This window comes from Urocitellus parryii, chromosome 2 (genome assembly GCF_045843805.1).
Source record: "Urocitellus parryii isolate mUroPar1 chromosome 2, mUroPar1.hap1, whole genome shotgun sequence".
Taxonomy (NCBI): domain Eukaryota; kingdom Metazoa; phylum Chordata; class Mammalia; order Rodentia; family Sciuridae; genus Urocitellus; species Urocitellus parryii.
Genome location: NC_135532.1, coordinates 127,295,722 through 127,439,900, shown reverse-complemented (window position 1 = coordinate 127,439,900; position 144,179 = coordinate 127,295,722). Strand labels below are relative to the sequence as shown.

Genomic DNA, 144,179 nt, shown 5'->3' with positions numbered 1-144,179 from the left:
TTGGGATAGCATTCTTGATATATTAACTGCTGTGTTTGAGTTCCCACTCTTAGTTTTCCTAATTGTTTCTTAACTCTCCATCAGTTGAATCAATTTCAGTCGCTTCATGGAGCAGGATCAAGTTGGATTTTCAAAGTCACGGGTAGTTAAATCAATTGTTCTTAAAGGCATTTGATGGAAAGAAAAATAATTGCTTATTTTATTTTGTTATTTTGAAGTTCAAAAGGCTCTTCTTAAACATTAAGAATCAGAGTCTTGCTAATTTAGACCACAAAAAGTTAGATAAACAGACACAAAGCCTAGTCAGAGTAGAGGGAAGATGGAAGAAAAAGACAAACTAGTATAGTTCCAGCAGACCAGAGAGCCCTGGACTCCCTGGGACAGACACAAAAGAATAGCAGTGTCTCTTGCTTTTGCACACATTCCTATACCTCTAGTAGTATTTCCCAGACCTCTTTCTTGAATGTGTGTAAAGGCCTGGAAAGTTTACCCTTATCCCCAACCTTGCTTGTGAACCCTAGAAAAAAGCTAAGAATTTTTGAGGGGCATCAAACAATGTGGTTTTGTGATGAAAATGATGGAATGGGATGGAGAGATGGCCACAAACACTGTGGATAAATCACCAAAGCCAGAGTCAGATTTTAAAAATACGGATTCAAATGATCTGGTGGGCAGATTCTGAATTCTCCTGAGTGGCCCCAGAGAACTGCTCACAAGTCACCCTGCCTGGTAAATTGCAGGAGCTGTATTGGAGATGAAGCCAATATTTCAGACTAGTCAGGAGAAACTATATTTACTTCAAGCCTAGAAATCACTCCCCTGACGACAATATGATTAATAGTTCCTGTCCCATCCCAACGCACACCTAGAGAAAGAAGGAAATGAGTGGTAAGGAAGAACCATGAATTTGTCTTCCCTTAAGTCTTCAATTGACTGAAAGGGACCTTCACTTACGAGGTTTGAGGTGATTGTTTTTTTTCCCTGCCTTCAATGTAAATGGGACATTGTGAATTACGTTGAATTATTTTATAGAAAAATAAAGCTGCAATGGCAATACCAAGTTCCACCTTGAAAGTCGAAGAACTTAAAAATTGTAAAATATCTCATCTCAAATCCTGAGAGTCAAATTTTACTCATTTGCCTTAATTTGAATATATTACCTCAATCACATATAACTGAACATTTAAAAATTTTTTAAAAACTCTCCTTTTCAAAATATTTCTGTTTCTACCAAAGATTTAGATATTGCTATTGAGTTGTAGTTATAGTTGATGATACTGTAAAAGAAAACCATGTAGTCACAGTGCCATGTAGAAAAATTATTAAACTGGAAATCAAAGTTCCAAGTCAAATACACATTTTTATATGGCTTCTTGGAACCATAATAGAAATGTGCAAATATAAAGATATAGGTAGTTAATAACTTGAAAAGATACCATCATTTATAAAGGAAAGTAACTTTTTTCTAGTATATAATACTAAAAATAAATTCACCTTAAATATGTATCTGTATATATCCAAATGCGTAGTATTAGTTTCTTACTGTTACTCTAATAAAGTTATCAAGAATTCTGCAGTATAAAATAATACAGATTAACCAGGCACAGTGGCACACACCTGTAATCCCAGCAGGTTGGGAGGCTGAGACAGGAGGATCCCAGGGCTGCTGGGGAAACTCCTGGAGGCTCTAGTGGAGAATCCGTTTCTTAGCCCTTTCTAGCTATTTTGCTAGTGGGGCCCCTGAATTCCCTAATCTATGGACCTTTCTCTACCTTGAATATCCTCGAGGCGACTGTAGGGCATCACTCTCACTTCTGTCTCTTTGTCACATCTCTTACTCTTACTTCTCCCTTCCCTGACTCTGGCTCTAATGGTAGAAAGATTCTTTTTGTTACAATGGGTCCCGTGGAATAAGGGATTATTCCAGATAACATCTCCATCTTAAAATTCTTAGCTTATCTCAATGAAGTTTGTTTTTTTTGCCACATAGAATAACATATTTAGTAGTGCCATAAATTAGGAAATTTCTGGAAATCAAAGTTCAACATGAACATACATTCATATGTGGCTTCCTGGATGCATTTTTATGTGGCTTTGGGATACATTATTCCATCTAGTGCAACCAAAATGATTGCACAGTACATGAAAACACTGTCAATTAAGTTACTCCTTATATTGGCACACTATTGTACTCATAGATCTGTGGGAAACATTTTTAGATGTACTTCTTAGCAGATATCTATCTATCTATATGTGTGTGTGTGTATTATATATATATGAATGACACAATAACATTTGTGTAAAGTATGATGTTTTTGTACCAAATTTTGGTGTTACACATAAGCTTAAAATTAAGCTTTATGAATAGGAAAATATATATAAAAATTGCCATATTATTATAAAAACAATGGAATCCTTCTTGCTAAGTGAGAAAAAGACAATATTGTGTTACAGGGAACGTTGTTTCTTCTCTCCCATTCATTTTTTTTTTTTAATTTCAACAGACATTCAAATGTAATCCATTTGCAACAAAATACATCCTTTAAAGTGAACAATTTAATGATTTTCAGGGTGTGAAAAGAGTTAAATAGCCAACACTATTAATATACTGTTTGAGCAGTTTTAGGCTTACAGAAAAATTTAGTATAAGTAAAAGGATTTCCCCTATATCCACAGCACCTACACTCATCCCAGTTTTCTTTGTTATTAACGTCTTGTTTATGTTTGCAGAAGTTACTTTTTTAGAGACATTCTTTACTGAATTGAAGAATTCCCCTATTTCTAGTTGGGTAAATGTTTTGTCATAAATAGGTGTGTTGTCTAATTTTTTTCTGCCTCTATATCCTCATATTTTTTTTTAATGTTGAACTAGTCTTGAAAACCTGGAGTAAAGCTTACTTGGTCATGTCATATAATTATTTTTATAAAGCATTGTACTTGATTTTGTAATATTTTTGTGGAGGAATTTTGCACTTGTGTTCATGACAGATATTGATCTATAGTTTCCTTTCTTGTACCTTCTCTATTTCGTTTTTGTTTAAGGGAATGCTGGGTTTCTAGGTCAAATTAGAATGTATTCCTACTGCTTTTATTTTCTCTAAGAATCTGCAGATTATTGGCATAATTTCTTCTTAAAATGTTTCCTAGAGCCAGAAACCCATTGGTACCTGTTTTAGAACTTTTTACATGTTAATTTAACTTCTTAATAGACATCTGTCTATTCAAGTAATCTTTTTGTTTGTGTGAGTTTTTCTAGCTTGTATCTTTTAAGGAATTGACATATTTCTTTAGGTTATCAGATTTGGGGAACAGTGTGATTTGTATTGATACTTTATTGAGATTTTTAGTATTTATAAGATTGGCAATAATAGTTCTTTTCACATTTCTGATATTAATAGCTTGCATTTAAAAAAATTTCAGCCTAACTAGAGTTTTATCAGTTTTATTAATTTTTCAAAAAAATACATTTTGTTTTTTTCATTATGTTTTAATGATTTCTCTTTTAATTTCATTGATTTTTGTTCCAACTTGTATTACTTTTTTCTTTTGATTTCTTTGAATTTAATTTGCTCTTTTTTTTTAGTTACCTAAAGTGGAATCTTAGATCGTAAATTTTAGATATATTTTCATTCTTGACAATATGCATTCAATGCTAAAAATTATCTGTATCCCACCAAATTTAATAAGCTGTACTTTTATAGTAATTTAATTGGTAATAATTATTGACAATAATTAAAATGTTTTGAGACTTCTTTGACACATTTGTTATTTAAACTTTTGTGGAACTGTGAGATTGAATGTCCAAGTATTTTAGGCTTATCTGGTTGTTTTCCTGTTTAATTCTTGTGCCATTTCATTCTTGTCAGAGAGCATACTTTTAAATATTTCTATATTTTAAATTTGATAAGGTGTATTGTGTTGCCCACAATACATCTTGGGTGAATTCTTTAGGAGAATCAAAGGATAATATGCATTCTATTGTTTGAGGACAAACATCCATAGATGACAATTAGATTCAGTTGATCAATGATGATGTTCTATTCAACTATGTCCTTACTGAATTTTTATACTCTACATCTGGCAATAACTGAGAGGAGATGTTGAAGTCCCCAGCATTAAGAACAGATTCATCTATTTCTCCTTGCTACTCAGTTTCTGCCTTGTATACTTGTTTGTTAGGTGCATGCAGAGTGAGGATTGTAGTCTTCTGGGGGGAATTTACCCATTTATCATTCTGTTTTGCTCATATTTATGCCTTATAACTTTCCTTGAAACTTTCCACTTTGTGTTAAATTAATATAGCTTTTCTTTCCTTCTTTTGAGTATTGATAGCTTGGTATTGCTTTTTCTATCTCTTTACATTCAATTTGTCAATATCTTTACATTTAAAGTGGGTTCCTTATAGACAATATATAGTTGTTCTTTTTAATTCATTCTGACAGTCTTTTATGTATTGATATTTAAAGGAATTATTAATATAGTTGTACTAATATATATCATATTTGTTCCTGTTTTCTATTTTTGTCCTTGTTCTTTATTTTTCATTTATTTTCCACTTTGTTTCTGCCTTCTGTGATGTTGAAGGATGTTATATAGTTCAAGTTTTCCCATTTCTTATCATGTTACTCATAATTGCTTTCATAAAAATAATTTCTTTTAGGGGTTACCACTGAGTGTTTAATATACAAAAGATCTAAGTACTATTTCAAATAGCACTATTCCACTTCACAGTAGTATATTATAACAGAATGTTCCCAATCCCTCTCTCCCATTTCTTATAATATTGCTGTCATTATTTTCCATATATATAAAGTAAAATCACCGAATAGATAGTTGCTTTATTATTTTGAACAAGTGCTTTTAGGTCAATTAAGATTAATAAAATATTTGATTTTAGCTTCAGTTAATTTTTCCTCTAATGCACTTCATGCAGCTCCAAGTCTGTGCCTATATTTTTCTTCTTTTTGAAGAATTTATTGTAATACTCTTCATAAGGCAAGTCTACTGGCAAAAATGTCTCAGTTTTTGTGTGCATGAGAAATTTTTTGTTTCTTTTTGACTTTTAAAGATTAATTTGCATATGAAATTCTATATTAGTGTTATTTTTCTTTCTTTCAATCTTTGTTTTCTCCATTCACTTCTTAATAGGCATGGTTTGTGAAGAAAAGTGCAATTCTTATGTTCATTCCTCTGTTGTTAAAGGTTTATTTTTACCTCCTCTGTCTTCTTTCAAATTTTCTTTGTCTTTGATTTTCACTAGTTTGTAGATGACATGTTTGAGTGTGGTTCTTTGGACATTTTGCCTGCATTTTTTTTCTTCTGCACTTTCTGGCTCTGCAGCTTGATGTCCACATTTATTTGTGGAATTATTAGTTACTACTGCTTGAAATATTACTGTATTCCCTTGCTTTTTTCTTCTCCTTTCAGTACTCCCATTGCACATATTTGTACCTTGTCTAATGATTTACAGGTCTTTAATGTTCTGCGCTTTTCTTCCTTTTTCCTGTTGGCATTAGTTTTGAAAGTTTCAGTTGCATTTATTCAAGTTCACTTATTCTTTGCTCAGGTGTTCCTGTAGTATAGTGCTAAGGAGTGAGAAGTGTCCAATCATCCTGAGGCTAGTTTTGTTTTGAGTTTCCCCCTCATATGTAGAAGGCCTAGAGGAAAATACAATGAGGCATTTCCCTCCCCCAGGTTGGTTAAGCTCTAGGAAGACTCCAGTTTGCTAGACTCTAGCAAAACATATTTTCATGAAGGCAGGTCTATTAAGAGGAACTTTGAGTGTATTTCAAAGTGGTATTTTTCCCCACCCTGACAGGAGAAAGAAAAATTTTTCCTTGATCTTCATTGTTAAAAAACAGGTATGGTTCCTATAGGTAAAATTCACAAATATGGGAATCCTCTTAAAACCGGATATCCCTAGAGTGTGTAACTCTTAAACTTGTCTACAAAGAGGCTCTGTCAATGTGTCAATCACAATAGTTTTCTTACTCTAGGACTGGTCCCTACAGGTTTGTGTACCTGAGCTTCTGCTCTGGGAATCTGTGATTCTTTGTATCTGTTCATGTGCCTCTCAAGTTTGCAGGGTACCAGTTTTCCTTTGACCTCACATTCTCTGATGAACCTAAGAGAGTTGCTGTTTTATTTTGTTTTTTTCCTTGTTGTGAGGATCTGAGTGATGACTTTCAAACTGCTTTTGCACTGGACCAGAAACGCAAGTGTCACTTCATTTGTTTTTATTGCTGAATAATAATTCCAGCAATCTGTTATTAGATTGTAGAAGATTTCTAAGTCTAAACAATTGACAATTTTAATTATATAACATCCTTAACTTGTTTTGGAAAAATATTTAAAACTAGCCATTATTATTTCTCACTTGACACATCAGTGTGAATTAGGGATAAGACATATTGACATTGTGAATTTTCCATTGTTCTCCTTTCCATATTATAAATTCTGAAATGATTAAACAATACTTCATCAAGAGAGTGTGAAAAAATCAATATCTTGTCTTAGAAGATTCTACATGAAAACAGATGCTGTATCCCACCAAAATTCACCTTGAAAGAAATTTCCCAAATATAATAAAAGGACTGATGACATTGAATTTAAAAAAAAAATTACAATTTAACTGGCCAATCATCTACATGATCTTCTCCCAACACTTTTCTTTCAGAAGTTTACATTTTTTCTTAAGGTAAAAAGATAATGTAATAAAACCTGAGACGTCAAAAGGCATTCACTCCTTTTCAAAGGAGATAACTCAAGGTTTAATGGATTATTGAAAATTTGAAGTGAATGATATCACTGACCGATGTCCATTCTGCCTACTGATCTGATTCAGTTCTATCTTTTTTGGTACTCAAAGGGAAAATCTATTGTAACTAATTATGATATATAATATAATGAAAGACAGTAGAGAGGAAAGACAAGTTATTTAAAATATATGTGTAGGTTATTCTGTATTTTGTAGCGAGTAGTATAAATTGTAACATGAACAATTCTATGCTTACCCACTTTTTTTTATATTTTTCTTCCTTTAAACACATAAAGATTTTTCTTCCACATGCTTCATTGTAATACTGTTTGGCTATTTGGGCCATATATTTATATTCTGGGTAATAGTCTAGAGTAAGAAAAAATATATATATATAATAATTCTAGACAAGCCCCTCAAATTTCCCACACAATGGGCTTATTCCCCAGCACCATATTTAGTAAAATCATGGCTCCCTCTTTCAGATTAGAGTAACACAAGAATGAAAGGGTGATGCATATCTGAGAGATTGTTTAGAGGACAATTATCAGAGACTCAAGAAATCTGAGTTGAACTATGACATAAGTGAAAATTAAATTCAATAAACTATGCCTAAAATAGATTTTAGTGCTTATTTTTAATAGACTACTCTGACTAATACCTATAGATAATGCACAAAGCAATCACTAAGTTAAAAGATAGTACAAAAAACAAAATATAGTAGATGAGGTAAGAAAAGTTAAAATCCCAAGTATTTGTGAAAGGAAATTTCACTCCTCCTTCCATAATGGAAATGATGTATTCCAATCATCTTGCTGCCCTGTTGGGTATAGTACCAAATATAGGCTATATGACTTGTCATCACTGATGGAACTGTGGGCACTCAGGAGAGGTAGTAGTGTTGTTGAGGGTTCCTTGATGCATAGCTGCCATCTTTCCTCCCTTAACCTTCTTGTTCATATGCCAATTAGCAAGAACTGTACTGTATGGGACAAAGGCTGATGGACTCCACAGAATAGGCTATCTTGTTGACATTATAAATTGTCTCCTCCCAGGAAGAGTTTTTAGAGATTATTCATTTATGTTGATCCCAGTCTCCTAATCCGAGTGTGTATATCTAGAGATGCACACATTTATTCCTAGATGAATCATACAAAATACAGAAGAGTATTGAGTTGTTCAATAACACTATTTCTCAGTGTCTAGCAGTCAGCACTTAGTCTCCACCAGGGCCCTGTAGCAATTCAGCAGCTATTTCTCACAAGGAGTGGACATGCTTGCTGAAGAGAGAATGGCCGTACTCCAAAACCACAGGTTCCTCTGTTGTGACTGTACTTTTCCTGTTGGGGTTTGCCACAGATCAATACAGCATCTCTATCATCCACAGGCACTCTTCAGATTTCCTGTTCACTTCCCTTCTTTCTCCCCTTTCTACCTCCTAAAACCTGTCCACTGTATTTTCTCTTATTCTCTGGTTCTCAATCAATGAAATTCTTTAGAGTAACAATTTATTTTCCAAATACTTCTTTTGCTTTCTCTTTCCAGTGAAAACTTGGATCTCTCTGAAGACATTGCTTAGTCTGTAGCACTCTAAAATGGTTTTCTCCCATGCACTTAAATATATATCTATAATTCTAAGGTGGAAACTGGGGAAGAGTAGAGAAAATAAACATTCTCTTTTCTAATTTTAAAGCTTTCTCCATCCTGCTCCTTAACAACTCTCAAAGTTGATTCTGGTAATATCACATTCCTGCTGTCCCTCAATGTTGCAGCTATTTCCCAATCTCCAGGCCCAGAATCTGAATTTTTATAATATTATGTTTCTGTCAGTCATTTTTGCCAAACTCATTCCCATCTTAATTCCCCATTCATTTCCTCCTCTATTCTACCTTAACACTAATTTTATCCCACATTTGGACTGGTATCCTTGATCTGCCTCAAATACCTCCTGTAATGCCCTAACTTTGATACTCTGGCCATACTAAGACATACAATCCATTAATCTTATACTGTTTTTCAAGTCTCTTAAATGTCTGATTTTCCCACTTTCCTCATTAACATGATACATTTTGTGAATGATATTTAATCATTCCTTTAACATGTCTTTGACCCTTGGACTTGTCTCTTCTTCTTCTTATTCTCAACAAAATCACAACTCTACAGAATCTACCTTGCCAATATTACAACTGAACAACCAAACCTGAAAAGTACCTAAACAAAATGAAGGAGTCTTACTATAAATTCTTGCTCATAACATAAACATCAAGTTGATCTTCAATACTAACAAACAAAAAATCATTACTCCTTGATTATTTTTCTTTTTGGGGGGTCGGTGGTGGGTGGGTAGGGTGTTGATATTTTGTCCAGACTTTGAACTCTTGGGCTAAATAATTCTCCTTCCTCAGTCTCCCAAGTAGTTGGAACTAGAGGCACATACCATGGCACCCCTGCTACATTTTTCTTAATATTAGTTAGTTAATCTTACTTTTCTTTCTCCCAGTCTTGCCCTCTGTAAGAAAATGGATTTACACTCCCATGTAAGACAACCACTACCTTTTAAAGTAAAATAGCAGACAAAAATATGTGGAAAAGATAATATTTTTCAAGACACTACATCAAATGACAAAATAAATAACATTTTTTTTTTTTTTTGTATCAGGGATTGAGCCCAGGAGTGCTTTACCACTGAGCCACATCTTCAGCCTCTCTCCTCTTTCCTTCCTTCCTTCCTTCCTTCCTTCCTTCCTTCCTTCCTTCCTTCCTTTCGTTCTTTCTCTGTCTCTTTGTTTTTCTTTCTTTCTTTCTCTCTTTATTTTTCTCTCTGTCTTTCTTTCTCTCTCTCTCTTTCTGTCTCGTTTTCTTTCTTTCAGCAAGATTTCAAAGCTTCTTTGAAATTGTGATCCCCCTGCCTCAGTCTCATAAGCTGCTGGGATTATATTGTGCACCATTGAGCTCAGCACAAACAGCAATCTTTGAGAGACAGGAAACAAATGTGTCATTTTGTTCATGTACTCAATTTACTGCCATCTGTAAGCTATGGCACAGGATTAGGGAACCTAGCTAGGTAGAGTCTAGCAGCTTCCTTGAATTAAGGAGATGAAGATGAGAGTCAGGAAACACCAGCATGACTAGAGATTGCAGGACAGAGTGTGGGAGAGAAGAGAGCTGCTCAGAGAAAGAACTCTAGCAGGGAGCTCACTTTGAGTTCTCACTAGAATACTGATTGAAGCTTCCATGTCAAGAAACTGGCCAGGACTGAAAAACAACATGCACAACTTCAAGGGAAACATTGCTCAATGCTTAAACAGGTTGGGAATAATGTGTTTCTCTTGACTAAATTAGGGGGGAAAAACACATAATGACATATGAAAAGGAGTGTTTGCTTCAGTAATGGAAATGAACTAGATCACCAGAGTCAGAGAAAGGATGTTGCAAAGAGAGGTACAAGGTGATGAAGAAACCCTGAGAGGTAGGAGAGGTGGGTGCAGTATCAGCAGTGTCTGGGGGGAGCTGCACATATGTGGGTCAAGGAAAGTCACTTTTCCTAGGAGCCCTGGAAGACAGGAGGCCCGCCGGGGGTCACTCTTGGGCTTCTTTGGCCTTGGAGTTTTTCTCCAGACCTGGGTTCAGCCCTGGCTTAGAGGAGCAATTTAGGAAGGATCACTGGAAGATTGTCTTGCCCAGCCCTGCTGGTTCTGAGATCCTCTTCATATCCCCATTTCCCTCCAGGCCAATTCCTTCAGGGGAACAACACCTTCCACAAGGTGGAACTGTGCCAGGAACTGTTATGTTACCCTCCGTGCACCCCTGGGACCCAAATGAGTTTGTAAACCAGAGGCTTAAGTGGTGGACCCAGAGGCTGATGGGTAGGGTAAAGCTGGATCTTCTTCCATGGCCCCTTACTCCAGCTCCTAGGCCCTGACATTCACTGTTCCTTTCCTGTGGGGTTTTCTCCAGGGCAATTTGAGAGCCTCTGGGAACTTCCCTCTTCTTGCCTTTCTATGTCCTTGCCCCAAGAAATGAGGCAGAGGGGAACTGCAGCCTGGATGAGGCTCCTGGCTGAGAACCTTGGGTTCTGTGCTTTCCAAGCTGAGGGGTGAGGGTGGTCAGGGAGACTAGGCCAAGGTGAGTATTGACCCCTTGTACTTGGCCTGTCACTCCCCAGGTACAGATTGGAAGTTGTGTGGCTCCAGGGAGAGGAAGGAACCAAGTGGGAACCCATGGAAGCACTGTGCTCACAAAAATACTCTTAAGCTCACTATCCCACAGACTTCTCTGGGCCCAACTCTCAAAAGATGGATTTTGACACATGTGGGCAGGGCCCCCCAGGGAGTGGTGAGGCTGAAGCTCCCTAGGAAGTGAGGATTAGGGGGTGTGCATTGGGAGAGGGATATCTATGGGTTGCACGTGTGTGGGGAAAGCTGAGGTGGGGCTGGCCCTGAAGCTGAAGCACTTAGAACTTAAGAAGCAGGATTATAGACATGGAGCCTGCAGGGCCCAGGTCACAGGGCTTCAGAGCACACCCAGGTGACCCTGGATAGACAGAAAAGACTGCACTTCTAATTAGCTGGTTGGCCTTGGGTCAGTCCTTTACCTGTCTGGATGCAGTTTTTACAGCTATTAATGAGGACTGAGACTAGTCCAGTAGTTTATAATGATTTAAAAGTTTATAATGATTTAAAATTTTTTTAATTGTGAAGTTTTACTTGAAGTTCCATGTGAAATATTTGAAGTGGAGCATTAGGAATGCAGTAGGGTGGGTGATGCCAAGCCCCCCCCAAGCTCCCGCCAAGTGCCAATTTAGTGACTTCTCCTTTGTCCTTCTTCTTTGTCTTGCCTCCAGGGGCCCAGGGACTTGACTGTGAGCTGTGGGATGGAGGTTAGGGAGAGCCCCATGTACTGACTCTATGTTTTTCAGCCCAGTGCTGCAGCAGGAGGCCCCAACCCACCCAGTGGTGCTAGGATATGGGCCCTACATGGAGGCCTCTGGGGCCTGAGCACTCATTCCCCTGTTGGAAGTGCCATGACCACCATGATAGTCATTCCTTATAAATATTTTTTACTGCTTTTTATGGCTTACCTGCCTGTCTGTTCTAGGTTCAGAGAAGCATTTTTCATGAGGGTGTAGGGGGGGGCTCTGAGGGGCTGGGATAGATGTCTCCTGGAAGGGAAGAGCATTGCTCTCTGGAGACCCAAGCTCAGGAACCAATATGCTCTGGCTCTTTGACCTTGGGCAAGACACTTAGCATTTATCTCATCCTTAAAACTGTGTCAACAACAATAATTAGAGCAACTGGCTTTTTGTCCAGGGCTGGATGTGAGAGTAGAAAAAACCCACCAGCCAGGATAATACCAAGTGACACCTTAAAATATTCCACAAAATAGAAATGGAACTTATTTATTATTAGTTCTAGTTGTGTGTGTGCACATGTGTGTATTCTTTATGATTGTGTGTGTGTGTGTGTGTGTATGTGAGTATGAGACAGGAGGAGGAGAGAAGTTGTGTGTGTGATACTGGGATTAAGTCAAACCTGGGGCATTATGGATGGTAGGCAAGCACACTACCACTGAGCTATATGCCCAGCCCAATTTTATTTTCAGACATGATTTTACTAGATTTATCAGGCTGGCTTGTAACTTATGGTCCTCCTGTCTCAGCCTCCCATATAGCCTACCAAGGTGTTACAGGAGTTCACTTGCGATAACTATCTTAGAGCTTTCTATATGCAAGATTTTGCCATCTGCTAACAGATAGTTTTTCTTCTTTTTTTATGAAGTGGATACTTGAAAAATATTTTTTTGCCAAATTGCTGTGGCTATAACTATTAATAAATATGATGTTAGATTTTTTATGCATACCTTTTATTGGGTTGAGAATTTTTCTTTTATCTTTGTGTGTGTGTGTATGTGTGTGTGCATGTTGTGTGTGTTTGTGTGTCTTTTTTAATTTTGGAAAGGTATTAGATTTTATCAAAAGCTTTTTCTGCATCAAATGATCATGTTGTTTTTTTTTTGCTTTAATATTAATGTGATGTACTACATAATTAAGGTTATTCCAAGATTTAATGTTTAATAATTAGTAGCATGAAGGGGGTATGGGGGCAGGAATGATGGTGGAATGTGATGGACATTATGACCCTAGGTTCTTGTATGATTGCACATATGGTATGCAGTACATTGTGTACAATCAGAGAAATAAAAATTTGTGCTGCAATTCAAAATGCATTCTGCTGTCATATATTCCTAACTAAAATAAATAAGATTTTTTAAGTTAAAAAAATAATTAGTAGCATGACTGACTAGGTCCAAGACCTGAAGATCCTGTGTGTGTGTGTGTGTCTGTGTGAGAGAGAGAGAGAGAGAGAGAGAGAGAGAGAGAGAGAGAGAGAGAGAGATGGTACTGGGGATACAACCAAGGGCTTTGTCTCCTGTGCTCGGCAAGCACTTTACCACTGACCTGCAATGCCAGTCCTTGTATAGTGTTTTGTTTACCACACGACATTGGAACTATATGGGTTCAGATGATAACCACTAAGAATACAAAAAGCTACTTGTATTTGAAAACTATAAAAATAAGTGGTGCTAAGCATTGGTAGATTAATGAAACAAAACCTCCACACACAGAATCAACACACAGGATGTTTAGTTGGAATGGTTTGTGAATATACACCTGTGGAAGGAAGGGAAAGAAAGGAGAAACTGCAAGACTGAGGAGAGAGGAGTCACCTGAGGTAGGAGCCCAACAAAAACTCAGCAAACCCAAAGGTCACGTGGCCCTTCAAAATTGTCCTGCTTTGAAGCAAAGTGCCTGGGCATTTATGCCCTGTAGTGACCACTCCTTGGATATGTCCCTGGAAGGAGAGGAGGCTGTCCCCAAATTTGGAGTCTCCCACCCACACTCCAGCAACTGAGCACATAAATTCTTCATTCCTGGAGGGAAGTCTGGGAGTCACCTCCCAGGGTCCACTCCACAGATTTGGCAGATAAGAACTCAGTGTCCATTGAAGTGTTGATCACAAATCAGGAAAATGAAATCTTACTTGATAAGTGATGCTGGAACCATTGATTATAACTATGGGAACACACATGGATTAGACTGTTACTCATCTTACCCAACATTAATTTCAGATAGATTAAAAAATTGAAAGAGAAAGGAAGCAATATACCTAATACTTATCAGCTCAAAGGAGAGGGAAATACAAGTAAACTTAGATGATGCTAATAAAATAAATAGTAAATTTGATTACATAAAACAAACAATTTACATTAAAAATTTCACACAAAATTAAAAGGCAAACAAAATTGAGAACATTTGCAATAAACACTTGAAATATTAATGTCTACTTATGTTTAATTGGTTCTTTATGTTATCCTATCCTTCCCTCCTCCTTTCCTTTATTTTACTGTAGCTTCTGCATTTGAGCGAAAACCTTTGAAATTTGAGTTTCTGAGCCTGGCTTTTTTCACTTAGCATGATATTCTTCTTTACTATCCATTTACTGGCAAATGCCATAGTTTCATTTTTTTTAAGTGACCTGCAATTAAAAAAAAGAAAAAGAAACCCAACCCATATCAGTATGATCTTTCACATAAAAAAAAAACTGTTCATAAGGAACTTCACTCCATTTACCCTCCCATTTACAGAAAAATTTTATTTGCTAAATATTACTGTAATTTAGGGTCCTCTCAGGCAGCAACTTTTCTCCATCTCTTAATGAGTACTGAAGCCATGCCTCAGTGAAAAAGAAGATCAAATATTTTCTCTTTAATTTGGGGTCCAAATTATCCCAGTTTTTGAGCAGACAAGGCAGATGTGAGTCTGGTAGGATCTTGGAAAAATTGGATCACATCTGGAAACAAAAGAAAGAAGATGTCATTATGAGGTTTGCACAATTCCCACCTTACTCTTACAAATCTTGGGGGGCAGTTCTGGCGTGTGAATCAGGTATACTGGCTTGGCCCAGAGTCTATCTAAGGGGGACTATTTCTAGGTAGGGACTAACCAAGCTCACCCATAGTGGTTCATATCCCTGATACTTCTTTTATAATCCGGATCTATTTGATGTTTTTATTCCCAGAAAGCATGTTTTCCCAATTTTCTCCTGAATTCTCAGGAGAACAAGAATCTGGAGGGGAGGCATCTGTCTGGAGTTTCAAGATGTGAATTTCCTGAACTGTAACATGATCTCTCAATCCACATTTATGGGTCTTTTTTTGGTGCAAGGAATTTCTCAGCAACTGCTATAAATCAATTCCAGGAGAAGTCCTGGGATGGTCACAATAATATCCCTTTTCTTTTCTTTGTCTTCCTTTTTTTTTTTTTTTTGGAGGGTCATTAAAATCATTAAAACCACAAGGGAGGGAGATGGGTGGTTTCTAAAATGTCTCAAAAAGGAATTTGTCTATTATAGAGCCCTTTGATCAGGGATATCTTGACAGGGACAAGGTCTGGGCATAAGATGAATTAGGAGTGATTTAGTCTTAACTGACAAACTGTGTTCCCATGAGTAGGAAAAGAAATATTATCATGGACTATGGAGCCTATTACTCCCATTGTTGCTGAGAGGAGAGAAAGAGAAAAAATAAAAATAAAAATCAGTCTGGGAATTTAGTCAGGCTAGTGTGACTGGGGGCTTCCCCAGCCTCAAAGAGCCACAGTCAATTTTCAGGTCTCACTGGCCCTTTAACATGACTGTTACTAACCTTTGAGTTGATAGTTTCTATTCTGGATGAGCCCCCAATTCTGTTACCATCAAGCAGTTCTGGGTTTATTGTCTTTATTCAGCAAAGAATTGAAGAATAGGAAAGAGAGATTGCAAGCAATAAGTAGATTTATTGCAAGAGAAAAGAGATGAACTTCTCTGAAAAAAAAAAAAAAAAAAAAGACCCCCAGAGCTGGAAATCTGGTGAGGGAGTTTTGGCCTATTCTTTCTGAGGTCCCTGGAATTTCCTCCTTTCCTTATCTCCTCTTCTGTCCATATGGTCCTCACTATTATTGATTGGTGTCCCCTCTGTTCACGTCTCTTTTTGTTTTTATATTGGATCCCCCACTTAGGAACATGAGCACAGAAGTGTCTCTCTGATTGGGTCCCCCACTGTGTCCAGAGTGCTTTCTTCAAGCAGGAAGTTGACATCATCAAAAGACTCTTTCCACGCTTTTTTGTTCATGCCTTTCCCCACACCTTCTCATTTGCCATCTTTCCCTAACTGCCTAAGCTCTTCGGTATCTCCCTTGCCCATCTCCCTCTCTTCTCATGTGGTAGGAAAGTTTTCTTGGGTTGAATGCTTTCAGGCGTGTATGCTTAGGAGGAAGTGAAGAAGTACAGATTTTAAAAAGATAGGCATCTATTTTTAAGAAAATGGCAGTCAGAAAGTCAGGGAGCTAGAATGGAGTTTCTCTTACTGAACAGAAAAGATTCATGGGCTTGTTACCCTCAGTGGCAGAAGGCACCACTTGAACAAAGAACTCAATGAAGTGAAGAGCAAGTCCTATGACTATTTGTGATGGGAAATTCAGAAAACAGAGAATAGTAAAGGGACCCAGGGCTGGAATATCCAGATGTACTTGAGGAGACTAATTACAGAGACACAGTGTCTGGCTGGTGTGGAGTGAGCCAGGGTTAGCATTTAAGGACATGAAGTCTGAAAGTTAGTGTGGCCAGGTCAAGTAGGCCTTGAAAGTCCTGGTGAGGACCTTGGACTTTACTCTGAGGGAGACAGGAAGCCCTTGGAGGGTTCTGAGCTGAAGTCCTGACCTGAGTTTTAAAAGAAGAATTGGCTAATATTTGGAGCAGAGTCTGCAAAGAGGAGTCAAGGACAGAAACAACACAGGTCAGTTACAAAGTTATTAAAATATCCAGGCAAGACAGGATGGTGTCTGGGCCTGGTAGATCGTATTTGAAGGTAGAGATGATGGATCAGATATGGGATGTCAAATAAAGACAGGAACCTGGTAACTGCAAGGGATTTTGTTTGTTTATGTTTTTGTTTTTTTACACAGGGTCTCACTATGTTTCCCAGGCAAACTATCCTCCTCTACTTCAGCCTGCATTATGCCTTAGATCCAGAATGTCCTTTGAAAAGTTCATGTTTGGGGAGCATAATCCCAAATGCAGTGAAGTTCAGAAGTGAGGTTTGGAGGCAATGATTAGGGCTGTGACCTCATAGGTGAATTAATCCATTTGGTGGATTCATTCATGAATATCTGAATGGACTACTAGGTGATAACTGTAAGCAGGTGGGAATGGCTAGAGGAGGAAGGTCACTGGGAGTATGGCCTTGGGAAGTAGGTTTGTCTCTGGCTTTCATCCTCTCCCCTCTCTCTCTCTCTCTCTCTCTCTCTCTCTCTCTCTCTTCCTCTCCTCTCTTTCCTGTCTGCCATGATTTGAGCAGCTTCCTTTGCCACATCCTTCCATCATAATATTCTGCCTCACCTTGGGCCCAGATAAGTAGAATCAGTGGGATTGGCTGACTGTTAACTGAACCTGTGAAACTGTGAGCCCCAAGTACACTTTTTCTCTAAGTTGTTCTTTTTAAGTATTTTGGTCACAGCCATGAGGATCTGAACAACAAAACCTGACTCTGGGGTTCTGATCTGAACAATAGAGTGCATTCTGGTCTTAATTACTGAGATGAAGAATACTGTTGGAGCAGTAGATTTGGGGAGCCAGGGACTGGCTCTGAAACAGGTTAAATGTGAGGTAGCTGTTGGGAACCAAGAGCAGATGCACTCTTAATTGTTGTAAGCTTGAGTCTGGAGTTCAGAGGAGATCAAGGTCACATACGTTAATCTGGAAGCTGAAAGCACATGGATAAGTAGTTAAGCTGTGGATGGAATGAGTGGAGTAAAATGGAGATGACCCCTGGTTACTCCAATATTTAGAGGTCAAGAAGAAGAGGGAGCATCAGAAAAGAGGACTGAGATGGAACATGAATGGAGGAGGACTAGAAGGTTTTGGAATTAATCCCCCCCGCCTCCCGCCCCGCACACCCTCCACACACACAACTTTCTGTACAAATTGATTACAAGCATGCCTCAACATTTTATATTGAACTTTCTTCAGTGAACTGGAGATGGAGCTCTGTGGTAGATCACGTGGTTACCATTTGTAAGGCCCCAATGAGATGTGGGAGCATCAGATGCAAGGATGATAGAAGCCCCCAACATCATAATATGGTCCTATTGAAAAACTGTCTGGAAAATATCTTGCAAATTATGGAGGCATTTTAAATGTTCACATTTATTGACCCAAAATTTCATCGTTGGGATACTATTCTAAGGTCACAATTGGAGTCACAGGTAAAAATAGATTCACAGTAATTCTTATTACAATATTGTAACATTGAAAAAGATGAATCAACCTAAATGCCTATTCATAGAGCTTGGATAAACAAGTATTTAATATTCATTCATTTTTCCGTTCAACAAATATTTGCTAAGTATGCCAGGTACTTGAGAAGGCTTTGTCATGGATAATGAGGGGAGAGAAGGAGACTTTGGTTCTACCTACCAGGCAAGAAGACAATAGATCACTTTTTTTATTCTAAATTTGGGGTCCAGGATCACAAAACAACAACATCAAAAAGTGTCATCAGAGAAGAGTTCAGGTGCCTAAGGATAAGTACTGCTCAGTGTCTACCTTGTGAGTAATCAGGCTGGCAGTCCTCTATGAGTCACAGACTGTGGCCACATAACTTTCAGCATCTTCAGTTTCTTTAGAAGGAGAAAATCTCCTGTTGTTCTGTCAATATGTTTATAATTGTCTATGATCATAAAATACTATAAAACATCAAAAAATCATAGGGCCCATTAAATAAGGTAGGTGAGATAATAACTGTACCATGAGGTAGAATTGGGAGAGAGAAAATATCACTTTTTTTGGGGGGGGGTTGTACAGGAGACTGAACCCAGTGGCACTTACAAGTGAGGTACATCTAATGCCCTTTTTAATTTTTATTGTGAGACACGTCTCACTCAGTTGCTGAGGCTGACTTTGAATTTGCCCTTTCATGCCTTAGCCTCCCAAGGCACTGGGATTACAGGTATGCTCTAGCAAGCCCACAAAATAATAACATTTTACTGCATCAAGTTGAAATCAAATTGTTATTCAATGATCATTTCCCTTCCAGATACTAATACTCTCCTCCCACTGTACACACACCTTTTAAAAATTAATTTTAACATAATTCAGTATGTATCTATTTTAACTGTGCATGAAGATATATTAAATTATGACAACTGAAAATATAAAAAAACTTTAAAATTAACATTGAAAACATAATCTTATCACCCTGGATGTGGTGACATAAAATGTAAGCCCAGTGACTGGGAGACTGAGGCAGGAGAATGGAAAGTTTGAGACAGCCTCAGTAACTGAGACCCTGTCTTAAAATAAAAAATAAAAAGCATTGAGGATGTAGTTCAGGCTACAGCATCTCTGGGTTGAATTTCCAGTATATATTTGTTGTTGTTGTTGTTATCAATCATCAATCACATTATAAGACATTACAAGTCTCACTAAAATGACTTTAATCTCTTGATTTGATAATCAGGAAGGAAGGATGTTCTCTTATTTATGGAGACAAGAGAATATAGTAATAATTGTGTGTTGACCAGGGAATTTTGGGGGGGTTTTTGAGACTGATTCTCCCTATGTTGTCTAGTTTGGCTCTGAAATCCTGGGTTCAAGTGATCTTCCTACTCGCTTCCTGAGAAACTAAAAATATAGGCACATACCTCTATGCTCAGATGACAAGAAATCTTTTACTTTTTTCATCTTCTTTTGTTTTTCCCCTGTACTGTTAAACCTGGGGTCTTGCACATGCTGGGGAGTACTCTGCCACTGAGTTATCTGAAATTGGTCTTGAAAACCAGAATCTGGCTCTGTTCTCGCAGTGTTGAAGATTAAACACCTAAGAAATAGCAAAGCAAGAGCAAAAACTTTTATTTGAAGGATAGAAGACAGAAAGCAAGTCTTCTGGAGATGAGGAGGTCCAGAATTGGGGCCTGAGGAGTAGGGCTGTCCTGCTGATTTTATAGATTTCAAGTTTTCTTTCTTCTTATACCCCCCTCCTCCCATCCTGCCTATGTAACCAAAAGGTGGGAAGGGAGCTGACAATGGGTTACCTATCCCTATTTTCCATATTTACCCAGAAAGAATGGAAGGGAACCACCTAGGGTGTACTCATTAAAAACTCCTTGCTGGGAGAGAGGTAAACTTGGTAAAAGTTTGGAAGAAGGGAAAGTTCTCTGGAGGTATTAGCATTTTTTTTTCCAATCAGCCTCCATCTTTCCAACACAATTATTTATTATTTCCACTGTCCTTTTGCTCAGGTCTCAATTTTCCCTCTGATTGAGAAAACCCTAAGTGCTCTAAGGGAAAATGGACAATGATAACTCTGGGTGTTTAGGGCTTAGAGAAGTTGACATTGGAAAACAGTTTGGGTTTCCCTTTTAGGAATATTTTGAGTAAGTTGTGAGGTCTGTGACAAAAATCTGGTTTGGAAAGAACAGATTGTAAAATTTTCCTGGGGGTGGATGCTTCTATGAGAGAAACAAAAATAAATATCTTATCATGAAACATGCCAATGAATAATATCATGATGATGATGACAGAAAATAGTAATTTTTCATGAGGAGATGTAAGAGCTAAGTTTTTCCCATGACAAGGCCAGTGAGGACATGGCCTCTATTTGGAAATGTAAATCTCTCTTGGGAAAGATAGAGATTATAACTATTTGAGGGTAGATCTCCACAGGTAGAAAGCAACACTACAGATGTTTATTAAAGCCTCTAATGCATTTAAAGTCTTAGAAATTAAAATAGATCTTATCAGACTTTTACATTATGACTTAAACACAGAGGCTTGTGCAGTGAGAAATGATAGGTTTAAAGTCTAACAGCAATGGTGGACACTGAGATGGCTACTTGTTCTAAATGGCTATCAGATTTACTCCCAAGATCACCATTTCTATGTCTTTATAAATGTTTTTGTGAAAAGGAGATTCTCCGATGTGTTTGAGATCTAACTCTTAACAATTTTCTATCTGAACAAAAACAGTGTATAAATACCTTTATAGTTAGATAAAATAAGACTGATTAGAAAATCATTTTAATTTAGGTGTGGAGGATCAAATGTGAATTCACCATAAAATGATGAGCTCAGAAAGATATAATTTTACAAAACAGGTATTTCAAAATAAATAACAGGGCCATAATTAGTAAATCAGCATGCAGAACAGCTTTATCAGATCAGAATATACTTTTTGGCTAGATTAGAGTCAGTTCAGTCATTGAGACAATGAGAGAGTCCTGAAATCCTTAGGTAAAAATTCTCTAGGTGCAGCAGACTGGTATATATGATATCACTCCTCACTGTTCTGTAATGTTTAGGGAGGAACTTGTTAAGAAAGCAGCATGGTAGATTGCAAAGAGTAGATAAGATAGCCAGCTATTTAGGTCCCACAAATAGCTTAGATTTAAAATTAAGACTTTTTTCCTTTTGGTCTCAAACTGTTTTAGGGAAGTCACCTCTATAAGACTTGTAAGTGTTGCAAGCTCTGTAGGCTCTGTAAACCTTGGAGAGATAGAGATCTGGCAGAAGCTAAGAAGTAAGGGAAGCTACCATTTTGATCAAAACCTCTTTCATAGGGCATTTTAACCTTTTTTTTTTTTTTTTAAATTTCCCTAGTTGGTAACCTGGCCAGGTTTGAATGCAGAAAAGTATTCTCAACTGTGATTAACTATTCTAATTTAAAGGAAGACATCTGTCAGCTAGTTGTGCTCTTAAAATTTCTACATGTTCCCTTTGTCCTTTTGATTTTTCATACTCTCATATGATACTCTCATACTCACATACTCTCATTTCATATACTCATAATTTCATATTATGCTCCTCAATTTGAAGTGGGAGGCAAGCCTGTAAGTACTCTGGTTGATATCTACACTAAAGAAATAAATAATTTGGTTTCCTGAACTATGATCAATGAGGGGTAGTTTTACTCTAATTATGTGGGACAGATATTTTAGTTTTTTCCTTGCCAGATGAGGGGAGTACAGAAGAAAATGTGTCTTGTGAGAGTCTAGAGAAGATAGTCTAATTTTAAATCTCGGGGAGATCTATCTTGAGAATTTTTCCCTGCTTAAGAGGCAGACAATATGGACAAAATTGTGGTAGAAGTATTTCTGAAGAAGGAGATATTGCTTGGCTCACACCCTGGAGGTTAATGAGTCACATCTTTCTTAAAGACCTTAGATCAGATTGAGATTCAAGATGTCTTCTCAGGAACCAAGACTTATTGGGTGAGGGTGGCTTCCACCATCAGAACAAGTCAAGTGGAAAAATAGACAGATATTGATACCCCTGAAGGCTGTTGAGGTCAGACTCAGGATGTGAGACCTTCATGCAGCACCAGAGTGGCCCCAGCCAGCTGCCCTTTGATGTCTCAAGCCTTCTTCTGTCCCACACAAAAATTTTCTCCCACATAAAAGAGACTGAAGTAAGTCAGGACTGACATCTCCACCACTTGTGTGAGGGGAGATGGACCTGCATTTCTCCTGCAGTGAGCAGGTAGTTTGCTAAGGAATGTGACATATCTTGTTCACAGAGGCCAGGCAGGGCTGCAGGTAAATTACTTCTTGGAAAATAAAACACATGAGGGTCGGCACAGGATGGAAGCTCCCACATTGAAGAATTTTCACTGGAGTGGCAATCGAGAACAAAGTGTCCTTTGATGTCTCCCATCACCAGACAGAGTTTCATCAGAGAATGAGAGAGAGAGTCCCCTTCTACAATCTCAGTGGTGAGGGAACCCCAGGGTCTGGATGAGCCAAAAGTGAGGGGGTCTCAGGCAGGGTGCCTCTGCAGGAGACCAGAAGGGATGTTACCTTTCTGAAAAATAAGGAGATTGATGTTGCATGCAGAAAGAAATGGTAAAAATGTTGCCTCTGATCTGGTCTAAGTTTGTAAGAGAAGGGAGGGATTGGAGAGGAGAAGATTAGAAGGATGATGACTCCAATTCAAATAAAGAACCTGATACAGGTCTGTGCTCTGTTCTCATAGCAGTGAGGTAGCAAAAGCTTAGCCCAAGAATGGGGTCAGTTTCAGGTCATATATCAGCCACTATTTTGCCAAAACGGTCTCAGAAAGTGTGAAGGGTCTCCTTCTATAAGGTGGAGGGGAGAGAGTGAGAGAGAGAGAGAGAGAGAGAGAGAGAGAGAGAGAGAGAGAGAGAGAGAGAGAGAGATTGAGAAAACAGTCAATCTGGGAATTCAGCTGTCTTAAACATATCTGGGTACATCCACAGGCTCAGAAAGCCATAAAAGTGCTGGTGATCAATACTCACTTTCAAGGTCTTATCAGCTATTTTTTTTTAGCAACTCTTACTAACCTTTGAGTGTATGGCAGAAAAAGAGAGAGAGAAATTGGAGGAAAATCTGAAAAAGCAGTAAAAACCCTCAAATTTTCATCTCAGGTTTTGGCACCAAATAAAAGAAAAATGAAAGAGAAAGAAAAAGAAGTGGAGACAGAGCTCAATGGATCATTGGTACTTTATTAAGCACTGGACAGGCACATTTTCAAGAGAAAAAAAATGGCAACTGGTTACAGTAGGGGTCTGAGTTTTATATGGTTCATTGGGACTGAATCATAGCAGAATGGGATGTCAGGGGAATGGTGGTAGAAATTGTGAAAGTCCAGAGACCATTGTTGGTGGGAAATGGTGAATGTCCAAGCCCATTGTTTCCTTCTTCCCTGGGGCTCATTGTCCTCCTTTTCTCCCTGTGGGTTGTTTTTTCATATCCTTCACTTTATTCAATACTGAACACTTAACTCCTCAATTAACCCAAGCATAGTTTTATATGCATGAAATCCAAACTGATATCAAATGAAGCTGTGATATATACTTCTAATGCTTATATCCCATAAAAAAGAGAAAAAATATATTATCCAGCTTCATTCATGTACCTGAAAATGCCATGATTTTATTCTCTTTTAATGCTGAATAATATTCCACTGTGTTTATATACCACATTTTCGTTATCCATTCATCTACTGAAGGTCATCTAGGTTGGTTCCACAGTTTAGCTTTTGTGAATTGTGCTGATATAAACATGAATGAAGCTGGAGAATATAATGTTAAGTGAAATTAGCCAGTCCCAAAAAAACCAAATGCCAAATAACTTCTCTGATTTAAGAATACTGATCCATAATATGTTGTGTGGGGTGGATGGGAGGATTAAAGGAACTCTAGATAGGCCAAAGGGGAAAAGGGGAGGGAGGAGATGGGAGGGTCATAGGGGTAGAAAAGATGGCATAATGTGATGGTCATCATTACCCTTAGTACATGTAAAAATACATGAAGGATGTGACTCTACTTTGCGTATTTGATTTCATATATATAAAAAAAGAGATGAAAAGTTGGACTCTATATGTGTAATATGAATTATAATGCATCCTATTGTCATATACAACAAATAAAAGTTTAAAAAACATAAAAATAAAAAGTAAAAAAAAGAAAAATATATTTCTTTGGTTCAATCATATCATCTGTTTTACATAATTCTCCTGTTTTAGTTGTCTTCATCCTACTGCACAATTTTATGTTGTCCTTACTCCTCTTCACCTGCCTTGATATTGATTTTTTCATTGTGTCCAGAAATGTGTGTATGTACACACACACACACACCACACACACACACACACATGTATATTTATCTGTTGGCATATGATAATGTAAATTCATTTAATCTTTAAAAGTTTGTTTCCCCATTTATTCCTGAGATTGATTTCTCCAAATAAGAATGATAGTGAACTAAGAAAATGTGGGTTTTTTCCTTTTCCCAGTTATCTTCTCAGAACAACCACATGTATGTTCAAAAGAAATAGAACAAAAATATGATTCTAACATGAATAAAATCTTGTAGCATAAGCAAGTTTCATGCATTTAATAAGATGGAGAGGCATGAAATTAGTAAACATGTGGACTTTGTAAAAGTCCCCAAGATATAAGGGAGAGTTACAATTGACAAGATGGCTGAATTGCATGCCCATTAATTCAAAAACCTGGCAAGGGGCAATGGGGGAGTAGAAAGGCAGACAGGCCTGAGTTTTGATGGATACTGAAGAGCTAAGCGAGATGAGAGAAGTAACACAGGGTATCCAAAGCTTGATGCAACTAAGGATGTTTATTATTGGCAAGCACAGCATTTTATAGTTTACAGTGGGTTCACAACTATGGAATGCAACCTTGAGGTTAGGGAAGCAAAATACCTAAACATCTTTTTTAAAACAATGTTACATTTATATTTTTTCCTTATTCTTTGTCCTAGATCTATACTAGGAGCTAAGCATAAAATAACAGGAACATTCCCCAAATAACTCCACCATTAGGGAAAAACATAAAGCAAGTCCACAGCCTCAAGAGGAACTTGTGGTTAGTCTGATCATGTCAATTGAGCATGTCCTGAGAATAGTCTGTTGTTCTTGCTTCCTCTGGCCTTCCAAGAACTCAGGAGATATTAACTCCTTAACATCTATAGCTCCACCACAGTCCTCGGGATCTCAGACAAATCCGTCAATAGAGAAAAAAATGAGACTAGGTGGTTCATTGAAACCCGATGGAGAGCTAGTTCAGCATGTTTATAAGTTTTAACATCAAAATTGTTCTTTGTGTGGAATTTTCTTTAAAGCAAGCAGGACCAAGTTTGAAGACTAGAGGCCCAATTATCAACTGCATTCATAATTCTTTACCCCTGGCAGCTGGTGTTCAAATTCTGGCTCAAGACTTAGTCCTGTGACAAGCACAGAATGTCCTTTGAACAGGGTGTCACCACAGCAACTGGACAGTCTCAACTGTGCCTCTGCACCAGGATTTCCTAGCACAGGCATGCTCCTGTCACTGGATAATCAAAGATCTTAATTCAAATCATCATTCTATACATCTCCCCCTTCTTTATTTTTAAGCACAAATATTGAGCAATTATTTGGAGTTGACAGATTTCTTCTCAGAAGATGTGGCATCCTATTGTTATAACATAAAAAAGTACCAATAGCAAACACATAATTCCCCAAATAAAATATTGTATGTTTTAACATATTTTAATGATTAAAACCATATAAAAAATTATTAAGTATTTGTTCAGCAAGCCATGCAGGATCCACAAGATCATTCCCGGTCTAGTGAATATTCTGGATATTATGATGTTACTCCATGAGGTCTAGACTGTCATAATTTCTCTGCTAAATGCCCATTAAATGATTTTTACCTTTCTACCGATTCCAATGAGAAGTGTTATATCTTGCTCCTGTAGCACAAACAAATTTGTAGACAGCATGGCAATAATACTACTGTCTGAACCATAGCTTCCAGGGCTTTTAATTTTTTTTGTATCTTGTCATCAATATTTACCTGATTCTGTAGGCCTTTGGAAGTATTTTGAGCCAGATCATTAAGAAAAGGAGCATTTTCAATTGTATTGGATAAGGCTATGGTGGATAACATGACAGAGACAAAAACAGATAGCAAAGTGACTACTCCAAATTCACTAAGACCAAGAACATGCCGGTGTCTATGGTGTCTATTTAGATTGATATGAACCAGTTGTAGAACTTGAAGTCCAGCATCAGAATATCAGGGATCTGAAATGTTAACTGGGCTTAAAACAAAGGAGGGTTGCAGTAACACAAACACTCCTTATCCTCTATTATTCCTGGTAATGCAGTTAGTCAGATTGCAACTTTGACAAGTTACATAATATTTTTCTCTGATGCTATTTAATTTTTTATTCCCAGAAATTAAAACTTAACAAGATTGTACACAGGCCTGCAGGACATAGCAGGTAGCCATTTTACAGCTCCTGTCCACAAGATCAGTTAGGAGCTGCCAGTATAATTGATGAAATCTAAATGCCACAGATTTTTTTTTGTATGCCACCACCTCTGAAGGTCAGAACATTAATATCACATCCTGTAGAAGTCATAAATTCCTAATGTGGGGGTCTCTTAATTCTTTGGGACCAATCCAGAATATGCTCACTATTGCCAGAGACAGGTTCCACTCATTCAGGAAAGGCATTCAATTCTATTGTAGCATGATTATGGCAATAAAATACTGGTGGATGCTCTGTGGGAAACACAGTTATGTCCTTGGGGAGTCTCATTTTTATAACTGATTGACATATAATTTCAAATCCCAAGGGCCAGTCACATTGGCTTCCCTTGCTCCTCCATATTCTGAGTTTTTTTTTTTTTTTTCCCCTGGGGTCACTTTTAAACAGCCAACATTTTCATTGTGGGACCAACATATAGGTAGACTCCCACTATATCCAGTATAATTAAAACCAATTGTAGAAACAGGGGCAATATGTTTATCTAAAAAATCTCCTTTTATGTGTATTAGTAAATAATGGAATAGATACTCCATTATTAACTCCACACAGCAGGGTGCACTAAAGGTGGATCTGGGAAATAAATCTGTCATCTGGGAAATAAATGAGCTGTGTGTGTGAGCTATGAGCATTTGAGCACATGAGGGGGCTGGACTGATGTTGCTGCTCTGACTGGACTGTATGACATATGTGTCCTTTTTGCTCGATCGGCCTTTGATCTCACACAGCATCTAAGATGGGTATAGCCTTCCAGGATGTCAGTCAATCTGCTGACTGCAAGACATCACCAAGCAACCTCCTGAAACCTAATTCTGTAACTTATTTGGGTTGAACTTTCTTGAACATCTTTCTCCTCAATAAACAGGGTAGCAGGCGTGCTTTCACTTTCTCTTTCCAATGGACTCTTAAGGTCAAGAGCTGTCCTTCTCTGATTCCTGCAAGCAAAAGGTGTTTCCGTGTGTTGCGTGCTTCTTTCACCATTTTCTCAGTTATTGATGTAGGTAGCTCTTGTAAACCCAGCTCAGGTCACCAACCCAGCTAGCTGGCGATATAAACACAGTAAGTTTCCCCAGGAACCCTATTTAACTGAAAACTTAATAAAACCAGCCTGGCCACAAACATGGTGACTGGAGATTAGTACCTTCCTGTTGTTTTGACCATCTCCTCAGCCTGATGGATCGGATTCTTCAGTTGTTTTAGCTGTGACTCAAGATCCTCTATGGTGATGATGAACAGCAAGCTTAGGTATCTAGAGAGAATGAGCTGCACCTTCTGGAAAGACACAACAAATACCCCACATTATCACCAAATCTTCTCTATTTCATTATCCTGTTTGTAAATTTCTCCACCAGACTAGGCCTGATGGGCCTACAACAGTGGGAGCCATTTGTCACTCAGCAGCAGTGCACCCCTCAGCGTCACAATTTTAAAAAATAAAAATAAAACAAAGAGTATGATTCAAACAATTGTGTGGGATTTCTCTCTCCCTCTTTTTGTTTTCATAATTGTAACTTAAGGGACAAGTGAGCCTATTCTATAATAGCCTGGCTTTGAGGATTATAAGAGACACATGTTCAGTGATCAATATGATATTGATCACAAAACTGTCAAAAAGAAAAACTGGCATAAGCTGGAACATTGTCAGTTTTAATTTGTAGAGGACAGCCCAGCACTGCAAAAGTAGTTCAACAGTAACAAATTACTTGATATGTATTTCTTACTTGGCCAGGAAAATTACCAAAAGTTACCCACCTAGCATGTGAGGGTTATCAGTCAAGAAAGGATCCCAATGAAAAAAGGTTCAGCTCCCACCAATTATATGACTCGAATTCTGCCTTTAATAATAAGTTGAGTAATAAAATTATGAACAGGGTAGTATAAGTACTTGAAGTCAGCCTTACATCTTGTTTGCCTTACAGGTGATGGTCTTATTATCTCAAATTAACTTAAGTTGTTCTATTAAAAGTTGTTCTTTTGTAAGGCATTAACAAATAACTGTTATAAAGTTTACAAAAAAAAATTAACAAAAATAAAACTATATTTAGTTTGTATTATAGCTATGAATCAAGAAATATAATTATTTGTACTCCCAAACATTTACTTAACTATATATTATATTTTTTGTTTAAGATCACAGTAATCTTTATAACAGAAATTTATCTTTTGAAATTAACTTCAAATCAACATGAGTGGTTACCCGGATATGGAATAAGGTGAGAGACAGAGACTTAATTCAGATGAGGTGGCCTCATAACAAATCCTTGGTAAGGTATTTATTTCTGAAACTGACCTTTACCTCTTCCTGAAATATTATTTTATAAAGTCTTCCTATATCATTTCCTGAGTGTATATGCATTGGTTAACATAATTTAACATTATATCTGAAACATAAAACAAAGAAGCTAAGAGAGCTTTTAACCCCTCCCCCCTTTTTTAGGAAGGTGGCAAAATATCTGCACATCCCATATTGTTAACCTTTAAAGACACCAGGCTGTCCTTATTGCCTTTCAAAAATGTATTTACATTTCCATTCTAGTGTAAAGAGTAACATGTAATTTTATAAATTATGACAGATTATTTTATCTAATTACAAAATATTAAATAACAAATAAATTTCCAACTAAATTTATTATTTTTATATAAGTCTGCACGAGATCATTGTTAAAGAAAACTTTAGTTTGGAGAATACCAGCTTGGTAAAATGCTTTCCTAAACCTTTTATTTTAAAGAGTTGTATATGAATACTTATAGAATGCAAAGAAGCCAGTAACAGCACCACAATCACACTGATGTTTTTATATTAACCAAGTTCATATTTTAAAGAAAAATTTAGACTCTGGAATATGGTATAATACTCTAAAATAAGAGTTGTTATTTAACCAAAGTTAGAAAAAAATAATTCCTTTAAGACTAATTTTCAAGTTTTTTTTTTTTAAAAGACATAAGAAATGATCTTGATACATAAGAGCAGATTAATGCTTTATGAAATCCTTATTACTTTAACACATAGAGAATTAAACATTTGTTCATATCATTACATTAATACTTGCCTTTGTGTCTGGGGGAAAGGGTCAGTTCCCCTCACCTCTCTAATCTCTTTTTGGGGAAGACTAATTAACCATGAGCCCCTAGCTTTTGAATTGTGAACAATACTAATATGGCATTATGGAAAAATGTGGATGTGTAACCGATGTGATTCTGCAACTTGTATTTGGGGTAAAAATGGGAGCTCATAACCCACTTGAATCAAATGTATGAAAGATGATATGTCATGAGTTATGTAATGTTTTGAACAACCAATAAAAAAAAGAAAGAAAAAAAAATTAAAAAAAAACATAAAACAAACAAACAAACAAACAACAACAACAACAAAAAAACAATAGTCCTAGGGGTCTGATCACTCCCTCCTGAAACTTAACAGATGTGTGTAAAAATTGCTGCTTCCTCTTGTCTGTTTCTATAAACATGCTCCATGCCTGAGACTCAGTACAAGGTCTTCAGCCTCACAGATTAGGAACTTTCTTTATAAAGAGGAAAAAGCCTGAAATAACTTTAACTGATTGCTCTACTTATATATAACCAATTTAGTTACACAAAAACTTTTTTAAAATTTACCCTCCATAAAGTTTTTGTAACTTAGACATTTTACAACTGTTTATTTTATCACATGAAATACTTCTTAATCTAGAGATATTTTCTTTTTATTTTTATATCTAGAGACTTCTTAACTCTTTTTAAATTCACATTTTGAAACAGTCCTTATGAAATTTCTGAATTTAGACAAATTACTCCATTTTAATAAGATGAAATAAATTTATGGTTTTTTTATATTTATTTTTGTAGTTTTCGGTGGACACAACATCTTTATTTATTTTTATTTTTTATTTTTATGTGGTGCTGAGGATTGAACCCAGTGCCCTGCGCATGTCAGGTGATCCTGTTACCGCTTGAGCCACATCCCCAGCACCTATATGTATGTTTTTTATAGTATTTTAATTGAAGCCCAACTGAAACTTCTTACATTCTTTGCATATAAGTCACAGCTGACAAATTTTAACTCTTAATAATCTCATTTTAGTGAAGACACATATACAAAGCAATCTCAAAACATTTTCATTTACCAATTTATGAAAACACATTTAATAAATATCAGATTAATAATAAATATCAGATTAATTTAATAGCTATCAGATTTACTCCTAACATTACCATGTCTATATCCTTTTAAGGATTTTGGAAAAGGAGATTTTTTTAAATGTATGATTAATAATAAATATCAGATTAATTTAAAAGCTATCAGATTTACTCCTAACATTACCATGTCTATATCCTTTTAAGGATTTAGTAAAAGGAGATTTTTTTTAATGCATTTGAGAGATAAACATTGAAAAACTTGGCCTCTGTATAAAGACAGAGTTTAAAAACCACTACAGTTAGATAAAATAAGACTTTTCAGAAATCTACATTAACTTAGGCATCAAATATGAACTTCCTATAAAGCCATGAGTTCAAAAATATAGAATTTTTAAAAAACAGGAGTTCTAGAAAACATTTCACAGCTGAAATACTTTAGTAAAAGAATATGTAGAACATTTTTATCAAATCAGAAGTTACATTAGCTTAGATTAAAGTCAATTCCAATGTTAAAAAATGTGGGGGCCTGTGAAGTCCTTTAGTGGAATGTGATAATCATTATTATCCAAAGTACATGTATGAAGACATGAATTGGTGTGAATATACTTTGTATACAACCAGAGATATGAAAAAATTGTACTTTATATGTGTAATGAAAATTGTAAAGCATTCTGCTGTCATATATAATTTAAAAAGTATAAAAAAAAAGATTTAAAAAATAAAAAGTGATTTTCATATAGAAAAAAAAAAGAGAAAGAAAAAGCTTGTCTATGTAGGATTTTTTACTCCTGGTGCTGTAGCATTAGTGATGAGCTTGCAAGGAAAGCAGGCTGGTTAGTGTGAAAGCAGATAAGTTAGCCAGCCAAGCCAGAAGTGGCTCAGATTTAAAAGTGACACTTTTTTTTTTGTCTTAACCAGTTCTCTGCAAGTCTTTCTTGTATTTAAAAGTGACACTTTTTTTCTTTTGTCTTAATTAGTTCTCTGCAAGTCTTTCTTGCAGACCTCTGTAATTTCCATTTTAAATGCAGGCCTAAGAGAGGAAAATATCTAGCAAAAACTAAGAAGTAAGAAAATCTGCTGTAACTTTTTTTTTTTTTTTGTAAAACTATCTTGTTAAAGTGTGTTTATGTTTTTTCTGAAAAGCGCTTTTTTTTCTTTCTTTCTTTTTTTTTTTTTTTTCTTGAGCCTTAAGCATTACTTTACAATGGATGCCTAATGCCCAAGTCTCTAAAAATATACTGCTCCCTCATTAGGGAACCCTTGGCAAATTTTAGTAATAAATTTTAAGAACTGTGGAAAATGTGTGCCTTCTTTGCTTTAAGCATAGACTTAAGCATAAGTATAGTGAAATAGAGATTTCTTTCTTTGGATCCTAGCTGTTCCATGTTTTACACCTAGCTATAAACTCACTTCTTACCTCTCTCTATCTCATGTGCCTCCCGAGGAGCCTCCCCTCATGGACCATTGAAGAAGAACCCTGTGTTCAGTACCTGTTTGGGCAACAACTGTGGTGACCTGCTCTGCAGTTAATGCACAAACTGGACAGGGTGATGGAGGATGGACAAAAGAAAAATAGACACAGAGAAAGAGAAAAACTGGGCCCTGGTGGTTCTTCATTCCTCTGAATAGGGATGAACAACCCAGAGCTAGCTCAGCACTTTCATTCTATAGGTTTTAATATCAAAAGTATTTTTTTGGGAGAAAGTTTCTTCAAAGCATACAGGATGAAGGATGAACTTCTGGGCAGCCCAATTATAATTGTCAAATTGTGCTCATAATTCTTTACCCCTGGCAGCTAGTGTCTGAACTCAGGTCAAGACTGATAGTTTGGTGGTATGAACAGAACCTCTTTTGAACAGGGCATCACCATAGCAACTGTGCAGTCTCAACTTGTGCCTTTGCACAAGGATTCCCTGATCAGGCACTCCTGTCACTGCACAGAGATTGTGATTCCAATCACTGCTCCTGGTAAATAGTGTATGTAAATATAACCATATGTTCTGTACTCCTTTTCAACAACTTTCTAGAGATATAATTAATATATTATGCAATTAACTCATTTAAAGCATGCAATTCAGTGGTTTTTATTGTATGAACAGGGTTATTCAAACACCATCATACTCTAATTTCAGAACATTTCTTTTCTAAATGAATATTTGTTACTCTCACTTGGGTGCATTGTCTTTTTTTTAATAACATAGTGCTTTGAAATCTATGTATAATATTTTATATATTAGGATTTTTTGTTATTGTTATTTGTGCCATAATGGCTTATCCAGTTTCATGGTGATAAATATTTTAGTTGTTCATAATTTTCTGCTACAATAAACTTTCAGGAACAAAGTTCCTAAAGATGGTGGTGTTTATTTTTTTGTTGTTCATGTGAAGATATGTTATTTCTCTTTCATGAATACCTAGTCAAGGAATTGCTGGGTTACAACAGAGGTATTTTTTATTTTATAAGTGGCAAACAAATTTCCAAAATGGGCTATTTTACCCTTTTGCTTACAGAGCCATTCCAGTAGGTGTACCTCTTTGCTAATACATGGTATTGCTGGACTTTTAAATTCTAGCTATTCCAGTGACTTAAAATGTATATGCGATTAAAAGTGCAATGAGATATCCCTGCACACTTATTAGAATAGCTGAAACCCAGAACACTCACAGCTGGTCAAGATGTAGAGTGTTCTCATTACTGTTGTGAAAGAAAAATGATAAGCCACTTTGCAAGACAGTTTGATGGTTTCAGAAGTAAATATACTCTTTTCTATGAATCAGTAATACCATGTTTAGTATTTATCAAAGGAGCTGAAAACTTATGTCCATACAAAAACTTGACAACATAAAGTTATAGCAACTTTATTCATAATTGCCAAAACTTAGGATCAACTGAGATATACTACAGTAGGTTAGTAGGTAAATAAATTACTATATACAGACAATGAATATATTCAATACTAAAAAGAAATAAGCCAACAAACTACAAAAAGATAAGATGGAACCTTAAATGCATGTCACTAAGTGAAAGAAGCAAATCTGAAAAGGTTACATACTGTATGGTTCCAACTCTGTGGAACTGTATGAAAAAGGCAAAACAGGGATGGCAGTAAACAGATCACAGTTGTTTGTAACTGGGGGATTTAAGGAAGTGAAGGATGAATAGACAGAGGGTAGATGATTTTCAGAGCTGTGAATTACAGTATAATATGCCATAATATGTCATTAGACATTTTATCTACATCCATAGAATGTACAATACCCAAAGTGAAACACAATGTAAAATACGAAGTTAGGGTGATAATGTTGTGTCAAGATTATTTCATCAATTTTAATAAATGTATCCTCCTGGCACAGGATGCTGGCAATGTGCATGCATGCATGGGTGCATGCAGATATAAAGGATATCTCTGTTATGGGCCAGGCTATATGGGCAATGACCAAACAGACTCCATTTTACCCTGAGACTCCATATTACATAAGAAATGCTTCTCCCATGGGAAAGTCCCGCCTCTGTACCCATAAGTAGTTATCAACATACTTGGCAACACAAAAGAGCAATTCTTATACCATGTATAATTGTTCTCTTTGGCTTCCATTTTTCTTGGGAAATGTACCTTGTCAGAGATTGATTGTCTAGATAGTAGTAACAATTCTCTAACTTGTACTGAACTAGGGTCATTTTGACCCACTTCCCTTCTACTTGCTTGCTGCTATGCCAACCCAGAAAGTCCCATGGGAAATACCAATCGATATATCCATTACTTTGTCTTGCTAACTGCCCAATTCAGCTTCTGTACCTGCTTACTTGGAGCAATGTCAACCCAGGTGTGGTTTTGCCTTTAAATAACCTAACATGCTCAGGCTCAGGGTATTCTTTGCACAGACAGTTACCAGTCCTGTGGGGAGCAGTGGCCAGCTAAATAAAGACTCTTCAATTTGGACAAAACTAGGACTTGGTGTGTTTTCTGAGCAACCTGCCCCACAACATCTCTGCATCTCTCAATTTTTTGTGTACCTAAAATTGCTCTATAAAATAAACTCCAAAAAATAAGAAACTTTGTTTTTAAAATTATGTGAGTAATGTGAGGAAGTGATTTGCAAAACACACTAGAGAAATATAATTCTGAAATTTTGACAAAAGTTAAAAGAAGAACTATTTGAAGAGCAGGAAAGCATTCAAGAGGAGTTAGAATCTTGGAAGTATTTAAAATTTGAAACAATACCAAAGGAAAGGAGAAGTATTATAGCTGTTGGCTGTTTTGTTGAGGACATACCCCCATAGTTAACACATGGCTACAGATTTGCATGTTCAGTGTGGTGACAACAGAGTTCAGGAATATCAAGATAGCTAAGTATTATGACAAGAAACCCGAGATATATGATTACCAAAAAAACCCCCAAACCCCCAAATTTATATATACACTACCTGCATTCACTACTAATCCCTAATATATGAATATTTTGGGAAGACCTCAGGAATTTCCTCCCCTCTAAAAAGTAAAAAGAAATCAGATAGTAATATACCCTTGAGAAACTCATTATATAAAGTATTAAAAATTTGCTTCTTGTTAATAGTATGTTTATGGATCTATGAGCAGTGTTGAAAGCAGAACACTGACGTATTATTGCTTCAATTTGTCAGAGGATAGAGAACACAGATGACAGTGAAACTGAAAATTTAGAGGTGAAATAGTAGAAGCAAGACAACAACAAAGAGAATGAGGCCAAAATTTTCATTATAAACCACGTTAAGAAAGTATCAGCAGCAGTCTGAAAGAACTGAGAAGTATTACATTCTAGGGGAAATAGGGCTTTCCCCTATTCTAACCTAGCCTATCTAATACAGTCAGTCATAGAATAAAAACAATGCATTTTGTAAGAATATAAGGTAACTTACAGTTAGGGAAATGTATTTTCTACAAGTTCAAGTTGTGAATCAAAAATTTCTGGACAAGGAAAGGAAAAGGAAAAAGTGACCCATACCGGAAGGTGGACAATAAACAACTCATAGTTGCTGTTAAGAATTTAGTTAAGATTTCAAATAGACTCATATAATATATTCAAATAATTAAAAGAAAATATATTAAAATAGTTAAGAAAATGTATTATCTTAATGAATAAACAGAGAATGAAAACGTAAAATCAATCAATCAATCAATCTCCATAGCTGAAAAGTATAGTAAGTGAAATGAATATTCACTTGATGGACACAAGAGTGAAGATGGCAAAACAAACAATCATTTTGATCACACATGAATTAACGTCTATTTCAAAGATGAAAAAACAATGATGATGAGGATGATGATGATGATGATAGTAATTATAATAGTAACCAGCTTGTTCTCAGAGATGTACTAAGTGATTTAACCTAGGCATAAATATACTCTAAAAAGAAGAGTGAGAAATGAATTGATAAAATTTTAAAGAAATAGTATCTATAATACTCATGAATATAAATAGAATTATTGAATTTAAGATCTACAAAACTAAACAAATCCCATGGTGTATGAATAATTAGAAGGAGACCCTCATTGTTATACAAAATACATGTATGAAGATGTGAGGAAAAAAAAAGTATAGCATTAACCTAGATTAGGTAAAGAGAAGTGATGGGAGGGGAGGGGAGAGGATGGGGGGATAGGAAAGATATTAGAATGAAATAGACATTATTATTACTGTGTATATATGTGACTGCATGATCAATGTGATTCTGCAACGTGTATACTCAGAAAAATGAGAAATTATATCCCAACTGATTTAAATGTATGATATGTTAAGGTCATTGTACTGTCATGTGTAACTAATTAAAACAAATTAAAAAAAAGAACACATGATTTACAAACTTCAGAGTCAAAATGTTCAAAATCAAAATAGAGCAGAACAAACTTGAAGGAAGACTGAAAAAAATTATTTGATTATATAATAATTGAACAATGTATGATTAAAAGCTAGTTTCTCACTAGAGACAATGAAGGTCACAAGACGTTTAAATTACATATGTGAAGGACTGAAATTTAAAAAAGAAAAAATTGTTTGGGGTCAAAAATTATAGGATTCATTTTTAGTTTCCTCAGTCCTACCCTTCACATGAAGTTATTTCACATACATACAAGTCTTTTAGTTAACAAATTCAAAACAAAAAAGATTCTCGATTATAGAAATAAAAAAATGAATATCTCACTATTTGAGAAACATAGGACATACTGTCCTTTATACTAGAAAAACATTTCTAAAAATGAAGAAGAGATATTCTTATTAATACTGGTCTCCCTTTAAAATCTGGTTACTCAAATACATCCTTTACTTTTTTGCCATTTTAGTATATTAACAATTTTGAAAGACCTGCTTTAAAAACAATTTGAGTTTGGTCAATATTTTCAAATATTACCTGCACAAATTGGACTGTGAGTACCATTTTCTGAATGAGGCTTTAATTATAATAGCAGTTAACAGATTGCAGTCTAGAAAGAACGGTTGGAACTAAATCTCTTTTCACATTTTTGTGCCCTAAAAACTAAAGTGTAGAATCTTTACTTCCATGAAAATAGCTTTATATTATTCAAAGAAAAGAAAATGATCTTCATGGATTATCTTTCTATTTAAATGTTACAGTATTATATAGTGAACTAAATAGCATTTTCACTTGACATGGCTGTAAGCATGAGCTGAAATAATCTAATATTACTCAAAAATTATTTTAATAAAACTTCCAGTGAAAATTTTTTTCTCCTTTAAAGCATCACTGTATATTTAATCTTTAAGTAGTGACAACTCAGAGGATTCCACACATCCTAAATCTGCCTCTTCATTTTTGTTATTGTTTTAGGGTGACAGCATTCTAAAGAATCAAATAAAAAACAATAGTTTTTGACAAAGATGTGAACTAATAGGATTTGAAAGTTTAAAGATTATTGAATGAATATAAAAGAGGGATTATCTAGCTTAGTATCACAAGATAAACCAGAAGATTGCTCTTTTATTTGATAAATTTATTCATACATAGTAATAATGTAACAAAGCAATTAGAAAAGTTGTACAGTTCAATGTGCTTTGAAATGATTAAACTATGTCAAAATTATTTACCCATAGGCAATGGGTATCATTCATGATTTATTGTCATGGTTTCTTAATTCCGAGACAAATGTTCTTTTTATTTATTGTAGTGAAGTATAAACTTGGAAAGCAAAGTTATAATTGTGTCAGTAGTCTTTGATAAATGTCATAGCATATGATAATCTTTTGAACAATTGAATCATATATCATAAACCAACAATTTGTTACATGTTTATATATGGGAAATGATGAATTTTTGAAACTTTTCAGTGAGCATTTATGTTCCTTATCTATTGATGAGAATTTAAGAGGGATCTTATGACTCATCTATGTTCACTCAGGTAGTAGCTTTATTTGCACCTCTATCTCAGTTTTGACGTCAAACGCTATCTCAGTTTTGTAAAATCAAGTCCACATTTTGTCAATGGTCAAGAGTAAAATTTAAGCTGCCATTCCCTCCTGCTGATTGACTTCTCACTGCCACTAGCTTCTTGTAAGCCTGTGAGGAGTAGGGGAAGCTGCCTGGTAGGCAGAGTTGGTGAGACTTCAATTTGGTCTGATTTTATTGGTGTTAGGCTTAATGGGCCTGGAGGTGGTGAAAATTCATGAGGTTTTAGACATGCTTATGAGATGACAACTACAAATTTTTAATTTTACCTCTTGTGAACAGGCGGTTTGCTTCCTGCTTTATCTGGCTGTTCTACTTTCCTCCTGGATTCCTGTTTGTACTGTTTCTACCACATATACACTTTTGCCATTTGCTAGTTACTTTCTTGGGTGGAAAATTTTTTGAGGACAATTTGAGGACAGTTTGAGGACAGTTTGAGGACACTTTGGTCTCATGGGAGTACTTCTGATTCAGAGAAAATTCATGAACAACTCTTGCTTGTTCTGATGATCATTGAAAGTATCCTCTACTTGTTATACAACTGTTTCTATTCTGCCACATTTGTAAGTTTGAGGAAATGTCACACAAGTTCCATTTGTCTTCCAATGCAGGGAGATGTCTGTTTTTCTAAGAGCCCACATAAAAAAGTCTTCTGAGGGAGGATTTAGACTTACCCCTCCTCTTACCCACTTGAGGATCTGTTAGGTGAAGAGGAGGATGAGAGCATTGCCTTCTTAGAGCCCTTCAACTCTCTTTAAAGAAATATTCACAGAATCCTTTTTCATTTTCCCCTCTACTCTGATTTATTTTTAAGCCTGTGATATGGCTGAGAAACTCCAGTGAGATGGAACTGATTTTGGAAATGTCCTTCATAAAATGTGACCTCACTAATAAGTATATGCAATAGTTTTTGTAAGGGAAGTTTTATTAAAACAGATACAGACAATATGAACTGTGTCTGTCTTTGCATTAAAAATAGCAGAGTTGCATAGATTTTACAGAGACCCATGAAGCCCACAAAACCTAATATATTTACCATCTGGCTTTTTATACAAAAAGTTTGAATAACCAAGTAATTCATCATTGAGCTGTACATTTTTATTTTATATACTTTTTTGTATGTATGTTGTATTTTACAATGTTAACAACATTTATGTAGATAATTAGATTCCATATTTAGCTCTGCCTCATATTTGGCAATAGACACTCAATGGGTAAAATAACAGTTACCTTCAAGAAAACAAACAACCTTTTTTTTTAATTAGATATATTGATTATATAGACAAAACACACCGGACTTGCCTCTAGAACTGATTTTATTTTCAAAATCGACATATGCAAGACAATGAATCACCCAACTTTCCCTCCAAATACTTTGATATTTCTTAAAGATGTTGTAAAGATTGCACAATGACACTCAAAGGCATTTGTGACAAGTACCTTAACAAATGTTGTCATGTCTCAAGTTGTCTTTAAAAGATTGCACCAAGGTATCTGTAAGCACAATAGACCTCAACAAATGAGCCATATTCAGCCATGCCTTGCTTTTACAATGATGTAAGAGAATACAAATTATCAGAGAGTGTAAGTTTCTTTCTTTGCATTTAGTAAATGCAAATAAAACAAAATTTACTTAGAATCTACCATGCCAAAGTTTTCATTTTCACCATTTTAATGTAAATATTTCTGAAATATTTTATACTTTCCCATGCCTTTTCTACAAAAAGTGGTAAAAACAATTTATTCTTCTTTTGATTACTCAGTATGATTTTGGAACCAAAATAAATACTAAAATATTGGTCTTCAAATGTATGTGGTAGCTGAGAAGCCTACATAAAGAAGTCTAACATATACCATGTATACAAAGAAAAATTGGAGAGATGGGGTGTGGCAAGTCCCATATATATAATCTCCCTGAGAGAATAAAGTACCACTAGATTCTGGAAGCATTGCTGGAAATCATTGTGGCACATAGTGACACTCACAAGAAGGCTGCTCTAGCCTCAAATATCCGAAATCACAATCTAATGTTGCTACAGTCTTTAAAATTTGAATATGTTTTAGTGACCTTCTCAGTGTCAGCAATCACTCTTGCCGCTGTCAGGGTCCTCCCTATCTCCTTCGACTTCTTCACCACCCCAACTCTAATATTTGTGGTTTCTCTAAATTGGGAAATCAGCCTCCCTAGGAGTCTGGGTAAATCCACATTAACAGGGATCAAGAGGCTTTTTCTTGAATAAGGGAAACAGGTTTTACATAATGAACCTTGACTGATCTATTTTCTAAAAATATTTATTTCTTCTAATTTGTTATACATGAGGCAGAATGCAATTCATTTCATATTACACATATATAGAACACAATTTTTCAAGTCACTGATTGTACACAAAGTATTTTCACATCATTTGTGTCTTCATACACGTACTTAAGGTAATGATGTCTAACTCATTCCATCATTACTCCTACCCACTTGCCCTCACCCTTCTCCTCCTTCCCCTTTGCCCTATCTAAAGTTCCTCCATTCATCCCATGGTCTTCCCCCCCTCCGTTGCCATTATAAATCAGCATCCTCATATCAAAGAAAACATTCAGCCTTTGATTTTTGAGGGATTGGCTTGCTTCACTTAACATTATATTTTTCAACTCTATCCATTTACCTGCAAATGCCATGGTTTTATTCTATTTTAATGCTGAGTAATGTTCCATTGTGTATATATACCAACATTTCCTATCCCTTCATCTACTGGAGATAAACTGGGTTTGTTCCACAATTTAGCTATTGTGCTTCTGTAAACATTGATATGGCTGTGTCCCTGTAGTATGCAGTTTGTAAGTCCTTTGAGTATAAACCCAGGAGTGGGATAGCAGGGTCAAATGGTAGTTCCACTCCAAGTTTTCCAAGGAATCTCCATATTGCTTTCCAGATTGGCTGCACCAATTTGCAGTCCCACAAACAATGTATAATTGTGTCTTTTTCCCCACATCCATGCCAATATTTATTGGTGTTTGTAGTTTTGATAGCTGCCATTCTGACTGGAGTGAGATGAAATCTTATAGTAGTTTTGATTTACATTTCTCTAATTGCTGGAGATGTTGAACATTTTTGTGAATGTTTGTTGATTGATTATATATCCTCCTCTGAGAAGTGTCTTTTCTGTTCCTTGGATCATTTATTTATTGGGTCATTGGTTTTTTCTTTTTTGGCGTTAAGGTTTTTGAGTGCTTTACATATACTAGAGATTAGTGTTCTATCTGATGTGCTTGTGGTAAAGATTTGCTCCCATTCTGTAGGCTCTCTGTTCACCTCACTGATTGTTTCTTTTGCTGAGAAGAAGTTTTTCAGTTTGAATCAATTCCACTTATTGATTCTTGGTTTAAATTCTTGTGCTATAGGAGTCTTATTAAGAAAGATGGGGCCTAATCTGTCATGATGGAAATTTGGGCCTACTTTTTCTTCCATTAGGCACAAGGTCTCTGGTTTAACTCCTAGGTCCTTGATCCACTTTGAGTTGAGTTTTGTGCATGATGAGAGATAGGGGTTTAATTTTATTTTGTTACATGTGGATTTCCAGTTTTGTTAAAGAGGTTATCTTTTCTCCAATATATGTTTTTGTCTAATATAAGATATTTATATCTTTGTCTAATATAAGATAACTGTAGTTATGTGGGTTACATTCTGTGTCCTCTATTCTGTACCATTGCTCTACAGTCTATTTTAGTGCCAATACCATGATATTTTTGTTACTATTGCTCTGTAGTATAGTTTAAGGTCTTTTATAGTAATGCACCAGCTTCACTCTTCTTGCTAAGGATTGCTTTGGCTATTCTGGATGTCTTGTTTTTCCAGATGAATTTCATGATTGCTTTTTCTATTTCTATAAAGAATGTTATTGGAATTTTGATTGGGATTTCATTGAATATGTATAGTGCTTTTGGTAGTATTGCCATTTTGACAATATTAATTCTGCCTATGTAAGACCAAGATCAAGTGGGGTTCATCCCAGGGATGCAAGGTTGGTTCAACATATGGAAAAAAAATAAATGTAATTCATCACATCAGTAGACTCAAAGATAAAATACATATGATCATCTCAATAGATGCTGAGAAGACATTTAATAAAATACAGAATCCCATCATGTTCAAAACCCTAGAAAGACTAGGGATAATAGGAACATACCTCAACATTGTAAGGGCTATCTATGCTAAGCCTCAGGCCAACATCATTCTAAATGGAGAAAAATTGAAAGCATCCCCTCTAAAAACTGGAACAAGACAGGGATGCCCTTTTTCATCACTTCTAATTCAACATAGTTCTTGAAACTCTAGCCAGAGCAATCAGACAGATGAAAGAAATTAAAGGGATACAGATAGGAAAAGAAGAACTCAGATTATCACTATTTGCGAACAATATGATTCTATATCTAGAAGACCCAAAACATTCCACCAGAAATCTCCTAGAACTAATAAATAAATTCAGCAAAATAGCTGGATATAAAATCAACACCCATAAATCAAAGGCATTTCTGTACATCACTGACAAATCCTCTGAAAGAGAAAGTAGGGAAACCACCCCATTTACAATAGCCTTAAAACAAAACAAAACAAAACAAAAACTTGTGAATACGTTTAACAAAAGAGGAGAAAGACCTCTGCATTGAAAACTACAACACTCTAAAGAGAGAAATTAAAGAAGACCTTAGAAGATGGAAAGTATATTCAATTTCATATCTATTTTAATTTACATACTTATTGAAATTTTAATCTTTGAAACATCAATTGAACATATAGTAAAAATACAACAAGCATCTTTCAGTTCCACTAAAAGTGGAAGTTCATAGGCCCATGATTTTAAAGATTTTTAAGAATATTAACACACATAGTATTGCAAATCTCCACAAAAGTTATATAAACTTTAACTTCAACTACAAGTGTATAAGAATACTCACAGGTGAAATAGAACAGTTTATTATAATTAATATTAAAAGTTTTTGTTCACTTAAAAATATACAGTTTGTAGAATAACTTGTTTCCTTCTTTTCTGTTAGAGTTCAAATAATATTCTCTCTTGAGGTTTTGGAGTTATGATTTATAATCTCATTGTCCCAGAAAAGTTCCACAGTGCATATTCCCACTGTTTTCTCCAAATATTGGGTGAAACTGAACCTTCATCACAAGACTTCACTATAAGAAATTTAGAAAAGTTTGAGGCAATTTGAAGAAAGACCTTTTTCCCTCAGCTTAAACATCTATGTTTACAGCTAATGTTTGTATAAGACACTTCAGAAGAGGAATATTTAAGGATATCTCCCTCCCTGGAGACATTCTACTGTAGTATTAGAGATCAAGTTCTTTGTTGAACCTGTTTGGGGAAGATTTGCTTAACTTTCAAGAGAATGTGCAGTACCTATGGTCTGAATGTTTGTGTCCTCCTAGAATTTATGTATTAAACCTAGTCCCCAATATAATTATATGAAGAATTGAGACTGAGGACAGGTGATTAGCTCATGAGTCAGGGTCTGGCCTTTATAAAAGTGTTGCTAGAGACTTGCCTTGTCTCTTCCACCATGTGAGGACAATGGAGAAGGGGCTTTCTGTGAGCAAGAAAGTGAGCCTTCACAAGAAACCAATATGCAGCTCTTGGTCATGGACTTTCCAGCCTCCCAGAACTGTGAGCAGTAAATATCTGTTGTTTATAAGCCACCCAGTTTATGGTGGTTTTTTTTTTTTTCTTTTTTTTTGCAGTCCCAACAAATTAAGTCAGTAGAGGTCACTAAGAGAGAGTGTCCTAGCTGCAGGTTCCTCTCTTGTCATGCAGCATGCTGCATGAACCCTCATCATAACACTTTATGGGGAGTGACACTCTGGGGCTATTCATTCATAAGGTGTTGCTCTTGCTGCTGACTGATTCAATAAGCTATTTTTATTTCTGACCCAGAGTTCTCATGTTTTCTTACTGCACACACAAACACAAATAGATTTGTATGTTTAATATATATATAATATAAATATTATATATATAATCATAATGAATTAGCAATAACACATTATTTCAATGTACAAAATTCCTTACAGAGTGTTATCAGTAGAAAAATGTAGCTGTTTATAAATCCAGAAGATATAAATCAATAGAAATTTTCTATACAGAAACATACTAGCCATTATAGCAATGCAAAATATTTTTAAAAGTCATATAGATTTAAAAGAAGGCAAAATTGTATCCATTTGCTAAACAATGTAACTAATTACACTGAAAATATTAAAGATTCCACAAATAATGCTACTGTACCCAATAATTCATATAATCAGTTTTGCAGGAGACAAGGTCTACAGACAAAATGAAAATGCATTATATTTATATTAGCAATAGAAAATGTGATTTGAATTTATATAAGTGTGTGCATACATATATACAAGCAACACACTCATATTTGGGAAAAAGCCTAATCAATTACATGCAAGATTTGTGTACAGAATACTACAAAACATTGAAGGAATATTTTATTTTTAAATGTCTTTTTTAAAGACAGTTCAGGTAAAATAATCAAGGCAATTTCAAATTAGTAAAATCATATATATACATATATAATTATGTAAACATATGTTAAACAGAACACAGGAGCACATAAATTGTCCCACGCATATATAACTAGTTTATTTTGACAATGTTGCAAAGGAAATTGAAGAGAAAAAGTTTTTTTTTCAATAAATTATACTGAAAAAATTAGATATCCATATGCCCCCCAACCAAAGTTTCTTGATCTATTCTTTTTACCATATGTAAAAATTAGTTAATTTTTCTTTTTAATTCTATTTATTTTTACATGCATGCATTTTCCCGCCATGTATTCAAGAGCTTATATTAATCATATAGCAATATTTAGTGTCAGATATGCTTCCAAGTTTGGGAGTCTGGCTAAATTGGACTAAAAATCTTCACTTTAACTTCATGTAACTTGGAAAATATTATACATCTCTCAGAAATACAATTTTATTGTTTGTAAAATAATTACATTTATTTTTGCTTCATGGGGTTATGGTGATAATTAAACATTTATTAATAAAATCATTTACATATAATTAGTTTGTGCTGGACATCAGCCTAAAAACATTAAATGTATTTATTCACTCTTCTCTTCTCACAACAAATCTGTGAGCAGTTGCTTTTAATTCACATTTTGTGTATTGGAAAAGGAGGCATATAGAAATCAAGTAGCATGCTTTAATTTAGAGATCCAAAGAGTGTTAGAACTAGAATATAATTCATACTAGCAGACACCTACTGAATCAGTCACCCTCTGTCTGTGTTAATACATTGATCTACTTCAAGAGAATGTGTCTCATATATAATAAATATGTAATATATATATTATGAGCACATTACATGAACTATTTGTTAATAAATTGGTATTATTATAACTAATTCAATATTTGCAATATAGTTTATAAACCAATGCATAATGTTTATTTTATGCTAAATTAATTATACCATGATTTTGTCACTTTGAGGTCTAATATATTATTTTCTTTTTCTATTCCTTTCTTTTTTATATATTAAGGTTATTAGCTGTTGCTTTATGTTATAGCTTAATAATTATTTTTCTGTAAGACTTTTTTCATCTAGTTAATTTCTTACAATTTAAAATCTGTGAGAAGGAAATTAAACACACTGATGTGTTCTCCAACATACATAAATTTTGATGCATTGATTTATGGTCTAATTGTTTTATTTTTCAAAGCCTTGGGGGAAAAATGTCATTATTTGTCTTAATTTGGTTGTTCAATGTGTGAAAATGTTAGTTTTAATTATATGTCATGAGGAACATTTTTATGTCAGTCTCAGAGCATGATCTTGCTTCAAGTAGATTCAAGTAGTTTCATATTTTTTTTTCTTACAAAGACTATCAATAAGATACAAATATGGAAAAAAGAAAATAATTCATTTTAAAAACTATTCAAAATCATTAAGTATTTTATATTACTAATGTCAAAATGGAAATATCCCTCATAAACTTTAGAGTTCTATAATAATAATTCTTTATTTGGATTATAACATAAAGTATGCCCTGAGTCAGGTAGGATTATACCACCAAAACAATCTCTAAAATCTCAGAGGGGAGTTGAAAATGTACAAATTACTGTAAAGAAATTGCAATTGCTTTGTAGGAATATAAGAATGGGGGAGAGAAAGATAATAACTGAAGTACATATCAGTTGTCACTTATATTTTTATGGTCTCTGTATAATTATACAAAGATTTTTCAAATTCAAAATGCCTGGTTATAATGGTAATATTTCCATAGTAATTCTAACCTTAGGGAGGCCAAAACTGTATATCAATATTCTAAGCAACTTTTAGTTTTCTTTAAATCCAACATGCAATAGTTTAACATTTTATTTAATAGTTTGATGTGAAAAAAGGATTTTACATGGTCAGTCCTTTAAGATACTATATAAAAAATACATACATAATATTTCTGGAGGCTGGATTTTTCTGTTATCACAAAAGGTCATGTCATTGGGGCTAAGGATGTTGCTCAAGCAGTAGCACACTCTCCTGGCATGCGCGGGGTGCTGGGTTCCATCCTCAGCACCACATAAACATAAAATAAAGATGTTGTGTCCACCGAAAACTAAAAAAATAAATAAATAAATATTAAAGAATTCTCTCTCTCTCTCTCTCTCTCTCTCTCTCTCTCTCTCTCTCTCTCTTAAAAAAAAAAGGTCATGTCATGAAATAGAGTACTGGTTAACAAAATCTGAATTACATGATTGGTGATGGGTACATTATTCAGTGGTTGTCATCTTTGAACCACTGGAAACAGCTCCAGACAATATATTAACAAATGTAAAAGTATAAACACCTGCTACTATTTTATTCAGTGTGGATTTATGTGCTCAGTCAGTTGCAAACTTAATTTTAATTAGAATAATTTCTTAAAATTTAACTTGAATTGATTTTCCTGTTGGATTTTAAAAGTACTGTTGGAGGTTATGTTTATGGGACTCACAGATCTGCTCAAGCCTTAAAATACACTTCTGAATTATGTGACTAATTAATTGATTGGCATACTCAAGACAGCAAGGACAAATAGACACACATTTGGGGAGAAGAAATGACTATTTTTCAAATATGAAGTCTGTTGAGAAAGCAATGTAAGAATTTATAATCCATTAATAAAGCAATTATGAATAATTAAAGTCAATTAAGTGACACAGCTAGTTATACTGATGTTTATTGTGTCTACCTAATCAAGAAACATAAAACCCTAATGATTGTTTTATATTTATTGTCTAGCTCCCGAATACAAATGAGGAAATCACTCATCTATGGGTTCTATGGCTGAAATGCACAGTTGAACATATAAAGAGGAATCAAACCAAGTATCTGAATTCTCTTTTATCACAGAAGGCCTACCATGAAATAGTGGACTTGTTAAACCACTCTGATTGATATGATTGGTAAGTTGCTCATGATTCTCATCTTTGAATGGCTGGAAATGTTTCTAGACAACATACTAACAAGTATAAAAGTATAAATGTGAATACATGTGTTAAAAAGCACTGTTTGCATTGCTTTTGAGAAGATTTCCTGTTCAGAAACTAGGGGGAAAAAATAAAAACACATCTTTTATGTGATCTCATCCACTATTGGGTAGACAAGGATTAGCAAATGGCTTGTAAACCATCCTCTACATTTAGTGGGAGGTGTCCCGGTAAAGGGAGAGGAGTGACCCAATAAAATCTCCTTATGAACATGAAAATGGGAGGCCACCTACCAAAGACATTCTTAGTATATTTTGACTGTCTTTATAGAGGAAATTCTTGTGGGATGATTGTGGTCTAATGAGAGTGGCTTCTGGTGAATACACATAGAATCTATTAATTTATGGGACATGAATTGAGAAAAATTAGCAGATAACCTGAACCTAACACTGCATGAAAGAAGTTTTGCGACCAACAGCTTTCTTATATTCAAGTGATGGCAGCATATCCATCTTATAGATGGTTAATACTCTAGCACAGTATGCCCTCACATGGCAGGAAACCTGCTTCATGAATGATCCCACATATCTTCTTCCACTTGACATTATTAGAAAAGTTTAAATGTATGACTCTGATTAGACCATTTGGTCATGTGTGTTAGTTCAGATTGTTCCTGAGAAAACCGTCATTTAGAGCTTTGAATCATAATGAAAAATGAAGAAATTAAAATATGAAAATCTTGTTTCTCTTGTGTTGGCTCAATCATGTCCCTGTAAATTGTACAATTTGTCTAGATGCTCACATAATTAGCCTTTCTGTTTAACTACTGGCCCCTTAGAATACATTTTGCAATTATAAAGGACAATTTCTTTGATTTCCTTTAGTGTGAAACGTTAGTGTGTGTGTTTTTATTTCTGAAAGTCACTGGGTCTAAGAAGCTAAACCTTCAAGTAGAGAATGAAACTAACAGGAATCTATAAAAAATTTGTCGAAGCAATTTTAGTTGATGAAAAACTCACTGAATAAATATAAAATAATAAATGAATAACACTAATGATATACTGTGGTAGCCAGAATTCCAAGTTGCTAGCATGTGATATTTAAATAAAGGTGATACTACTCTGTAGAAGTGAGATCACAATAGGATATCATGTTGAGTTTTAGGACTATAGCTTTGAGAGGGTTATGGATACTCATTGCCTGGGACAATGCTACATTCTGCTTGCTTTATAAAATGATTACTAATAGTTGCCCTTTACACTTTAAAAATGCTCTGCTTTGAGAGATGAATTATAGGATTATGCTAGGTATAAACAAAGGGGAATATTTTAAAGAGAAATTAACTTGCCTCATAAAGAAGTAGATATGTCTAATATAAAATTATTTGGAGATTTATCAATTGTATTCAAGAATTTAAACATTTTTAGTAAATAATCTTTCCAACAAGAACAGCTGCCCAATATTGGAATTTCCATAGAATGTTTTAAATTTGTTTTTCTATTGTCAGTGGTGTGGTTCTATAATGACAGAGCATCAAAAGGACTTTGAGGAATTCTTTGTTGTTTATTCTAAAATATAACTACATGGCTAATAAAAAGTGAGTTTTGCTCATTCTATATTTAGGCTACTAAGACATGGAAGAAAGGGTGACCTATAAGGGCATAGTCAATATAGGCTTGTATGTAAGTGAATATGTGGGATCATATGTAGTTAAGAGAATCAGGAACATTTTTTCTAGGAAAGATATGTAAGGTGATACTTGTACCATGGTAAGTAAATGGTACTATGAGGTAGATTTTCTATGATTAATAATATTCATAAAATGATGAGGAGAAAAAATGTGGGAAACTCTTAAGTAAAAAAAAAATAATAATCCATTGGTTAGCCCATAGACACACAAAAAAAGAGAGACTTAGAACTGAGCAATTGGGCAATAGTGTGAAAATTATTACTTTTAAAACAAATGAAGAACAATGTGAGAAGTGAAAGAGAAAACAAGCTGAACAGATCATTAAAAAACATTTTATTTTGGAAGGACTTTGAGACCTTCCTGAGTATGTGGCAAAAGAGTGAACATTTGTACATTAACAAACTTTAAAGAAAATTGGGAAGAAAGAGAGAAAAAGAATTGAGGATGCTCTGGAAATATATAACATACAGCTCAGAGTTTTATTTGATTTCTGCCAAACTCAGGTCATAGTCAGAAGATGTCTGTTATAAAGAGTTGATTGAGATTAAAAGCTGGGCCTCTAGAAGATTATAATAGTAGATGCGATTCTAGTTACTACAATAGTTGCTGAAGAAAAATTCTCTCCCTTTTCAAAACACACTTCTGGAAAGAAAAAAAAAGAATATTTAAATACATATAATTTTAAATTGTCTTAAAATAGGAATTTTCTAGCAAGAAAAATTTATAATCTGAGTTGTGATGTTTTCTAGTCTAATTCATTATTCAGAGAATGCCTCCCATCCCCCACTGTTCCTTCCACATGGTAAAATGTAGGTGGTATATGCTATGTGTGGTGTAAATATCAGTGATGTTGGGTAAGGCATTATTTTAAAGAAAAATCATTTGGGTCGCTAAAAGTCTGTAACCTATGTGTGTTTATGAAGAGTGTCCATCTGTTTTGCCACAGTTTGTTGCTGTTTTGATGCTCTCTCTCTTACCCTTGTATCCTCCATGAAGGTAGCACTAACAGCTATTCTACTCCTCAATGCCACCTGCCAGGTTTGTTTGTCTGAGACCTTGTTTCCCAGCAGGTCCCAAGTAGTTATGTTGTTGGAAGCTGTGCTTCAGTGAATTCTTAAAATATCTCTCATGTGGTCTCCCTTTTCCAAACAATAGTTAGAGGCATCTTTATTCCTGGTGGTATGCCAAGATTGAATGTTGTAGAAACCCTCTCTTTGCAGAAACTCCTAAAAATTCAAAACCATTACTCTGTCATCTACATTTTATTCTAATTTCTTAGCAGAGACATTTACTCAGAATTCTATGTATGTTAGTTATATTTAAGTCTCACAAGGTATTAAAATATATATCTTTTTAAAAGAGCAAACACAGGGAAACTACAGGTTGAATCAAATTAAATGAAAAATAACAGGATAATTGAAACTATAGTGCTTTTGAAAGCAACATTTCCCATTATTCCTTAATTTAAGACAGTGGTTTTGTTTTGCTTTTTTTCCCATTCAAATTTCTCCTTCCCAAGCTGACTTCTTGCCTCTAGGCAAAATCAGAGACAGACTGAGTAGTAGAGTGGTGTTTGCACTTAGGTGTCTCAGATTCTGGACTTTGAGGTGTAAATTGGGGAGAGCAAAGTCTGATCAGTGATACAAATATAACATTAAAGCCAGTGTTAATTTATTGGCCATTGTTCAAGTGGCCTGACTTCAAGAAGAACCAGAAATGGAGCTTCATCAGGAAACCCTTTGCATCAGGATGGAATCTTGGTCTTCTCTTCTGGATGCAGTCCTAAAACTGTCATAGGTTGATTATACTTATTCATAATATCTTGATAACCTGAAAGAGTTTAAGAAAGGATATATTGATGGTTTCTTACCTCCAAAGCTGACTAAAGACAAAAACAGCAGACAAAACAAGACCCAAGTTATGTATAGTTGCCTCAAATGCTATGATCTCCTGAAATTTAGGAATAGTTTTGAAAGAAACTTTGAGAAGGGCAAATTTGTGCAGTAAAGAGTTACAAAAGGCTTAAATGAGCCTTTTTGTGTCTAAAACACCAGTGAAATTTGGAGTGTAGGTGTATTTTCACTTTGTGTGTGTGTGTGTGTGTGTGTGTGTGTGTGTGTGTGAGGTAAATCCCAAAATTTACATAATTATTTCTAGACTTCCATTACCAATGAAATTAAGATATTTAGTTCATTCCTCTTGTCTTTCCTTCTCCCTTTCTCTCTCTCTCTCTCTCTCTCTCTCTCTCTCTCTCTCTCTCACACACACACACACACACACACATACATACACACACACCACTCTATTTTAAAGATATACATGCAAACATGAACAAATATACATATTTATGTAAATATATATCTATAACTGTATTAGTAACTTTAATCCATCTATTGAGCATCAATGTGGGCCAGTATGGGGTAAGAGTTTAATATTTCTTGCCAAAGAAAATTGTCAAAATCATCCTGAGCTGAAGATTTTATGTTCCATGTACCAGGAATATTTTCAGAGACATGGAAACTGAGACTCAGGGTTTAATCATTTGTTCCATATCAGAGAGCTAGTACGTTCTAAATCCCTGTTTATAAAAGCTATTCTTATTCCACTTTTAAAACAATGTATGTGAAAACATGATTTTAGCTAATGCCACAGATACAAAAGTTACTGAAGATCAAAGCAAAGTTCACCAGTAACACATATATGTCAACTAGTAGAGTGAGAATTAGGTGAGTCTTTGGTTAAATTTATCACCTTACACATTTAACACTGACAAAGAGTCTTTGCTTGCCCAGCTTCAGATAGCTGAAATTTCCAGGCTTATCATTGTACTTCTTTACAAAATCCAGTTTTAGCAAGAACTCTAAGTCAGTTTATCAAGAACCCCACCCTTGATATCTGACCACCTTCTGTATCAGACAGTCTCCTCATCCTCTACCACCAGGTGATGTCTGATCATCCTGGTTTGTCTTCAGTAACAATTGTGCTAGGTAGTTTTAGTCAGAATCTCCACCCTGCACCTTGACTATCAATTCCCACTTGCTTATGCTCTACTTGGAAATAAACCCAATCTCTTTCTCATGCTGCATGATCACTTTGCAGTGTCCCTAAATCTATTGTAGTGGTTTTGAGTAAAGTCTTCCTTATTATGATTTAACAAGTATCACTGAATAATTCCTTCCATAACAACATGCATAAAGTTTTAAGAATAGTATAACACAGTTTATATTCCAATTTTTATTTTATATCATAACCATTAACTCTTCATAGTTTAGATATCCATCTATCTATATTCATTCAATTTCAACTGATGATGAAGGTTTACTCCTTGATCAAATTCTAGTCAGGCTTCTCTTAGTCCTATTCTTGGCTAGGCCTCAACCTCAGCCTATAAAAACTACAGGCTTGCTGCACAATTGATTTCATGCCCTTTACCCTACTCAACCACGTTCATCCAAATGTACATTAAGAGACATTATCAAAACATTTTAGCAGCATAAGGCCACATTCCTGGGACAACCCAGGTTTCTCTTAATGTTCTCTCTGGGAAAGCTTAGAGCTGCCAAAGCATTCACATATAGTTTGTTCTGGCCAATACCTGAACACCTGATAATAGGCCAAAGACCTCCCTTTCCCAGAATCTCTACTAAAAAGTGTTTTTAATTATGAATACTTTCTATTATCTATTTATATCTTTAAATTATATGCATATGTATAATTCAACTCAGGAGTGTCTTTCCTAAGGACCTAAGAGTCATTCTTTGAAATGCAGTCACCAGGAGGGACAGGGCTTCTGTCTCTAAGCCTCCTGGGGTACAGAATCCTAACTATGATAACTTTTAGCCAGCAGACATAACTGGTCCAGTGACATTCACACTGGCCAACCCTTCAGAATTTTTTCTTGAGTTGCTCTACTGAGTTCCCAGGCTCTCTCCTCCTGCTCATTTGTTCTCCCTATCAAACACAGTTTACCTCTGTATGAATCAAACTTGAAATCTGTTCATGTGGCTCTTCTATTGCAATAATACATTAATGATTAAAATCTCTTTTTACTACTTTAGAATTTCTCTTTGATTACTTTGAAAATTGCCCTATCTTATTTTGCAAATAAACAGATTATATCATGAAATTCAAATATTTGAAAAAGATTTATTTTATTCCCATTTTATAGATGAGAAAATGGAAACAGAATTTGATTAGTAACTTGCCCTAGATCACACATTTAGTAAGTGATAAAACTGGAACAGACTGAAACAATTTGGAGCCAGATTACCAGGGTCAATTCTGATGATTCCACTTTTTAGTTGACTGATTTGAGTCAAGTTACTTAATTTTTTGGATTCAGTGTCATCATCTTTTATTCATCTTTTTAAAATTTTTTATTTGTATTTTTGCAGGTTGGCATTGGGGATTGAACTGAAAGATGCTTAACCGCAGAGCCACATCCCTAGCCCTTTTTATTTTTTGAAATAGGGTTTCACTAAGTTGCTTAGAGCCATACTAAGTTGCTGAGGTTGTCTTTGAATTTATGATCCTCCTGCATCAGTGTCTTGTGTTGCTGGGATTATAAGCATGTGCCACCATGCCAAGCCTTAATGTCATCTCATTTTTAATTGAAAATATTAACAATGCCTATCTTTTAAGATTATTGTGATGAACTCTGTTAATTCATGTCAATCACATTGAAACAGCTCAGCACATAATTAGTATCCAGTGTATTAACATTTAAACATCATTACCATCATTATTACTGCATTATATTGTTATATTATTTTTCTATCTTTTAAAGTTTGTGGCAAAACAAAGTACATGGAAAATTTACTAATAAATTGTGTTATAGTTATGTAGGACAAAGGGAAATTAATTGGGACATTATTCAGGTTCTGAGCTCAGAGGCAGGGAGGGGCTGGCTGGAACTTGAGTTATTTGAAGATTGACCTGAGGAACCAGTTAATTGAGGAAAAAGTCAATATTATAGGAATAAAGAAAAAAGGAAACTCAGTTTTCCAGTTCCCACCCAAATCTGGAAATGAAAGACTGAGAGACTGGAGGGAAACACCCTATAGAAAAGGCTTTTGAGCATTCCTAAGTCAAGGTCCTGACATATTCAACAATGTAGCAGAATATAGGTCAGCATCAAAGGTTTGTTTGCTTGAGATTTCTCTTAACCTGGTCCATCATGTAATATTCAATAAAGAAAGTGAATTCTTTCCCTGACTCGATAGAGACCGTGAAAAGCAGACAAAATAGAAATTTCTTGGGTCTTAGAGATTGGGTCAAAACCTCAGAGAAGGTTTTCATAGCAGTTTCTGAAAGAATGGTCAGTTTGGTCTGTTTTGTGAAAAGATATACATGTTCCCTTGACTATTGTAGAGAAGGCATCACCACAGCTGAACCCAGGTTCATCATGGTTCCTTCCAGAAGTAATGGCCACGTAAGACACAGCGAATGGACAGAAATGAATTTCCACCTAAACCCGTAGGAACAGTGTTAAGTGGAATAAACCAAGCCCTGAGCCTAGCAGAGGAATTCAAACAATGGATTAGGGTAAGATGCCATGTTTCCCAATCTCTTATCATTGTGATGAAAAGTCCCTGCATACCAGAGGCCACAAGAGAAGGAACTTGCAGCTGTCTCTGCTGATACCCACAGTTCTAGGAGACCAAATGGTCACAGGTTAACCTGGAGACCTCACCAGCAAAAATAGCTGCAGATTGGCTATTTTTAGCACAATGATCTCCAGATCCTTCAATTTACTGGCAAATGTCATAAAATTGTTCTTCTTTATGGGTCTCATACAACATGTACACCCACAAAATGGGGCCCTAATTAAAATAAGATATATTTCATGCTTGTATAATTATATCATAAAAGATTCTAATGTCATGCATAACTAAAAAGAACCAGTAAAAAGAGTAATTATGGATCAGGTGCCACTTCTCAGTTCATGCTACATGAAAAGTAATAATGTGTTTCAAGAAAGGAACTCTATTTATAATAGAGTTTAATAGAGAAATCATGAATTTTTCCTAATATACCTGTGTCAAGACAGGCATCCTATATCCATCAAGCTCAAAGAATAAATTATATTGAGTGATAGATAATTAAATGAATTGGATTGTGAACCATGATCTGTAGCAAGAAATACCTCCTTGTTTATATAACAAACAACATCTCCTTCTTTTCACTCCAACTACTCATTTCATGCAATTGGTCATTCTTGTAGGGGATGCAGGGAACATGTATGTCCTATAAGGGAAATGTATATCAACTAGTCATTGAAACCCAAAGCCGCTCAGTTAATCACTCAGTTAATCATTAAATGATTTATTGCTCTTGAACTCTGATGCTCAGTCTCTACCTGGCAGTTTATAGAATGCAGTGTTCTTAGCAAACTTAGAGATACCATGGGTTATTTTAATGGACAGCAGTCCCAAATATATATCACTGCATTGAGGACAGAGAAAACTGAGAATTAATATTTATTGAGTTCTTTGTGTTTTGCAGTTTCACTTATAATCTTTGTACCTTTTTTAAAAGGTTGGTGCTCTTATCTTGTGCTACACATGAAGAAGTTAAACTCAACAGCATGAGTCTTGCTCAACTATGAAATAGAGCTAAAATTGAATTGGGATTTCCATAAATAATTTGCATTAAAGAATAATCCCATTAAGTGTCTGAGGAAGGAACTTAGTCTACATTCTTCTTAGGAGAAATCCCTGACATGATTTTAAAATCATCCATGGAGAAAGATTTCCTGGGCCCCAATCCAGGACTACTAAATCAGATTATTGAGCAACAAGACCAGGGAATCTGCATTTTATTAGTACCTTAAGTACTTCTTCATGTATGTATGCTTAAGTTTTTAACATTGCATGTTGTTTTTTAACAGGGAAATTATATCTGAAATACAAAATGAATAAGAGGTATTAAAATTTACCCAGCTTTGGTATATTTCAGGAAGAACATCCTATTTTTTTTGTAACGTAGTTACTAAAGCAATATTTCTGTCCCCACAAGACTACCAAGAACCTAAATTTTAAGGTAAAAAAATAATCACTAGAAAATCTTACAGGCGGCCACAAACCATAAAAGTTTAGCCGTTACTCTGACTCTTTTTGGTGTTACTGTACTTTGAGATGTATTACACCATTACTATTTAATCAGCCTTTAAAAATTTTGCAAGCCTAGTGTAGAATGATTAAAGCTAGTTTTTATCTGAGAAAATAATGCACCTTTGGCTGATATGATATATTCACATAAGAATTCATTACATTAAACTTTTTTTCATTATCTCAGCTGTAGAAACTTTCCCTTTACTTGATCAATAAATTTGTTACTTAAAATGTAAGTTAATGATCACATTTTGACCTTTTATGGAAAATATCATTCTGACTAATAATTAGTACCTCATATCTCCCTTTACAGACTCACTTATTTGCCTCTGCCATTAACAAATCCTGTATATAATTATGTTTATAGATGCTTACTGGTGGTTTTTCCTCAACTGGTTTTTAATATCAAGAATGTTTCTTACAGACAAATAGAAGTGAATAATCAACATATATCATTAGATTGAATCAATTCTCCCAATTTTGATTGTTCTGTAAAAATACTTATGCCTTTATTATTGATTTATGACTGTAACAACTTACTAAAATGAAATAATTACATATAACAGAGGAAATAATATATAAATAACACTATATTTATTAATATCTCATATCTTTCTTAAAATTATATGAGAAGCCCATGAATGATTCCAATATCAATCATGAGAAAAAAGATTGTAATTACTTTTATTTAGAGAGAGAAGAAAGCCTTGTATAAATTGTAGGTTAGATATGAGAAGAAGAGAATTCAAGTAATTTTGGAGGAAAAATCATGTATGACTCAAGTATAGAGGTGAACAGTTCCATGAACAATTGGGGTTATGTAGCTAAAATAGTCAGAAATAAGAGTGAGAGATGATATGGGAAATATATGATAGAGTCAAATCTTTTAAGGTATTGGTTGTTTATTCTGTAGGTCAGGTTTATCACTATTTAAGCACCTGGAGTCTCTTATTGTGGTAAGCATATTCTACATATTAACTAATGTCTTCAAATATCAGACTTTTCCAATTAATCTTTTACATTCTATTAGCAGAACTGGGGAGTAAGAATACTTTTTGAAAAAAAATTAAGGCCTTTCATTGTGAATTAGCTAAGCATTCTAATTTGCTTCATACACCAAATTATCATACACACACACACATACACACACACACACATATATATATGAAAAAGACCATATATAATACATATGCTCTGAGGCCAAGTTTTGTTGTCAAATTTGACAACAAATTTCCTTGCAATTCTAATTAAAATTTGAAGGCCTAGAAAGGTCATTTGGTTTCTAAAAATTTAAGAAGGTAGTATCAGTGCTGAGACTAGAGCTAAAACCTTTTGACACCTAATTTTAGATTACTTTTTCCTGCATTATTTTTTAGAACATGTTCATGAAAACTGCTAATTTAGACTATCTGGATGATGAGCAATTTGCATTTTTAAAAGGCTGTACTATATTGTTAATGTGGTTTATTACCATGAAGAATAACTAACTGGGATAATGAAGTTTGCCAAGTAGTTTTAATTGGCAAAAGAAAAAATTATTAGTGCTAAATTAATGGCTTATATAAAAATACATCTTTGAGAGGTCTTTGATGTTAACTAAAGTAAGAATTGCTTTTTAAACCTTGTTTACATTTATAATTTAAAGGGAAAAATTCTTTATTCATAAATGTGGGTTTTCATCACTTTTGTCCACATTTTAATATTTCAAAATTAATAAGCCTTATCAGGAAAAGAGTATTTTATTTTTAGAAACATTTGGAAAACAATTTTTTTTCCCTAGGAAACTAGACAAATATATTAATCCAGGAAGATTTTACTCTTACAACCATCAGATACCATGAGAGTATCTCATAGAGTTGGTAGCACTTCATTTATTTAGTTACATAATATACGTGAGAGTGAGAAAGCAATAGTATAAGCCCCCACTCATAACACAAATTAAAGATACAATTGCACCCTCAGAAGCCCCCCTGTTGTAGATAAATGCAAGCCTCAATTTAAATAAAATTTCTCATACCCTCTGATATCCTTCTCAAAATAGCACACATTTTACAATTGAACTTATAGGTACTAGTGTACCTTGTGGACCACCTAGGTTAAGAATAACATCAATAATACTAATATTTATATAAAATATGGCCACATTACAAGGTAAAGTTGGATTGTTTTTTATAGCCCTGGTCATTAAAACCATCAGAATCAGTTTTGGCATGCATAATCAGTGAAAGGAAGCAATATTATGATAACACATAGCCACTGGAACAATTTTAAGCACACTGCAATCAATAAGTAACAATAACGCACCTCAGTGAACACGCTTTTGCATGGCATCCAATCAATGAAGGTTCCAAGCTTTTAAAAGTCAAGCAATTAAAGATGGATTATCTTACAAATACCAACTGCTCCACAGCAGTCTCATTCTATACAAAATTGTCTACACAGGTACCTGTAACAGTTTATCAAAACTTGGGTTTCATTCTATCAAAAAATTCTATAGAAAGTCAGCAGTCTTCTCTATTTAGAGAATCTATGCCTGAGCAGCAAAGTTCTCCATAATGCATTAAATGGTACATGTAGTGTTGTGTTCTCATTTAGATATTCAGTAAGAATTTCATCCTCTTATGATTCTGAAAGTTACACCAAGATCGTGTTAGAGACTTTTGCTTGCCAGCTTGTTAGGGGATCCTTTAAGCAACAGGCATGTTTCCTGCATCTTTTGTGTCCAAATCCCACTTGCCTTTAAGATTTCTTTTGGAAGATTCAAACTTAACTATTCGAGTTCTGTCTTCATATTCTAGAATTTTTAAACCAAGACTTTGTACAGTTAGACATTTTCATAATTCATTCCTGACTACCTTGAAAATTAAGACTCTAAAAGTCCTTTTTTTCTGTTGTTTATTACTTCTTGTAAAATTATATGATTATATGTTTTGTGTGGTAAATTGTGTTTTTTTTTGTGTGTGTGTGTGTGTGTAGTGCTGAGGATTGAACCCAAGGCCTTATGCATGCTAGGCAAGCACACTACCAACTGAGCTATACCCCCAGCCCAAATTACCTGTTTTTAAAACTCTCTGAAGCTTAGTTTCTCTATATGTGAGAAGAGAATAGTATTCCCTACTGCATAAGAAGGTTCCAAAACTTAAGCGAGGTAATCACTTACTAGTAAAGCATGCAAAATGTTACTTTAGTAATAACCATTTAGAGAATTTAGGCAATAGTGTCATTTTGCAATGCAACAAATTTTAGCCATATTAGAGCCACATGCCTCTAAAATGCTGAAACATCTCTGCCCTTACCTCTATTTGTAGCCCTTGCCATGGTTAAGGAAAACTATCTTCCTTTCAGATTTAAGTGTTATGTAACACATTTGCATTAAAAATAATTTTATTTCTCATTCTCATATTTTATCTTACCTTCTTTTTCATATTTTTTAAGAGTCTATATATTGTATAGAGAATTAGAAAATTAGAAGTATCAAAAAAAAAAAAAACAGAGGCCTACATATGGAGCCAAAGAAATTTGGGGCACAGAAAATAAGCCTAGGAGCAAACAAAACAGAATGAAGCACAGGTGGTGGAAATTATGTTATCAATGTCCTCCACAGGTTTACTCATGGTGGAAAATAATAGATATTTACTTAAATAGAACAAGCCAATGAAGAACATATAGTGGTTTTATTTTTCACTTTAGAAGGATATTTTTATTGTTGAATTCTGTGAGACTAATTAGGAAAATAAAAACAAATTAGTGTAGTTTAAGCCAAATCGGTTAGTGTCTTAAACTGTATCTTAATTTGTAATATTTTCTTTAAAATGTTTCTTTTAATATTACCAATAAAGTTTTAAAAAGTGAACTCATACAAAGATTTGTGCACAATACAGAATTTAATGATTTAAGTCTACCGGTATCTATACTTAGGAGAAATGCTCACTTATTTTGGAACAAAATTTTAAAAATTGTAGAGGATTTCTGTTGTCATAAATGAAAATTAATATTAAAGATTTTTTTTAATATGTCAACCCTCTAAATGCAGGATTTGTTTGAGTATACAGGGAAAAGCAACATTAAAAACAATAAGTATATTTATTCATTGCATTATAATTTACCATTTTATATAATCTTATGCTAGATGTCCATATTATCATCTACCAAGAATTTCAAGGAAAACTTTCTCTAAGTAATTTTCAAAAGTATCAAGTAGATGGCATTATATTACTATTCTTAATACATATTGCTAATGTTAAAATTCAGGAAAAAATAGTTCTATAAAACATTTTACTTTCAAACTCATAGGATGAATAAATACATCCTTTTTCAATAACTTCACATTTGAGTCAACTGGTATCTAAAATTATTATAATTCTAGTGGTTTCCTTGAAATAATTGCTTTACTATCTGAAACTATTACTTAAATAAAACCTTTTAACATGGCAAGCAAAATTCTTCACAAGAAATGAACTTATCTTTAAGACTCCTTTAAGGACTTCCAGTTTTAATTCAATGTTAATTTATACCCACAATGTACTTCTTTAACTCTAAACCTTGTTAAATGAACAAAATAATTAGAACAAGAAAAGCAAAGAGATGTAGCAGTCATCTTGTAACAGGGAACCCTTCAAACCATAACAATGTTATTTTAAAAACTGTCAGAAAGAAAAAAGAAAACAAAAGATTCCAGTAGTCCTTTATCTCTGACCCAGATATATCATGCAAGAAACAATAATCCTAAAACTTTTCTAATATTCATGTATTTTCAGGTGTCCCATATACTACACCTGTCTTTCTTAAGAAAAAACAATCAGTATATACCCCAGTATAATCACCAGTGAACTAGATCTGGTATTTTGCTATCAATACTAGAAGAAGTCTAAACATGCCAAAAACATTTGATCATAATTAACAAGAGAGATATATCTAACAATAATAATTACTTTAACAAAAGAAGAAAAGCATAGTGTGTACCTCTGAATTTGCTGATAGCACAAAAAACAGGGGATATTGGAAATCCAAATCTAAATTTCTCCTTCCTTACTAAAATCTTGTACCATTAAACAGTTGGCAGTTTTGCCCAGTTTAACCTTCTATTTCTGAAAAGGAAGTCAGTGGTAAATACTGTGAAGATCTAGGTAAATTGTAAGAAAAAAACAGTTTTTCTTTGAAATATGAAGGATTTCAAGGCATACCCTGATTTTAGAAAAACAGTATGAATCCTGTTGGTAATGCACATTAAAATGCTAACAAAATTTATGTTACTATAATTTATGTAACTTCTGTTTTTAGGATTTTGCCTATGTATCTATGTATGTGTGTGTATACATAGGTATGTGTGTGTATACATATACATACACATACACATATATATATAGACAGAGATATTGAGACACATAATATAATTATATATGTATATATATATACACACACATATATACATACATACATATGAATATATATGAATATATATACATGTATTATATATATATTTTATATAAATACATATATATATATATATATATAGAGAGAGAGAGAGAGAGAGAGAGAGAGAGAGAGAGAGAGAAATTCATAGAGTTCTCAAGATAAGTCCACAGAGTTTGAAAACCATTCTGCTGCCATGGGCTAATATACATAAAAGAACACAAAATATGGTGATGAAGCTTCAGTTAGAGCAGAATGCACTTTCTTGAGTCAGAAATAAATTGAATCTACTATAGGGTCAAAATCAACTTTATATTCCTTGGTGATTTAATACACAGTTATCAATTCTGATATATATTCTAGTAAATTATCTGAATTTCAAGTAAGCAAGAGATGATTCTTCAGGCAATCAAACAGGAAAAAATCAATTACCTTTGATGAGAGTGTGAGTGTGTTTGTATGTATATACGCATGGGCATATAACTTGTAATCCATTAATGCTACCTTTGACTGTCCATGTAGCATAGTATCTGGTCAGAGGATGGAAGTGTGGGCATGGTCTCAAGACCACAGAATTCACTGGTTGTATCAAATATAGCACCATCTAGGAGCAGCTGGTCTCAGAAAAGGCTGGAATAGTTTCAGGAGTCACATCTGAAGCACTAGCTCTCCAGCAGCACTCCAAAAAGATGGGATAGATGATTTTTCAGTTTGTAGTACATTTATTTAGTAAGAAGCTTTGATTTTATGCTGTATCCCCAAAGAAGAAAATGCATGTGTCTAGGACTAAAATTCAGAAGTACAATAGACTCAACTTTTGTCACTCCCATGACCCACTTGGAGGTTCTGTTCTTCAAAGCAGGTGCTCTGTTGCCAGGGTTCTGTTACTACTGTCTGTTACTGGTAGATACCTGCTTGGAACTCCTTATAGCCAGGGAGCTGCAAGAGAAAAGAGGAGTTAATAGATACAGAATTAAATTTTCCTTGATTGGCAGGAGGCAATGTTGCCTTCTGTAAAGTGGGATAGCAAGGATAATACTGATTAAAAAAATATCCGTTTAGGTGCTTCCTAGTATTATTTTATTCATGGTAAGTGTGAATGAACAATTGTAACAATCCGTGTCTAAGAAAAAAATGATTATCTTGTTCAGAGCCTCAGGAATAGAAGTTTAATTCACATCATGTCATAAATCACCGAGATCTTATTCAATTAATTAATCCAAATAAAATCACCATAATTTAAAATTTTAATGAATATTGGATGAATATAAATATAGAACTCAATTTAAAATCATCAGAATTAACTGTGGTTAATATGTATATAATATATATCTTATATATGTTAATATATTACACACTTTCTGTAAAAATAATATCATAAAGTAGGCCTAGAGAAACCATTTTTATAGCCCCTAAATGTATAAAATTACTACAGAAATTTTGAAATATATATGTTAATAACTTTAGAGAATGATCTTTAAAATATTGCTTAATTAAACAAAGATTGCAAATCATTCATATGCTAAATAATATGATAATATTGAAGATGATGACAAAATAATGATTATCATACAGTTATTATTATTATAGTTTTTCAAATGTGAGGCTCATTATTAATATTTTATATATCTTTAAAACAAAGTACTAGTATATGGCATATTTCTGAGATTAATGCTTATAAGAGAAATAAAATCTGAAAAAATTTCCAAAGTGTCTTAATTTCCAGAGAACAAAAAGCATCCATTTTAAGACCTAGGGCTGTAGCTTAGTGGTAGAGCATTTGCCTTGCATGTGTGAGGTACTGGGTTCAACCTCAGCACTACATAAAAATAAATAAATAAAGATATTGTACCAGCTACAGCTAAAAAATTTTAAAAAGCATCCATTTTATTAATCTAATAACCACTATTGAAGGATTCAGACTTTGTTCATTGTGTATCTACTTTGTAAATCTGATTATAAACTAAAAGAAAAGTAGATATTTCAGTATCTATGATTATAACTTTGTATATAAAAATACATTATTGATTTTATTATTGATTTAAAATAAAAATTGATCCTTCTGTAACCCAAAATAAATTTTTGAGCAGTTTTTATGAACAAGACACACTGCTTTGCATTTATTTATGAAAGATAAGAAAATGAAATCATTTAGACTTAGGGAACCCTGTTTTAAATTCTTTGCTTTTAAAACAAAGGGCAGAACTGAATTATATTACACTTTAATTCTACTTATCCTTTAAATCAATAGATACTTGAATATATACCCAAACAGTATATGCACCTGTAAAAGATAATTTTTAGTATAAATAAATAGAATTGATCCACAGTAGTAAGGAAAGGGACCACTTTATCTTATATGAAAAACTATGTTATGGTTTGGATATGAGGCATTCGCCCTCTTCCAAAACTTAATGTTAATGTTGGAATGTGCAAGGTGAGATGATTAGATACCAATATAAAAGCCATCTATCTTAATTTCTCTTTCAATTCTACTGTTAAGGTATTCGAACAATAAACTTTTGTTTTTCCATCGTTTTAATGAGCAATACGCTTCTGATACTTGTCATGTAACAGTGTCATCACAGCCTTTATTGATCTGTTTGTTGAAACCTCACTTAAGGAATCTGGTAAGGTTTGGGGTTTGGGATAGAAGAAAGGAGGAAGTAAGTGACGGGGTTCTATGCTTGAAATTGGTTATCAGATTTCATTGTTTAAATTCTAAATCAGATTTTTTCTTAGACATATAACTGATGAGTAAACCAAGGTACAAAATTCTGTAAAATCATCTTAGGATTTTTCCAGTTTTAAAAAATTGTCAGATGTAAAATAAAAATTCATGGGTCTCCTTTTGATTTTGCTTATTCATTTCCAATATTTTCCTTTTTGGGCAACAAATTACTTGGAGTTTTCTGAGAAAATACATTGAGTAACAACAAAAACCAACATGAAACATGTATTCTAATGAACAAATAAATATATAAGGTAATCTCAAATAATTATTAAAAGTTCCAATGAAGGAATAAAGTGATATTATGAAACAGTTTAACCTGATTAAGTTGTTTCTAAACACGGAGTGACCACAGCAAACCATTTTATATTTAAAAGCTTACACATTTCAACTAAGACCTAAGTATTTATGAGCAATCCATGAAGAATCTTGCACACTGGCTTATGAAATACTGCTCTTTTCAATGAATTGTAGTTCTATAGGCCCACTCAAGGTTCAAAACATGAATAGGTTTTAAACCTTATTTATTTATTTACTCACTTATTTATTATAGTTCAAATACTGAATGACATCCACAAATTAGAAATTTTAAAAGAATAGGATAAAACACTAATTATTAAGAACTTTTAAATTTATTTATATTTTTATTATGCTGGAATTGATTTCAGGGACTTACGCATGGTAGATAAGGATTGTACCTCTGAGCTACATCCTAGTCCATGAAACATTTTTAAAAATGGCTTATAAATATTAGAACTTTAAGTATCACTTATTGTATTGCAAGGCACAACATGAATATGTTGGGGTTTAAGTGTGCAGAGTTTAGCTCCCTCAGCCTGACACTTTGCAAGAAACTGTGGCTGTGATTTAGGTCAGCTGAAGGCATGCCTCGCTAGGAGAAGGAAAGGTCCTTTTCCCCTTATCACAAGACACAAGCTTCTGCATGGTTTGGCCTAGAGGAAGAAGCTTCCTGCATACTGGACCTGGGAACAGTACATTCGGGGATTAGATAATGTCTACAAAGAACTTTGGGAGGGTACTTATCAAAAAGAACAGGAACAATCTGAATTTAGCTCTGTGTACCCGCTGAGGCATGATATTTGGGCTATGTAGATGAAATGTTACTGAAGAATTGCTTGCTTTGTTAGAAGAAGAATATAAAAGGAACATGCAAATAAACCTCAGTATGCAGTTGCAATTGCTGCCTTGGCTCTGCATCCCCTGTGTCCCGGTGATTTCGCGACCCTTACCCAGGGACCCGAACGCACTAGACGTTCACAGAATATAAGGTGAAATTTATTGTTAACAATAGTGTTTATAAATCTTTATTAAAGAGAATTTCCATGGGGATTTCAGTACCAAGACTAAATAACCAGATTTTCAAAAATTGTTTTTGGGTACTGGGGATTGAACTCAGGGGCACTCAACCATGAGCCATATCCCCGGCCATGTTTTGTATTTTATTTATAGACAGGGTCTCTCTGAGTTGTTTAGCCCCTCACTGTTGCTGAGGCTGACTGTGAACTTGAGATTCTCCTGCTTCAACTTCCCAAGCTGCTGAGATTAGAGGTGTGCACCATGGCACCCAGCTAAGTGACCAGATTTAAATGCATTATTATTATTATTATTATTATTATTATTATTGCCATCTGGGACTCCTTTATTGCATCTTTCTCTAAGTCTGAAATTGTATCAAAATTTATTAATTTAACAAGATTCATGTCTGGGTACCACTGAAATTGTTTAATCAGATTCTCTGGAAACAAGATCTAGGCATCAGTAGTTTTATATCTTCCAGGTGATTCCAATGTGCAGCCCAATAATTGCATCATTTTTAACCTCCTTTGTGTGGCCAGAGCACTTGTACTACAATCGTAGCTAGTGTCCAGTCACCATTTTCTTTTTGTTCATGTATGTTTATATTTTTGACGTATGAAATCTTTGATTTCTTTGAAGGAAATTTTCTTATCTGTGTTGCCTACTTTGTGAGAGTTACGTAGGCCTAGGTAACCCTCAACAAGCTACAGTACACGTGGAGGAGCTGAGAGGTGAGGGTTCTGCTATCCAGACATCTTCCCTGAGAACTGTGTCCTTGCTTGTTGGAACTGCAAACCCTTCACATAACACACAAGGTCAGATATGGGACAAGTGACAGCCACAAGAAGAACCTGTGTTTTAAATGTAAATGAAGAATTTTTTAAAAGTCTAGATAATAAAATAGAAATATAATTTCTATTATCTATTTACCTCCATGGATCATTTTGAACCCTTCCTGATGTATATATGTACACCTTAGAAAGATCCATTCTCTTGGTATTTCTACTGGGAACAGCTCAGGCATCTCCAAGGCAGTTGATGTTTTACTTAAGAAAATATTTTGCCTCATATCAATTACATTTGTTATTGCATCTTTTACTACTATACAGTTAAGACATCCAGACTAGAAATGCTGTGACATTCCCTTGGTCAACCAGAATATGTATACTATTGATAGTGGGGCTGCTGAAAGAAAAAAAAAAGATAATTGAAGCATCTTTTAAGTAGATGGCATTCATTCTGCTAAACATCAGTTGCAGTGCAGCTCCTATCCATATAACTCAATAGTTAATTAATACAGCACACATGGCAATTATTTTTCCTTAAGTAGACTTTTACAAGTAAGTTTGAAATGAGAAAATGTTTTTATATTAACCTGCAGTAAGCAAGAACTGACTTTTAAAAACCCAGTAAGGGTTTAAATGATCACAGTTATATGTTTCTGTCAAATATTTTCTTAAGAGAAACATCTTCCTTTAGATGATTTTACTATTACAACAGTGAAAGGATATTATATTCATATTGTGCTTATACTACTTGTAACTGACAAAGAGGAAAGGAAGAGATAAGAATCCCTTGGATGTAGGGCTAGTTCTGAATTAATAACATTACTGTAACTCTGAACAATATGCAGCAAATGATCATCTTTTAATGATCGGCTACTAATTCCCCAGTAAATATACTTCACCCTATAATTGCTCTCTAATTTCTCCAAACAATTGAGGGTATACCATTTCTCCAAATTTAGTGTTAGACTTTGTCATGTCTTTTATTTTATTTTGATTTTGTTTATGGAGGGAAGATGAGATGGAGGCTACCAAACCTGTCATGGATGAGTTTTGCAACCCAGAATATATAGTCAAAGGGTCTATAAATCATAGCATGAAACAATTTGTCCATATTAATAAAAGAAAAGAAATAAGGTTAAGATAAGTAAATGGCAGAGAAATATGAAATAGAAATAAGAAAACACAGACATGAGCAAAATATATGTATAAGAAATTTAAGCTTTTCAAAATTTTGCATCTAATACTATAAAATATAAATAATGTAGTGGTCTCAGAATTGAGTAATTACTAAATTTCATGTCATTGTTTCATTGAGTTCGGGGAAAGTGATTAATTTTAACCCCTTCTTTCTCTGGTACATAACACATCATTCTTGTTTATGTTGATCACTGTGCAAGTCCAAGATATAATTCATTATGAGAAATGCACAGCTATACATATTCATGCCAGGACTATTAATGCATGTTTTTCTCAGTGCATTGCATGGAGACCTCCAGGCATTTTACTGGTGATATATAATTTTGACTATATAATACACACACACACACACACACACACACACCCATATTTGGTAATATATATTTTTATTTTTTTTCTTATAAGACAAGTAAACAATCCAAAAATACTTGTTCGATATTCCTATCCAGTTTAGCTTTATAAAGTTAGAGTATCATCTCTAAAACACTATTCTTTACATAGTGATTTTTTCTCTATGTTGAATTTTATCAATACTAGAATTTCATAAAAATCAGCATCATAACATTAAGAAACGCTTACTAAAGATTAAATAATTGTCACAGCGATACTTCTCTCACATGTACTCAAATAATCATAAAGTTGATGGTTTGTTTTCTTTTTTTTCATCCATGATTAATTTAGGTATGTCCTAGGTTGCTTTGAAAGGTGTTGTGCACCAGAAAATTGACAGAATCCTTGTCCTTCATATGTCTGAGTTGATTAGTATTATAGAGGGCCACACTTTTATTTGGAAAGCTTTTAAAATATAATTATATAGAATTCAATCATAATTTATATGTGTGTGAGAAAAAAATGTGTGTGTGTACATGAGTGTGTGTGTTCATTAGGAAATAATTTAGAATTAGTACATTTTCCAGATTTCTAAAATTAAACCTCTTTGGAAGACATTTATTAATTTAATCATTTTAATTGCAACAAACATTTGAATAGCATTTAAAAAGTGAAACACTAGAGCAGGATAAAACATAAGAACAGTCAGAGTAGTTAAGCTCTGTTCTTTAAAAGGATTTTCCTGTTGGGAAAGATCTCTTCCATTCTCTACATATGGAAGCTGATCTTTCCTCAAACTGAACTGGAGTCTTTATTAGATAACATGTGTTTACCTCACAGTGCAAAACGTTCCTAAGGAAACAGTTTCAACTGGTATTTATGGTAAATTATGAATAATTTCCCAAACTTAGTTGTGTTATCCCAGGATATTGATGCAATTTCTTAAGGAAATAAATGTAAAAAAAATGGAAATGCTCTTTTAAAAGACTGAGTAAAGAAAGGTGTGTGCTAAACAGATTTGTCTTAGCCCTAAACAGATTTGTGTCGACACCATGGTGCTAAAGGCTGTCCATGGACTGAAGGGAAATTAACTCTATGGGCTGGATTCATTACGATGATACTCATTTAATTGAGATATTTAAATAATTTTGTAAATTTAATAGGAAGAAGAAATCAGATGCCTTCTTAGGTAAGGACAAAAGGGAAATAATCATTTTTTTAAAAGAAAGTTCTCTAGTGATTCTTTTGGTATTATATAAGAATACCCTACATTTGGACTGCATTTTCCCATTGTTTCACAGATTATAGCACTCATTACTTGAGAGGTAAAATTCATTTCCTAATAATGATTGGCAAGGTTAATGTGATATTTATTTCTGTTTTATCCATTTCATTTTATGTAATTGACAAGTTTTGTGGATAATGCTGGCTATGTTCTCCAGGCTCTCTGTATGTTTCCGTATATTTATGTGCAATACATCTGTTGCAGTGCGCAGCTCTTCTCAGAATCATTTTCTGGTTTCAGCTCAGCAAAAGGGTGAAAGGAAAACAACTTAGAAACCAAAAATGAAATCACTGCCAGGCTGCAGCTCTGAATGAGATTTGGAGGCCCCTTCAGTTCTTTGAAGCAGCATGTGTCAAACTTGTGATGAATCAAAATTTTATATTCAGAATCTGAATCCTCTCAGCTGACACAGCTGAAGTCAAAGCCTTGAGGATACAGTGTAAGATTCCTATTTTGCATCGGATCACTGAATACTTTCATTGGAAATTCTTTTGCTCAAAATAATTGCCTCATTTTCAATTGAATGTTGGGGTGGAGACATTCAGGAGACCAGCATTCTTTTTTAGAATAAAGACAAAAAAAAAATGTGACATGACCTTTTTTCCTTCCACAAATTGCTTCTGAGAGCATATCTACCTGTCAGTTTGCCTACCCACTTTCCTGTGTCACCAGTCCTTACTGCTCAATCATTGAGGAAGATGTAAAACAAAGATCCATATGTATCCATTTTGTTAAATAAAATAATAGCTTTGTCAAAAAATGTTCTGCCTTAGGAGATTAAATGGGAGATTTTTCTTTCTGAAAGCTTACATTGAGAGATTGGGTACCTTCTTTTCTATTTTGCAAAATATCATCTATCACACTCAGGGGCGTCTATGGTCAACTTAACCCAGGATATGACAAATGTGACTGTGTTATAGCCTGGCCATCTTCCTCTCAGGTCCTTTTCCTTGGAATTTTTTTTTTTTCAAGTACATAATGAAATTGGAACTTCCCACATAAATTATAAAAAGATTTATAGAATTTCAATGTAGATTTATTATCATGTCTCTAATGTGTCCTAAAGTTTACAGTGATTTATATTTGTTGTTTGTGATTGGCGGATAAAAATTCTGTTTTAAAATTATTATGTTTCTTGACTAAAGATTTAAAGAAATTAATATACTTGGAAGTAAAATTTTATTTTAGTTTAAAATTATACTTAACTTCAATATAAGTATAAATGATAAATAATCTTATTCAATAATAAATAATAATATGTAAATAAATAATAATAAACCTGCTAATCTCTCTTTCTCTCTCTCTCTCTCTCTCACACACACACACACACACACACACACACACAGATACACACACACACACACACAATGTGAAATGCATGAATCTTATTCAATCTTTGTTGTTAATTCTAAACAAATTAAGTAATAATTTACAGTTAGGATTTTATGGTACTTGGATTTAAGAATCATTTGATCTATTGGCTCATCCAAATAATTGAAGGGAAAGAAGAGAGCATTTTGTATTCTTTTAAGGACAGTGAAACGAAGCTCTATAGTGGTTACTTAACCTGTATTAAAAGAAGTTAGTACCTGGTAGATTGAGTGGTCCAATCCACTGGCTTCTCGTTTTATAAAGTTGATAAACTACCTAGGGATAAAATGAGCTCTCCTTGCTCTAGGTATTTATGAAAACAACCAAATAGTTTTAATAAATATATTTATCTTAATTTCTTCCAACTGAAATAATTTATCCTTGTATGTAACAAAAACATTCAGTTATAACCAAGCATGAATATTGTTTGCCCCTAGAATTTACATGCTAAACCCATAACCTTTAATGGGTGATGGTGTTTGAAAGTGAGGCTTTGGGGAGCCAATAAGGTTTACAGGTTCTGGAGAATGGAACTCTAATGGTGAAATTAGTGTTGTAAGAAAAAGAAAAAACACTAGAGCTCTCTCCCTTTCCAAGATCTGTGGCCACAGAGAGAAGGCCTTTGCAAGCCAGGAAGGCAGCTTCCTCAGGGATCAAACCTGGACAGACTGTGGACTACTAGGCTTCAGAACCAAGAGACAATAATATCTACTGCTTCAGTTTCTCACCCTGACCCTAGTCTAAGGTGTTTTGTTATAGTAGCCTAAACAATCTAACACATCTAACAATTTAATCACATCTATTTATTTTAAAGAATGTAACCAGACTAGCATGTGGCTTAATTTGAACACCAAAAAATATCTTAATGAAGAACTTTAACAAACTTATGAAATGTCTATATGTTTGGGATTATTAAACAAAAAATTATTGGGGCAATTTAAAAATAGTGTATATAAAGGCATAGTTTCATAACTCTTAGTAATGAAATTTAGTACACAGATTCAATTTTTCAATTAAGTTACTGCTGATTACAAAGTACAACTGACAAAACAATACTTTTCAACTTTTATAAAACTTTGATACCTACATAATGTAAATATTATTATAATTTAGATGTTTTTATTATCTCATAATCTCCTAAATAAATAACCATATTGCTAATATACACATATGTTTAATTTAGTTTTATATTTTCTCTAGTGATTCTTACATTACATAAGGGGATTTATTCCTGTGAAAATAATTATATTAGAGGAAACCTAACATTTATTAAAGCAATAAACCTGTGAAAATCATCTCATTTATTTTATAAGAAAAAATACTTTAATAAATCAATTTTCCTTTGAACTTTAAATAATTCCATAGTGAGCAGTAATCTTAGAATTGGTCAAAGAAATAATGAGCAAATAATTAAATGTCAAAATCTGAGACTTAATAATTAAATGTTATTTTCTCCCCAAATGTTAAGAAGGCTCTTTAGATAAAATTTTCACAAAAAACAATTAGTCTGGGTCGTTTTGTTTTTTTTCAACATGAAAGATTAAATGAAGTACTTTTCAATTTTGTGGTTTTGTTAAAACACATACCACATTCTTAAAACACTAAAGAAATTATAGCAATGAACCCTTAGCTTTTGTTCTTATTAGAGTTCTATTTTGTGATTCTAGACATAGTTATAGACTTTGATTTCTTTATGAAAAGTTTTAAGGGGAAAAGCAGTGACTAACAACAATGCATCCAATGTCTTGGAACTTACATCACCCATATATTTTAAGATTACTCATTACTCCTGTAATCTTAAAATCTAAAGATTACATTAAATTTTTTTTGTCTTACATAGTAATGACATAATTGCAGCAAAATCATGAGAGGAAGGACAAGTTATATTGGGCATAATAAAAAATGACTTGGGATTAGCAATTAAAAACCAACAAACAATGCTAAACATGGTCATGCAAAGAAAAATAAAACTACTTCATATATTTAAAATTATTTACATTTTCTTTTTGCTAGAAATTACCATTTTTATAATTCTTTAAATAATAACAAGATTTAGATACTTTCCATTAATATTGAAAGTGAAATACAGATTACTTTTGGAAATGAATTTTAGAAATATGGCAATAATGTAATGCCTCTATTAAGATATTTATATCCTAGAAAAAGAACAATAGAGCTGTTAATTTATATTAGAATATTCTGAAACCTAGGAGCTAATTTAAACCATATGCCATGTTACTACTACCTTAGTAGTCAGAGACCATGGAAATGGGAATTATCACAAGTCATTATAAATTGAATGAAGGAATTCCCAAATTGAACACTTGGCCTCTAACAATGTTTAATTCATTAAAAATTATAACATTGATTACTGGTAACCTGACTAATATTAAATAATTTTATTTAAAATATATTGCTAATTTATATTTTGTCATATCACCCATAGTTATTTAAAATATTTGTATTGAATTATGCATCATAATCTGAAATTATTGTATTTTTGACTTTTGGACTTTTTGTTTACTATTTAACTTCATCCAAAAAATATAAATTATATCCTGCAGATTCCTTTTCATCAAGATCTTTTTGCATCTCTTGCACCTTGTACAAAGCCAGGCACATAATGGGTAGTCATACATTTTAATTAAATAATTAATAACCAAAATTATTATGTAAAGTTTCCTACTTATATTCTGGCTGAAAATTGAGTAAAATGGTTCAACTCTGTGTTTAGTGCAAGAGAATAATTTCACCAGAATTTTAATATTCTAGCTTCATTATAATCTGGACGTGAAATTTAGATATGGCAGATGACTTTGTAGATACCAATTTATGTATCTTGCCTTTATTTATTTCTCTTTTTCAAGAAAGACTTTGTTTTGTGTTCTCTTTTGGGGGGGAAGGTTGTAGGAGGACCGGGGGATTGAACTCAGGGGCAGTTAACCATGAGCCACATCCCCAGTCTGATTTTGTATTTTATTTAGAGACTGAGTTGCTTAGTGCTTTGCTTTTGCTGAGACTGTCTTACAATCCTCCTGCCTTGGCATTCCCAGCTGCCAGGATTACAGGCCAAAGACTACATTTGTTTCTCATGTTCAGGCAATTAATTAAGTCTGTAATTCCTTGCTTTGATGTGATTCACGGAAAGGAATTTGTGAAGCTTTCTGAGAGTGGAGGACTAAATAATAAATCTCTATTCCAGAAGAGGAACTGTGAGCATCACAGCATCCATGATAATATTACCGGTGATGACAAGTACCAACGCAAAACTTTTTGTTTCTAAACTTTTTTCCAACTTTTTGTTTCTAAAAAAAATAAAATCCAACGGAAGAAACTCATTTTGGGGTACAGATGAGTGAGGGGGAGAAAGAGGTTTATACCATGATATTGAAGCAAGAGCAAAGGCCGGTAGTTAGTGTAGATAGGTGATCCCATCTGGTTGGCTAGGGGAAATAAAAGCTGATTTGAGTCTGTGAAGATGGAGAATACCTCTGCGGGATTGCAATGCTAATACCTCCAGAGCCCTTCCTTCCCCTCTTCCACCCGTCACCAAGTTTACCTGCTTATAAGAAACTGTTCCCCCATAAAAGCAGTTAATGAAGCACCTCCCGGGCCGCCCTCCAGCTGCCCATTTGCTTCTTACCTTTTGGCTCATCCCCTGGCCACTGGTCCTGTACACAGGATGGGGAGAGGAAAGAGGCAAGATAGGGGAAAAGAGGGCAGGAGAACAAAGAAAATCTAAAATCTATAAAAGGCGCAGGACACTCCCACTTCTTTGGATACCAACTCTAGGTCCCTAACTTTCTTCTAGGAGAAGTCTGTTTCTATCCTTTAAATAAAACTTGCTTTCTACGCTCACCTGGGCAATTCTCAGGGATTCAACTTTCACGTCTTGGGTTGGTACTTGTCATCACCGGTAATATTATCATGGATGCTGTGATGCTCACAGTTCCTCTTCTGGAATAAGAGATTTATTATTTAGTCCTTCACTCTCAGAAAGCTTCACAAATTCCTTCAGTTAATGTGAAAACCTGGTCCCAGGCGGCCATTCTTCTATACCCTTTCCAAAGCTCCTTATAGGGTTTTATGGGGCTGTAGTTGAGATTGCTTAGTTTGTGTCCTTACCCATTTTTTTCTTCCATTCTCCTTCAGGGGAATTAATCCAAGCATAGTTTTTATTATGCTTCTTGTGTGCTAAACTCCATTTTAGACTCTGTTTCTTGGAAAACCTGGAAATGTTGGTGAAAGACTCAGAAAGAAGACACACATCTAGGATTTTGAACTGGATGTGGAACATAGAGATCTCTTGACCAAGGAAGCAGTGAAATGGTTAAAGCTTCTCTACCCATGATGAACTGGGGATGGTATAAAAGGTGGGAGTGCACAAACTGTAATGCATCAGGCCTTGGAGGACTGTAGTGAAAATAACAACATTAAGCACAGTAGACTTGCTAAACTTTATTGCTTTGAGAAAAGATAACAAAACACTTGAGAGTGATTAATTGGCAACTAGTGGTAACAGTTAAGATTGAAAACTTAAAGGTCTCCTTGGTATTGTACAAGGATCTCATCCCCTATAATGAGAGGGCAGAGAAGGAGGAAGACCAACCAGGCCCAATGCTTAATTGAAAGAATAGCTGACCTTTAAACAAGGTTATGGGATTCAATACCCAGTAGGAGCCCTGGGAAAGGCAGACACATTAGTGGGAAGGGTACTAAAAGTGTGTGGAAGTCATGACCCACACTGTCTGGTAGGCAGTATAACGACGACCCCAAATCTTCCAATCCCGCAAACATGTCACGTGTTAAGGTAAGTAGAAAAGGGTAAGGAAGGTAACACATATTATTACAATTTCTAATTTATTCATCCTTAAATTGGGAGATTTTCTTAATTGTTCTGGTAGGAAAAAATGTAAAAACAAGATACCTTAAAATTGGAGGAGGAAAAAACTAGATAGAGGGCAACATAAGAAAAACTTGGGCAATGTCCTTGCTGCCTTTGAGGATGAAGGAAATGGCACAAGAGTCACAAAGATGAAAATGAAAAACAGATTCTCCTCTAGAGCCCTCAGGAGGAACACAACCTTGCCAAAACCTTGCCCATTCAGATTCCTTTCAGACTCCTGACTTACAGAACTGTTAAGACGATAAATTTACATTGCTTGAAGCCACTAAATTTGGGGTCATTTTTTTTTAATAGCAGCAGTAGAAAACTAATATATTTACTGAGGTAGAAATGCCAAAGATGCTGTGGCAGATGGTAGAAGAAAGAATTAAATGACTGAAAGCAATAATTTACTCACAGTGATATACTATGTAGGGTAAAAAGAAAAAAAAAAACATGAAAACATGCTTAATAGAGGGCTTAAAGAAAACACATTTCCCAAGTCAAAAAGAAGTATGTGGATGAGGAACAGGCAGTATCACTTGGAGTTAAATTCTCTTTTTAGGGCTAGCTTCTTATCAACAAAAACAATGCCAAGAAAACACCAGGCTCTGGAAGACCAAAGGTTAAGTGTCAATGCTCAGGAAAAAATGAGGTTGTATGGTTAGAAACCAGACAGACTCAATTATTTCAATGAAAAACAACATCATAGTGGCACCCATAGGACCCTAATATGCAGAGTTACAGAGTTTGTTAATGGAATACATTCTTTCTAAGTGCAATATACTTGAGCAGGCAGTGAGGTTCCTCTTCATATTGTATGATCAGAGAAATCAAAAAAGAAAGAAGTCAAGCAATCAATTAACCATCAATCAGCAGGTGACTATCAGGGAAGGCACTTAAAATGATAGACATATTTCCTTGGACAGTTTCCAGAGCTGAGCCAATTTTGGGACCCAAAATACATTAACTTAAGGAGTAATCAGAAATTTAGGAGGAAGGACCACAAACTCCACAGTAAGTATGAACAGTGATTATTCCTAGTTCTTTCTCCCCAAAAGATAGATGATCATTTTACTTAGATAATTATATGCTGGGAAAAAGAACATAAGGAAATATTTTCAAAACTTTTGGATGAGGGCCTGAACTGACAATGATACTAGGAGCCTCAGCCTGTGATTGTGAGCTGTTAGTGAGAATGGGCTTGTAGATAAAGTTTGGACAGGTTCAGCTCACAATGGATCCAGAGGTTCTAAGGCCACATCCACTGATCATTTTCCCAGGTGCTGAATGTATAATTGAAACTAACATACCCAATATAGGCACATTTGCCACATTTGCTATCTGTGCTATATAGGTTAGGTTGGCAGATACCAGTGTGTGGAAGGTCAAGTGGAAGATTTTAAGATAGTAAACATAAATATATTGCATATCATGAGGGGTGGCAGAATAAGTGCTATTCCTAAATATCAAAGCTCTGAAGTGCAGGTGGAGTATTCTAATTTTATCTTGACCAGCCTGGCCTTAAAGCCAGCTGAACTTGAGGATGACAAAGGATTCCTGAAATCTCCAACAAATAGAAGACTGAAATGTAGCTGCTGTGCCAGATGATGAATAATTGATAGAGAAGATTAATGCAAACTTATATAAAGGATATTGAAGCATTGATTGGTAAATCTGTTTCTATTATCATGTCCAAAAACAAGGAAACTGTATCTGCTTAGATTAGAAACAGTTTATATATTCACTTGAAAAGATCAGTAGTATAGTTTTATGCCCTTCCCCTTAGGGCTATGATAACACTGCTTCTTTCTGCTATAAGATAATATAAGAGACTTGGAACAACTAGACATCCCATAGAATATCACATGGGTCAGTATATCCATGGCCTTAAACTAAAAATACCAGATGAAAAATATTGCCTAGAATATTAATAGCCTTTGTGGAAGGATGCCTTTGAATGGGAAATAAATCACAGGATCATTTAGAGTCTTATGGCATCAGTATTAAGTTTAGAATCCAATGGACTAGAGCATGCTATGATGTCACATATAAAGTAAAGGCTGTTCTATTTACATTTCTCCTCCCAAACAAGGAGAAGTCACACAATACCTAGAACTGCTTTCTGAGTTCTAGAAGCAGCATACACCATGCCAGTAAGGCACTCTTGATTCACTGAATGCCTAGCTTTGAATAGATCCTAGAGCAAGAACAGGTTGGATAGCATGTCTAGACTATGCTACAAAAGACATTACTTCTTTGGGCAAAATGATCCCATCAGATCCTACGGTATTAGTGGACAAATGAAGGAATTGCATTGATGTCCATTAGAATCCTGGAATACAGTCATGTCATGTGTATCAGAGAATTATACAACTTTCAGAAAACTACTACTATTCTTCAATCTTCTTCTTCTTCTTCTTCTAGATGTTGGTAAACATGATGAACCTAAATGTGGTACACCAAGTTACCATGAGGATAAACTACGTGTCTTGAACTGGTTACTGCTGTATCCACCAAGTTGTAGCTCATTCAGGTATAGCAATATTTTAAGGATCCAATATAAAATCAATAGATCCCATTGTTAGGGCAAGCTTCTTAGCTAAGGCTTCCAGCCAGCTGTTTTTAATTTGTAGCCATGGCTGGGAACCAACTATGTTAAGGTTAGTCAAGGCCAGAAACACTCTGATTCTATGTATACACTCAAAGTCATAAACATTAACTTGTCAGCATGTGCCCTATCCCCCATTGTGCTTATGTAATCTGTTGGTAGTGTGCCTTCTTTATTTGACCTGCATATAAAAAGGGCTTATGGGAAAGACTCAGGATGAAACCGGCTAATGGAGACAAAAATGTGGGCAAAATGAGGATTAAAATGGGATTGAGTGGGAGCTGAAGCTGGAGACTGGAGGTTGTGACCACCACTGAATAAAGCATGTTTATTATCCTAACTGACCTGGCTTCTTCTTCCAGCCATGGAACCCACATGAATTTTTTGGATCAGAGCCCCCACATGATACCCACATATAACCCAAATAGCACCAAAGACCATAAGAAAGATGCAAGCACAGATGGCTCAGAATATATGTGTCAGTTACCAGGGTTGCACCTGCAAGTCAACAGTCAATTTCTTTGAGTCTCACGTTTGTACCACATGGAGGTTCCCTGATAGCCAGCTAATGTAGAGGAAAGAATTCAGAGCATGGTTCATGAAGGTGTTGGTTTGAAACACTGTGCAAGAGGAAATCTTCCTGGTGGAAAGAAATTTGAGTGTTGACTGGTCATCCACTTTGGAGAAGAAGAATCTGAATTTAGAGTATATGTGCAGCCATAATTGGTAGAGAATATCTTTCTGAGTTGTCAAGGCATAGAAACAGAGTTTGCAAGATTGGAGGAGACAAGGAGATATGGTGTACAGACATTTGCCAGTTTTTTTTTAATATGACTAGGTTTTTATTTCTTGTTTACAATAATTCACAATTTAAGAAGGATAGAAGAAGATGATACTTTAATTAAAATAAATTATGAGTTATATTTGAGTTAATCTAATAAAAAAGGAAGATTTTAAGTCTGATTTGGAGAAAGAGTAATTGTTTGGAGGAGAGAAGACATGGAAGATGATAAATGCTTTATCTGATTTTAGCTACTGAACCATGAGTATCTAGGTTGGTCTAGCATAGAAAAGATTCTAGCGTATAGTTGCTAAAATCCTTGTTGACGAGTATGAACACAGGACATACATTGCCAAGCATAAGTATATAGAATAAAATTTTGTAAAATTATAAAAAAATATTTTGCAAATATTCAGTCATGCTCATCATGCTGCCTAACTGGAAATGTGTAATTGAGTAGTCTAAAAGATGTTAAAGTTACTAAATAGCAGCAAAATTCAATTTCTTAAATTTCTATTAGAAAATTTATTAGTGATGGTTTTTACCTCAATTTTTTGTGTGTAATTAAATTTTCATTTTATCTAAATGCATCTAAGTTTACTGTTGGCTATTTAGTAAGTGTCAATAAAAGCTAGTTGTTTAGTTAACTTAATGATTAAATTGTTGCAAATGATTTTTCATTTCTACAGAAGAAAAAGGATATGTGCCTCATTGTTTATTTTCTATATTTGCCAATACATAGCAATATACTTTCTCTCAGCAGGGAAAAGATGTATCAAGTACCTGTCATTATTTAAAGATTAAGAGAAAATTTTTTCCATGGATTAGCAATTTCTATAAAGTCAACATTAATCATAACTTTTTTAACTTTAAAATATGTTTATTGCTTATTGCCTCTGGCATGTTTGAGTGTTAGAACTATTAATTATATACACTGAGTCAAGATATGAAAGACATAAGAGAATTAAATAAATAGAAAGGGAAAAATCTAAACCCTTCCCCCTTGTGCTAATATATGCTTTTTCTTTAGCAAATGTCTAGATGTGTTGGCTGGAATGAGGGTTGGGGGATCTTCATTAATACCTACATCTGTTGTGGCAGAGCTATATTAAAAATATTTTTTTTAACTTTAGAAAATAGGGATTCATGTCATAACTGAAAGACTTTCCTTTTGAAAGACTCATTTGCACGATATTTTTATCTTCCCTATTAAATACACATATTTATATTCAAATGCAGATATTCTTCTTATGATGATTTGACTTAATCATTTTTCCACTCTATGGTAGTAAGAAAATCATACTTCAACTTTTGAATTTGGTCTTTTCCTGGGTATGGGTATGTGATAGATACTCTGTCTTTTGCTGAGTAGCAGCAGGAAGCTGTAGCTCTCACTCTGGAAGGTGACCATAAGCCAAACTATGCATACTATACAGTCTACTGTGCTAAGCTAAGATGTGTGGTATATTGGATAAAGTATACTAGACTTATGATAATTTAAATTTAGGACTGTTTTTTAGGGACAGATCTGATCATTGAAGGTCATCTATATAAATATATGTACATAACACAGTTTAAAATATGGATTTACACAGTTACACTGAGAAAATAAATGATAGAGTATATGTTTAAAACATCAATTCAGTTTGTATGAGTCCAAATAACAAAGACTTTTGAAGATGAGTTTCTTTATTCTACTAAGACAAAAACATTGTTTTTTCAAATATTCACTTCCTTACTGAAAAGCCTCATAAAATTACAAAAACAAAAATTTAGGAAGGTTTTAAGCCGATTCATGCAGTAGGGAATGAATCAGCTTTGGGTAGTATGTTAAGATTTTATAATTATAATCCTGTAACAAGAATAAAAGACCACCTGATTTAAAATTATTCTTAGGCTTTTGTATAAGATCTAGGTCTAAGAGTTCTAATAAAATTATCACAGGCAGGTACAAACTCAAAATATCATAAATGTTAGTAGTTATCAAATTCTTAAAGCATATTCTGCTAAAGCAATTCTTAAGCAGTAAATAAATTCTTTCATATATAATAAGATATTTTGTTGGAGATTCAAATGCAGCCTATGAGAGAGAAAAAGGAGAAATTATTTTCATTCCCGATGATTCAGCAGCTCCTCTTAAAGGAGCCAGCATGTCTGAGAGTTTGTTTCTACTGCAGCCTCCTTTGGCAACAAACTTATCTGACAACATTTCTAAGAAGTCAGCTCTTTCAGTCCATGCAGTTGTTCAAAAGCTAGCCATTCTCAGCATCCAGGACTGTATGAAAGATGAATCATTAGCATTTCTTCATCTATAATGAGAATATATTTGTTTTATTTTTAAATCAGTTTAAAATTCATATTCATTCGAGGAAATGTTGTTTAGAATGTTTGAGAATTATGTGACATTGAAACTTAGATTTGAAAAGATGTTAACCATCTTGTGAGTGTTTGAGAGGCCAAATGACTTTGCTCTGAAGGTAGAACACAAAGACGAATTTCAGCCTTTTTTTTTTTTTATCTTGAAGAATATAGGGGTAAATGTCAAATATCTAGCAATTGTTGATATGCAAGATGCCTGAAATGAGGTGATGGGGTGGTGGCACAAGGATTTCACTGTATGGCTTGGAAAACAATCATTGCTCCAAATGGTGCATTCTCCAAGACAAAAAAACTCCCTGAGTTGACAGGGGATGAGGAAAGACTCCAGAAGTCAGTCAGAGGAGGAATGAAGCTGGTCCCAAAGGAGGGAAACTGGTGTTCACTCCTAGGTAGCAAACATGGAAAAATGCTCTCTGAAACACTAAGAATCTTACAAAGGGAACCAGCATTTTCTACTTGAAATTGATTCAGGTTAGCTTCCTAGAAAGATGAGTCTTACTTATAAAACAGAAGTTTCTGTGGAAGAAGGAAACATGAAACTATGTTTAAGAAAGCAAGCCAGACAGGAAGCAGCTCAATCTTGAGTTATCTTAGTCTGATCTATCATCAATAAATACCTTCACTCTTATATCATTATATAACTTTAATCAAAAATACTTACCATTGTTATGTACTGATTGCCATAGTGATTGCTTTGGACCTGGTGGATAATAAAATATATGCCCTTTCCTTTGGCATCTTATTTTCTACTGAGGGGCAAAATTTAACAAATATATAAACAAGATGGTTCCATAATGTGCCAAGTTCTGTGAACAGAGTAAATAGAAGTTAATAATGATCTTTGAGGAATAAAACTAGCCAATGGCAAGACTGAGAGGAGAACATCTAAAGAAGACAAAAAGAAAAAAAAAAAAAGAATGTCAAAATCATAAGGTATGAAATTGCTTAGCTACAGAAAGAACCTGGAGAGGTCAACGTGGCTGGAGTACTGTTGGCCAATGGATACTGTTCTTAGGTACAGGTAGAAAGATTAGCAGAGACCAGAGGGAAGAGGACCTTATACTACCTGGTAATAAGTTTATATTTAACTTGAAGAGCAGTGGAGAAACCACTGAAGGCTTTTTTTTTTTAAGGAACTTGACAATTTTATACTTTTAGAATGATTTAGTCCTTGTGAGAAAAATGAATTTTGGGTAATGGAGCTTCTAGGCTCCATTAAACCAATTGGGACTAATTAGGAGGTGTGCACAATGATCCACATGATATTTCACAGAGATTAGTGCCTGGAAGTATAAGTGGAAGGAACTTGGGATGTTTAGAGAAAAAAAAAAAAAAAACTGGTGCATCTGATGAATTGCACAGACAACAGAAAAGAAAGACTCATGCAGTATTTAATTTCAAAAGAGCAGGTTTTCTTTGGAATTAAGATTCCTACTTTAGAATTTTGTGGTTTAAAATTATGATTAATAAATTAAGTATTGTTGTTAAATTACATGTACCTATAAGAACTATCCACAGAATCATGCATTTGTGTTTATGTTAATTCTATTTTATTCTTCCTTAATTTCTTAATAAATTTCATTTTGAAAATTATACTCTATTGATCCATAAGAAAAAATAAAGGCAATGAAAAGAAGATATTGTTCCATATTTAGAATTGCCAAATAAGAATGTTAGAGTACCTCTAGAGAGTAGTAATTACAGGTGCAACATTATCTTGATGTATGTTGGGGAAGACATGATATATTTTACAGTGCATTTCCTAAAGTTGTGCAATTACAGAAGTACAATTTCAGAGTTACTGAGCTTGTTAATTTACCTCCTTTCTAAGCAACAATCATGCTGCTATTAATGTTTATTTGCTATTATCACATTCTGAACATAAAGAAATAATCGCACCCCCTATTCCCTTACTGTACTAGTTTTGTTCTCTTAAGATGCCATCCAACATATTTTATTTCCTTATTCTACTAAATTGTAACCTCGTTGAGATGGTGATGGCTTCTTATATTTCTTTGTACATTTTCCAGTAGCTCAGACACATTCCAGTAAACATTGATTAGTGGATAGGTAAATGATTGAATAAATGAATGAATGGGGGCAACAGTAGGCTATACTTAATAGGGCTGTATTTCAAAGCCCTTGCTTCTCTGCATACTGCTCATTTGGCAACATGGAATTTATATTGGGTAAGAACAAGGATAAAATATGAGAGTATTAAACATTCCTATGGAGGAGATAACTGGATCTTTCCTAAGTTTAGTTTCTGTTACTCTTTCACTGCAATACTTATAAAAAGTTATCAAAGTATAAGACAGGGACTGCATATTTCTGGTACACATATATCATGTGTGAGTTTCATTTCTAATAAAACAGGATGAAGATAGTTTAATTTATTATAAAACCCCTAACTAATCATGGACCTGAATCCACATTGTCAGTCTAGCATATGTTTTTCATTTTAGGCAAAAAAAAAAAAAAAAGAAGAAGAAGAAGAAGAAGAAGCATGAGAAGTCAAATTCGAATCAATAAGAAGCATTGTAAGCATGAAATTAGAACAAGGGAAATGAGTTCTTCGGTTCAACAAATAAAAAACATAAAACTAAGATTGAATGATATAATAAAGATCCATATATACATGTAACTGGTATTTTAAAAGTGAGATCACTGAGGTAGAGAAAATTTTAATCTAAAAGGGCCTTGACTGTTTCTTGTAATATTTAACTTTTAATCTTCATGTATTGTACTTTTTACTCCAAACCCAACCACCACAATCCATTTCTTAAATGCAAAGCTTCTTGTTTTAGTCCCCTACATCATTGAAAGAAGTGAGCACTTTCCAGAACACAAGTGGAAAACAAGGTAATACAATCTCGAATATTGAGAGGGACAAATGTCGGAACATATTGATTTCTCTCCATATTATTACACAGGATAGATATATCTTTGAAGTATTTTAACTAGATCATTTATATTGACTTCTTTTCTGTGGCACCTGTAATATACCAGTATTGTGCCAGTTCATAGGAATAAAAACACAAATAAAATTAGGTGGAGTAGATGTGTAAACAAATTGAAATACAAAGTGTAAGAAGAGATAGATGTGAACACGATTCAAGGTGCATCTTGGAAGTAGTGATTAATAATGGAAATATTTGAAAGTCAAGTTGTTGGTTTTCCAAATGAAGTTTTATACTCAACTAAATAAAGAAATATAGAGATTTAGTTGATGAATTACTGTGAAAACTTTCTAAAATCTGGAAGAGCCCATCCAATGATATTAAGGATGAATAAATCAGCAGGATGTGTTCAGGATCAATATGTAACTGTTATAACATAATTCTGGGAATTTTCCTCATATATATTGTTTTCTAACAACAGAATTTTGAAAAAATGTGTTTATTTACTGTTCATCTAAAAATTTTTGATCTTTGATTGAGTTTCCAAGTTCAGTTATTCTGTATGGACCTATCTGTACTAGACTGAAAACACAGATTATAATTATTTATTAACATGTACATGTAATTTCCAAGCTGAGAGGGCCTTAGAGGCAGCCACAGATTGAATCATTTTTGAAACCTGGCACCTAGAGAAATGTATAAAAATATTCAGAGTAAATTTATTGCATATCTGATGGACTGAATTGAATTGAAATGTATGGAAAGAAGAACAGTTATTTTAAAATACAAAATTTATGTTGGTGACTTGAGAAATAACTTGTAAAATCCACATCTGGAGTTTCTTAAATGTTATATAACAATACATATTTTAACAAATACTTAAATCAAAGTAACATTTTTGTCTTTCATAATACACAACTGAAATTAAATATGAGCTACAGCATGTCCATCCAGACTCTGAAAATATGTAACATAAAAATGGAAAATAATGGAAATGAATCTCTCCCCACCTTAAAAAGTTGTTACTGCCATTGTCCAAAATTGCAGTTAATTTAAAAGAGAAACTACTTTAAAAATGAACATATTAATGTGAATTAAGTTTTAAATGCTAATAGTTTCATCTTTCTTTCCTATCATCAATAAGGTTCTGAATTTGATCAGATGAATAAAATCTGCAAGGAAAATGGAGGTGCTAGTTTCAAAGCAGAGTTTATAAAGCAGAAAGTCCTTGTGGGTTGGAGATGAAAGGATAACATGAGTTCATTATGATGGATTCTTCCACAAATACACAAACCTAACAGATATCACCAAAGAGGGTGACCCTAGTGTGAATTTTTAAGATGACATAATAGGATAAAATTTGAAGGTCACAGATCAACTACTTAGAAACTCAATAAAAGTAACTTTACTATTTGAGATTAGCAAGTTTAGAAATCCTTTATTATATTACAAATGATAAATCACATGTCCTTTGGTCTCAGACATTTTTATTTCTATTCCAACATTTTATATTTTATCAGTATAATTTGATTAATAAAAGTATCATTTTTATTTATCAGCAATCTTACAGTTTGAACAAATAAATACAACCAAGTCCTTATTTTGTTGTTTATTATTGAGAGAAAGAAATCAAATGGGCTGATATTAACAATAAGTGAATCTGGGTAAAGGGCATACAGGTGTTCTTGGTATTACTATTCTTTTTCATTCAACTTTTCTGTAAGTTTGTCAGTCTCCTAATAATAAGTTTTAAAAAATGAAAAAAGAATGTACAAAACAATGCAGCATTTTGGGGTCAGTTATGACATTGTCTGATTTGAATAAGGATAATGAGGAATCTGAAGTAAAATAGATACTTTGCACTAAAATAAAGAAAAACAAACAAAAAAAGTCTTTTTAATTTCTATTTTGTTCAAATAGCTTTCGTCTACTCCAAGGAAGCAAAAGTGCTGCCACTCGGGAGCCCCATTTATTTGTCAGTTGATTTTCCTGATCATTTGCACATCTACTGGTCAGTCGCAGGGCAAGTTCAAGAGAGAAATGGGATAACTGGGATTAAAGCTGAGTGGTAGAGCACTTGCCCAGCATGTGTCAGGCACTGGATTTGATCCTCAGCACCACAAAATAAAATAAAATAAAGGTATTCAGAAAAAAAGAAAGAAATGGGAAGGATAAAAGAGTTAGACATGTGTGAATTTTTTTAAGCTGTTTAGATTTCTTCTTTAAGTTCTTAATTATCCCATTATATATTCTAAGTTTTTATTTCCCCTAAATTGAGCCTTTAAAATTACTATTATAAAAGAGTATTGTTAGACTTATTAGACTTATTAGACTTATCTGCACCTACTTTTCTTTGCTACACACAAATGAAAGTAAGAAAGAAGGTGATGCAGTGTATTAAAACGTAACAATATAATGACTGCCCCAGATAAGTAGGAACAAATAGGTCCCTGATGGAGGCAATAATATATTTGCCATCTAATAGGGAGCTTTGTCAAACGTTTAACACCATGAATTCATATGTGCAGCATTTAAATAGGTCTTTAATAGATTAAGAGAGAATCAGAGGACCTCATGACAACCCAAGAGACCACTTATGAGCTTGACAGAAGTGACTACATGGAGAAGGACTCCAGAGTAGCATTGCACATTAGGAGAAACAAACACAACATAATACACATGGACCACGGACTAACCCACTTTTCCCCTGAACAAGTTAATTCAGGATTCTTATTAATCTCAAATTAGGGAACTCCATGTTTTAAGAGAATAGAAAATAAGATATTTGTAAGAAAATGAAGACAAACCTTCCTTTATAGTGTTTGAAAACAAAATAAAGAAAAGGATAGCTAATGATTTGAAGGACCTAACATTAAAAAAACAACAACAACAGCAACAACTATATTATTTGCTGCTTTGAACTCTTTATACTTGGGAAAATGTTAATATTATGAAGATGTGATTGTGAAAAAGTGAAACAAATAAAAATAATAAAAATATCTCCCAATTTTTAAAAGAATAAAGGTGAGATGCTTTGTTTATTTGTAAAATTCTAAGGTAGATTTTGTGGGTTCCAATGCACAGTTTAAAGTTAAGTCCCTGTAGTATGATACATCAATTCTTCTTGTTTAAAATAAAACTGAAGCTATTATAAGCATTCATAGCCACATCTTTCAAAAAATCTACTGTTTGCATACATCAAGCAATGATATTTAAAGGTGATATTAGATTTCTTTAGAATTGCAACATCCAAAATTAATTAGCTTCTGCATTTGTATTATAACCCTTGCACAGCTTTATTTACTTACCATATTAATATATATAACAAATATATACGTGCATTTTTGTGTGCAACCAGTGTGTGTGTATATATACACGTATATATGCCCACTTTTTATATATACACACTTGTTGCAAAAGATTGTAACTTGCTACCCCATTGATCACTAATTATTATTTAAGTAGTCTGACTGTCTAAGAATATGTTTTCCTCCCCCTTCTGTGTGTGCCTTTCCTGAGAACTAAGGAGTGATTTGTATGTATTTCAACTAAATTTTATTACTAATCCTCTGCATTTGTTTTAGCTTTTTATCATTAAATATTTGTGAAATATTTATTAGTGCCAGCATTCATAAAGTTTTGAGAGAAAAGTGGGATAAAACTATCTGACTTTGTGATTAAATAGGAGGGAATAACAGTAATTAATTAAATAAAGTCACATAGATGTTGAAACGAAAGGTAAACATGAGTTAAAATGCTAGTATGCCTGTTGACTACAAAAAAAAATAGCAATTAAACCTATCTGGATATTTTATAAAGGCAGAACAATTACCTGAATGATTTCTGGAGGCCAATTTATATTGTGATAACCAGATAAAAGGAAAAGCTAAAAGGTAATCATAATAAAGCAAATGGAAGTTTTAAAACAAGGTGGGTGGACTGACTGGAAAATGGAGATGATTTCCAGGTAACCAGTGTATATGATGCATGTTTGAAATTTTGCACTTGAGAAGGGCAAAATCAAACACACAAGATGTCTGAGTCCATTTTTGTGCTATTATAACAGAATGTCATAGACTGAGTAGCTTTCCAGCAATAGAAGCTTATTAGAATCATAGCTTATTAACTTTCTGTATTTTGAGAAGGTCAAAATGAAGGTCCCAGAGTGTTGTGAGAGCCCTCTTGCTGTGCTACCTATGGTGAAAGGTAGTGGGCAACAGAACATGTGTGAGACAGCCAGAGAGGAAGGGTAGCACTCACCCTTTATCAGAAACCCACTCCAGTGAAAATAACCCACTCCTGAGATAACAATACGAATGAGTTCCTGATCCAGTCACCAATTTAAAATCTTATGTCGCAATGCTGTTTCATTGGGAATTAAGTTATGAACTTTAAGGGACACATTCAGACTGTGGCAAAAGGTGTGTGTCATCTAACTAAAGAGTTTTCCTTGGAAAACTCCAGTTTTTTGAGCAGAATGGCTCCTTCTTTCTGGGTTTGGAGTGTCATAGAGAATCCATTCCAAAGCTAAGAAATGGCAAGAACTGATGATGTGAAGACATAAAAATGCTGTGGAAATTATTGAGTATTTATATTGAAGTAAATCCAAAATATTACAAAGAATTAAGTACAAAGAAGTCAAATGAAGAGCTAATAAATTTCAATTTTGTACATATTGAATATATGATATTGTCTGAATACATAAGGTTGCATGTTCATCCCAGCCTGACATATGGGTTTGAAATTCAGTAAGTCAGAGCTACTGTTCAGGACTGATGCATAAACATGTTATCTGAAATTATGGGAGCAAATTAATCCTTGGAGAGAGCACAGAAAGAAAACAGGAAAATATTTAGTGCATAATGTTGAGTAAAAAGAATCTTAAGGTTGGCAAGATGAAGAGAATGGTGTGGGATTGAGAATCCATCAATCAGATCCCTAAGGATAAAAAAGTAGGATACAGACTCCATGGAACAAACAGTTCAAAGATGGTAAGAGGCTGACCAGTTTTGTGAGATTTTAGCAGTTGAAGGAATAAAGGAAACAAGATAACTCATAAGGAGATCACAGACTAAGGAAAATTATTTTAGAATGAAAAAGGCATGAAAATCAAGGCTTAAAAATCAAACAAAACTTGTTGAAAGAAAATATAAATCAAATAAATTCTAATAGTTTCCATTGCTTAGCCTTCTCTCCCCCTTTCCAGATAATTGTAGATAGTTTACATATGCAATGAGTCCTCCCAATATCAGATAGTGTGATTAATATTGTCCTTATAGTAACATAGGAAATAGAGGTTCAGAAATTTTAAGAAATTTCCACATGATGTGACAAAAAAAAAGGATCATTTTAGTGTTATTTGAACACAGAACTGATATTCTTTTTTCCATATTGATTTGTCAAGACTAATTCTATAAAGTGAGGAGTTAAGAATACATAAATAAACAAGTTCCCCGGGTAAGAAAATATTGTTCTTTCCTTCAGCATATTGTTTAAATATTTTCTAACCATAAGCCTTCCATATTTTTTAACCCTTCTCCAGCTTTCTTCTTATTTGGAAGATCAAATGTAATTATAAGCCAGTTTATTCTTTGATGTATAATTAGATGGTAAGGACGTTTTTAAAAAGGTTCTTTAGTAGCTGACTTTGCATCTGAGACAACTCTTATGGGGAAAACATATCGTCTTTAAGTCTGTAACCATAGTACTCCTTATTTTTCTTCACCTGATCACTTTGACACCATCTCTTAGCATACCATTAGATAAATTAGGTCTTCTAGTTTATAACATAATAGAGTGTTCCTCTTATACAATGATGTGATATGGTAATCTTATTACATTAATTTTCCTATCTATTATGTAGAACATGTTATATTTCACTTTTTACACAGTGTATCAATTTCATAAAGGAATCATGATGAAGCAGAGGCAAAAAGATAATCCACTTGTGTTAGTAAAAAAAAATACCTGATAAGAATAAATTAGAAGAGAAAAGGCGTGTTGAATTATAATTTCTGAGGGTTGAGACCATGGTCAGCAGAAATGGCATGGTGGAAAAACATAGTGGAGGAAAGTTGTTCAGCTTATAACAGCCAGGAAGACATACCCTTTCAGGGTACACCCACAGTGACCCACTTCTTTCAATTAGGTCTCACCTCCCCGTAGTTGATTCAGCTGTCGATGCATTAATCAGACGTGATCAGAGACCTTATGATCCAATCACTTTCTAAAAACTCCGCCTCTGAACCTGGCTCCATTAGGGACCAGGCTGTGAACACATGAGGTTTTTGGAGGGGTTCTGAAGATGCAAACCATAAGACCACTTAATAATATAAAGTGGATGAAAATATAAATGATGGACTGCATTTTTAAATTGAGATTTACAATGAACTTCTAAGAAGTAAGTACCTGTCCATTACTGAAGCCATTCCTTCAAAGTAGAACAGGAGGAGGATTAAAATTCTGTGTTTAGGATATTTATTCATAGTTATTATTCAACAACTGACATTTTCTGGCCTCATAAAAATGCTAACACCCAATTTCTCATTCATTTGTAACCCCAGAAAAAAATTAAACTGGCCCCAATCATAATTTTTATGAGCATACAATGCCCTACTTATACTTTGACACTATTTCATGAAAGAATCCTCATATTTGTCACTAAATGACATTTTGAAATTCACAACAAGCCTATATTGAAATTTTACTTTTTATATTTGGTATTACAGTTATTTGATATAACTGACCCACAAAATACAAAAAAAAATAGGATTCCCAACCTAATGTTACATTAATTTTACCAAAAATAATGTGTGATTTTTTAAATTTATTTTTAACTGAATCATAAATATTGTATATATCAGTGGGATATAGTATATATTGCATAGTGTTTAAATTAGGTTAAATGTGTTTATATCCTCTCAACATTGTCATATCTTTATGGTGACACCTTTAAAATTTCTTTCTGGGGCTGGGGATGTGGCTCAAGTGGTTGCGCCGCTCGCCTGGCATGTGTGAGGTGCTGGGTTCCATCCTCAGCACCACATACAAATAAAATAAAGATGTTGTGTCCACTGAAAACTAAAATATAAATATTAAAAAATTCTCTCTCTCTCTCTCTCTCTCTCTCTCTCTCTCTCTCTCTCTTTAAAAAAATTCTTTCTTCCAGCTATTGGAAATGTGCACTATATTATTATTATTATCCATAGTCACCAGTCTCTACAATTGGATATCAGGACTTGTTCCTATGTTTGTACCCATGGGTTAATCTCTCTTTCCCATTCTCTCTCCGCTAATCTCTCTAACTTCATGTAAGCAACATTATACTGTCAACTTCTACAAAATCATCTCTTTTAGATTCATATATGAGTGAGATCATGTGGTATTTTTTTCTGTATTATGCTTATTTCATTTAATGTAATAATCTCCAGTTCAATTCAGGTTGCCACAAATGACAAGACACCATTTTTTTATATGGCTGAATAGTATTTCAATGTATATATGTACCACATACTCTTCCTCCATTTATCAGTTGATGGACATTTAGGTTGTTTTCATTTATTGGCTATTGTAAATATGGTTGCAGGGAACATGGGATTATACATTTCTCTTTGATTTCATTTCTATTGGTTATGTATTCAGTAGTGTGACTGATGGATTATATGGTGGTTCAATTTTTAATTATTGAGGGAACTCCATATTATTTTTCCATAGTACATTCCCACTCACAGTGTTTAAAACTCTTCTTTCTTTGCATTCTTACTAACACTTTAGTCTTTTGATAATGCAGGTTTTTACTGGGGTGAGGTAATATTTTATTGTGATTTTTATTTGCAAATCTTATGACAAAGGTTGTTGAATACTTTTTTCATATACCTTTTGGCCATTGCCTAATGGATAAAGAAAACTGGGCCATTTACACAGTTGAATACTATTCAGCCACAAAAAAGATGAAAGCCTGTCATTTGTAAAGGCAAGAATGGAAAGGCATATCATTATATTAAGTGAAATAAGTCAAATATAGAATAAGCCACATGATCTTACTCATAAATGGAAACTAAAAGAGTTGATGTGATAGAAGTTGAGAGTAGAATGGTGATTACTGGAAGCTGGAATGGGGATTGAAGGTGGTGGAGGGAAAGGAAAAAGTGAATCAATGGGTACTAAGTTACAGTTAGATAGAATGAAGCAAGAAGCTGTGGTGTGCTCTTGTGCTGTAGGGTGACTGCAGATATCAATGATGTACTGTACATTTCAAAAAGCTAGGAAAAAGGATTTTTAAAGATTTTGCCACATAGAAAAAAATGATTGTTTTACAAGATAAATATCATCAACCTGATTTAAATGTTGTGCCTTTTATATGCGTGTTGAATATTATATAACACCCCATTAATATGTACAACTTTTTATGTTTTCACATATCATTTAATAAAGCAAATAAATACAATAAGATAATCTTTTTTAGCTAAAGAACTGTAATGAAAACAAAGAAGGTAACAAGTATTCATCATGTGAAGTTGCAAGTCTATAAAAATTATCTTTTTAGTTCCTAAGAAATAGGTACATCTGAAACATTTAAAAACATAATTACTTTTTATGATTTATTAAGCTTTCCTCTATTCACATAAATGATTTGCAGATTCTGATTGAGGCACTTTTCATTGTAATAACCTGGACCTCTTTTAAAATGTTACAATACTACTTTTGTTTATTTTACTTTTTTATTTATTTTTTTTACTCCATAACAATGTAAACTGTCGAGGTCAGGGACTGTGTCACATTAAGCTTTATATTGTCATTATCATCCAAAACAATGTTTTGAACACTTTCATGCCATACTTCATTTAGCATGCTAACTGAAATGTCATTCAAAATGTCTTAACATAAATCAATATAAGGAAAACAAAACTAGCATGTTTCCCTGTCTTCCAGTATTTGTAAGGTTTAATCTTAATCTTCAGCAAAAATGTTGAGTTTGAAAGCAATAAGGGAGGATTTTATTGCTGTAATTAGTTCTCTGTTAATGAAAATTAAATTATAAATTTGACATTATTTGGCTTCCTTTATATTCTTTAAAACCTGTTTGGTGTTTCACCTACAAACAAATAATGACATAAATTCATTTATTTTATTGTTGGCTCTCAATACTACAGCAAAATTCTGTTCAATTCTTTGACCACTGAAAATTGACTCATCCAAATCAAAACAATTTGTTAATGCAAGTCATACAAATAAATATATAAAGTGACTATTGACAGGAAAAGTTAGTTATATTAGTTATAAATAATTTATAATGCATTTTATGATAAATGAACAACAGTGAACACTTATTCAATGGGTACAACATAAATATATGCTTAAAGGATATTCTTTGATTACTACCCACATCACAGGTTTTCTATTTTAGTGTGTTCACCTATATAATGTCCTTATTTTTTACACTTTTCATTCACACATTTTTTTAACAAGGTATTGATATCAAATTTATACCCATATAATCAACCAAAATAGATTAATTTTATTACATAGGGTTTTAAAAAATTAATTCCAAACACCTATCTTACTGAAATCTTTTTTAAAAAAAATATTTATTTTTTAGTTATAGGTGGACACAATGTCTTTATTTTACTTTATGTGGTGGTGAGGATCAAACCCACTAACTCACACATGATAGGCAATAGCTCTACCTCTGAGCCACAACCCCAGCCCTAATTGAATTCGTTTTTAAACAGAAATTTAAACTCATAATAGACAAAGCTTATCCTATAAAACACACTCCAAATTAAATGAGTGATGGCATAAGAAAGTATGGTTTTAACCAACATAAAAATGAAGTTCTTATAGTTTAATAAGGAGAGAAAGAATTTCTCTAGATTGTTTCTCTGTATACTGAGACATAAACCCTGGTACCTGTTTACTGTGAACAGATTCATACTCCTCTTTTGTTGACTGTTTTAGTGTCTTTATTTTTTTATCAAAGTTTTTTGCCTTAATCAATTTTTGTACTGTATTGTACAAAAGTATTAATTATTTCATACACATATTTCATTTTAAAAATATAATAGGTGTCTAATTAAATAATCTCTAGAATTTGTCCTTCCTAGTTATATAATTGCAATGTTTTAAAAAAAATATTATTATTTTTTTTTTTGTACCAGGCATAGAACCCAGTGGAGTTTAAGCACTAAGTTATATTTCCCAGCCCTTTTTATTTTTTCATTGGAAACTGGGCCTTGATAAGTTGCTTAGGGCCTCACTAAGTAAGTGAAGCTGGCTTTGAAGTTGCAATCCTCCCACCTCCTATACTGCTAGAATTACAGGTGAGCACCACCACACTCAGCAATTGCAAAGCTTTGATATTTCTTAAAGGTCTGTTGATTTTCAACCTTTTAATCATTTGGTAAATTTTCACTTGGCTCTCCATTTCTCTACTTTTTGGAAATTTGCCTATGAGAAACACTTTCTTTTGGTTTCCCAAACCCAAAAGCCTTAAAAGATTAGAGGGAAATTGCACAATTCATAAATTCATAATGGCCCAAGAATCAATACAATGGTAAACATCTTATGTCTTTTATGTAGTACAATGGCTGTAACCTAGGAGCAGGAGTAAACACAAATAAGCACATTCTTACATAGCCTACAGAGTAGCTTCAACAAATCTGGGTGGCCCTAAGCAACTCATTCTCTCTCTCTCTCTCTCTCTCTCTCTCTTTTGAAACAGGATTGCATATGTTTGCAAGGGTCAGTAATATAGGAGAATTACAAAGAATTTATCAGAAAAAAAGCATTACTTATCTAAAATTTCTACAAACAAATGTTTATAAACAAAGATAAGCACATGAAAAGTATTCAAGAGACATAAGAAAAATGTCGTGAATGCAAAATAGTAGAATCAACAGAAAATAGTTAACAAATTCTATAAAATGACGAGAAATATATGTGCAAGTCCTAAAGTACTTTGAGGAAACACTGAGAGTCTCTGAAATATTTTGAATTAATTCTCTATAAAGAATGGAGAAAGGAAATAGGAAGTGAAGGATAAGAATATTCTATTGATGCAGCACTTTAATTTTACATGTTTAAGGGGAACAATATACCTCAATCATGATGAATAATAAATTTACATTAAAGTGTAGAAAAATGGTAAAAGAATCTAAGGATATTTTGCCAAGAAAGAATAAACAATATTAACTCTAGTGAGTGAAAATTGCGTAAAAATATAAATTGTTTTCTGAGATTAACACACAATAATAATTTCATGCAACATAAGAGAGGAATAAAGGAAGATATATTCAAAAATCATGAAAAATATCCATTCACATTAGATTTTGATAAGTCAATGAGGCATGCCATAAATTTACTAGAAAGAGATTATAACCTTTAAACTTTCAAAGATAAAAAGCATTCCTCCTTCCCTTCCTCTTTCCTTCCTCTCTTCCTCATTGTGTCCTACCCTCCTTCCTTCCATCCATCCATCCATCAATCTATCCATTTTCCACTCTTTGATGAGTACTAATCCTTTTTTCATTTCTTCCCCTTCTCTTTTCTGAAAATTTAGTCCAGAAGTCATTTTTAGGCCAAATAAAGTGGTGTTAATTGTCATTTATTGGGAGGACTGAGCAGATAGCCACTGGAATAAGGTATTAGGGTGATCAGGATGAAGGGAGGTTAAGTGTAATGTGCTACAGGTTGGTGATGTCCTCGTGGAGTGAAGAGGGCACCCGGGTAATGGTGGTGGTGACAGTGTAAGTTGGGGTAAGCTATTGAAATCTGAGATAGTTGGGGAAGGGAGGCAGCAGTGGCAATGGGAGATTGTTTATCAAAGGACAGTTGATGAAATGTGTTGTCATTTTATTAGAGAAAGGAGTTGCAAATATGGAAATAGAAAACTACAATAAAACTTGTGTATTGATTGGATTTGGAAATACAACACTGATAGCATGACTTTTTAAAATATATATGTATATTTGTATTTATAAGTATATAAATAAAGGTGTGTGTATGTGTATGTGTGTGTAAATTCACTAATTTTGCCCACCAAGAGGACCTGGGAGCATCAAGAGTCCAATAGTATTTAACACTTCAAAAAAAAAAAAAGCAGATTTTTCTTTTTCTTCTAAACTAAACACCAAGCATTTTTAGAGAAGTGGAAAAATTTAACACTAGGACAGAGAAATTAAGACATAAGATTGAACTATCACTTGTTCCAGAAGGTAGAGAAGTATTGAAAGAATAATTAGGACATGTACCAAGGGCAAAGAAAAACGTGTTTACAGGTTTATAGGTTTTCTCAGTGGCCAAACATGGAGCAATTTAAACACCAACTTAAGTTTTGATGTGAAAATATTCTACCCCATTTAATAAAACAGGAAAATATGAGTCCACATAAGAATAAATAAAGAAAGCCTTTGTTACACTATAATATCTATTCATTGATACAGAAGGAAGGACTGAATTAAAAATGAGTCATGGTACTGATGGCTATTCAGGTAATAGATCCTACAACTCTTGGGTGCAAGATTGATGACAAATGAGATATTTACAGTCTCCATCTATCTTCCCACATAATTGTTACTAATTACAAATGAAAATTTAATGACTACAGTAGAGAAAGCTGGATAACACCGCTTTAATCAGGTGAACAAAGTTAGTGTTTGAAGTGAAGAGACAACAAATAGTGGGATAAAGGAAAACAGTGGGCCACTTTTTAAAAAGATGTAATTCTGGCCAAATATGCTTCTCCAGGATTTAATAATGAGGAAGCATTAGCTAAACGCAAATTAAGAAAACTTTTTCAAAATAATTGGCCTGTAATCTTTACAGTTTCATAGTCATCAAAGGCAAAGAAAGTCTCTGAAACTCCTCCCAGTAGATGAACATCAAAGAAGCGTGACACAAAATGCAATGCATGATCTGTGAATCATTTTTCTTTAAAGATGAAACATGAATGGGGTCTGTGCCTCTGAGGGTAGTATTTTGCCAATATTAATTTTAAATTTATTTGCTTACTTTTATTGTAGTTACATGAGAGGCTACCCTTGGTTTTAAAAACTCTGTCTTAAAATTTAGGGGGCTGATAAGGTAGTCTGCGATCAACTTCACTTCCTATGATATGGGAAAATAACGTTTGGTGTCTCTTTTTCACTCTTTTTGCAATTTTTTATTTAAGTATAATATTATTTCAAAGAAATCTAAAAGATCAAGACCATGAAAAGATGTTAGCAAATAGAAAAGAAACAGAAGATTTTGCATGTACAATATAAGTCTTAAAGAAAAAAAATCTTTAGAATTAATAAAGATGGGCACAATGCCACTTGCCTCTAATTCCACCTCCTGTAGATGATCACCTGACTCTAGGAGTTTTGAGGCTGGTCTGAGCAACATAATGAATCCCTGTCTCAAAAAATAAAATAAAAGAAAATAAGACAAAATAACATAAATAAGGGGCTTGGGAGGCAGGGGTATAGCTCAGTGTTAGAGTCATATGGCCCTAGGTGCAATCCCTAGCTCCAAAACAATAAAAATAAAAGGGTAGAAATATAATAAGCGGGAGGAATAAGACAGACCTTGATGACAGCTCCTATACCTGAGATATGTGGAAGGTGATAAAAGGAACAATCATTACAGAGGAAAGCCCTAGGGAAAATGTAATAGACTTTGGCAAGCCAGATTTCAGTGAATGTAAAGCAGTAAGGGAGACTTCAGTGAAGAGGATGAAATATGGAGTGTGTGTGTCAATTCTAAAATAAGTTTTCAATGATAAACTAGAAATGTTGTGGAGGGAGGAAAGTGGTATAATGTTAACCCAAGACAGAGAAAGCATGGGGAGCTATGAGGATGAGAAGGAAGAAATGAAAATTAAAATAAAATATATATATAATAAATATAAAGATTATCAGGAGCATTTAGTGGAGTGGATATAGTTGATCATAAGAGAGCAAGATTGTTATATTAATCTTAAAAAATTCTCAATGGGTGTATGAACATTTCACATATCTCAGAATTAAATTTGTTTGGGAGAAAAATTTTTATTGGTTCTTTTTAGCTGTACATAATATTAATTTTAACATAGTTACAAAAGAATAGAAAATAATTTGTTTTAATTAAGTCCCCAGTACTTTCCCTTTCCCTTTCCTCCTCCCTCCCTTGTTTCTTTCCCTCTACTTCACTAATCTTTCTGCTATCATAGTTATTTTTTTTTACATTAGTGTCTTGTGGATATAATGATGGTGAGATTCACTATAGTCTATTCACATATATACAGAGGAAAGTTAAGTCAGATGCATTTCTCTGTTCTTCCCTCATCCTGTCACTCCTCTCTCTGTTTCAATCCACATCATCTAGTCCACTGATCTTTCTTCTAATTTGATGAAACTCTCCCTTTTTCCATTCTCCCTCCTTCTTTCTTTCTCTCTATCCTCCCTTTATTTTGGACTAGTGTTCCCATATTGGGGAAAGCATTCAACCTTTGACTTTTTGAGTCTGACTTTTCCTATGGCATGACAGTTTCAAGTTCTATCCATTGATGAGTAAATGCCATAAAATGCCATAATTTCATTCTTCTTTATGGCTGAGTAATACTTTATTATATATATATATATATATATATATATATATATATATATATATATATATATATCACTTTCTTTATTCTTTCATCTGTTGATGGGCACCTACATTGGTTTCATAGCTTGGCTATTGTGAATTGTATTGCCATAAACATTGATGTGGCTGTACTTCAATAGTATTGCTGATTTTTAGATCTTTTTGGATACATGTGGAGGAATGGGACAACTGAATCATATGGTGGTTCCATTCCCGGTTTCCTACTCTATACAGCTTTCCAGAGTAGTTGCACTAATTTGCAGTCCCATCAACAATTCATAAGTGAGTGTAAATCCCCCCTCCACATCCTCGCCAAATTTTTGATTTTTATTCCTAATAATTGCCATTCTGACTAGAGTGAGATAAAATCTCAATGTATTTTTGATTTGCATTTTCCTAATTACTAGAGATGTTGAATATTTTTTTTGTATATTTGTTGACCATTCAAATCTCTTCTTTTGAAAAATGTCTGTTTAGGTTACTAATTGGTTAGTTTATAAATTTTAGTTTATAAAATGCCTATGTATAAATTGGGTTATCTGTGGGTTTTTTGGTGTTATACTTTTGAGTTCTTTGTATATTATGGATATTAATGCCCTATTTGAAGAACAGTGGCAAAGATCTTCTCTCATTCTATAATTTCTCTCTTCACATTCTTAACTGTTTTCTTTACTGTGCAGAAGCTTTTTAATTTGATGCCATTCCATTTTATGAGGTTTGGTTTTATTTTATGTACTTCAGGAGTCTTGTTAAGGAAGTCAGGTCCTGTGCTGGCTGACATGCTGGAGTGTTGAAGCTACATTTTTTTTTCTAACAGTTTTCCGAGTTTTTGGTCTAGTTAACATATAATCAATCCACTTTGAGTTGATTTTTGCATATGGTGGGAGAGAGTGTTCAAGTTTCATTTTTATACATGTGGATTTCCAGTTTACCCAGTATTGTTTGTTTAAAAGTTTATCTTTTCTTCACCCTATCTTTTTAGCATCTTTGTGTAGTATTAAGTAAGTGTGTTTATGTGAGATTGTCTCTGTGTCTTCTATTCCATTGGTCTTCCTGTGTATTTTGAAGCCAGTATCATGCTATTTGTGTTACTATATCTTTATAGTATAACTTGAGGTCTTGCATTATGATAATTTTACTATCAATCTTTTTGCTCAGGATTGCTATGGCTATTCAGGGTTTCTTCTTTCCACAAATGAATTTTAGAACTGTTTTTTTTTTTTTTTAGTACGTGAAGAACCTCATTGGTGTTTTGATGGGAATTGCATTGAATCCGTACATTGCTTTTGTGGTAGTATGGTATTCTGGTAATATTATTTTTGCCTATCCAAGAGCATAAGAGGTCTTTTGATCTTCTAAGGTGTTCTTCAATTTCTTTCTTCAGTCTTCTATAGTTTTTCATTGTAGAGTTCCTTCATATTCTTCATTATATTAATTCTCAAGTACTTTTTTGAGTTTTTTGTGAAAGGAATAGTTTTTCTAATTTCTTCTTTGGAAGATTCATTATTGAAGAATAGGTAAGTAATAATATATGGGTATTGTTCTTATATCCTGCTACTTAATTAAATTTGTTTTTCCACTCTAATAGTCTTCTGGTAGGGTTTTTTTTTTGGGGGGGGGGTCTAAATATAGGATTATATTAGTAAACAGACAATTTAAGCTAATTTTTCCTACTGTATCCCTTTAATTTCCTTCTTTTGCCTGATACTCTGGCTAGAGTTGCAAGGACTATGTTGAATAGGAGTGGTGAGAATGGGCATTTCTTATCCTTTTTCCTGTTTTAAAGGAAATGCCTTCAGTTTTTCTCCACTTAGTATGATGTTGTCCTTGAGTTTGTCATATAGCCTTTACAAAAGGTAAGTTCCTTTTGTTCCTAATTTTTATAGTGTTGTAAACATGAAAGAGTGCTGTACTTTGTCAAATGATTTTTCCATATCTATTGAGATAATTAAGTGATTCTTACCCTTAAGTCTATTTATATGGTGAATTACATTTATTGATTTATATATGTTGAACCATCTTGCATCCCTGGGATGAAACTCACTTGATAATGATACAATGTTTTTTCAATATGTTTTTGTATGGAGTTTGACAATATTTTATTAAAATATTTGTATCTATGCTCACCAGGGATATTGACCTGAAGTTTTCTCTCCTTGATATGTCTTTGTCTGGTTTTGGTATCAGGATGATATTGGCTTCATAGATTAAATTGACAGTGCTCCCCTCTTCATGGAATAATTTCTCAACTATTGGTATTAGTTTTTCTTTAAAGGTCTGTTATAATTTGGTTGAGAATCCATCCTGTTCTGGGATTTTCTTTGTTGAAATTCTTATAAAAAGACAAGCTTCAAATCATTACTTGAAATTGATCTTTTTAAATTTTCATATCTTTATGGTTCAGTTTGGGTAGGACATATGTCTCTACGTGTTATGGTTTGGATCTGAGGTGTCCCCCAAAAGATCATGTATGAGAAAATGAAAGGTTTAGAGGAGAAATGATTGGGTTATGAGAGTCTGAACCTAATTAGTAAATTAATAACCATGATGGGATTAAGTGAATGGTTGGTAAAGACAGGTAAGGTGTATCTGGAGCACCTAGGAATTGGGACATGGCTTCAGGGTATACATTTTGTATTTGGTCAGTGGATTCTCTCTCTGCTTCCTGATACTGATGTGAGCCGCCGCTCTCCTCCATCTATTCTGCTATGATGTTCAGACTCTCTTCAAGCCTCAAGCAATGAAGCCAGCTGTGTATGGAGCAAGACCTCTGAAACCATTTGCCCTCAAATAAACTTTTCCTCCTCTAAAATTGTTCTAGTCAGATCTTATAGCAGCATAAAAACACTGACTAAAACACTATGAATTCATCAATATGTTCAAGATATTTTTATTATTGGAGTACTAATTTTCAAAATAGTTTCTGATGATTCTCTAAATTTCAATAGTGTATGTGGTGTTACTTTTTAACCCCAATTTTGCTATTTTGAGAATTATGTCACTTTATGTTTGCTGATTTGGCCAATAGTTTATCAATCTTGTTTATACTTTAAAAAATAAACTCTTTGTTTCTTTGATCCTGTGTATTTTTTTTATTCTCAATATAATTGATTTCAACTCTCATTTTAATTCTTTCCTATCTACTGATTTCAGTGTTGGTTTAGTCTTCTTCTTCTAGGACCTTGAGGTGCAATGTGAGAATATTTATGTGGTATCTCTCTATTTTTTTAATGCATGAACCCAATGCTATAAACTTTCCTCTTAGAACTGTCTTCACAGTATCTAAAACATTTTGATACATTGTATCACTATTTTTATTTGTTTGTGAGAATTTTTTAAATTTTTCCCCATGCTTTTTCCTGCTATCCATTCATCATTCAAAAGTGATAGAATGCAGCAGAGCATGGTGGCACATGTCTATAATCTCCAGCAGCTTCAAAGGCTAAGGTAGGAGGATTGTGTGTTCAAAGCCAGCTTCAGTGACCTAGTGAGGCCCTGAGCAACTTAGTAAGTCTCTGGGATGTGGTTCTGTGGTTAAGTTCACCTGGGTTTAATTGCCAGTAGCCCCTCCAAAAAATGTTTATCTCTTCTTATTTGTATTTTCTAATATTTCCTTTGTGATCTTATGTTGGAACATTTACCTCCTTTGGGACTGTGGCCATTATTGGATGTTGGCTGAGGTGGCCTCATGGGCTCTTCTAGAACATTTCCGTATATGTGACCTGGCTGGATTGGCTCCCAGGCTTTTAGCCTGAGTGCGGGCTTTTGACCTTAGTCCCACCTAATTGTTTAACCTGAAATCTGCCTAGGCCCCTAGTGATAGTAACGTAACTGCCCCCTATTGGTTCTCGCTACTTTCTCTTCCTACTCCCTCCTTCTATCACTATATAACCTTGTCTCTTGACACAATAAAGCTGAGATCTGCTGCGCCTTCATGGCTGACACAAACTCCTGGCTCAGTGTGGTTTCTTCCCAATCTTGGGGTGGGGACTGGGCCGCAAACTTTACCCTCTCGCTCAGCCCCTTGGAGACGACAGGCTTGTCCTGCCTGTCTCACAAGTACCCCTGTTGCAGGGAGAAACAATCTTGAATATGGTATATTTTAGAAAATGTTCCATGCACTACTGAGAAGAAAATGAATTCATTCATTGGTGCATGGAAATATTCTATAGATGTCTGCTAGGTTCATTTGATAATAACCTTTTTTTTTAATTCTAATGATTCTTTGCTTAGTTTATATCAGGATGATCTATCTGGTTTTGAGAGGGGTGTGTTGAAGTCACCCAGTAATAGTGTATTGTGATCTATTTGATTCCTAACATTTGTTTAATGTATGTAGATATACCACTGTTTGGGGCAAAAAATATTTATAATCATTTATCTTATTGCTGGATAATTTCCTTAACCATTATGAAGTTAACTTCTGTTATTTTTCTGATTAATTTTGCTTGAAGCTCATTTTGTTTAATATGAGGATAGATACTACTGCTCCTTAATGGGCACAATTTGCATGGTATACCAGTTCCCATCTTTTCACATTCAGTCTGTGGATATCATAGTCGGTCAGGTATGTTGTTGGCAAACAATATAGCTTTGGCTCTTAATTTTGGTTCACTCTGCCAATCTATGTCTTTTGATTGAAGAATTTAAAATATTTACATTCAATGTTATTATATAGACATGATTTTTATTCCTGCCATTTTGATTTATTTCTAACATGTCATTCAGACTTGCTTCTTGTTAATTGGCTATTTTTCTAGTGTAATTCACCTCTGTCCTGCTTTTCATTTTTATTTTTTATTTCATGAAACATTTTATCGAGTACATTTTGTAATGAAAGCTTTGTGTTATAAATTCTTGTAGTGTTTATTCATTATGGAAAGTTTTGTTTCATTTTCAATTCTGAAGAATAATTTTGTTGGGTACAGTAATATTGGTTGTCACCCACTTTCTTTCAGAGTCTGGGGTATATTATTCCAAGCCCTTGTCATTTTTAGGGTCTGGGATGAAAAATCACTTAAAATCTGAATCAGTTTTATCACTAACTGTGACCACTAATTTTTCTCTTACCCCTTTTAAAATTCTATATTTATGCTTTATATTATTTTTGTTATAATGTGTCTTGGATTAAATTTACTGAGATTTTATTTGGAGTTCTATATACCTCTTGTATTTTCATTTCCATCTCATTACTAAGATTTGGACATTTTTCTAATGTCATTTCATTGAAAGCATTGTGCATTTCTTTTAGTTTGTATTTCAGTACTTCTCAGTGCTTTTTAAATTTGTTCTCTTGAGGTAATCCCAAAGTTTTGAATATTCTGGCAATGGCCTCCTAAAACCTGTTCTTTATGGTTAACTTTATTTTTAAGATCATGTACTTTGTCTTCAAGGCCTGTAATAAAATCCATTTTCAAAGTGATCTATTGATCTGTAGTTAAGTTTAAGGTCTGGTATTGTGATGCTACCTGCTTCACTCTTCTTGCTAAGGATTGCTTTAGCTATTCTGGGCTTCTTATTTTTCAGATGAATTTCATGATTGCTTTTTCTATTTCTATGAGGAATGACATTGGGATTTTAATCAGAAATGTATTAAATCTGAATAGTGCTTTTGGTAGTATGATCATTATGATAATATTAATTCTGCCTATCCAAGAGCAAGATAGATCTTTCCAACTTCTAAGGTCTTCTTTGATTTCTTTCTTTAGGGTTCTTTAGTTTTCATTGTATAGATCTTTAACCACTTTTGTTAAGTTGATTCCCAAGTATCCTATTTTTTTTGCGGTTATTGTAATTTTTACCCCTCACACATCAGATAGAGCACTAATCTCTAGGGTATATAAAAAACTCAAAAAGGTAATCACTAAATAAGTAAATAAATATATAACCTAGCCAACAAATGGACCAAGGACCTGAACAGACACTTCTCAGAAGAAGATATAAAATCAGTGAACAAATATATGAAACAGTGTTAGTCATTGCTAGCAATTAGAGAAATGCAAATCAAAATTACTCTAAGATACCATCTCACTCCAGTCAGAATGGCAGCTTTTATGAATACAAAGAACAATAAATGTTAGCGAGGAGGTGGGGAAAAAGGTACATTCATACATTGCTGGTGGGACTGCAAATTGGTGCAACCAGTATGGAAAGCAGTATGGAGGTTCCTTGGAAATCTGGGAATGGAACCACCATTTGACCCAGCTATCCTTCTCCTCAATTTATACCCAAAAGGCTTAAAAACAGCATACTACAGGGTCACAGCCACGTCAATGTTTATAGCAACACATTCATAATAGCTAAACTGTGGAGCCAACCTAGATGCCCTTCAGTGGATGAATGGATAAAAAAATGTGGCATATATACACAATGGTTTTTACTCAGCAATAAAAGAGAATAAAATCATGTTTTTTTGCAGTTAACTGGATGGCATTGAAGAAGATAATGCTAAACGAAGTTAGCCAATCCCCAAAAAACAAATGCTGAATGTTTTATCTGATATAAGGAGTTTGACTCATAGTGGGGTAGGGATGGGGAGCATTGGAGGAATAGATGAATTCTAGATAGGGCAGAAGGGTGGGAGGGTAGAGGAGGGAGCAGGGGATTAGCAAGGATGGTAGAATGTGAAGGACATCATTATCCAAAGTACATGTATAAAGACACAAATTGGTGTCAACATACTTTATATACAACCAGAGATATGAAAAATTGTGCTATATATGTGTAATAAGAATTGTAATGCATTCTTCTGTCATTTATTTTTTTTAAATCAATAAAAGTAAATAAATAAATAAATAAATATTCACACAGACTTGGAAAAAAGTGATCTAATATATTGGTGATGCTTTTCTTTGAATTTTAATTTTGTTTATTGAGTCGTTCATTTTCCTTAACTTCCATTTGATCCATTTTCAGAATCTTTCTATATTGAATTGGTCTTTTACTTATTATATTTCCTTTATCTTTTTTTATTCCTTACATTTTGTTTTAGCTCTTTGAACATCATGTATATTTTTTCAATTATTTCTATTATATTTCTTCATTTTGATGTTTATGAAGTCCATTTTTTTAAGTGTTATGGGCTATTTCGGATGGTTTGATGGTTTTCATATTGCTTGCATATCTACCTATCTTTGGGATAGTTTTGGTTTCTTCTTTTAAACAAGGGCTACTCATAAGCTTCTTTCTATTAAGAGCCCTGGATTGGGAAAATATCTAGGTATTTATTCTTAAAATCTATGTGTGGTCTCTGCTGATCCTAGTAGTAGCAACACTTTGAACCCTTTTTACTACAACCACTAAAATGAAAAGCTTGTTAAAATTGTTATCCACTTCTAATCCAGTTATAAGATGTAGTAAAGTTCTGAAAAAGATGACAAATAAGTTATTAAATATAGCAAAATTAGAGGGGCTGGGGATATAGCTCAGTTGGTAGAGTGCTTGCCTCACATGCACAAGGCTCTGGGTTCAACCCTTAGCACTACACACATACACACACACACACAAATATATATATATATATATATATATATATATATATATATATATATACACCTATATATTGTATATACAATATACATGTAGTAAAATTGGTATAATTTTATATGAGGACTGAAAGGGGCAAGATGAAAGATTGGGAAAAGAGAAAAAAACAAAAAGAAAATAGAAAGAAAGGACAGCAAATAACAATACACACCAAGATGAAAAAGAGAATAAAGATAAGGCATATTTGAGGTAATAGCAGATAATGTAAGAGGGAGAATAGCAGGTAAGAGGACTAAGTATAAATTAGGACTCAAAAAAGCAAAAACAAAACAAAAACAATATACAAAGAAAAATTCTAATCAGTGCTTTAAACCATTAGAAGAATTACGTTCAAATGAATTGAAGGTTCAGTGTTGGCTATTAAGGTAACAACTAACAATCAAGATAAAAAGTAATATATATGATCAAATTTGGTGTTAGAGTTATTTATAGTAAATTGTGTCAAGGTGCAAAAAAACATTTTTGTTGAATCTTGGTTTGGATTTCATTAAAATTTGGAACATTTAGAATATGTCAGTCATTATTTGGCTTTGGATTCCTCCAGAGGTGCTGGAGCACAATAGCCACTCTCCTACCTGCTGGTGAATCTCCCATTGGCTGGTTCTAGTTTGTCAGCTCAGGGGCCGGTGGCTCACTGCTTGGAGGATATGGTATTGTGTATGTCAGTTGTTTCTATTATATGAGGGAGTTAAGGATGTCCAAATAAAACTGAAACTATGATTGCTGGGTGTCGGAGTCCAGCTCCAACAGGGGGTCTCAGGAGACGAACGGATGGTGAGGAGTTGGGGAAAGGGGGTGGAGAAACAACACAGACACCAAAGTGAAGGTGCTGAATCCCAACCTTTACTTGTGAAGTTAATCATATATACTTTTCATTTTGGCTGGCTCACAGTACTTTGTGGTTACAAAACAGGAATCATTATTCAAAGAAATAAAGTATTACGTAGCTACAATTAGAATAGAAGAATGTATCTTGGCTTATGCATAAGCAAGCATTTTTCCTTTCAGTTCACATTTTGCTTTGAGCTGTTTCTGCTTAGTTAACTTTTAATAATAGTTAGAAATGTCCCAGACTATTGGCCTATACCTTGACTATTCTTTCTTGACTTACTGACTGGAACCGGTGCCATGGTTATGGCAAGTGGTTAACTTGAAAACAGAGGCTACTAATTTTAATCAAACAAGAATAAGAGCACAAACCATTGTGCACAGGAATAAGAACAAGTTGCCCAGTACTAAGCACTAATCTGTATCTGTCTTCTGAACATTAATTCTTCTTCTCTAGATTTTAATTTAATTTCTCAAAAACTTCCTTGACAGGAATACAGGGAGTTTTTCATTAAACATTAACAATTTATGCTCCACAGCTGAATCATTGCATTTAGAGCAAACAGATCTATTCTTTAGAAGTAGTTGCATTAATTGGGAAAGTTTTTTCCTTCATACTTAATGGTCATATGAGAAGTCGCAACTATGCTTATTAAAGGAATACAAAAAGAAACCAGCCCATTCCCAGAAACATACTGCGCTCCTCCAGAGAGCACAGTATGTTTCTGGGAATGGGCTGGTTTGTAGGGCTTCAGTAGGGCCTTGCCTTTACCTGAGTCAGGGGAGGGGCGCAGCAGCTGGGGGTCACACTGTGTACACACTTCCTTCTATAGGATCCTTTTAATGGTGGGGTAGAGCTGGGTGGCTGTCTACAAGCACAGGTCCTGTGGTTGTGCATACTCCACGGGTGATTTGGGGTGGAGCAACATCTCCCCTGGCCTATGCAGATCACTGAGTTACTTTTCTTGCGACCAAATATATGAACTCAGGTGGTTCACCTGGGTTCTAATTTCCACTGCCCCTCTTTGGAAGTGGCCAGTGCTGATTGACTGAGGCAGGGTTGAGCCAGGATCCAAACAGTGCCCTATCCCTGGGTAATTGTGGCCTAGAGTCAAGCTGGAAATTGGATCAGGCTGGGATCCTTGTCTGCTGCCTTGAACCTAGGCAACTTTCTGCTTTGATTGACATCTGGCTAGCTATGCAAAAGACTGGAAAACTTCTTTTTAAGGTTCACAGGGACTCAGTCAACTTCTAGTAGTGGCCTTCTACCAGCTGCTGCCATGATCTGGAGAACCATACCTCTATGCAACTAAAATGGTTCCATAAAGACTGTGACTGCAATCAGGTAGCAGCAGTGGTTCTCATGCCTCTGCTTTCCCTTTCCTCTGTTCAGGGTCAAAATTTCTTCGCTCCTCAGATCTGAGTTCTCACATCTTCTGCTGCTGGGAATTATAGGTGTCCACTCCTTCTATGCCCCAGCTTCCACAGTGGCTGTGTGGAACACTGAGGTGAATGAGCACTTTCTGGGCAGGTTGATCCACTCTAGTACCCTTGTTTGTGGTAAGAGGGGTTGGGGGTCACAACTTTTGGCCAGTAGCAATCCTGCTAGAAGGTTTTTCTAGACAGGCTCTTAAGAGAACTCACTGCAGGGTGCTCCTTCTGGTTTAATTTGCTACTATCAGTAGGTGGGGAGTTGCTGTGTTGATTTACATGGGTGACTTGCAATCTGTGGGCTCTGCAAAATGATTGTGGTGGAGACAACAATGAAAAACTGAATTTTCTTAGTTACAAATCAGGAAACTAATGATATATGTGATTGTAAACAAATAGGAGAAAAGTGAAAAAGAATCAGTAAGAGAGAAACACATAGTATTTTATAGTTACCACCAGATACTCATTATAATTTTTAAACTCAATCTCAATCATGCTACATCTTTATGAATGATTCAATATATTCTATACCCTATGTGTTAAAAAGGTTTTAAAGACATACTCTTAATAGCACTCTACAAAATAAAAATCATTGAAAACTAATTCATTGAGTTGTAATTACAGAACCCTCCAATATTTTTCTTGACTATATAGCATTTTTAAGGTTTTGATACTGAATAACAAGAAATAAATCTTTTGTTACCCTTGAAATGTCAACCAGTGAAGCTGAAAGCTAAAATGCAGTACAACATCATGCTTTAAAGTGAAAAACACAATCAGATCCAGATGTGAGGAAACTAAACTATAAAAAGGCAGAATTGATCATGATAGTCAACAAAAAATGTTCCAGTTAGCATTCCACCATTGCTAGAATTATTCCAGGAAATCGAAAGAAAAAGAAAGTATCTCTGAGCCTTTTGAAGAATTTTATGTTCATCTTGGAGACTTTTCACCTGTATTCCTTATGAGAAAGCATACATTTGTTTTTCTACATTTACAGGGAAGTCAAGTTAAGAAAAAGTTTTATAAGAGAAACTTAAAAATTAAAAGAGTATGCTTGATTGGAAGCCTGGTTATCTAGCCTGGAATCTCTGGTTTCCCCTTACAAGGTACAACATGCTCTGCAACAGGAACAAAAAGTGATGAAATAATTCTAAATGACGAGATAATTAGAAAAATGCTAACCAATTACCCATGGCATATTCTCAAAGAACCTTACTCTTAATTTTATAAGAGAACCAAAATCAGTCTTGAATATTTTGTTTTCCATTCCAAAGATCTCATCATTTTATTTCTTACCAATTCAAATTTAAGTGGATGATTCTACCAAATATATCTGGTAAAACATGTAGGGTAGTAATCTATAGTCCAATTTCTGGTGGGCTTAATCATAGAAGCCTACTCCAGCTCAGTCCCCAGCAATGATAGAAGAGAGAGTGAGAAAATTGTCATTTTGGATTGTTGTGTAATTTTTTAAGGCTTACATTTATATTTTGAATATTAATTTATTAGATGATGAGCAACACCAACTTAATAAAACAGGTACAACATTTGTACACATACTGCTACCCTAGAGAAGGTCATTAACAAAGAACTGAAATAGAACTAGAGTAAGGCTGAGTACATCCATATTTTATTGAATTTTTGTTAGTGATGAAATCTAATACCTAAACCACTTGATTATAAAAATTGAAACTTTCCATAATCAAATAAATGTATTCACATTAGCATGAATCTACTAAGAGACAATCAATATTAACATTTTTTTCTATTATGCACTTTGCATTAAGATAACTTTTCTATTTCAGAAAAGCCTTACATGAAATAAATTTTAATAAATGGCAATCTATTTCAAATTTCAGTAAATTTATCTGTACCAACAATATGTTACTCAACTTGCTGTCATATGGGTAAATGGGCACATTACAAAATGACAGCTACCATTCAACCCTTGACCTGAGGTGTCCATCAATTCTAAAAAAATTATGCCACAAATGTTGCCCTGTTCCAAATAGACTCCACATTGAGTCATCTGCCTTAAATCTAACAAAACCTTGTAAATTACTTGCTTTTGATTTCTGCCTTCCAACTGTTACAAAGTCTCTATAAAGTTAATGGAGCGCAGTGAGCATTAACTTGGCTTAGTGTGATCATTTTGATTTGATGATCTTTTCAGGGAGTGTTCAGCTGACAATTACAATAGCTGAATCTTTATTTTTGATTGTTCTTTGGCTAAGATTTAGTATATTGAAGTTCCAAGCAGTTATGCACTTTATGGAAGTCAGAAATCATAGTAGTCATATTTCTTTTTTTATGATTAAATTGACTGGATGTTAAGTGGCGAAAGCAAGATGCACAACAGTATGTATAGAGTATTTTTATTTTTGGAAAAATATATGTATACATCTACATATTTTTTATGTCTGTGAGTGCTGAACATATTTTGAAAATTTGTATAAGAAATCATTAGAATGCATATGTGTGAAATGTTTTTGTCTTTGAAATTTAGAACTATTCATATATCATCTTTGTAGTTGAAAATATTGGGTATGAATTTGCAAGAAATAAAATGATGAGATCTTTGGAATGGAAAACAAGATATTCAAGACTAATTTTGGTTCTCTTATAAATTATCTAACTTAGCTCAGTTTCCAGATTGGTTGCACCAATATTCAATCCCATCAGCAATGTATGAGTGTGCCTTTTCTCCCACATTCTTGTCAACACTTATTGTTTCTATTCTTAATAATTGCCATTCTGACTGGAGTACTTGAGATAAAATCGTAGTTTTATTTTGCATTTCTCTAATTGTTAGAGATGTTGAACATTATATATATTCTTCTGAGAAGTGTCTATTAAGCTCCTTAGCCCATTTGTTTATTTATTAATTGGTGTTTTTTGAATCCTTTATATATCCTGGAGATTAGTGCTCTGACATGTATGGCAAAAATTTGATCCCAATTAGGGAGCATTGTTTCTTTTGCTGAGAAGAAGCTTTTTTGTTTGAATCCATATCATTTATTGTTGATTTTATTTCTTGTGGTTTAGGAGTCTTGTTAAGGAAGTTGGGGCCTAATCTGACGTGATGATTTGAGCCTACTTTTTTAGTAGGTACAGGGTCTCTGGTCTAATTCCTAGGTCCTTGAGCCACTGGGAGTTGAGTTTTGTACATAGGGGTTTAGTTTCATTTTGTTGCATAAGTATTTCCAGCTCTCTCAGCACCATTTTTTGAAGAGGCTATCTTTTCTCCAATGTATGTTTTTGGTACCTTTGTCTAGTATGAGAAAACTGTATTTATATGGGTTTTTCTCTGTGTCTTTATTCTGTACCATAGGTCTACATATCTATTTTGGTTCCAATACCATGCAATTTTTTTTTTTACTATAGCTTTGTAGTACAGTTTAAGTTCTTCACTCTTCTTGATTCATTCCAGGGAAACAAGGTTGGTGCAACATACACAAATTGATAAATACAATTCATCACATCAACAGACTTAAAGGTAAAAATCATATAATTATTTCAATTGATGTAGAGAAAACATTTGACAAAATACAGCACTGTTTCATGTTCAAAACATTAGAAAAACTAGGAATAGTAGGAATATACCTCAAAAAAACTATCTATGCTAAACCCAAGGCCAACATCATTCTAAATGGAGAAATGTTGGAAGTATTCCCTTTAAAAACTGAGACCAGACAGGGAGGCCCTCTTTCACCACTTCTATTCAACATAGTCCTTGAAACTCTAGCCAGAGCAATTAGATGAAAGAAATTAAAGGGATATGAGTAGGAAAGGATATTTATAGAATCCAAAGAATTTCACCAGAAAACTTCTAGAATAAATGAATTCAGTAAAGTAGCAGGATATAAAATCAATACCCATAAATCTAATGTATTTCTAGACGTCAGTGATGAATCCCCGGAAAGAGAGTTTAGGAAAACTACTCCATTCACAATAGCCTCAAAAACAACAACAAAGACAAAAAAAAAAAAAGAAACTTGGTTGGAAATCAACAATGAAAACTACAGATCACTAAAGAAAGAAATTGAAGAACACCTTAGAAGATGGAAAGGTCTCCCATGCTCTTGGATACTCAAAATTAATATTGTCAAAATGGCCATACTACCTAGAGTGCTATACAGATTCAATTAAGATACCGACATCATTCCTTATAGAAATAGAAAAACCAATCATGAAATTCATTTGGAAAAATTAGATCCAATGAATTTCTATACTTCCCCTCCATAACTCCCTTGTTATTTGTTAGTATCCACATATAAGAGAGAATATGCCACCTTTGGCTTTTAGGAAATGAGTTATTTCACTGAGCATGATATTCTCCAGTTTCATCTGCTTACCAGAAAATGCCATAATTTCATTCTTCTTAATGGCTGAATAATACCCTGTTGAGAATATATATGACATTTCCTTTATTCATTCATCTGTTGAAGGGTACCGAGTTTGGTTCAATAGCTTGGCTACTGTGAATTGAGCTTCTGTAAACATCAATATGGCTGCATCACTGTAGTATGCTGATTGTACCTGTTGTATATAGACTGAGGAGTGAGACAACTGGATCAAATGGTGATTCTATACATGTTCTCTAAAGAATGTCCATACTGCTTCCCATAGTGGTTGCAAGAATTTGCAGTCCCATCAGCAATATATGAGTCTATATTTTCCTCCACATCCTTGCCAACATTTATTGTTACTTATATTCTTGATAATTACTATTCTGACTGGAGTGGAGATGGAAACTCAGCGTAGTTTAATTTGCATTTCTCTAATTGCTAGAAATGAACATTTGTTCATATATATATATATGTATATATATATATATATATATATATATATATATATATATATTACAGTTGATGTTTCTTCTTCTGTGAAGTGAAACATGGACCTTTAATTAGCCATACTACACTACACTCTATTATTTTCTGATGCTGGAAAGAAAGCCATGTCAGTTATTAAGTAGAATTTCAAATGCAAATGCAAAATAATAAAAATATAAAATGTTTTGATTCAACCATGTGAGTGAAACTAGTGCAAGATATTCATCTTGCAAAGTTTTTTTTCCAATACTAATCTGGAGTTTCCAAAGAAAAGGAGCTATTTAAAATGGTAGAACATTCAACATATTTTAACCTTTATTCTGAATATTATAGCATTTTCTAGGGTCAAGTTATAGATTAAACTTACTTTATATTTGATTTCTTGTTTCGCCCAAGCAATTCAACAAAATTTATGTGAAAGAAAACTTTCTGTGCCCCCACCTCTTTTTAAAATACCTGGCAATCTTTTATTGAATTTCAGGCATTATGGTTTTATTTTCTTGAGATTTATTTACAAAGCTCTTAAGGTCAGAATTCTTGGATCTTTTTTGGTCTTACCTTTATGATTTGTTAGAGTCAGAAAAATTTTACTCTAGTGCTAATTAATTTCCATTACTGAAGCAAGAACTCTCCGTATTCTAGCCAGTTTCAAGAATTTTGAGGTTTCCAATTTGGCCAACAGGAACACATTATTCCCAACCTGTGTAGGCATCAAGCAATGTTTCTTTGGAATACTTTACATGTTGTTTTCAGTCCTGGGATGTTTCTTGACCCATACGCTTCAATCATAATTTTAGTAAGAACTCAAAATGCCCTGCAGACCACTGGAGCACCCTACAGAACACTAAAGTTCTTTTTCAGAGCAGGTGTCTTCTTTCAAATATTGCCCTGCAATCTCTAGCAAAGCTGGTCTCCCCTGACACCTTGGGAAGCTGTGTGGGAGACTGAGACAGGAGGACCACAAGTTGGAGGTCAGTTTAGTAAAACCGTGTCTGAAAATAAAAATGGACTGGAGATATAGCTCACAGGTAGAGTGCTTGCCTATCATGCATAAGGCTCTGTGTTTAATTTGATCCCCAGTATCACACACTCAATCTTCCCTTTCTCTTTCTCACACAGAAACACACACACAATGCTAAAGAAAACACACATGTGTACACACACAACTAGAACTAATTATAAATAAGTTCCATTTATATTTTGAAGAATAATTTGAGTTGCAGTTAGTGGGTTTTCTCTCCTCTCCTATCCAGCCATGGCCAAAAAGTCAATGAGATCAGTCTCTGTGATTATTACTGTTGCTACATTTTAAGGATGAGAGAAATGTTAAGTATCTTGCCCAAGGTCAAAGAGCCAGACAGTGTTGGTTTCTGAGCCTGGGTCTCCAGAGAGGAATGCTCTTTCTTTCCAGGAGACATTTTTCCCAGCTCTTCAGAGCCTCCCCCACAACCCCAAGAAACTTGGTTCTCTGAACCTAGAACAGACAGGTAGGGCATCGATAAAAAGCAGAGAAAATTTTTATAAGGATTCAACAGTTATGAGGGACATGGCACACCCAACAGAGGAATGAGTGAGGGCTCAGTTCCAAAAGGCCTCCACATGGGGTTCACATCCTGGCATCACGTGCATGTCTTGGCATCAGTGGGTGGGATGGGGTCTCCTGCTGCAACACTGGGCTGATGGGAAGATTAACAGAGTCAGTACATGGGAAGATTAACTGCACCCCTCAGCTCACAATCAAGACCCTGAGTACCTGAAGGCAGGACAAAGAAGCTGGTTGGCATCACAAATCACTAAAGGGCACTGAGTAGGCAGTGTATGTTACCCACCCATTAGGGGTGATGTACTCCTAATGCTCTGCTATGTAGATTTCACATGGGACTTCCAGTAAAAATTTTCAATAAAAAAAGGAATCTCCTTTAAATCATTATAAACTACTGGACAAGTCTAGTCCTCCCTAACTGAGGAAACCAAGGCCCAGAAAGTTATGGGACAGGCCCAAGACAAACCAGCTAGTTAGCAGTGCCATCTTAATTCTTTGTCTACCCAGGGAAACCCGAGTGTGCTCTGAATCCCTGTGACTCAGACACTGATCCCTCCAGGTGCACAATTCTGTTTCTAAAGCTCCAAGTGCTTCAGCTTCAGGGCCAGTCCCACCTCAGGGGTTTCCCAAAACAAGTGGGCAACACACAGACACCCCTCTCCCAATACATACCCTCTACTCCTCACCTCCTAGATAATTTCCACCTTGCCACTCCCTGGGAGGCCCTGCCTATGTGTATCAAAATTCACATTTTGAGAGTTGGGCCCAGGGAGGTCTGTGGGATAGTGTAGTGGGGGATACCTGGGTGACAGCAGGGCCTCCATGGACTCCCACTTCGTCCCCTCTTCTCTCTGGAGCCAAACAGCTTCTGACAGGCACCTGAGGAGTAACAGGCCAAATGGAAGGGATCACTACCTACTTTGGCTGAACTCTCTGACCACTCTCACCCCTCAGTTTGGAAAGCACAGAGCTCAGGGCTCTCATTTGGAAGCCTCATCCAGGCTCCTATTCCCCTCCACCTCATTTCTTGGGGCAAGAACCTAGAAAGGCAAGAAGAGGGAAATTCCCAAGGGCCCCCTGGAGAAAACCCCAAAGGAAAGGAATAGTGAGTATTAGGGCCTATGGCCTGAAGTAAAGAAGCAGAGAAGAAGACCCCACCCACAAGCCCCAGAGTCTACAGTTGAGCCTCTGGTTTACCAACTCACTTGGGTCCCAGGGGTGCACAGAGGCTGATGTCCGAGTTCCTGGCACAGCTCTGGTCGAAGGAGTTGTCCCCTTGGAGAAACCTTCCCTGGAGGGAGATGGCAATGGGAAGAGGAGGTCAGAACCAAAAGGTCTGGGCAAGGCCATTTCCCAGTGACCCTCCCCAAGTTGGTCAGCTAAGCCATGACTCAACCCAGGCCTGGAGCAAGATTCCAAGGCCAGCAATCCCAGGAGGGACCTAGGGCCTCCTGCCTACCAGGGCTCCTAGGAATTGTGTCCTCCCGCAGTCCACTTGTGAGCAGCTCTCCCCAGACACTGCTGATACTGCACCCACCCCTCCTCCCTTCTCAGGACACCTTCATCACTTTGTACCTCCCTATATAGCACCCTTGTTCTGTCTTAATTGGCCACATATGTCCTCCCACCAAGTCCTTCCAGATACCTTTTAAGATCTTCCTTGTGCTGATCAACTGCTCCAAAGAGAGTGTCACCACCCCACTCCCACTTCACTTTCCCGCCTCTTATTTTTCCTAAAAACATGCCTTTATTGAATTTCACTATCTGGGACAGAAGTGGCAACAGGGATGCTCAATCATATTTTCCTAGTCAAAAATTACATGGTTCAGGAAAATCTGGGCTGAATGCCTTCAGTACACAAAGCAGTAAAGGTCAAGCTCAAAGATCAAGTCCTCCCCTGGACACTGACTGTCTTCTTTCCCTTATTCCAGCTTCTCCTTCCCCACACCCCATCCATCAACTTCACTTCCCCCCAAGACCAGGTTGAATCTCACCTCAGCTTCAAGAGTTTAGCTTGCAAATATTCTGTCACAAAGAGAAGTGGCTCAGCAGCACCTCTATCCAGCCCAACTCTCCCATGGTACATGTAAGAAGACTTTGATCTTCAACACTATTCTCCACTAGAAGGAACAAAAAATCCACATTGGGACAGCTCTGGAATGTCCAACCATGTCCAAATAGCAACATGAACAACTGTGCTCTCTTGGGTTCTGCCTCCTTTAATGTGTTCATAGCACTTAAGATACTAATATCCAGCCAGGTACAGTGGTGTATGCCTGTAAATCCCAGTGAATTGGGAGGCTGAGGAAGGAGGATTTCAAGTTCAAGGCCAGCCTTAGCAACTTAGCAAGGCCCTCAGCAACGTGGTGAGAACTTCTTTCAAAAGAAAAGATGTAGGTTCAGTGGTAAAGTACCCCTGAGTTCAAGACCTAATACCAGAAAAAAAATAATGGCAAACATTTAAAAAATTGCAGAATTTTTAAATTTGTAAAATAAATTTTTATTAGGCATTTATAAAGGGTAGAAAATGTTGATTGTATATAAGGTATAGAAAAATCCTTAAAGGAATGATAATTAATAATTTTTTTTAAGATCTGAGCAGTAAATTTGAATACCTTCCTCTCCCCACATGGAACCCCATCAGACACAAATAAAATCCAACAGCTCTGAAGCACCCAGACCAGCTTCTCTCACTGACTCCACTCCTGAGGCTCCTGATTCAATTCTGTATCTTAAATGCCCTCACACTCCACAAGACCAAAACCAAGTGGCATCTTCCTCTTGCCCCATCATCTGCCCAACTTCCTGCTGCCTCTCCTTCTCCTTATGCCAGAGGGTTCAGGGCATCAGGCTTCTCTGTTCCCTTCTCTGTTTCCTTCTGTCCCCAAATGTTGATTCTTTTGTTTATTGCTTCACTCATTTAATCAGATTTCTTTTCCCTGTGTTCTGGGGATTAAAGAAGCCAGGGCCTTGTATATGCTAAGCACATTCTCTACCACTCAGATACACCCCCAGCCAGAAATATTTCAGGGTATCAAAAATGCCTCAGTCAAGACAGGCACAGTGGTAAATGCCTGACTTCCCAGAGACTAGGGAGACTAAAGCAGAAGAAAGGCAGTCGAAGACCAGCCTCAGCAACTTAGTGAGGCCCTTTTTCAAAAAAAAAAAAAAAATTGGAAGGGACTGGAGTTGTAGCTAAGTGTTAAAGTGATCCTGGGTTGAATTCCCAGTTGCAAAAAAATAAAAATAAAAATAAAGTTCAGTCACTGCAGTGGGAATTAAAACATACTGTAAAAAGTCAGCGAGCCTTCTTTCAGGTGGTTAGGCCAGCAGGAAAACAAGGCCCTGAGAACCATGCAGAGTGGTCAGGATTGTGCAGAATGAAGCATGTAACGAAAGCCTGAAGTGGATGCTGCAAGTAATGGAAAAGAGCCCTGTCTGGTGAATCCCAAAAGGCAGAGCATATTTGGGTCCCTTGAGACTGAGGCTCCTTGATTGTAGAAACTGATTCTGAGCACAGGAAAAAGGTCAGTGGCCTATGGCCTGACCTGGGGCTGGAATAAGCACAGGATAGAGGAAGGGAAAATGCTGCAAGGCAAACTACATGATGTACTGAAGTTGAAGGAAGGAGAAGACAGGCAGACCACAGGGCTGATGAATAAGAGCTAAACTGAGGAGTCACAAGTGGGAGGGGAACAATATGGAAGCTGTGTGGTGGGAAGTATGGGAAGTGATGAGCAGAGAGGCTCCTCTGTCTTTTCAGCTGTCTCAAGTCTGCAGCTCCTTCTCCCCCATTGATGCTGCCCACCAGTCTTCCTGAAAGAGTTATTGTCATACTAAAGGAATCCAATGACAAAGATACCCACTCATATTATTGTTATTCAACACTAAAAAGAAAAAGAAATAAAGATACACAGATTGGAAAGAAGGTAATGAAACTGTTCTTCACAGAGGACATGATTTTCGATGTAGAATGAGCAATAGCACTCAATGATAGAACATCCCTGATTTAATCCCCAATATTGGAAATACAACAACCCTAAGAAATTCAGCTTCTTTTGGAGATGCTATGAAGAAAATAAAGTGACAATCCATAGAACGCAAGAAAATATTTGAAAAACAGAAATGTGAATCCAAAATAGAGAACCCTTAAAATTCGGTGAAGAAACGACCCATTCTTTAAATGGGCAAAAGACTGGAGCAAACACTTTACTAAAGACATGCCAATGGCCAAGAAGACTTGCAAAGATGTTCAACATCATTACTCATTAGAAAAACACAACCTGGAGCCTTAATGAGATACCATTACTCATTTATCAGGGTACAATGAAAGACAAAACAGAATAACAAATGACAGTGTCAAATGCTGATGAGGACGTGGAGTAACTGAAATTATCATTCATTGCTGGTAGAAATTTGGAATGGTACAGTGGTTTTGGAAGACAAATTTGGCAATTTCCTATAAAGATCCACCCACAGTTACCTTATGACTCAGCAGTACCCCCACAGGGTGAACTTCATTGCGCTTGCCACTTTGGGCTTGAATTAGAGCTATATCCTCACCATTTACTTAGCATGTTACTTTTTGAGTGTTCATTCCTTTCTATACAGATGTGTCCCTCACAGTCAATGCCCTCCTGTCCTCTGCCTCTCTACAATCACACCTAGGACAAATAGAGTGTCATGTCCTACTCTACAATGCAGGCCTCGCCAAAATCAGTTTCTTTCAGTTGGCTACACCACTCAGGAACGACAACTTCATGCAATGTTCCTGGGTGTCTACTGATGTTATTCTAAGAATTTAGCCAACAGAAATGAATACTTATGTTTGCATGCCTGTACACCAATGATTGTAGCAGTTTTAATTATAATTGTGAAAAACCACCTGTGCACAGTGGCCTACACCTGAATCCCAGCTTCTTGGCAGGCTGAAATTGGAAGATGGCAAGTACAAATCACCCTGAGAAATTTAGTGAGATCCTGACTCAAAAAGAAAAAGAAAAGATAAAGGGGGCAGTGGGGCTGGGGATGTAGCTCAGTGCTTAAGCACCACTGGGTTCAATCCCTGCTACAAACAACAACAACAACAACAAAAACACTGTGGAATTACTAGATATAATGAACAGTCCTTCAACTGGTAAATGCATAAATAATCTGTAGGGCATCCATATAATACTACACAGCAATAAAAGGAAATAAAATAGGAGCAACACATGGATGAATCTAAAATGCATTGTACTAAATGAATGAAGCCAGATTAAAAAGGCAAAGACCCAATTCATATGTGATTCCCCAAAAAAGAAAAACCAGAAGGACATAGGAAGAGAAATTAACATCAGATAAAGAATTTTCTGGAGCAATGAAACTGGTCTAACCTTGATCATGGTGGAGAGTACAGGATGGTATCCATTTGGCAAAATTCTTACCCATAAACTAAAAAGAGTGAATTTTCGGGGTGAACTTCATTGTCCTTGCCACGTTGTGCTTGAATTAGAGCTATATCCCCACCATTTACTTAGCATGTTACTTTTGGGTTTTCATTCCTTTCTGCATAGATGTGTCTCTCACAGGCAATGCCCTCCTGTCCTCTCCCTCTCTACAATCACACCTAGGACAAATAGAGTCCTACTCTACAATTCAGGCCTCCCCAAAATCTCAGTTTCTTTCAGTTGGCTGCACCACTCAGGAACCACAAATTCATGCAGTGTTCCTGGGTGTCTGCTGATGTTATTCTGATCTCAGGTAGCTTAACAACACAAGTGCAGGATGTACTTATTCACGTCTATATTCACCTCTATATCAATCCCTCAAATAACATGCATCCTGGCACATGGTAGGCTCCGGAAGCAATGCACCCAGGTGGGAGAATGACCAGCAAGCTCCAGGGGGAGGAGAGATGTGAGCTGCATCTTAAGAGGTGGGTCTGGAAAGACTAATGCAGCATCAGGGCCAGGGGCAGTGGAGAAAGCACAGAAATTTCCAGGTGGCAGGGGTTAAGTTGCCTCGGCATAGCCAGGAATCCTGGCACAGGCACTGGGCACCACTTATCTGGCCTTCGTAGGGGTGCCTGGTAGAGCTCACCACTACAGCCTGGACATCAGCCTTAATATGAGTGGCAGCAGGGTACCAGTGGCAGGTACAGCCACTATGAAACTGTATGCAGGCTAAGAAGCCAAGCTTAAGGACAGTTTCTGACTGGCACCACCCCTTGACCCTACTCAGCCCTCCATGGGCCCACTCCCATAGGACCTCACCCACCTACTCTTTCTCCCAGTATTGTTCTATCCATGGACACCTCACTCCACCATGCTGTCCTCCTGCCTCTTTTCCATCTCATTACTCATTTCCATGGCCCCACTATATTCTCAACTCCACAATACATCCCACCCCACCCATCTTCCTAACCCTGCTCACCTTCTACATATCCTTGACAGGTCCTCCTAAGGAGTTATTCCCTCTAGCTCCACCCACATCAGGCCCACCCTAAGTTATCCCTCTGCTGGACTTTGTGCCCCTCTCTCCTCAACAACCTTGCTGTTCTCAGTGTGGGCTCTTGGGGCTGGGTGGATACACCATGGCTTTTTCGATGGAGAATAGCATTTCTCTGGTGTGCACAAGGAAGATGATGCATGTCACCATCAGGACACCCAGGTACAGACAAAGGGACATGAACAACAGCAGGAATAGTCAGATATTGTGGTGCCCCACTCAGTTGTTAACCCACTGACAATGGTGATCAAACTACCAGGAGTGAGGAGACAGGCCATGAAGTTCTATCTGGCCTGGCCTCCATCATCCCCAAATGCTGAGGCCTCCCCCAGTGCAGTCCTCTTGGCCACCTTCTCTTGGCCCTACACACGGGCTTCCAACTCAGGGAGAACCTGGCATTTCTATAGTTAGAGCACAGTTAGAACTCCATAGCTCATCAGGTCACCTATCATGAGTGAGGTCTTTAGTAAATAAACCTGCCTTGGAGCAGTATAGAGAATAACTCTGAACCTCTATTTTCTCAGATATTGGATAAGGCTGGAAAGAACTACCTGGCCCAACCAGCCTTCTGCACTTGGAAACCTGTGCAGGGTGTGCAAATGAGAGAAGATCCCTCAAACCCAGGAAACCCTCCAAATTGGAAAAGATTCCCAGAAGAGGGTGGCAGCTGACCTAAGGGTCGGTGTATCTAGTGTCAGCAAGCCAGGGGATGGGACAGATGCTGCCTTTCCTTCCTCTGACTCCACCAGGCTCAGCACACATGTGATGCCCTTTGCATGTTAGCATCTGTGCAAACAGGGCCAGCCTTTAGGGACAGGTGCAGACAGAGAGGTGATAACAGATCTAAGTGACTAAGAGGGGCTGGGAGCAACTTTTATCAGTCTGGAAACACAGTCTCATACCCACCCCTGGCCCACTTCAGCTGTGAGGTTCCTGGTCCTACCCAGGTGCCCAATGGTGGGTTAGTGAGTGGACAGAGAAGAAGAGTACTCACCTCCACACAGATGTTATAATAATGACAGTGGAAGATCCTGGGTGGGCAGTGGTAGGAGCAATGTGGGCACCAGGGCATTTAAAAGATCCTTCAATATATCCAGGCCACATAAGGATGCTGCCTCAGGGTCCAGCTTGAAGAAGCCTGGTATGGGAAGAGGTTTGAGCAGTGGCAGGAGGCCTTTCCATCATGTTTCCCCATGGAATCACTGACCAAAAACATAGTGGGGAAAAGGTGGGCAAGGGAATCTTCATCCCTGTTAAGCAAGCTGACCACTCCAATGGGCTGGCAGTCAAAGAGAGGGGGGTTCCCAGCCACAAGAGCTTGCTATAGAGCTCCATCCTTTGGAATAGTTATCAGTGCTTTAAGTCCTATGTGAAATGGGAAGGAGGAAGAGGGAACCATGTGATTCGGAAGAGCCTGCTGGACTCTCTTGTCAATCTTCCCGGTTCTCCCTTCTAAAGCAACTGGAAAATCTCCAGGATTCTGTTTTTTTTCACACCTCAGTGGCTTGGGAAATAAAGTTCCAGGGTCCAAGTATTGATGACATGAAGAGAAGGGTTCCTAATCCACAGGTGGGGTAAGCCTTTAGGGTGCTACCTCCTTCTCCCAGGGGTCTGAGGCCTTACCTTGATGCAAAATGCCCAGTTCAGAGAAGTTCAGTGATACGAGGCTGCCGAAAATGACCAGAAACACCAGGCCAGTAATCAGGACAAAGCCACACTCCTAGTTCAGGTCAAGCCACCTGCATCTGAAACCAGAGCCAAACTCAGTACTAGTCTGGGGCAACCCAGAGCCCCCCATGAGGCCTGGATCACCTGAGATCAGACTCACAGACCTTAAGGACAGATCTAAATATCCAGGCTAGAGACAGACCATGAAGACTCCCTATATGTCACCAGCATTACCAGCCTCCCACAGTTCCCTAAATGCACCAGGCACCTAAGACCTCTGTGCTTCTAACTATATATCCTCTTCCCACTCCTGACCCTCTCTCTTCACTTCCCTGAATCTGTATTATCACTGTATGTTTTCCCTTCTCTCTCTTTGTAAGAAATATGACAGCTTGCATGAAGACTCCTGGAAATGCAAAAAACACACCACTGATATTCAGCAGCAACACCACATTCAACATGGCAAAGAGAGTTGGGCTAAACCAAGCACATCCAACCAGACATTGGGTGGAGGGCTTCAAGTCATTAGAGAACGCCATGGCCAGGCCTCTTCTCAGCAAAATGAAGCCACGAGTGACCTCTTCTGTGTTGCCACCCAGACTGCCATGACAATAGCAGGGAAGGAAAGAATTATCAAGTAGTCACATTACAGAGGCTCATGAATGGGGACTCTGGCTGCTTTCATGGACTTCTGAGCACAACCTCCCTCCCTCCCCACCTATACACATGTTGTAGACTGAGACATCCTGCTGTTACCATGTTGGCTTTGTTGGAGCTTGTGATGTTGTGATTCGGTTTGTCCTTCAAGATTCATAGGCTGGAGATTTGGTCCTCAGTGTGTCAGTGTTGAGGTGGTAAAAAAATTAAGAGGTGGGGCCTAGTATCAGTCTTTCAGAATTATGCACTTGAAAGGGAATAATATACCTCCCATGGAACCTCATTCCTCCTGTGCATTCCCCCCTCTTCACTGATCAGACCCTAGCCATTGAGAGAAAGATATTTTACATGTTGTGGTTCATAAAGAGCTACCTGGGTTCCCTTTGTTTACAATCTAAGCCTTTGTAGCCCTGTATGAATTCTCCCCACTGGTGTTTCTGTGCTCCCATGAGTTTCTCTGGCTGAAAAAGTGAGGCATTTTCAATTCACCCCTTCCATAAACTCCTCCAAGAAAAGGATGTTAAATGTCTAACAACCAATAGATGTCCTCTTTACCCTCCAGACATTTCTTTGGCCCACCAAATAGAGAATGACCCATGTAGGTCATATTTTTTCCCTGAGGGTTATCACATTTGGAAGTGTAAAGTAACAGGAGTGGTCAGTCATTCCTCTAAACCTGAACTCTCCAGGGTCTTTGGTATAAGGCACAACAAAGACCCTTGTTCATTCTGCCAATGTTGCCAGCAATAGATTTGGCAGAACAATGTAGTAAGAGCCAGGTTGGCTGTCCATCAAAAGCTCACAGAAGGAAATGTCTCCAAAGGAAAAAAAAAAAGTGGATTTCTTTCTGGCATAGGCACCTAAATGCTATGTTCTCATACTCAGATGGGAGCTTTGCTCTCAACAGTTATGCCAGGTTCATCATTAGTCTGCAGACTGAAAAATAGTGGAATTTTCATGTTTCTCAGAGAGAAGCTTTGTCTTCAAAAATAAAAGGTGCAAATTGCCTTTGGGAGATAGATGCTCAAAAAGTGTTTTATTTTCTTCTGTTGCCAGGCCTAGGACATGACCCAGTGACAGTTGGAAAAAGGCATTGTCTCATAACTTTCTGCATCCAACCTGACCTAATTACCAATTGGGGAATGAAAACTCATCTCTGCAGGAAACAAACTATATGGCCACACATTAAGAGACTGATTTGACAAAAAAAAAATGGTTAAAATGTCCTCTATATGGGGTTTTGCCTTTCAAGTTTAGAATACTAGCTTCCCTTACTTCTTAACTTCTTGCATCTTACTTCTTACTTCTTTCTTCATAACTTCTTACATCTATTGCTCCAACGCTTACAGAATGTGCATGACTTACAAGGCTTGCAGAGGACTGGTTTGAGACCAAAGTAAATAAAGGAGGTCACTTTTAAATTCAAACCTCTGTAGGGCATAAATTATTGGCTATCTTATATGTTCTTAAATTATAGTGCCCTGCTTTCTTAACAAGTATGTACCTAAACACTACAGCACAGGAAGAAAAAAAATGAAATGATCTCATGTATATAAGCCTTCTTTACCTTGATAATCTTTAATTTAGGATTTCAGGACTCTTACACTCCTTAGGAATTTGGACTGACTTTAATCTGAGCCAAAATTACATTCTGATCTGATAAAGATATTCTTCATGCTCCTTTATTAGATTAATTATAGCCCCATCTTTTTTTTTTTAATTTCTGTTTTCTCTCTGTACATCCCTTTTTTGAGCTTATGGTTTTATGGTAAATTTACATTTACAACATAGTAAGAGTTTTATGGTAAATTTACATTTACAACATAGTAAGAGTCAGGTTGGCTGGCCATCAAAAGCTCATAGAAGGAGATGTTTCCAAAGGGGAAAAAAAAGTAGATATTTTTCTGGCATAGGCATCTAAGTTCTGTGTTCTCATACTCATATGGGAGCTTTGCTCTCAAGAGTTAAGATCCTGTGGGCTTAAATTAATATATGTTTATGCACAGTCATATTTTATCCAACCATAAAGGTTTTTACACTCTGTTTTGTTCTAAGTCAACTTTTTGAAGTTAGGCTTTCAAAGACATTGGAGAATCTTCTTTGCAAAATCCTGAGAAGGGCATGGACATTGTGATGTTGAGAATAAATTTGATAGCCACTGAGGATAAGTGGGACCTGATCCCTTGATTTTTAGTGCCCAACAAAGCTGTCAGTCTGTACACCTAGCATTTCCAAAGCTACAGGCCTGCCCTAAATTTAAGTCATAATGTAAAAGTCTGTATTTTACTAACAGATTCAATCTAATAGAATCTTAGTAAACACCTGTAGCATTGCCTCCTACCTGTGAAATCTACCTACAAAGAGCTAAAATATCTCTGTTTCTTGTATATTTTATGAGTGTGTGCACACCTGTATATGGTACTGTTGTGTCCACAAGTGCATGTGTGTCCATATATCATGTACATGGTATCAAAATTGGCATATAGAGAAATGAGTGCTCATAAATCAAAATTTAAAGAAATGGATCCAAGTACCTTTTAGTTCTTGTGACATTTTAGAAAGTTTAATTTAAATTATAAAAAGCAAAAAAAAAATAAAGATGCTTTAAATTTACTAACTCACAAATTTTCTAGGCTATCAGATAACTAACAGAGGGTTGGTTTCAATAAAATGTCTAGAATGTAATATCCATTGCTTCTGGGATTTTTATTCAATAGAGAATATATGGCTAATACTATTAACTACAGTTGTCTGATATCTTGGTTTTTACAGTTAAAAATGAGTAAATTAGATTTAGCATCAATGGGATTAATTATAAATGTATAAGAGAAAACATCTGATTAATGTGCAAAGTTAAAGGGCTAAAATATCAACTGCTAAATATAAAATAAAATCTTCTTGGCTTTTAAAATTCCATAAGGAAATATGTTTAAACGTGTGTTTTTATAAGTGGGTAAATAAGAAATGGCTTACAATTGCTTTGTTTCTGAGTTTTTACTAAAAACAAGGTTACTAAGAGTTAGGAGTTTGTGGGGTATAATTTTATGTATAAAGACTACAAAATGTTTCACTTGGGTTTCAAGAAATGTACCATAAAAACAGAAAAGTATTTCATCTATTTGAAGTGTAGTGATTTGTATAAATTCAGTAATTTCATAAAACTTGTTTCAGGAGTTATTAACTAGGAAAGAGATATAAGATGGTTCTAGGTATGTAAATATGTTTTAGTATGAAAAGTAGAAGGAAAAAGACAAGTTTCTGGATAAGTAACTTTCTTTTGTGGTAAAGTAAAAGTTGTAGAATGTTTAAGTAAGTTGAAGAAGGTTTGTAGAGGATAAATTTCAAAAAGTTTGTGTGTAACTAAATTGGTTATATATAATTAGGAACAATCAGTTAAAGTTATTTAAGGTTTTTTTCCTAAGGTTGAATATTAATGTACAGATATAAACTAAAGGTTAAACTTCTATGTTTTAAGTAACACAGATTTCATAATTTGCTCTTATCAAAATAACTTCATGTGTTTAGTAAATTTTATTATTTAGAAAAACTAATCATAAAGGAATTAGTGTTTGTACAACTCTGACTAAACAACAACTTGATTTCACAGTATTACACTACATTACAGATTCTGAATTTTTCTTTCAAAGCTGAACCAGGTTAACTTAAGAACATCAGTGTGACTGTGTTGCTGATACTAGATTCTTTGTATACTAGATATATTCATATCTTTTAAATATACACATTTTTTAAATATAAAGCTTAGAAGAGCATTTGATCAAACTTATATTCTTGAAATTAAAATTTGAAGTAAAAATTTGAGATTATAAAAATTATGTTTCCTTTTTCATAGTTATTATACAAACTGAATATTTTTTTTTACTCTTATTAGTTTCATCTTATATTTTCTTGTAAACTTTATAACTATTGTTTTTTAATGCTTTACAAAAGTACAAAATTCAATATAACAACCTGAGTTAATATGAGATAATAAGTCATTATCAATTGGACAAAGTGAAAGACTGATTTCCAGTACCAATACGACCCAGTTAAATCCAAGAGGTAAGATAACTACAAAGTTAAACATTAAGTGTAAAATCCAGTACTCTTACCTTAAGACTGCTAAAATTGGATTTCTGAATATTTAAGACCAAAATTTGTTGACTAAAGTTAGGTCTTTAATATAGACAACATTTGGCTCTTTCCTCCTGAGTCAGCTTGGATGCAGGGAAAAAGGGAAAATCTCTAAGGGCCTTGTGACTCTGCACCACATGGCCTCCTGATCAGGGAGACCAATAATACCCTGGAGAACAGGAAGCTGCAAAATGGGAAGTCATTGGAGAAGGAAGTGTCCCTGATTCTTCCAAGGGTCAACAAGATTTTGACCTATCCTGAGAGATGCACTAAAGGAGCTAAGAGCCTGCTCACAAGTTCTCCAGAGTAACCGCCGGAAGAAAATCAACTAACTCTAAATGATAGTAAGAAGGGCAATTTGACCAGCTTGATCTTAAACACCTAGCAAAGTAAGATATAACCAAAGCACAGCCATGCATGGGCATTTAAATGGAAAAAAAAATTGTTCTTTTAATGGAACTTAAGACATACACTTGTGTTAGCCCCACCAAGAGTAAGTAAGATTGGTGGCAAAAAAAAAAAAAAAAAAAAAGAGGATTCTTAGAGTGCCTGATAACTATCAAAAGACACTGTCACAATCAGAAACTTCTTTAGTCAATTTAAGACCTTCAAATGTTCCAAACCTCTTACATAGACAGACTTGATCTGCTTCCTAATATGATTATCTAGCACTAAGTAACAGCAATAAGAGGATCTCTAATAAGTAGAGAGGTTATGCCTATAGAAAGGTGTTTTACAAAAATCAGATGACATTAGATAGCTTAACTACATCTTACGGTGTTAAGGTCTGTAAATAAGTCAAAAATAACACCTGGTATTTTGCCAGAGAAATGTTAGAGTTCGTAAACAAGTCTGGATGGTGCCTGGCAAAATGTCAGAGGGAGTGGTTTGAGAAGTAACAAAAGCGAGCCATTAAGTGTGGAGATTCCTTATTGGTTGATGGATGTATCTAGTTTATGCTAATTAAGATAAGCTGTGCAAAATGTATAAATAGCTCTGTTGTCCTACAATAAATGGCTCCTATTCCTGCTGCATCAATCTACAGAAGTTATTCGTCACCCCCCGGCTATTTTGCTGCAGCCGGACTGCCGCATTACGGGGCATCTGTGACATTATAAAAACTATTGTGTTACCTTCCTAATTACTCTAATATTGTAATTAACATCCTTAAAGATTTATATTCCTAAATAGAGATCATGTCCTTACTGGCTTATAATGGGAACAACTTCTTAGTTCTTACATCTCCCGGTGATTTCTATCATCATTATAATATTCATTGGCATGTTCTGTTGTATGACATTTATTTTGTATTAATCTCATTCTAGTATTCATGTCTTTTTTTTTCTCTCATGAAACACTCACCTCTCATATGACTTTACAACCTGTTATTTTTAAACCAGACCTTTCCCATGGACCCCTCCACTGACCCAAATGTTCCTAAAAAGGAAACCCAAACTTCTTGCCTCACATTGCCCCCTCGCAGCCCCAAAACTCTAGTAGAGTCATTGTCCATTTCCCCTTACAGCACTAAGTGTCCCCTTAATCAGAGGGGAGACTGAGACCTGGACAAAAGGATCCTCAGGGTATATAAATAATGATTGGGTCCAGGCAGAAGGGGACTGATTCAAAAGGAAATACATTGCTATTACTCCAGAGAACTTCCCCCTCCTCTCACCTTTTACCAAGATTACCTGCCTCCAAAGAATTTTTCTTTCCAGCAAAGAGTTGCTAAATAGCACCCCCCTGGGTGGCTCCCTTTTCACCTTTCTGGGAGATACAAAATATAGGGTGAGGTACTCCCTGGACAGTTCCCTTCCCACCTTTTGGCCACATAGGCAGGATGGGAGCAGGAGAGCATGAGAAGCAAGGAAAGCAGAAATCTACAAAAGGGACAGAACACCCCCCCACTCCCTCAAACACCAGCTATGGAACCCCTCATCTCTGTTGGATTCTCTCCCCTCTCTGTCTCCGTGTGTGTGTGTGTGTGTGTGTGTGTGTGTGTGTGTGTTACTATTCTGCAAATAACAATTTTTGTTGTTGCTTCAGCATTTCTCAGGTGTTTACTTTTAAATATCAGGGGACAGGATCTGATCCTGATTGTCAAGAGAAGTTTCAGCATAACTCAGCTGCAGATTAGTTACTCCCTAGCATGTACAAGCACCTGCGTTTAACAGTACAGGGGCGTAAAAACAAAAGAAGAAGAAGAAAGTAAAAGATTCCTTATAAGATGGGCACAGTGTCATGTATTCCCAGCTTCTCAAGGAGCTGGCAGAAAAATCACTTGAACCCAGAGCCAATCTAGACAACATAGGGAGACAAATAGATTAAAATTATTCCCTGGTCAACAAACAATTATTGATATATTCTCCTGTTTCTATAAATAAGAGAATATAGTTTCTGCATGATTCTCAAATCAAGAAATTAAATTCAATGTAGTGACAATTGTTATGTCTTATGTTATCAATAATTATTAAGAAAAATATATACATATATATTTTTAAAATATAGATTTTTAAATAAATATATACTACAAACAGATAGATAGATAGGTTGATAGATAGATAGATAGATAGATAGATAGATACTGTAAATGGAATCCAGAGATGCTGTAGCACTGAACTATACCCTCAACACTTTTTAATTTTTATTTTGAGGCAGGGTTTCACTCAGTTTATGAGGCTAGCCTTGAACTTGCCATCTTCTTGCCTCAGCCTCCTGGTCACTGGGATTAGTTTGTGCCACCACATTCAGGGTGATAAGATTATGTTTTAAATGCTAAGTTTTAAAGCTTTTGATATTTTAATTTGTCAATATAATTTAATATATCTATATGTATATGTGCACATAAAATACTTACATGCTGAAGTATGTTAAATTTAATTGATTTTTAAAAGGACTATGTACAGTGGGAGGAAAGAGCATCATGGAAGAGGAATCATCCTTGAATAACAATTTGAGGGGCAATAAAAGTATGGCGTCCACCTACAACTAAAGAATAAATGTTAAAAAAATAACAATTTGACTTTAATGTGATGCAGTAAAAAGTTATTATTTGGCAAGTTTGATGGTGCACACTGAAATCCCAGTGGCTTGGGAGGATGAGGCAGGAGGAAGTCAACTTCAACATCAGCCTCTGCATCTGAGTGAGACCCAGTCTCACAATAAAAAATAAAGGATCTTAGATGTACCTCTGTGGTAAGTGCCCCTGTGTTCAGTCTCCAGTCCAAAAAAAAAAAAAATGCCACTTGATTTCTCCCTATTCTACCCCATGGTAGAGAGTTATTACCTCACCTAACTTATTTAATGAGCCCTATGATTTTTTGCAGTCTTCTTGAAATTATATGACCACAGAAAATTATTAGTATATTAATAGAACAATAGGAGATTCTGCACTTCTAAAGAAACTGAAAGTATGAATATTATGTGGCCTTAGGCTGGGTCAAGTAGAGGACTTCCAGCCTGGTTAATGACAAGGTGGACACTGTGAGCAGTTCTTATCCTCAGGCACCTGAACGATTATCTGATGATACCTTTTGATGTTGCCATTTTCTGATTCTGGACCCCAGGACCTTGGTCCTGTTTGCTTTGAAGAAACTTTCTCACAAAAATATCCTTTTGATGTTAAAACCTATATAATCAATGCGCTGAGGTACCTCTGGTTTAGGTCATCCTTTATCAGGGGATGAAGAAACCACCAGGTGGGAGCTTTTCTGTCTATGTATGTCTGTCTTTACTCCATCCCAGATCCCCAGCTTCTGAACTAAAGGCCCTGAAGGTCACCAAAGATTACTATCTGTATTTATAGATATATTAAATATTCTATACTTTGGTTTATATATTTTACACTTATGATCTGGACATTCAACTGTGTATAAAATTTTCCTCAATTATAAAATCAACCTTGTAATAATCTTGTTGTTTGAGAAGTAAAAATGTAACCTTTGTAAAATTCTTATTTATTCAATCTCTAGTGTATTATATTAGTTTATATAATCTCTCTATATTATAAATTTTTGAAAGAAAATAAGTTAGGGCTGTTAACTTCTTGGTGAGCTTGTATTTCATTTCTGCGAGAAACAAATATGTTTAATCATGGTATAAAACAATTATGAGTAATGAATTTTCAACAAATCTGTGGAAAGCAGTTTTCATTTCAATGATTCCTACTTTTTGTATAAACTCTCTCCCATATTTTATGTCTGTGTGTTATGTCATTGATTCCAACAATTATCAGTATACTTTTTGTCCCATCTGTCCTTTATGGGTACTTTTAGCCTTTATCTGTCTCTTACTTCTTTTGTCACATACACCTAATAGCCATTATTTCAAGTGGAAAGAATTAGATATGCATTAATTTTGTTATTGTTTCTTCATATGTTTTCATTGAATTGAATTTACTTTAAACTGGTACACAAAAACATAATAATTATACATATATTAACAGGGTAATGAGGGGTTTTAGTACATGGGTATACTGTTTAATATTTAAATCAGGTTAACCATACATATCTGTTCAAAAATTAAGCTTATCTTGTAATAAGTGCCTCTTCTAACTATACTTTTCCTGCATATGATCTTTTTTAAAAAAAAATTGAGAAATTAAGCAGTTTAATCAAGCAAAGAATGGTTCATGAATCAAGCAGCACACTGAATCACAAGAGGTTTAGAAACTTCATTTTCCAGGTGGGCAGAGTATTTATAGACAGGAAATAAGTGAGGTGTGGTCAGAAAGGGCTCAACTGCTTGTAGCTTAATGCTTGCTTACATGGAAATAGCTGGACTAGCTGACAGCGTGTGATTGGCTAATATTCACTGCTAACTGTTTTTAAATTTTACCTCTCCCTTTTACTGTGTATTCCATCAGCCAATTGCAAAAACCACGTACTTCTTACCAAGGTTGCCCTGTTTGGAATTAAAAACAAAACAAAACAAAACTTCTAGGTATCTCTTGCCTCACAGAAACCATTTCGGGGAAGAAGTACATGCCCAGCTCACTATCAATAATACTTGGAATTCTGAAAAGGACAGAAGTGTCCTGATGAGGCCTTGTTATAATAGGTGCAGAGTTCCAATATCATAGGTACTTATTTAGGCACTTATTTTAATTCTTAGAATACAGGATGCTAGGCTCTTAGGAAGGCACTCAGGGAGCTCTTGCCTACATGTTGACATCAGACTACAGGCCTCATCAAGCACCTAAAAATTTACTTGAAAATGTTTAAATTCAATTAAATAAAACATGACATGTTTTAGTCTTCACTTAAAAACTTCAGTGTCAAATTGTAATACAGATTCACATCATTTTTACATTTGCTTACAACTTCCACATCTGACATCTCACTATTGCTCTTCTGCTCTACATCTGCACAGCTGAATACAGTGAGCCTGAGTGATCCTTCCTTTAGACCCAATGGGAAGTTCAAATGACACATGAAAACTTTTACCCAGCACCACTAACCAAGAAAAAAAAAGTAAAAATCACAACTTTCCTTGCTCTCTCAATCTATTTCTAGACCTGTTTTTTTTAGCTCTCTTTCTCTTCCCAGAAAGCCTCATGATTTGAGTAACAAACCTTTTTATACACTCTTGATATGTGTGTTCTATCCAAACAAGATACAAAGTCAGAGACACATACTACCTCTGCAGTTTAATGTGTTTCTAATTTTATGTGAACTTTTTTTTGAAACTGGGAAAGATTATTACATCTTAACAGAAAATAGAAAGAAATATAGGTATTTCTAACACTGATAATACCAAACTTAGAACCATTCCATTTTTCAGCAAATATTTAATTGTACTTACTCTAAAGTTTAATTAAACCTACTTTCCACTTTGCAATTATGTACACTCAAGTTTAATAGAAAGTTTGGCAAGTTCACCTCAGCAAAGATGAAGAAAGCTAAGGTAAAAACTACATTGAAGCATGACTCTTTCTATATATATATAATGCTATATATATATATATATACATATATATGTATATATATATATATATATACATATATATATATATATATATATATATATATATATATATATATATATATATAATGCACCATGTGCTAAGTATTGCTTCTGAAACACTGTGAAACTGCATGCTGGGTCACGTTTCTGAAGTGACCTGGCAGGAAGGTTGGTGTTGGATTGTGTCTATGGCTTCACCTATGACAAATCAGACTTTCTAAAGAAGGGTGCTCTGTCTCTAGCAGAAGTTTGCTTCTCCGGAGCGGAAGTTAACAATTTCTCTTAAGGTCTAAGTTCAGAACAAATATACTACTCATCTCTGTGCAGTTTTTTTTTTTGTTGTTGTTCTTATTAATTTAAGGCACACAGGCTCTCCACAGTGTGAATAGAGAAACATAATTCATTTCTTAATGAGAATATATATATATGTTCTCAAAATGCAAGAGAACTAAGAAATCAGAGCCATCTTTGTGGTTAGTCACTCTCACTTCTGTTGCACACAAATAATCACCTGTAAAATATATTTAAAGACAATTCACCATTTATTTCTCTGAACAATGTTGTGAATAATGGTGCATTGGGAATGCTGAAATCTAACATTGACAGATGAGAGATAAACACACAGCCATTTCTTATCTCCTTAATGAATACAAAATATCACATAGATGAGACTAGGACTTGATATTAACTAAGTATATAGTATACACACACCTGGAAATTATAATTTTCCCCTTATAAAGTAGTTTGGTGAAGCGGGGTAAGACATAAGTGAATGCAGTTGAACTAACAGGGAGAAGGTATAAATAGAGGCCCGTCATTTGGGTGCATCAAGGGCTTGTATAAATCATATAAATTGGTTTTAAAGGGCCACAATTTATACTATTTGCCAAAGTTTTGCATGGCTCTGGCATTACAACTCAGAAATATTGCCATGTGGTCAAGCAAATATGGCACAACATTACTCTCATCATGTTTCCAGATGATTTTTCCAGCCACTGTTTATTTCCCAGTTGCCACAATGTTATTCTATTCAGTTGTTCTTAGTTTACTCTCTGGAAGCTCATCTACTTCATGGTTTTAAAGTTACTAAGTGTAATAATGGTTGAAAAACAACAATTAGCATGTTCTATCTCTCCTTAGTAGACTCTCACATGCAGTTTACTTTGCTAGGAACATCTTCTCTTTTTCTATCTGCATAATTCTTAACTTGTATTTTGAGATTTAGCTCATTCAACCTTCACTATGAGAAAAATTCTCCATTTTTGATATCATTATTCCAATCATGGCTGAGACCCCCATCCTTGCCCTACTCCTATAGCTTCCTCTTTTCTTATATCACACTATTGTAATTGTTGATTCATTTAATATCTCCTATCCTCAAGAAGTTAGTGTAAACATCTTCAAGAAAATACCTTGTCATAAAGACAGTCCTAGCCATACATGTGTTTAATAGGCACTTTAATATTTAGTAAAAGAAAAACATTTTGTTAAATCATGGCCTTTTTTTATTTGTTGTCTTTAGATACACATGACATTAGAGTGTGGTTTGACACATTATATACATACATGATCTGCAATCAATTACAATTTTGATCCCAATCTTGTCATTGAACATGATGTGGAGTTACACTGGTCATGTATTCATATATAAACATAGGAAAGTTAAGTTCAATTCATTCTACTCTCTTTCCTATCCAAGTCCCCCCTCCTCTCTTCCCTTCATTCCCGTTTGTCTAATCCAGTGAACTTCTATACTTCCCCTCCCTAACCTCCTGTGTTATGGGTTAGCACCTAAATATTAAGAGAACACTTAACCTTTGGTTTTTGTGGGCTGGCTTATTTTACTGAGCATGATGCTCTCCAGTTCAACTTTTTACTGGCAAGTGCCATAATTTTACTTATCTTTATAGTGTGTGTGTGTGTGTGTGTGTGTGTGTGTGTGTGTGTGTGTGTATCACATTTTATTCATCCATTCATTTGTTGAAAGGCACCTAGGATGATTCCATAGCTTGGTTGTTGTGAATTGAGATGCTATAAGCAATGAAGTTGTTGTATCACTGTAGTATGCTGATTTTAAATCCTTGAGTTACATTTATTTTTACTTTTATTTGGACATGTTTTGATTTATTAATCATTAAAACTTTAAGAGTATAATGCATTTGTGTTGATTAAAAGCAAAAAAAAATAACTGTGTTGTGTATGTTTCCTAAGGTAGCAAGTTTTCTATGCTTTTCTTTCCTCATGGATTTTCATTTTATATATCTCAAGGATAAATTATTAGTTCATGGACTATTTAGCTACATTATTTTCTTGCATTTCTTTATCATCTCAATCTCAAATGTACTTATGATGACAGTTTACATAATTTTTTAATTTCTGTCTGCCGAAGTTATAAAAAACAAATAACTGCTGGCTAAAAACTTTTATCTAATATGGATTTATTTATTTATTTTAATGTGTTATATATGACAGTAGCATGCTATTCAATGCATATTACAAATATAAAGCACAATTTTTCATGTTTCTGGTTGTACACAAGTAAAACAAATATAGACTTTAAAAAATGGAATAAGAATAAAAATAAGTTAGATTTTTTTAAAGAATGAGATTGAAAGGGAATAGTATAAAAAGAAACGAAGTTCCTTTAAAAATTCATTTAATCAGGCATATTCTTTGGGATGATAGCTTAGCAGAAACAATATATAGAGATACATTTGGAATCTGAATAGAAATGTATCTTTATATTAATTCACATTCTACCTCTAATCAATTTTATTGCATATTACCTACTTTAATTTATACTTATGATACATTTGAAGTCAGGGCATCAATTTAACTTGTAAGAATTTAATTATATTTGATAATGTATTCACTTTTCATTATTCTGCTTATGGTTCTAACAATGCAAATTCAATGGTGCTTGCAATAAGACAGGAGGAAAATTGCTTGAGAGAAGCACCATGTTCTGTTCTGTCTCTGTGCCTGCCTGCCTGCCTTACAAATCTCACTGAACAGTAATAATTTAGTGTTTTGATTATTACATGTACAACATATCTCTGTGAAAAGATATTTTTAAAGATGAAACGCAAAATCTCATCACATATGAATATTAACAGCTGAACTTGTGCAATTGATCTTGATACAGGAAAAACTGTCTTTGAATCCTAATTGAGCAGAACTGTAATCCCCTCAGAAATGTTCCTGTTCTTACTAGTAGAACTGTATTGCAAATATTTATTCAATTCCTGGTAATGTTATTATGCACTGAATTGGAGTCCCCCCAAATTCATTTGTTGAAATCCTGAAACCCCAATGTGAAGGTATTTGGAGATCAGGCCCTTTTTAATAAGGTTATAAGGGTGGGATTCTAATTCAATAGGATGTGTGACCTAATAAGAACTAGAAGAGACATCTAAGGTGTCTGCAGACAGAGGAAAAGTCATGTGAAGACGCAGAGACAAAGAAGCCATCTGTAAGCCAAGGAAAGGTCTCAGGAGAAACCTAACCTGCCAGTACCTACTTCTCAGGCTTCCATCCCCCAGAATTGTTGGAAAATACATTTCTATCATTTAAATCACCCAGTAGATGGTGATTTTTATCACAACCCATAATAACTAATACAACTATGCTTTGGGATTTCCACAATAAAATGTCTGTAATTTTTTTACCTTCAATTAATACAGAAGTACCCACATAATACATTTGCTTCTGTTTTTTAGCCTCACACTTTTACCACCTGGCCACTAACAAAATAAGTTCACAACATTTTAACATAAAGAGCCACTTTTCTGCACTGAATTTTCAAAAGATTTATCTGTTCTTTTAAAGTAGCATTTACTATAATTCACAATCTATTCTTTGCTTTATTGATATTCGTTCTATCACTGCTATTAAAAAGAGAGCATCACATATAAAAGCGCAACATATTTTATTTTCTTCTCCATTTATAGGACTGAACCTGCTTCCAAAATAAATTATTATGAATTAATGATGGGCAAGGGTGGAAAATAAACCCAGATATTCCAAAAGTGAATTCACCTCATACAGTACTTATTTTACAAATGGATCCAGATGTTAGATTCCCAAGCCAGAGATCTAGGGACCAGTTTCTATTATTCTTATATTCCCATCATATAGTTAATGGGAAAATGCAGTCAACGTTACCACTTGTAATATTAAATATCCCCCTTGTATCCCTAGTGTCATCACTCTGACTTGGCTCATCCCAATTTTTCCTAGAAAACTCCAGTCAGCTTTCTTATTTCCTGGTCCTGTCTTACTTCATTTCCATCAACATTTCAATTCAATAGTGAATTGTTCTGCTATAAATATAGGCATGTGACAAAATTTATCTTTAATCATTAAATATAAGAAGAAAAAGAAATTAGGGATCATTTATTGGTGATAAAAATCTTCTTCATCAGTTTTGACTGCTATACCAGAATACTGTAAATGTCTTAATAACAATAATTTGTTCATAGGTTATGTACTTTTGATATTGGGATCTGTTAACATTGTCCTTCCCCACAAAGGAGAGATCTTAGAACCCTACAAGTGCACTACAAATCTATAGGGTAAAAACAATGACACACCAGATCCACAGAGCTGGAAAGGAAGACTTGTGAGCAACATGAAAAGACAAGGGAAGAAAGCACCACAAACAAATCAAGACAACCCATCATTAGAAGCATTGGCAGCTACAGCAGAAAAAATTACAGAGAAATATTTTAGGATATACATGGTCAAACTGTTCTGAGATCTCAAAGAAGATATATGAGAGCAAATACAGGCAGTGAAAGATCACTTTGACAATGAGCTTCATAAACAAATCCAAGAAGCAAAAAAAATCACCTCAACAGGGAGATAAAGGTTCTAAAAAAAAACCAAACAGAAATCCTTGGAATGAAAGAAATAATAAACCAAATTAAAAACTCAAATGAAAGCATCACCAACAGAGTCGACCACTTAGAAGACAGGACATCAGAGAATGAAGATAAAATATATCATCTTGAAACGAACAAAGACCCACAGTGAAAATGATAAGAAACCACGAGCAGAACATTCAAGAAATATGGGATAGCATAAAAAGACAAAATTTAAGAGTTATTCGGATAGAGAAAGGCATAGAGGACCAAACCAAAGGAATGAACATTCTATTCAATGAAATAATATCAGAAAACTTTCCAAACATGAAGAATGAATTGAAAATCCAAATTCAAGAAGCCTACAGGATGCCAAATCAAAATCAAAATCATGACTAGATAGCTTAGATTTCTAATAATTATGGAGCCTGTTAGTCCAAGCCCCAGCCTCCAGCAGAGCTGAGTCTGGTGAAAGATTCTTTGCAGGTGTGCATATGGTTGATGTTTTGTTTCCTCCCATGACTGAAAGCAAACAGAGGAAGAAAGCTCTTCCTACTCTTATAGGGACAGTAATCCTGTTCATGTGGGCTCCACTCTCATTACCTAATCACCTCCTACAGACCCTTCTGCCTAATACCACCACATTGGGGGTTAGGAGTTAAATACATGAATTTTCGATAGCTAAAATCATTCAATTCACAACAATGGCAAACTCAAAACATTAGTCTTCCTGGAAGAATTGAAATTTTATTTTTATTGCCTCAGAATGCTTTCTGGTTAACATTAATTTGTTCTCAGAAAACATGAGGTATGAAGAATAAATTTTGTGGTCATACAGGTTGCATAACACTTAAAATGCAGTAAAAGAAATTTTAACTTACTCTCTATTTAGGACAGTTGCAAAACGCACAGCTGATTCTCACTAAAGCTTATTCAAGTTTTTCGCAAATGATCCAAAACTACTTTCGAGGCAAAAATAGCAATATTTTTCTCAGGTAAATTGATGTTTAAACTTTTATATGAACATATCTAATTCAAAATTAAATATTCTAAATGTACCTTCAATTTAAATGATTGTTGAAAGTCAGTTTTAAATATTTAGGTGTTATGATAGTCCCTGCATTTTATATAATCATTCCGCTTTCTGTAATCTTAGCTGAGAAGAAAAGCAAAATGGGATTAAAAAATAATGTGAATATAAAATATTTCACAGTTTATATTTCAACTACTCTTCCTAATTTGGGTTTTAGATTTGCTTTTTTAAAATAGATAATAGAATAAATTTGCTAGTAAAGAAAAGAAAGATTATGACATTATTAAGATGCATTATGAGAAAAAGTATCCTGGATGAAGAAAAAGCATATTAATCATTTTTTTGGGCTTGAGTCTCTGGAGTTGAGATGTTTGTATTGTGTGTCTCTATAAATCTTCAAAAACTACAGAAATACATGACACAGAAAGCAGCATTTATTTTGTAGTCATTGCCTCTTCCATTTTTTTTCTTGAGTTATTATCTAAGATGTATTATTTCCTCATTTATTTATCACAGAAATATATAAAGCACCAAAATAAACTTAAACAATGATTTACAGGTAGTCTTACTAATACTATTTCAGAAACACTTTATATGTATTTTTATAAATTCAGTATCTAATTCTGAGAATAAAATTCTCAGCAGTATATCTTGAGATTGGAAAGGTGAGAAGATGAATATTAAATTCACAGGAAAGGCAAAAGAAGTAAATAAATTAATAAAAATCTTGACTGGTACATTGGAGTAATATCAGTCTAAAACAATAAAAATTATATTATTACCTGTTTATTATGAACCAGTGTTGTTGACTAAAGAATAATATAAACAGTTCAATAGAATGAAATAGTGAATTACACTTCTCATAGGTAAATACAAATATTCATATTAAATAAATATTAGTTTTGAACACCATTATTTTGGCTAAAAGATTTTCACCTTCAGTCTAAAAGCTTACATTTGAAAAAAAAATCAAGTAGAAATAGAGAAAGACAAAAATCTATATTATCTGTGGGAAGTAAAATACTGAATAAGAAAAAGAAATTAACCCTTATTTAAGAAGGTTTGTGTGTGAGAGACAGAAAAACAGAGAATGAGAGAAGTGTACATATGTGGACAAAAGCAATGTAAACACATTCTAAAATTAACATAATTTTAGGTGTTTTTAAATTTTCTTTATCTTCAGGAGGTAAAGGAATATGGAATACAAATTGAAAACTGATTTAAAAGTTGCGACAAAATAGAGATAAGAGCAGAAATACAGGGAAAAGTAGATAAAATAAATGAAGATAAAAGCTAAATCTTTAAGAAATATAATAAAATTCATACTTACATACTTATCACAGTTGACAAAAACAGAGAGGCATTTTGGGTATGGCCCTGGCACGCTGGGGCAGCTGGATGAGCGGCGCAGGTTCCAGTCAGTTAGCATTGGCCGTTGAAGAGCTGGGGCCAGTAGGACACGGAAAAACGGTGGCTGCTGCTGGAACCCTCGAACTTCCCTGGGGGCCTCCCTCGGGCGGAGGGTGAAGCTGAGGAAGAGAGGGACTTGGGCGCCTCTTTCTCCCTGCTGCCCACCAGCTGCCTGGTGGTGGCACCCAGTTGTGTAGCCATGGGATTGTGTTGGTTTGCCAAAAGCAGAGTTTGTGAAAAGCTCTGTATTGTGCAAATGGAATCAGCTCATCAAAAACTTGGTATTTTGCACTATAAAACTTTTGAGTCCTTGGATCAGGAACATGGCAAAGCACAGAGAGCAGTATCAGAATTGAGGCAAGGAGGAGAATGGCGACAGACAGAGGACGCTTTAATACACAGAGAGAGGCTGTGTCTGTGGAACATGGATGCCATGAGCAAGTATGTTTTTTTTCTTTCTTTCTTTTTTAATATTTAGTTTTTAGTTGTAGGTGGACACAATATCTTTATTTTACTTCTATGTGGTGCTGAGGATCGAACCCAGTGCCTCACGTGTGCTAGGCATGCACTCTACCACTGAGCCACAACCCCAGCCCCAGCAAGTATGTTTTTAATAACACTTTTATTAATCAAGATAAAATAAATAGAAGATGAAGATAAAATCATTTATGCAGAAATATTAACAAAAAATCATATATTTTGTTAGGTTGAGTTGATGGGATAATAGAGGTTTTTCTCTGACTGTACCTTATACATAAAGAAACTGCTAAATATCTTATTTTATGGTGTTTACACCTCGAAGCTGAGCAGAAAGGGGCGTTAATGGAACAAATAGCACATCAAGCTGTTGCAATGCAATTTATTATTGAAATGCCCAAAAACTGTAATGTGGATTCAAGAAGGTGTTTTCGTTATTTTTCCAGAAAGCCAAAGCAGAGGAAGAAGATTATTTTGAAGTATTCAAAAATGAACTTGAAGCTTTCCAGTCAAGAGTAAGACTTTATTCTTAATCAGAAAGTTTTCAACCTAGGACAGTTCAGAATCATGTTCCCCATTCTGATGTTGGATCTATAGGTTTATTAGAATCCTGATCACAGAATCCAAATTTTCTTCAGTACTTTATCAATGTAGCTCTTTGCAGTTTAAACTCAGTGGTACATAAAGAAGATGATGAACCTCAAATGATGAACACTGTATAATTTGGTTAAGACTGCTGAGGCTAAGTGCTATTTTGTTATGTTATGAGAGGAAGAATTTGAGTATTTTTTGTTTTGACACTTTTATGGGTGCTGCACTTTATTTTTGCTGGTTTTTGATGGGAGGGAATAAAAGAGTACTGCAACATTTTTAAACTTTTTTTTTTCCTTAATGCACTGCTAGGCTTTTTGTTTGTTTGTTTGTTGCTATTGTTTTAAAAGGAGGAATGGTATTATATGTTTCTGGAAGCCAAACTGAACTCACCCCCGCCCACCCCCATCCCTGGGTTGGATACTAAATTTGCCTTTACCAAATTTTTCTCAAACTTTTGAATCAAAGTATGAAAATCTGCACAAATGCATTGTTTACAAAAACTGGCTGATTCTAGAAGGCATCTGATATTTATATGGGTATGTATATGTTCTATTCTAAAAAAAATAATTAAAGATAAAATTTATTTGTATCCCACTGCTAACTTAGCTGTCAAATGTGGTGTTTCATCATATTAGAAGCAATAAATCAGTAAAAAAAATAAAAACAATATACAAATTTTCAGTGTTTAATGAAAAAGGGATATTAGTAATAATGGTACAAATATTTTTAAATAGCTTAAAAGAATATTATAAAATTGTTATGACAATAAAATCAGCAACTTTGAAAAAAAAGACTGAATACCTTGAAAGAGACCAATTAAAATTGATTCTAAAAATAGAAATTCAGAACATATCTATTTCATTGACAAGAACATCTTTGTATTAAATTGTGTTTTAATTTTACATTTAGAAAAACTAATGTCTTTTGCAAACTCTGATATAGCCTAGGCTCTTTCACTGTTTTCTGTTATTCTGTCACCACATGACATTCCTTTCTCAAAAATTTATAATTTAAAAATAAAACATGATTATGAAGTTAACATAATAGTCATTGAAAATAACTGCATGTTAATGTAATGCTTCATATAAATGCAATTCTAAATATAAGAATTTGTGGACATATTATTATGACCATGTTAAAAATTATTTCATGTTTTCTTTTGTTTCTTAATTGCCCAGAATTAAAAGGGCAGCTTATGTGGTATATTTTTATAGTTAACTTTCATTGTTTCTTCTTCCTTCAAATTTAAAATGCTTTTTAAAATTTAACATTTTTACAACTCAAAAGTCCAAAATTAGTCTTTTTCTGAATATGCTTTCAATTATGTTGGCTGGAAAAGTATGAGCTATTTTTGAAATATGCCCAAAATTATTTTACTCACAAATGAAAAATATTATTCTTCCTTTACCTGTCAAAAGACAAAAGATGACCTCCCAAATATGACCATGTTCTAATCCCCAAAGTTTACCACATAATTCATATTTATCAGCATTTTCCAGAACACAGAACCAATATCCATGTGTATGGTTGTGTATGCATTTGTATAGAGTTTTCATCTGTTTTCATGGAGGCCAACAAGTCCCAGGATTTGCAGTTGGCAAGTTGGACAACCAGG

At 34.8% G+C, this 144,179-nt stretch overlaps 1 pseudogene; it reads left to right on the top strand.

Moving 5' to 3' along the window:
- The first annotated feature begins 75,729 nt into the window (after nucleotides 1–75,729).
- LOC113193231 (hsp90 co-chaperone Cdc37-like 1 pseudogene) lies at nucleotides 75,730–142,584 on the top strand (annotated as a pseudogene).
- Nucleotides 142,585–144,179: the final 1,595 nt, after the last annotated feature.